Source organism: Haliotis cracherodii, unplaced genomic scaffold, assembly GCF_022045235.1.
Source record: "Haliotis cracherodii isolate W230 unplaced genomic scaffold, xgHalCrac1.p SCAF_2, whole genome shotgun sequence".
Classification (NCBI taxonomy): domain Eukaryota; kingdom Metazoa; phylum Mollusca; class Gastropoda; order Lepetellida; family Haliotidae; genus Haliotis; species Haliotis cracherodii.
In genome coordinates, this window is record NW_027266275.1 from 53,452,633 (window position 1) to 53,557,449 (window position 104,817).

Consider the following 104,817-nt stretch of genomic DNA (forward strand, 5'->3'; position numbering starts at 1 on the left):
ACAGTCCCTGTGCAAGACGTCAGTGTCTTGGAACGGATTTACACATGATGTTTTTAATCCTTTATTCAATGATTGACAATTTTTCAAAATCATCTGCAGACTTCATCACAAAAGAACGGTTAAAATGCCCCGCACACCCTGAATGTGTGTTTACAGAATAAGCTTTAAAGCAGCTTCAGCAGACCTGACACAGGGCTTGTGTTGTTTGTGATGCAGACCCAGAAACAAATACAGCCCATGCAAGTCTATAAAAGTTGGCAAGTCTAGATTACTGCTGTTTCTGTTGTCTTTTTATTATATTCCATTTAAGATAATTTAACAGCTGTTTTTCTGTAAAATACTTTCATTTCAGAGACTATAGGGAAAGGTTTTTTTAACATTCCTACATAGTGTAAGTGTAAAACGAACATATAACTTAAGGGGTGCCAGAACTACTAAACACACACCTACATCAAATGTAATAGGTTAAAGCGCAACCGTAAAAAAACCATATTAAACGCTCTAGTGCATTTATTTTGGCGACATATCTTATGTTTACATATAAAACAACAACCTTCTCATTTACGTATATGGTAATATATTCTATCAATATACAAATTGTTACGGTAACAATACTTAAACGAATAACTGTACAATACCTATATTTAGAAGGATAACATGTCTGTCTGTATAATTGCACAATGCCTATATTTAGAAGGATAAAATGTCTGTCTGTATAATTGCACAATACCTATATTTAGAAGGATAAAATGCTGAAGTGACAATGTCAATTCAGCATTTTATCCTTCTAAATATAGATATTGTGCAATTATACAAACAGTTTATTCAGTATGTAAGGCGATACGGCCCATATTACAGTTCAGTTTTGAAAAATACATGAAAATCAACGTGAACTTGAACAAAGCATTATATATTTTCATCTTAGTCTAAATACATGTTTTAGATACATTGCTTAACATTTGATAACAACCTCAATAAAATCAGATCTAAGTTCTCGCTGTCGCTAAACAAAGTGTTTAGCGACAGCGAGAACTAAGATCTGATTTTAATGAGATTGATTTGATAACATCTTCATTATTGAAATGCAACAAATTGCTCAATAATTACTTGTCTTTCTGTGTAATATCTAAATAAGATAGAAACTTTTATCTCAACGTTTTATTTTTTCACATATAAAAAGAACACGAAACTCGTCTTTAATATCCCGGTTGGTACAGTAGGTACATATACAATTTACAAAATCAATATCCTTGGTTCTACGATATTTATTGACATTGAAGTTATGGAGAGATATTCTAAATTTACAAAGAGATCATAACAGAAATGTATCTTGTAATACAGTTAAATATTTTTTTCCGGTTGTAACAATGATTTCATACCAGCATAATACTTGAGAAAATCTAATAATCTTTGTTTAACTGTACTTACAAATAGTTTTTCATTATCAGAGTCTTGCGAGATGCATACAAAGGAAAAAAAAAAATAATGCCCCGTATTTGATATAAACATATTTATTTCCATGAGCGGAGGGATTGGCAAACAAGCAAATTTTGCTTATATGAATGCCTCTCCCAAACATGATGCACATACAAATTACAATGTATTGAAAGTGACATGAGAAATAGCAAACATTATATAATTGAAATTAAGGATAAGTTTTGGTCTGTAAGTGTCTAATTACTGGATTATCTTTCGTAACTACAGCTACATATTGCCCCATATTTCCGAGCCTTATAACAAACTTCCGGGAGTGGGTACAATTTTACCAAGAAATATCGAAAACAATAACTTTGTTTTTCTCAAGGTGTACTTCTTACTATACGTTATAATAAAACAGATCAACTGGAAAAGTTATGTAGTTTGGGAGTAAGATATTAATACGCTTTGTCTGGTTAATGTGTACAAATTCGACGACTTTACCAGCTTTTACATTTATTGCCTATATTCAACTTTACATTATTATAGTAAGATATACCGTCAATATACAAATTCCTATGTCAATGAGACTTAAACGAATAATTTTACAATGTCTATATTAAGAACGATACAATGCTGACTGATACTGATATATGACATAACGTCTGAAAATAATATGTAGTTAGGGATTGAAATATAAACACGTCATGGCTTCATATCTTAACATATGTGTAAAATATGTGACTTTCTACATTTATTTTCTGAACACAAAATGAAATCATTCTAATTACAAGCACGACAATCTGTCAAAGGGAATTCAACTTTACTCCAAGATAAAATGATGTTAGGATGACAGCCATAAAATGATTCTAAGAATAAGCATGACAATCTGTCAAAGGGAATTCCACCTTACTCAAAGTTTACGTGTTATGGGGAGTCATATGTAGCAAGTGTTCCTTTTGACAGATTGTCATGATTATAATTACAATAATTAAATATTAAATGCGGAAAATACATGTGGACAAAAGAAAAATTGACTGAAAGTGAACCTTGGTGAGATGACCATTTTTGGAAATATTCATTGTTGTTCTGTAGGTTATTGCAATATCAACGCAGGAAGATGTAGAGCGCATAGCGGCTATTCAGTACTTACTATATATGGCAAAGTGTGATCGACATGAAGTGTCGTGACGTCTTTGAATCTGTCTTCTTTCGAATAAGCGCTGATAACTAAAATCGATAATGCGAAGTACCACCGAAGGAAGCGTCATAAAATGCAAGCCAAACATACCCACAATGCGCTGACACAGACAACAATTTTGTTTAATTCATTCATGTAGGTCTTCAGCAACCCATGCTTGCCTTAAAAGGTGACTATGCTTGTCTTAAAAGGCGACTAACGGGATCGGGTGGTCAGGATCGCTGACTTGGTTGATGCATGTCATCGATCCCAATTGCGTGGATCGATGCTCATGATATTAATCACTGGATTGTCTCGTCCAGACTCGATTATTTACAGACCGCCGTCATAAAGCTGTAATATTGCTGAGTGCGGCGTTAAACAACAAACCAACCAACCAACCAACCTGGTCATGTCATACGAAAAGACTTCACTAAGCCTCACACAACGTATACAATAACGTGAATAACTGAAGGGCTAATTGGTTGTTTGAATTAGGAAACCTAACATTTCTGTTTGAAACTGTAAAACACGGCGATACATGACAAATCACGTGGATATAAATACACAGCGGGGGTTAGAGCCAAAGCTTTTAGTGACGTAAGCTTTAAAAAGACGTTTGGTAAAACTAAGACGTACATGTATGTACGTCCGTGGACATAAACACTATAATCATTTACTTGAAACTGTACAACATGAACAGACTTAATAAAAAGTCTGACACATAAACACTTTATTTGTTTACTTGGTTGTTGTTCTGTAACATTTTTAATGAAGAAAGACATCTTCATTTTTGAATGGTCCTATAGATTCTAGGTCCTATAGAATGGCCATATATACTCGAACATTGGAAACCCCGTCGACGAAACAAGGAAAAGGTCTGTTATTTCATAAGTGTCATACCGGGAATTAAATTCGTCATTTCCTCCACCAACCAGTCACGCGTTTACATACTACTGAGACAATTTTGACATCATTGTTTTGTTTTCAACGCATCAATGAAATAAGGCAAATATATATTTGACTAGACTGCTTATAAACATACATCCGGGGAGCCGTACGGAATATTCCGAACACATTTTTCATAGGCCATAAAGGTTTAGCGAAAATAGTTATTGTATTTGTAAATCCCTTTTCCATATTTTTCAGAAACGAGTTATTTATAACCGCGACTACCATGATATACTGAAATGTTGGTGACTGTAGCTTAAGAACCCCTTTCACTGACGACATTAAGCATGTTGATGAATAGCGATTCTCATAGCAGTGTGTGTCGTTCTAATTTGTCGAGTATCCTTATTATCCATATGATAAACTATTGAAGACGTAGTGTCTGGCTGTACGTATTGAAAACCGTGTCGAGAAAGTAACAGAATAAAACATGCCGTCAACAAAGTTGTCTATAAGGGCTTTACTTTCGTGAATCGAAAATTAAGCCAACAAATATTGTATTTGCAGCACGTCGATAATGCCGTGGTGCAAGCGAAAATGATTACAGATGCTCTTCGTATGTATTTATATTAACTTGATTTATTGGTAATAATTAGAACAACCTACACGATCATAAACTTTTCGAAAATGACATATCAACTTTAATAGTTTATGCATACTTGATATGTGCAGTATGTTTGTATTACTAGAGTGAATGTGTGAGTGAGCAGTATGTTATTTTCTGTAAAAAAAACAGATGTGCTGATAAGTTGTTTTGTATGTCATGGGCTTTCTGCTACCCTGGGCGGAAGTGCATTTTATGTAACTTTTTAAATGCAATAAAATGAAAAAAAGATGGAAGAACCTACACGCCATGAAGGATTACAGATTTAAGATGAAGTAATGTTGAAAGTCCCTCACCAAGACACAAAATTAATCCGATCATCCAATGCTGTTCATAGATTCCATTTGATTGTGACGTCGCAATGGTCTGCAAAGCATTGTGATGCAACTTCATTGCAGAGTAGATATGGCATGATCTCACCCAAGCAGTATCTCCTGTGGCAGCCAGTTTTGGATGATAAACTATTTTCTTCACTACAATTAGATCTAATTACAAAGTGCACACAATAAAGGAAAAGTAAGTATTGTTGTTAGTCATAACGTCCTTTATATGGGGTGGGGAAGCGGAGAACCATTTGCAGTGACAAAAAGGATGTAGTGAAAATGGTCTCAAAACTTCAAAAGTCCAAACGGACATACACAATATAATTGAGTTGATTGTCTTCATTTTTGGTTGTGGCCTTTCCTTGACTTGAAATATAAAGTTTTGTTTGTCGTTTAGGCCCTACTCAGCAATATTCCAGTCTGGAAATAATTGAGTCTGGATGAGACAATCCAGTGATTGCCATCAAAAGCATCTATCTATGCAACTGGGAAACGATGATATACATCAACCAAGTCTGCGAGCCTATCATGATAGTCGCCTCTTACAAGCATAGTCACCTGTTATGGCAAGCATGGGTTGCTGAAGATAAATTCTAACTCGCATCTTCATGGGTTACAGACGAAGTGATCAGTATTCCCCCAAACCCTCATCTGACTGGATTCAGAATGAACACATGCACCCCTGCAGTTAAGAATTTTTATTTTTTCTACTGAGGAAGTGGAACTTCAACATACTGACTAGCCAGCCAGTCGTCTTGCTTTCTGAACAAAATAATACAAAGTCAACTTCAGTGATAATGATTTTTTTTATGTCAATCATTTTTTTCAAAGTGTTACAAAGATGAGTTCTCTGCCAGTTGTCTGGCAAATCCCTTCTCCTCTCCCTAGATGAACATATCACAAATGTCTAGAGAGACTCACATATTACGTCTAGCGAGTGGCTACAGCGCCCTCTACATGCCACCAACTCACTCTCCAAGTCACACTCACGCTCGCTCTCACGTTCTGTCCTTGCATACCCTATATACAGGACCAGTCAGGCTATGTACAGCATCACTCAAGCTCCTGCTCATGCCATGTGGATGTAGATCTGCCTTGAGTCAGACAGAAAAAACACTAAATAACCCTTGTAGCATGACGGTTAAAAAAATATTATCCCAACAGTTTACACAGTATCACAATAAATATTGACTTTATTACTGTGTTGAGGATGAAGTAATTGTTTTCAAATATTTCCCCTAAATTATAACTCTGATTTGAAATTGCAGGATAATCCCACTGTTATAGCAAAAGCTACAGAAACAAATTTAAACATACCAGGTATAACATACATAAAGCTTATCTACTATAAGCCATGGCAAATAGTAAAAACATATTATAACTCTTTTTCTATCAGGCCAGTATAAACTATTTACTACATCATCCCCCCCCCCCCCTCCCCAAAAAAAACCCATCAAATTTTACCTCTTCTTATGCTGTCTTCACATTTCAGACTAAATTTCCTGTCTTTGAACGAAATAAAATACTTCCCCACAATCCTCTGTCAGGAATACATGGATGATAATCAAATAAATAATATATTCCAGCCTAATAAAACACCACAAAAAGGATGTTTTCATGGATAGTATCTAAACGGCAAAGAAACAATCCTTTACAGTACCAATAAGAAATATACAACAAAGCTATTAAAACAAAGTAATAAACATAAAATAGTGTCTAATCTGTTTTCTTATCTTCATTAACACAGACTTACAGATAGTAGATGGTTAAAGACTCTTTGTTATCAGCATCTGCCAAATAATTGTTGCATCAACAACAATAGTAAAATAACTCACTCTGCTAATCAACAAAAGATAACAAGTTGTTCCACAGTTGGCATAGAATCCAGGCCATTGTACTAATAGAAAAGGTCACATCTTTGAATATTATTTTCTTTCCAGAGAAAAATAATGAAGCATACATTTTCTCAGTTGATTTACCTTTCATAACAAATCAGATTACTTGCCAAAAAACTGGATCTTCCCATATATGGAGAAAATGTTCCCAACTTAACAGCTCAGATGAAGTTCATTTTTAGAAGTAATCACTGGACTGACCCCTGAAAATGTAAATGCTTGATCCTCGCAACATAATATGCCATCAAAGAAAAGTACTTGTCTTGTTGTAAACAAGGCAATCATTGACTAATCACCTCACCATAACAAAACAACCAACATGTAAAACAAATTCAATTCCAGTACAAAGCAGATCATAATTTCCTAAGAAACATATCATGTCCTATCAACAGTTACTGCCAACATCTCCAAGGTATTGATGAGTTGAAGGAAATAAACATCATATATTTTACACAAACCTAGAACCCTTTGGGTAACAAAGTAATGTAAGCATCTGTCAAGTCAAATAATCAAAACAATTTAAGCATGAGCAACTAGTTATATATTCAAACAATTTCATTAACATAATCAAATAGCACTCTTAAAGTTATACAATAATCATTAAGGATCTTCAAAAAGTCTTAATGCGTTGATTTTTCAAATTCTCTCAATTACACTTAACTAAAAAATCAATGAACCAAGAGAATTCGAAAGTGTGAAATAGTTGTACGAAATAAGCGGTGTATAAAGACAGATAGCAACTCATACAAGAAAAAACACCTGCAGAATCCATAAGAAATGATGAAACCCTAACATGTAATATGGACAAAGTCAAATAGCACTAACAGTGTTGATCGCACACAGGAAGTCTAATCAGTAACAATGTAATATACACATGACACGCACAATAGGGAAGAATAGTACAGAAAACATTTGTAAATAATTACTTTACAAACGAACAAAATGTTTAAGTAAAGAGTTCACCATGAATGGTAATATTCTTGTGACAATATATATCATGGTGAGAGCCTCTCAAGCTAAGGAAGTGACACAACACACAAACATAAGTGCACAATGAAAGCAACCAATTTGTTTTCATCCCCTAATTTCAGTCTTTTCCATCAATTGGTAAATGCTATTGGGAAATATAACACTTATCAGAAAGATCTCACATCACTGAACATGGTCTTAGACGAGTAGAGGTTTCTTGGGAGAAAAGCTCCAAAGGATATGTTATGCCATTTCACATCAGCATTGGCTTCACAGTTAAGAGAAATATATACATTGTATTATATATGTAATGGTCTGACTACAACCATCTACACATTTATGAAAAGTAATACTGAAATGTTAATAAAACATCTTGTTTTATGAACTTTGATTAAAAAAAGAGAGGTGTTTAAAATTCTTTATTTACAACAGAATTACATTTTGTGGAAAGTCAAAATACAAGATCTAGTTTATCATCTTAGACCAGACCATTTTTGTTCCTTGTTTCACAGACGAACCATCCCCAGGTATAACAAAACACCAACAAAACAAAGCAACCTTTGATTGAATGCATCCTCATACATAGTCCCAGGTAGTCATGTTTTCTCTTTGGCTTGAGAGCAGTTTATGTTCGATAATACATATGTGTAAGTCACAGAGAGCTACTTAAAGCGCCTATGGAATTTGTGCTCAATTGTCGTGTATACTATAGCCATCATAACGTTACGCTGAGCATCTCTTACATCGATATGTTTCTGCCAACAACATTTATTCAAGTTTAAAACCTGACAGCAAAACTGTCATGACATCTAAAAATTGAGCAATATATTGGGTGATTTGGTTTACACATATTTCTACAAATAGAATTTGGTTCAAACACATTAATGACTCAGTTATTATGTCTCAAACCTCAAATGGAGCATTATCAGCTGGAATTGGGACTGAACCTTTTTACCCATTGATTATGTACAAACTATTTTTCATTCAAATGCATTTTGTGAACCACCTGCAAGCAATCCCATTTTAACTTTTGTGACAGACTTTCCACAAAGCCAGCTTGTTAATGATCAACATTAAATCATTAACCGGTAGTCTTCCAGAAGCCCCCCCCTACCCCCACCCCTCAAGAAATGAACAAACCAGAATGATAACATCTTGTTATTTTTGGCCTATTGTAATTTGGCATAATATTGGCTTTTATACTATACTCCCCAGGAAGATGAGTATGAAAGGAGCGCACACAGATCCTCTGTCAGGGGTAATTAGCACTTTCAGAATGGATGGATTTGGCGCATCATAAATATACCCCGTAACATCATCATTATTATCAAAAATGGTCTGGCCTTATCAAAAGTGAATCCATTTGGACATCAAATGGCAGGATTAGCCTCCTTACATCCTTACTTGCATGGTAAAAGTGATCAATATATATAACAATTGAATTATTGGAAATATTCTGATGAATTTATAAAGTCACCAACCACAGAACCTATAAAGACATGTATTTACACCTTACAAATACAGCTTCACAAAGTTGTTTTACCAAACTCTCTACTCTTTGACCATCACAGAAAACAAGCATATTGGAAAAATGTTCATATTTACATCTACTATAATTCATACCGGGAAGTCATAAATGTTACTAAATGTTCGCGAATGTCATTCATTTGAGACTCTCAAAGCAATTGTATTAGTTCAAATGCTTGCATATTTCTTCTTTTTCAGACCAGCTGATTACTTTGTTTCAATATAAAAGAAACATGCACTCACAATGTCTCTAAATGTGCATGTGTGGGCAACACAATGACTGCAGTTGAGACTAGAGTTACTTCCCTTTTCATGTCATCACTATGTACAGATGAGAATTCACTAGGTACTTTACCATATAAATAGCAAGGAAACACTGGAAAAACTCTAAATAAGGCAAAAAACACTCGAGCAGCACTACTGTAAACAACATTTCAAAATAAAACTCAAATGCTCCCCTGGGTTGGTTTATGACACATAGCATTATGAATTTTCACAAGCTAATATAAGTAGACAACTAACAAAAGTCTGCAGTATTATACAGAACACAAGATCAAAGTTTAATGTGATCTAGAAAATAGCTCAGTAACATGTGAATTATTTGCATCAAAACAAATTAGGTACCTGGTGTATTACTGCGAAAACAAAACATTCCAATACCAAAATAACAATGATGATTTTTATTCCCTCTGTTAAATAGAGAATTTTGCCAAAAGTAAACTTCTGCTCCTTACCTACAAGTTGAAACCTTAGTGCTTAGTGTATATAGTAATCATCATTATACACCAATATCTAGATCATCTATTTAACTAGAAGTGCATAACACATATTTTGAACAGGTAAATAATGTTTATTAGCCAGAATGCAACACATCATGCTCATTTACGTGATTCTGTGAGTGAATAAAGTTTTACGCTGCTTTTAGCAATATTCCAGCAATGGGCTTCACATGTTGTACCCATGTTGGGAATCAAGCAAGGGCCTTCAGCGTGACAGGTAAATGCTTTAACCACTAGGCTACCCCACCGCCGCAGTTCATTTAGGAATCTGGTGCACTAAATACAGACTATTTATATCTGTAAGCTATGACAGAACAGAGGCTGTGCTTATTGTGCAATTAAAAAACTGTGGCTAGCAGTGGGAAAAGTTACAGGGAGTCTGAGGATTGTTATTAAGGAATTCAATACTACTTATTTCTCAGTGTTAGGTTAAAACAATTTCAGTTATCTTCATCAGTAAAAGGTACTTCATTCTATCATTCTGCCTCAGGCTCTAGTAATAGCTGCTGTATGCATGCACAAATTAATGAATGTTGTTGCCTGAGAACTAAGTGTTGTGTAGGTAATGTCAACCATTTCTACCAAGAACTCACCCTGAAATGGTATCTTTACAATGATCAGCAGCCCGGGGTTATAACGATTGATCATCAACACATCAAACTGCATATTGCCCAATATTGCCAATAGAAGCTAAAATATCTCAAGATAATATCAATGCCATGCTACCATGCTTTTCTTTTCATTTTGATCCCAAATACACCTTGCTCTTTGAAAAACTTTGGTATCCCTTCAGCAAAGATGCATACATTTTTATTTGACATTTGTCAGAGGAATCACTCTGAACTCATGAACAACTTCTGTACAATCTGCTGAACCTCATGCTTCACAGACAGGTTAGGCATTGTCATCATGTTAAAGATGTTAAGACAATCTACTGCAATAGTCATACCTACACGGCAACAGTGTTGCAATAATGTTGTTGACTTAGGCAATGCTATTGCAATACCAAAATGACCTTGACAGTCAACAATGATCAGTCTCCTCTTCTTCCCCATCAGTATAACAAATCTCCAGTTACTTTGTTTCCCTGAGTTGAGGAATAAGTCAGACAGTCAAATCATGTATTCTTCAGTCACACAGACGTCTGTTCTCAAATAAAGTGATGTCTGATTAATTGATCACTGATGGTACGTTTCTGATAGTCATTCTACTTACTTTTAAGTGCCATAATCAACATCCCTGATGAAAAATCCCTATAAAAAACATCCTCAATGAAACAGCCATGGTCCATGTTCACGTATAGCGACATTAACTACCAAAAAATGAAATTTCTGACTCTCAGGTACATCTTGAAGAAAAAATATAATCAGTAGAGTTTCATTTTTATCTCTTTGAACCGTGTATTAGAGGGCATCCTATTGCCTTCTCTGAGAAATCATCCTGCTCTTCATAAGAGGCAAGAGGTGTCAAATGTTTGATTTACCGATAGTGGTGGGCAATGATAAATTTTTAACAGAAATATTATGGCCAAATAAGGACAAAAGATAGTTTGCAAGTACATATTTAAGCCTTTTCTAGGATATCTCTTGACACATGTATCATAATGAATCCACTACCGGTATATCAACAGATGTGAGGAAGCCACTACACCATGTAAAAATAAACCATTTCAGGTTGAACTCCTCAAATAATGCAATTCAGGGCTGGACTGATACACATAGTTACATAACACATTGCAAGATTTCACTAGGTATTTCAATGCATTTACACTTTTAGGGGAAGCATTATAGCCCAACAACGATCCACAAGATATCCCCAAACACAAGAATCACAAGTCTCATGAGACTTTCAAAGTTGGTTTTGCATTGATGAAGTTGTTTCATACCTGGAAGTTAAAAAAATCCTATTTTCCAAATGATAATTTATGTAACATAAACAATTAATAAGTAGATGATCTAGTTTGGGTTGACATTACAAGAAATTGACGGAAGTTGTCTGAATGGGGACATGACAGAAGGGACAGTTCCTGGTCTTGGTGGCACACGCCTCACACAACACTCGATGACTGCAGGGGAGAATCGACACATTCCTTTTGTTGGTCTGACAAACTAAGCACTTTGTGGATGTTTGCTGATAAATTATCTGAAAAAAGAAAGAAAGAGAAAGTTTTACGTGACATGAGAGACAAGCACTTGAACTGAACTTATTCTATTTATAGGGCTGGCATTACTGGCTTTGATCATCTGTATGTTGATGTGAAAACAGTCACAGTTCTTGTAAAACCTGATAATTTGCCTCATTAGCAAAAATAGCTAACCTATTACATTTCTGCTTACAGACAAAGTGATTTTACTCATCGTCTAGCTTGTCACACTCTACATTTTCATCAAAATGCCTTCTTGTATTGTCCTCAACATCCAGTAAAAACAAACAAGGCAAAGAAACTAGAACAAATTGTTGTCAAGGTTTATTTTGGATAAATATTCTTAAAAAAGTAGTCTTGAACAATGTTGAAATACAATTATCAAATGCATGAACAAAATAATTGTCAAAATCTGCAACTTATTTACTAATTATCTTCTCTTAACAGCATAATTAGGGGCTGGTTCATCAATAAAACACGGAATTTCAATTTGGCCTAAATGAGTATGAACAGGTTTCCCATCGACTGTCCATACTGGTGCCTGAGAACTGAGACTTTGACCCAGTCTAAACATCAGCTGTCTTAAGAGTGAGTGAGTGAACGTTCTTACACATCAGTCACCAAAACTATAGCCAATGACAACAGCCTGTAGATACCGAAGTCTAGGCCTAGCCAATCAGTGGCTTACAGCAAGAGCAATGGTACTGAGCATAATGACCCCCATTTGGGCAGGTCACTCACTGTAACCACCCAACAGTAGTCATCTCTTACAACAAGCATGGGGTGCCTGGGATCTAGTGTGACCCAAGTCCCCCTCCCTGTCTGTCTTCAGAGCAACATCCCTACACATGCCTTACCTCATCTACCCGTTCTAAATCCACGTGTAATGTCTGTCGTATGTGTTTTAACGATGGAAGAGACAAGTTTTCTAGATCTGTTATTCTGTGTAACGTTCGTAAGTAGGGTCCCCCATTCAGGCTCTCCAATTCTTGCTTCAACCTCTGAACCTGAGTCAAGGACTGCATGATGAAAAAAGAAGAAGAAAACACTTAAATATGCACATAATCATAACACAAATGGTTGGCCGCAGAAACAAGCGAAGACAGCTTGAACTGGGAACATGGTGCCATTACATGTTATGTCAAATTCTTGTCCACTCTTCCAAACAGATTATTGGCTGGTGATCTGTTTCATTCTTACAACGGGATAGAATAAAGTATAACAGAATAAATTTATATATTAAATTTTGTCATAAAGTTGATCATAAAGGTGGTGTTGGTTTACGGAACAGGTGGGTTTTCAGTGCAGCTTTGAAGGCTGATTTTAATGCTGTGGACATTGTTGAAAGTTAAAGGTAGCAGTCAGTTGCACTCATGTTTGCAGATCTTTTAGTGCAACATGAAATACTGTCATGTATTAGACACTGGAAAAAAAAAACAACGAAAAAAACACCTCACTATATTTTGCAAAGGGATGTTTTCAGACTAATCTCATATCCTATCAAAGTTGACCATGAAAAGTGATTTGACCCATTAATTGTACATGATGCATGAAAGCACAAATATTGAAAACCTTAACATAAAGTCTGTATGTGAGATAATGCCTCATGACCATGAATGTTACTTAGTGAATGTTGCCCAGTCGGCAATATTGCAGCTACAGCATAACAGCTACAGTATAAGTTATCAAGTATGTTCCTGATAAACCAGTCGATCATAGCATGAGAAACAAACTCCAAGTTCGGAAATGAAGCCAGGTCACACACAGTAACCTTACATCACCAAACTAGTCTTTCAATAAGCATGTGGAACTTAAACCCTCACAAATGAGGTGTCCAGATATAAGCACATAAAACCCTGGGCTACAACTAACTATTCAAAGTGAACTGAAGAAAGCAGTCTAACCTCATCCCTTTGTTTAACTGCCTGTATTTTGTCCTCGTCAGCACCCTTGGCTTTCTTCATTGACTCCTCAGCCTCCTTCTTCCATGCATCGCATGCCTACAATGAGCAAAGTTTGCAGGGTGCCGAGCAGGTGATGGAGCAGGGTGGTATGCCACATGAAGCATCACTGCAGCCACTTACAGCAGAGGCATGCTTAACACACTACACTACGCTACCCATCCCTTACCATGTACCTTGGTAACTCGGTATGCAGCTTCCAACTGTCTGTTGCCCAAAATGCAGTGAACACTGACATTTGGACATCTGACAGATGTAGTAGGATCTACACTGCTTTTACCAACAATCCAGCAACAGCATGTTGGGGAAGACCAGAAAGGGGCTTCAAACATTGCAGCCTTTGGATGAATTTTATATCAGCCTACTCTTTAACATGTTTAACCACAAGATGACCCTCCCCACCCGCTGACTGACGATTGCATACATCTTGATGAATGGATGACCCACTTCACTTGGGTGAGTGAATCAACATGTGACAATCCTGATGATTCCCTGGCCAGTACTATGACAGTCATATCACAACTTCACAGCAAAATCAGCCCTTGAATAGACAAGCCATGTATCACGGCAGGAAAACTATACATTACAATCAAGTTGTTCGTCCAAGATACAGGGGTTAAACAATGGTTTTACACTGTGTAATTAAGCTATAAATGATAACTTTAGGCAATACAATGTATGTTCAATTCGCCAATTCAAGGGTTAATGAGTGAGAAAGTCTGGATCAAAGCGGCTTTAAACGTTATTTCAGTCACCATATTTTCTTGACTATTAGTGCATAACCAAGCATAATGAGCTCTAGGCTGCAGTATTTTAGAAAAAGGAAGATGTTTTGAGCTCAGGCATGATGATTTACTATTTAAAGTTCATTTCCTGTTCTGCTAGGCATCTTTATCTCAATGCAGAGATAAAGATTACCATGTGCATTTTCTAATATTCTAAGCAATCAGGTGTACACATATTTTCTCCCAGGCCTACCGGTGGCTGCAGCTTTTTACAATATATATTTAAAATATTCATAACCATAAGTGTATTACTTTGGAATATTGCCAGATATATTTTACATATGGAACAGTTTGACCAGTTTCTGTTGAGGCTATGCTGTCATATAATAGTCAAACTACAATATTATGACTTTTGGCAAGTCAAAGTATTGCATATATGTGTCCATTCTCTGCCATTATTGCTGTAAATAATGGCAAATTTGTGCAATCTGATCAACAGTGCACACAGCTAGTGTAACAAATTACATAATTCGTTACAAATTACTATTTGCTCACATGGTATTTTCGGTGTTACATGCTCACAGTTTGGTCTTTGCGTTAGGGAAAAACTCTCAAAATCCACTGTAGGCATGTTTTATGCACACACCCCTTTTATACACAGCTGTATTTTTCTTAGGAAAAATCTGGGCACAATACACAAGAAAACATGCAACATCATGGCTTGGTAGCTTAGACATTTACCTCTTTTGCAAAACCCTCACGTTCGGGTATGACGCAAACTAACCATGAATCATAACCCAAGGCAAATTCACAAATACCTTAAACAATATTACATGGAGGGGCAACCCATGCGCTTATTGGTTATCGGTTAGGTTCTCTTTGCATTTATGAAGCCTACTTATAGGATATACATTTAGAGACAAATGACAAACCAGTGACCCATGACATGCATGTTTTTGTTAACCCCAAGCTGGACTTCCTCCTCTGTCTACTCAGTAGCCATTATGGGCAACCAATTCCCATTCCAGCAGTTGGGGAGTAAACACATCCTATTCTACCCCAGTATACTTTCCTGGACTATGATCTAATAAAAGCACTTGTTTAACCACACAATGACTGATTGTGTTGTGCTGCAACCAGGAAAGAATTCATCCACTTACACATTTAGCTTGTGTGTACACGCCTTCCCAATCGGCCAGCTTGGCCTTTGTGACGATCAGTTCTTCTCGGAGTCGCTGTATTTCTGAGTTCTGTGTACATGTCAGAGAGGATGACGACAACATTGGCGACTGTGGACCTGTGCTACGTGGGGACATTGAGTTGACATCGCTGTAGGATGCACTGGACAATTTCACCGTGTTAGAGTAATTAAGGAACGGAGAAGAGGACTGAAAAAGAAGAAAACAGAACTTCAATTGAAACTTTCTAGACTCTGGCAAAAATCGTTGTTTGAGAAAGTTCAAGTGAACGAGCAAGTGAATGAGATTTGCAATATTTGGTAATATTCAAGTCTTGTCATGGATTCATTAAAGTTATCAAAGCTGGTACTGAGGTATTGAAAACCTCTTTTACCATCGCTGACCTGCTCAGAGGCCAATATCAGGCCTCTGGCCCCTTAAGTTTTTGAGAAGATTTTGAAATATATTTAAAACAAATCAAAGATGGCTTATGGAAATCCCAATTTTGATGCTCAGAACAAACTTCACGCCTTTTTAGCAACAAACATCCACATACATTTTGAACTAAATCCTTAAAGCAAAGTGGAAAATGTAAAAAGCTTATTGACAACAGTGACGACAGACAACTTGCAAGAACATGAAGATATGGCTTGCAAGGATAAAAAAATAATATCACAATGTTGAACAAAATAATTAATTTACCTCAATTTGCTTGTCAATGAGCACATAGTCTGCAATCCTCATAACTCCTGGCATAAAACTGGGCTCTAAGTATATCAACTATTTAACCTACAGCCACCATGTCTAACATACAGCTTCCTAGTTTACCTGTTGTCTGCCTTGCTCTGTGGAGTGGTCGTGCTTCTGAACCTGCAGAGGCATCATGGAGTGGGGGAAGCTCCCGAAGGGGGAGGGTGGAGACTGAGACAAGCTCCCAACGCTGCCCCGCTGCTGAATTGTGCTGGGTGGGATCCCTATGGGCCCCGATGTAGTGCCCAGCAGGCTTGATGCTGACAGTCCTGCACTCAAGGAGCTGCTCACTGAATTTGTGTCATTATCGCGGTCTAATTCCTTGTCTAGGTTGTTAATGTCAAAATCATCAAGGCTGATGTCATCTAGTGCTTTCCCTGAAAATATGACAAGTAAAGGATATGAATATTTGCACATAGTAATATATCAAATTTAGTTAAGGATAATCAGATATGTTATTTTATGTAAACTTGACATACCGTATTCGACGTAATAAGCGCCTACAGCGATATTTGCTAATATATTGGCTTGTGAACAATCCCAATTAGCACCCTTTCCGACTGATTAATGTACAGAAGACTTATTTATTCATGTATAATACGAACTCGTGTGATATATGCACCCTTAATTATGGGCAATTACATTCTCGAAAATATATCTATCGTGTATAATACGCACAGATTCTTCAGGCTGTCGGCATAAACCATAAATTTACAAGCTTTCAACTCTGTTTTTTATTTCACCAAAATTATATTCTAACAAAAGCCCCCTATTTTTAATTTTGAGAGCGCTATGGGTGCTTATTACGTGGATTGGGTATTACGAGAATCTGTGAAAGATACAACATCCCTAATCAGAAGTTCAGTAGTATATTACACATGTTTTCTTTATTCCTGTTCTTCAGTGCCATAGAGCTAGATACCATGGTTGAACCATGGTGGCAGTGTATAGGCCTGCAAGTAATGTCACACCACATCAGCATACGATCAATGCTTATGCAAATTTGCCTTTTAAGCTGATTTTGTGTTCCATGGAATCTAAACATATTTTTCATATCAGAATATTTAATCTTGTTTAAACAGAAACTGTTAAATAAATGGTACCTCAACCCTAACTTGCAATAAGTAACAATATAATCTAGGTTAATATACAAATTTATTGAAAATATTAACGATATTGCTTGAATTTTGTACAACTAACAAACAAAAGCCATTTTAATATCCCATATCAACTTGTGGTGGGGAATAACAAAACATCTCTAACAATAGTCTCTTAATTCAGTTACTTTCTTTATTACTATGTGAAGGTCAGAAGCGCAAAACTATGTTTACGAATCAGCTCAGTTACACGCTCACCTATAACAGATTCCACGGTATCTCCGGGAGGATAGAATGCAGGAGCTAGAGGGGACATCGTAGAGCCTGTTGCCAGTGTGCGTGACTGTAGATGTGACATGACATTGGGGAAGGCACTATGTGGTACACCGCTGCCACCCATGTTACCACCGTGGTTGGTGGTGTTGGTGTTGAGGTTGTGGATGAGGATGAGGTTCTGTTTTCTCTTCTCCTTCTCTCCAATGTCCAGCGATGTGTCGTTCTCTATTGCTTGGAGCTGCAGGCGTAATTTGGTCTGCAATGGAAAAGCATTTATATACAGAACTGAGAAAGTTGCTGGTTACTGAAAACAGAATCGACACTTCAGCTGCCTAACATTTACAATAAACTTACTAATCATCATGAATGAAGTTTGACTTTATACCCAGTGGCTAACCTACAATGTGTCTTGTTTCACAGCCCCACACAGACTGGTTCCATGTCAATCACATAAGCTCATCAGCCTTTTCAACAACAACAAAACACTGCTTAAAATGATACAGGTACCTTCTAATTTGCATTTGTTCATAACCAATTTACCTCTAATAAACTCAATGTGAAGTGGTACACTCTGCCATCATGTGCCCATCAGATGGTTAACATCATTGTACTGATTGACATTTGGACATCCTCAGTTGAAGTTTTGGAAACTGATCTTCTTACCAATGAGTTTTTGATGTTACCAATCACAATCAAAGGGAGATAAGCCAAATGTTTAACCCTTTCAAGTTTGAAATGTTTTCATTACAGGTCACTTTTTACAGGTTAATCAGATATATCTTCCAACAGTGCATTCAAAATTAGTTTTTAGAACTGAAGAACCTGTTTGTTGAACAAAGTACAAAGGTTTCAATTGCCATAACAAGCAATACAAATGGAGAATTAATGCCAATTACCATCAAGCCAGACATACACAAGCAAGGAAGAAAAGACGCAAAAGGATCATTCATCAAGTTACAAGAAACCGAACTATATCTTTACCACTACCATGTTTGTAATAGAGCTAGATGAAACAGCCCAACATTGCATATGGAGGATATACACTTAGAAAATATCTGGGCATAATGCAATGAAAACACAAAACCTGAGTAATGAAGACATAATGTTGATAATGATTAGCATAACTTGGAAAAATATGTCAGCGCTCTACATGAGAATACATCAATAGTATTTTGTGGTGGTGGGTAGTATGGTAGCATGTGCAAAATGTGTGGAGCCTATTTTTGGTGTTCCCTGATATGGCTGGAATACTGTAAAAAGCTGCATAACTCCAAACTCACTGCAAACATTGTGGTGGTGGTGGTCGTAGCCATTAAAAGCAACAATATTCAACTTTCATCATAAATTCCCAACATAATGACACCTGTCATACTCGTGTACACTAATTACATAAGTGACTTGCTTCTGATAATATTCATATTGATTATTGAAATTTATTAACATTTCTTGGCAGAGCAATACAAAACATTTAATGCCAGAGAATAGTTTTCAATATTACTACCGATTGACTACCAGATCCATTCTAACGCTAACTCCCAATGTTATATGTCAGTTACAAACATTCACGTTGTTCTAGTTATGACAAATAATAAGTACTATTTGGCTCCGGTGAGGTGACTTGGGAAGTTTAAATTTTATACTTTCATGACCATTGCAATATTTTGCACAAGAAACTCCAATGTTTTTTTATAAAATCTGATTGCAACCAACAACTGTGAATAAAAGCAAATTCTGATTGACGTATGAGCTGCCCATGTTACCATGGTTACTGTCCATGTAACATCCAGACCTAGAGTTACTAATAAAGTCAGCTTAATGTCTAAGCATTTGATTTTACTACCTTCTCAGCCATATTCCAGCAGGGGACACTAACAATTTCACACATAGGACCAATTTGGGGAAGCAATCAGAGTCTTATTCAACCACTGGACCATTCCACTGCTCCTGAGGTGGTTGAACTCATGGGTATCAAAATATACCCTGGGTACAAAATGATGTCAAGAATGACCACATCATCCTCAATCTCCTTGTTACATTTTATGATTGTTACTATCCATTAACATGATTGTGAAACTATGATCGTGAACTCTACCTGCAAGTCCTCCCGTTCAGACCCCGGTGCCTTGGGGTGATACATCGGTCCTGACAAGTCAGAACTAATACTGCTGGACATGCTGCCTGACCACCCTTTGCCGATGGGATCAGGCAGTGGGCTGCTATTGTGATTTCTCCTACTGCCTATATAACTGTTACTCTGCAAGCAGGAGCGGAGCACGATCACAAGGTTAGTAGAAGTGATGGAAACCTAGACATGTCAGGTGTTCAAGCCAGGGAGAAGTGTGCCCAGGGTGAAAATCTAAAATCTTTCTCAATGATCAGCAAAATTTTCTCTCCATTCTTTATTGATATACTAGAATAACAGGCCCATTCATAAACATATCTTTATTTTTAGTCTGGTTTGAGTGAACGATAAAAATAGATATAAAACCAAATTACACTGTCCTTTCATGGTTGAAACAGGCAGCTGTACCACCAGTATACTACTCAATGTTTGAGTGCCATCTAAACACATCTGGAACCTTGCAGCAAAAGGGCTTCCCTCATAAGTATGCTCAGGAAAACATCACTTCCAGCTAAAAGTTTCAGGATTCAACTAAAAATATCGATGGCTTGCCCAATTGCTGTCAGTTTTTAATGTAGAACTAAAGTAAACTGTTCAAAAGACGCAGTTAGATTGGTTGTAGTTTTCCAGACAACAGAATGGTTGCATGTGTGTCCAGGGTATGTATCATAATAGAACACAGATAAAATACACTGGATAATTCAGGATGGTCTGCAGTAGAAAGTGGAAATCTGCTTATCATTTTATTCTGAGCACGAAGAAGAAAACAAGAGACTTCTGTTCTTTTTCTGAGTTCATTTTTTTTCCTTTACAATCTCTTACAATCACTCTATATATGACACATATACTCCTCAGCAAGTGAAGTGAAGGCAACATATGTAACCCTGTGTCCCCAAATGTTTGGTGTCCTTATTCACGCTAATCACAATAACACATTGAGATTTACGTCTCTTTTTTTAATTATTTTCTTCCATATTGATGTATTCAGAAGCTTATTTGCTGTTTAAGTATGTCGTCACCTAAAGTTGGACAACCTGATATAACGAGAAGTGTATAGATAACATATTGTCTTGGGTTGAATTGCACATTAAGCTCAGAATTAATGTATTTGCCTTCCCGATGTTTGATAAACACATACAACAGTGCAGCATCTGTAGCTTATTCCCTTGCTTCTACACATTTCCCTTGGCTTCAACAAACGACTTTTCCCAGGTTTTAGTGGAATCTTCATCAATAGCAATGTAAGAGTATCAGAAACGATAACCAGTTTGGAAGCAGCACATTGCACGTCTTATATAATGAGGAAATCGTTCACACAAAACTCAGCATATGATACATTTGGTTTGCTCTGTTCCTTCTCACCATGCATGTGTTTATCAGAAGATTCCACTATCATAAAAATCAAAACAAACAGCAACAAAAAACTTGATTTGAAGAAGCATAAAACAAAAAAACAATTACATGTCATCAAATATGTCCAACAACAGGTGAGAAAATACCTTGATATACAAACCAAATTCAAAAGCACTAAAGAGCAAAATAAAATCTATTAAATTTCGTTAAAATGTATACACCACAAGTAAACAGCCATGCATGATGTACAGACAAAATTGCTAAAGTGCAGGAAAGTATTTGTGATAGAAACACTGAAACTGGTGCACAAATGGACAAGGTGCAAGAATGCAAACCAAAGTAACCATGGTAATGCCAGGCCGGGAATTGACAGTGTGTACAGCCATTGAACACAACACAGAGGTCATCCCAACAGAAGCCACAAATGAACTGATCCCAGCTTTGTCACAGAACTCATTTGAACACTTTCAATCAAAAGATGTCCAATAGAGATATTGCAGCTGATATTAAGAGCTGAGAAAAGATACAATCACATATATGCTTAGATCATACAGCAGGATCACTTTAAGGTTCTACTGGACGACAGCAAGAACCTATAGGGAACATGAACACACTTATACTTACATGATTTGATGATATGCTATTAGCTCTTTCTTTTCCTATAGGGTTAGGTAATTTTCCTTGGAACGAAGATTTACCATTCTGCTCCTGGTGAATAATTGTCTAAACAAAGAAAAGGATCTTTATAATCGTTCTATTCATGCACTCTTTTGTATAATATAGACAAATATACATATCTTTGGTCCAAAGTACATTAACTTCAAAACAACCAAGCACATTCTCTCTCTCTCTCTCTCTCTCTCTCTCTCTCTCAAAAACATGACCTAAATTACAGGGGACAATTTTCAACAAAACAGGTGAAACGCCTTTATTTTACAAAAACAAACACCATGAACACAATTATCAGTTTTACCCATAACATAATTTTTCAGATCTATGAGAACAATCTCACATGTATCTTCAGTTTGTGGCTACAGTATTTTAAACAACCCTCTTAATAATTTATTTAAATTTTGAGGTTTCTTCATAAAACAGTTGTTTCTCACCTCTATTTTAAAGCTATTTTCTTCTGCAGTATTATTGTCACCATTCTTGTTACTATTGCTGGGGGGCGTGTCAGGTAAAACATTGGATAGGAACGCAGCTAGAGAGTTATCAGAGGCTGGAGTCATATCACGATCTGTTGTCATTTCATCTGCAATGTGTAAAACAGTCTCATCAACATTTCATAAGACATCAGACATGACGACAAATAATTCAGAAATTTCCACGGATATTTAGTGATAATGGATATGGAATGTCAACTTATGATTTCACTATATCACTGAGGTGGCATGTTGGGAAAAAAGCCTGAAGCAAACAGCACTACAACGTCTCAACCATCCATGTCACCAGCGTATGATAACACAATCGTGCAGGTCACATCAGAAATATGTCAAACCTATTGATATTCTGAAATAGACTCAATATGCATAGATGTATGCTGATAAAATGTAGTTACTGTCATGAAAAGGAGGAAATATGTCAGACTTATTCCTGACGATACCCTGTGCAATGGAGAGCATGTCAGACTTATTCCTGACGATACCCTGTGCAATGGAGAGCATGTCAGACTTATTCCAGCGGATATCCTGTGCAATGGAGAGCATGTCAGACTTATTCCAGCGGATATCCTGTGCAATGGAGAGCATGTCAGACTTATTCCTGCAGATACCCTTTGCAATGGAGAGCATGTCAGACTTATTCCTGACAATACCTTGTGCAATGGAGAGCATGTCAGACATATTCCTGACGATACCCTGTGCGATGGAGAGCATGTCAGACTTATTCCAGCGGATGTTCTGTGCAATGTAGAGCATGTGAGACATATTCCTGCAGATACCCTTTGCAATGGAGAGCATGTCAGACTTATTCCTGACAATACCTTGTGCAATGGAGAGCATGTCAGACATATTCCTGACGATACCCTGTGCGATGGAGAGCATGTCAGACTTATTCCAGCGGATGTTCTGTGCAATGTAGAGCATGTGAGACATATTCCTGCAGATACCCTGTGCAATGTAGAGCATGTCAGACTTATTCCTGACAACACCCTCTCCAATGAAGAACATGTCGAACGTATTCCTGCAGATACCCTGTGCTATGTAGAGCATGTCAGCCTTATTCCTGCAGATACCCTGTGCAATGGAGAGCATGTCAGACTTTAAAGATATCAGATACATCATTCAGTAAACTAATGCTTACTTTCAACATGAGCAAATGCACAAAAAGGTCCTCTTGGGCAATAACCAGTTTGAACCATGTCATTGCATTTAGTTGACTTGTAAATCTGAAAACACAAAACAAACACATTGAGCAGCCCATTAATGAAGCATTGTTTAAAAGAATGTATCATATTCAACATACCTGCCCAGTACTGAAGAAATAATAACACAATTAAAGTGTTTCTGAAATTGCCTTCAGTGATTATCTACACAACTGCGATCTTCAGTCATCATCTTATCTATATCTCATTCTTAATTCTCACTAAAATATACTAATGAAAACAGGCATTAATGTTGTGTGCTTATCAAATCATTCTTTCAGTTTGAAACCACAGAACATCAAATAAAATACACGAATCTTAGACAATTTGCTTTTTAAATATTAACATAATCATTAATGAAAAAAATTTAAAAAAAATATTACTCACTAAAGAATCTAGCTATTTGATTGGCCAGTTGCTGTCTTGTAAAAGCTCGAACAGGTTGGTAAGCCTGTATGGATGCCATCGTATCCCAATTGTGTGGGTCGATGCTCATGATATTAATCACTGGATTATCTGATCTAGACTCAATTATTTACAGACCGCCATCATATAGCTGGAATATTGCTGAGTGCGGCGTTAAACAAATCATAATGTTTGATGCAATGTTACTTGTCACATCATTATTGAGTTGACATATTGAAAATCTGGTGGCGGCCACAAGACGGACGTAATTGTCAAACAAAAAACCTCACAATACCATCCATCTCTTACACATCAGAGTAGTTTATTACATTATTATTTTATTTTCATCATGGTGGATGCATGACCAAAGTCAGAACCTGAGCTTCATCCCACAACACAAACTAAGACTGTCACAGCTACATATCTAAACATCGCCTGGCAGTGTATCACTCTGTGGAAAAGGCTGTTTCAAATCTAGCAACGTCTTCTGGGGCACAATGACACACAACCAGCCAGGTCACCAACTGTAACCACTCAATCGTATTAATTGTGTTAGTGTTACCTCAGGATGAAACTGTTGTTCTGTTCTGGTGTGGCAATACGCACACCCGTCTCCACTCTCACACAGTGCAGGGTCACCCCACTCATCTCCATGCTTCACATTAGGACACGGTGTTGATCTGCAATGAGAAATTATACCAGGGATGTAATGACACAATGAGTGAAGGAATGTTGTCTTATGCCAAACGAACCCTAACCACACAGCTGAAAACTACTAATCAGCTGAAATGAAAGCCAAAAACTATTCTATCATTTATCTACAATCAGTTTTCACTTTTGTTTGAACAACTTATTGAAAATTTTGTTGTGCCATATCATGTAAACATAGCAATAAGGTAATACAATCAGATAGTACAGTCATCCACTGCCCTCAGTTCTGGGGCAAAATACACCAGTCTCTTTTATCAACACAAAGGGATGCCTTTTCAGAGATGATGTCATCTCACCATAATACAGCTGAACCAGTGGTGCATTAAAAGGGAAAAGAATTTGCAAGTACTTGCAAGAACAGAAGCACCCCCTTACCACCATTTCAAGAAAGCCCCAGAAATCTTGACCTTTTATCAATATGAAGATGTCGTCAACTCAAACTCTCCTAAACCGATAAGTATCTATTCACATTTCAGTGTTCTTAACACTTACCTGTATTTCACAGATTTGGGACTTCGTCTTCGATCTCTAGAGTTATGAAACTGTGGACATGCATAGCCTTGCCTACATAATCTAGGAGGTCTTTTACACTGTTCTGTTTTGTAATTTGATAAAACATAATTTGTATCTGCAAGAGAAAAAAAGAAGAATTAGTTTTGTAAGTTAACAATCAGTGACCATAATGACTAAATTAGGTATACATCGAGTTTGCCACCATTATCAAGTTTATACATGTTTAGGTGAACAACAAAATGGCTAGTTCCTGTTCTTAAGGTTATCTGTCAAAATGCAAAGTATGTTTGAGTCTGCCAGCCTGAAATTGTCTCTTGCAATTGTTATCAGGTTATAGGTTGAGCTGAGAGTCAATATATAGACAATCATTTTTTAGCATACTAGCCCAAACATAATTTTACTTGACTCTTGATTTGGACTGGTGGCAAAAGTCGCAGTCTGTCAAATATTTCATGTGTTGGCCTGACAAGTCAGGGTTATGTTTGCCAAGGATATTTTCATTTATTTGAACAACAAGAAAATATTGACATGTTTGAGGGAAAGGAAAAGAAACTATGAAGGCTTGAAGTACTGGAATTAGATGGTGCCTAACTAGACTTGGATACATATTCATGAACACAACAATCAAACTGCAACTACATCAAGAACATCAAGTACCGCCTGTTGTTTACTAGGCTCAAACGTATTTGCATATTTCAATACAATATCACTAATTATACCATAATTTGTGAGGTCATAGATCACACATCCTTTTTCAGCATAAGGTACAATTTGCCAACACAAATAAAAATTGATTTTTTCAATAAAAATACAGTGGTTGGTTGGATCATCTTTGAAAAGTACTATGGTTTGATTTGTTTGTTTGTTGTTTAACGCCGCACTCAGCAATATTCTGGCTACATGACGACAGTCTGTAAATAATCAGGTCTGGGCCAGACAATCCAGTGATTGACATCATGAGCATTGATTCACGCAATTGGGAAACAATGACATGCATCAACTAAGTCAGCAATGTCGACCATCCGATCCCGTAAGTCACCTCTTAACGCAAGCATAGTCGCCATTCACGACAAGCATGGGTTGCTGAAAACCTTTTCTAACCTGGATCTTCACCGGTCGAAAAGTATTATGACTACACATAGTTTATACACTGGTGATAACCATGTCCAAAACCTGATTACATTAACCTCAAAAGATATTGCATGGGGAGAAATTAGCACTAGCCATGAACCAGTTATGTTAATGTCAAAGTTATCTTTAAGGCTAGTAGAATTTCAGGTATTTTGCTTGGTAGTGCTATATGTTATCACTATTCGCGCTAGTCGACCTTTTTTTGATAAATTTCTATTCCTGTTACTTTGACAAAAGGACAGGACTGCTGAAATAAAACCATCACTGTGTAAAATTTGTGTATCAAAATTATTACAGAAATAATTCCTTAATGTGGAAAATAATATTTTCTTTACTTGATACATCTACGATTGAAAAAATACCCAGAACCATTTTCAACACTTTTGCTCAAGGAAGAATTTACGTTCACTTTGGAATTACCAGATTACAAGTTTAGCAAACATACAAAGATAATAGGTACTTAACATGATCAACACATGTAAGACTTGAATAGATGTATCACTTCTTAATAAAACTTATCAATTAATTAAACATGATTGGTATGAATTGTAAAGTTAACAATAGTTGTAAGACAGCTGAGTGATAGACTAGCATGAAGTCTCTGAAATGAAAACATGTTGCAGATACAAAGTTGTTAATTTATCTAAAAAATAAAATAAAAAGGAGTCCAGAGACACTTCATTTTCAGAAACTGCAGCAATCTACTAGACTTGCCAATAGACTTTCACAGGCTGTATTGGGTATATTTGTTTCGAGGTCAGATTAGTGAGTGATGGTAGGTTGTCATGCTGCTATTACTACAGTCCTGATATATCACAACCGCAAGACCAGACACTTAGTACTAATGTGGGACGTGAACCCAGTGTGGTAAGTGAATGCTTGTATCCTTTGCCCCGTAAGGATGTGGAACCACATAAAACATCATTTTAATTCTCTGATCCCTTTATCTCCATGGCAACAGTAAACTAAATTTAAAGTTTACAGATATCAGTCACACTTTTAGAAATTTGAAACTGGACCAAAAAAAGGACGAACAAGACCAGAATAACCAGTTGCTTCACATTACATCCATTAACAAGTGTTCACTTACAGAAATAATTCTTGCAAATTAACTGTAATCACCGCATGTGCCGTTAATCCAAGGCTTATCTCACGAGTGTTCGTGTATCATAGGTCATGATGACACAACATGACCTGACATTGCACAAACACTTCTCCACAAAGGTCATCATTATCATCTACAGGCTGTTGAAACAGCAGCTTCACATGGAGACAGCATTACTGGAGTCGTTCAGCTTTCAAACAAACCAGTATGCCAGTTTGCAAACGACATAATTTCTGAGTCAAATGTCGGGATGCAGGATGAATCACACGTTGTTGACTGATCACCATCATCATGATCATACATAGGGTGCACATCTAGCATTTTGTCGAGCAACAGCCTGTTCCCATGACTTCCCCTGATTCATTGTTAGACCAGTACTAATACATAATGTACAAATAGTGTTGTTGATGCTCTATTCAACTGAAATTTTACCTATTTTGAACATTTGTTAGTTTCATTTCCTATTTTGATATTGTTAAATATTGGTTGCCATGGTTACCAAAAATCAAACCTTATTTTAATTTTTTTTTATGTCTCTTGCGTCTTCACATTTTCAAGTAACAGAAGACAAATGCAATTAGGTATTCATAGAGGTAGTGAAGCGCCGGATGTTGGGCATCATATTGTTATTAATGAATGCTGCTCAAGAATAGTAATTTGCTTAGAATGCCATTTGTTCAGTCCTTAAAATATATCAACTAAAATTAGATACTTCATACAAATCTTGAGCCAATAAATTGAAGGACCTTTCAAGGCAATGACCACACTTTTCAAGGATTAAACAGTAAGACCAAAGGGTACTATAGAAAGAACAATTCAGACATTTCTACTTTATTTCATGGTTAGAATTTGTAAATCTAAACATGCTAAATACACTATTAATATTAAATAAAAACCTAAAATATTTTAACACACACCTGTATCATTCCCTGATATGGTCACTCATACTAGTGTATTTGGCAAATGTTAAAGCATTTTCAATGCAGATTCATAATTTCAAGTACACTGTATTGTCAGTGATTGTCACATCGCCAAAAAAGCTCAGTTCACATACATAATGTCCTAGTTAGACAGAGATGTCTTGCCCCGAAAGTATCTGGATGAGAATTGGTCTTTAGCAGCCAAGTCTTGTCGCACGGTCAGGCTTGCTGACTTCGTTGATGCATGTCATCATATCACAATTGCATATATCGGCGCTCACGATGTTAATCACTGGACTGTCAGGACAAGCCTCCATTATTTACAGACCAATGCCATTTAGTTGGAATATTGCTGTGTGCGACGTTGAACAACAAGGTCTAACAATAATTCCATGATGCTAGTGTAAGGTTTGGGTCAAATTGTTCACTAATTCACCTGTCATGTTCATCACATTTCAGCATGTTATTTGAATTATCAAGCTCAAACAAAGTATTCAACAGATGCAAGGAACAGTATTAGTGTATGGTTTAGATGCAGGCATTTATCTAAGAGGAACTCAAAGTAACCATGGTAACACAACCATGACACAGACGGAATGGGACCTAAAGGAACTACTGATTCATGACATGATCATGATAACAACTGACATGTAAATCATATTTCTGACGGTTGTAATTGCAGTGTTCCTGCTGGCTTTTGAAACTGACAGTTCTGGTGGATTTTTTCAGCTCTAAAAGTTACCAGTCCTCCTACTTTTTGTCAGTCCAACTTTCAACCAATAAAAAAACATATGAAAATTACCTGGTTTTAATTCTTTCAACATCATGTTCAATGCAATGACGTCATCTCTGAAGTAACGTAATCAGATATACACGTCAGCCACACAATGTTCAATCACAAGTTTCTTCTTTCTGATATTTCGTGACTAAGACTAAAGAATATATTTAACGTCGAAGGACAGCGAAATGTTATATCCTTGCACTAAAAACAGACAAGGGGAAAGCCTGATGGTAACAGACAAGCTGACTTTATTCGAAAAATATACTTATTTGAATATCGCTGATGTTTTGTTCAGCAACAAAGATTTATAAGGTTCTTTACATGCCAGTCCACAGGGACTGGCATTCACATGAATTACAGGTCCAAGCCAAATTGAACCGGTACAAAAATGGTAATTACCAGTAAACAAGAACACTGTAATTGACAAGATCAAATGTCATAAAATGTCATGAAAAGAACAAAGAAAACCCTCAGATTATTTTGTTTAAAAATGTCATTATTTCATTCCTTGGTAATAGGAAAAATGATTCTTTCTTTCTTTTTCCTCTAAAAAGCCTGATGTATTTATTTCATCTAAATTGACCAGCTTTACAATTATCAGTTGTCAAAGGCGCATAGACATTGACAACATACGTATAAGAAGCATTTCTAATACGGGATCCCGACTGACACTGGTAACATTACATCAAGGTTTAAAGCAGGGCAAGGCTCTTGCAAGGCTCATGCCAATCAATTTTTGTCAGTATTATCCTAATTACACAAAAAATATTGTGTTAGTTTTACACAAAGCACTATTTTTAATGTCTGGATCCAGCCTTGAAATTGGTTCCAGGCAAAGGAAAAAGGTTCCCTTTTATTAGTAAAAGGCAAGGAAAGGTATATATATATATGTCACTCTCACGAGCATAAAATGAGTGACAATGAATATTTTAATGATACTTTTAACACAACCCCATTATTGATGGTTACCAGGAATGGACCTCATTCCCGGTGTTCACGTGTGAAATTGATCCTGGATTTTGGTATGATAATCGAACGGTTTAACCACTTGGCTATCCTACCAGCCCTTCTGTATCCCATCTTTGACCACACTACATATGCTATGGTTTGACCAAATCTATGGGCTTCCAGTTACATAAACAAGGGAATATCAAAATGGATACCATATTTTCTTGAGTATAGTGCACACTTTTTTTTCCAAAAGACACAGGGGGTGGGCATTATACACGAATTAATGAGTTTTGATGGTTTTTCCACCATGGAAAGACATTACCTTGAGCATGTATCACCGGAAATACCATGTTAACAAATTCATACTGAAGTTCGCAAATTATTCATGTAATTACACTGTCTGGCTATAAAAAGTGTTCTTTGTATATCTGGACTTATGTTTGTAACTTATTTCATTTATTTTATTCAAAATTCCTTTTATTATTGTTTTAATTAATTTTGGCGAAATCGTGTGTGTCACCGTTATTAACAGCAACCACGGTCAGATTACCACTATTGATGCCTTGAAAAAAACTTTAGTTGACAGAGAATGGATACATATATCATAAATGCCATACTTTGATTCATTAAAAGTGATATTTGTTTTTGTTGGACGATTCTATGTCAACACGTAATTCTCGCGATCACGTGCACGGGAGCCTTGACGGTGACTAGTCAGACTGGTTCCATGTAAAAAATAATACCAGCAATATCAATCAGCTGCTTCGCTTAGGGTTATTATTATTTTAAATATGTTTAGTAAAAGCTGCATCTAAATTAACAAGATATTGGAATATATAATTCCTGATAAAAAAATAGTTTCAGATACAACTTTTGCCGATCCTTGCATTAAAATACTGTAAAGTTATATCATTGGGTGTGCCTTGACTGAATCACCGGTGGATTCAAAGAAAAAGTGTGTGCAGCTGATTGCTGTGTCTGGCTTAGTTTACGAGAAAATACACAAGGTAATCTTAATCCCTGAATATAAAACATTGCCTAGCTGAACAAAAAATACAATTTAAATGGTAAATAAACACGTCTGGTGATTTTTTATCTCACCCCTTCGTTTGCCAGACTTCGCTGAAGGGGTATGGTGTAATTTTTTTCTTCGCATAATATTCAAATTTCTTTTTTTCCAAAATATTGAACCCGCTAGAGGGGTGTGTGCATTATACATGGGTGCACACTATACTAAAGAAAATACGGTAATCATCTTGATATTTCAACAACAAAATTATAATCCTAATGAAAGCTTACCATTCCACTTGGGATCTTCGGCTAATATTTTTTCCTTCTCTAGACTGCTAGGTGAAGTTGACACTTTATCTAGGACATCCATGGATTGCAGCTCATGAATATCATAAACTGGTGGCCGAACATCCATTGTTCCATGGGCAAATGCACAGTGAGGGCCATTTTTTGTACAATGTCCACGAGGATCTGTCTCATAAACACAAGTCCCTGTCTTGTAATATCTCAAGTGATATCTTCTCTCTGTGTCCCCTGCAGTCCGGTGTAGGAAAGGGCAACTGAAAACAAATGTGTTTTGTTTTTATTGGTATGAGGTTAGTACTGACATCAATGATCGACAACATGTAACTGCAGAATAAGGGCAATCACCTAAAAAAACAATGCTCACTTTCATTAGCAAATAAACAATGATCAAAAACATAATTGATCATGTTCACAAATCCCAATTATGCCATATGTGACTAAAACATTAAACAACAGACATGACAGATGAATATACAGCTTGACAAAGGGTATCATTTTTTTTAGAGAGAAAAACCCTGAAGCAATATCAAACTGTCATAAGATACTTTTCTTGTAGGGATGGGTAAACTAATATTCATGGTATTCAATGTTTGAAATTAGGACTAAAAGTCAAGGGGCCCTTGTCATATTTGATGAATGAAATATTAAATTCAAGATGAAGGCGGTCCCTTTATGAAACTGTTATACTGAAGCAGTGAACCTCAAAACACCCTCTTAATATCTAATGCGGGTACACACACATACCACAGTCCATAAGCTTGTGTTTTTATCCTTAATTGATCTATATTTGACGCAGATAAGGTTACTGCTGTCGATACCCCTTAGTTGTCATTTCAGGTGCACCTGACAACATTTACTACATTTTTGTCCAAAATACTTTAATCCTGACGCTGACAAAACACATGGAACATGGAATGCAATATTAGGTCATAAAGAAAATACATACACATATGCTTTGTCATTATCATTCACTGATGATAAAAAAAAATTGCAGATACAAAACTAAATCTTTCACAGCATTGTGCAAGTTTACATTTCCAAGGCCATGATGATATGTGAATATTGTCAAGAATAGATAACAACATCTGCTTGAAAATTCAGTGTCCTGCTGTAAGGAAAATACAATACTAAACTTAAATCCCCCTGTAAGTTACACAGATCAAGAATGGCAAGGCATGTTTCTGCAATGCACTGCATTCTCCACTGGAAAACAGTAAACAAAGGTCAAGGCCACTAGATGACCCATATTCAGGCACACTCACAGCTGATTTCCGTTTCTTCCGCTCATTATCTTCTAAATCCCGCTGACAAACATGTTCTACTTAAGCTTCTTATATAGAGTAATACTAAAATAGTGACCTTACTACCAAAGATACACTGTTCGAAAGGCAACGTTGGGAAATCGACTTCAAAAATGATTTTGTTTTGACAGTCTTCCGCGAAATATGGGAAGTGAACACAATGGAGAAACGTGCTGACATCGCAATGTGCTGATAGATTTAAGTCCTACGAGGCGATGACAGTTGACATAATATTAAAATATCGAATGATTGGATGCTTTAATGATATTTTACATGTTTTAAGAGCCCCTGTACCCCTCAGATCACAGGAAACTTAGAGTGAAAAATTCCTATTACGACACTTTGTTGTAGTGAACCTCATCAAAATGGCCGCCATTTTTGTTTACAACATGTCAAATTTCTCATCTTCATATCCACATACAGAATGACGTATAGAACATGACAACTGTTTCAGAAAATGAACCAAACCATACCCTGGCTGAAAATACATTCCGTTCCGTCCTTTACTAACCAGTTCAGGGCCTAACTTGCAACTTTCTTTCACCAAATGCCCGTATGGCGATTTCCCACCAAAATTCAAACGATATGATAACTTACTCATCTCCATCGGGACAAATGCCTGTTGTCTCATCATACTTGGTGCAGTAAATGTCCGGACTATAATTGAACGTCCCGTCTCTTCTCCGGACGGGTCGGCGTCTCCGTTGATTCAGAAAGTGCCAATGAAAACATGTGAATGGCCGGTGTTGAGTGCACTTGTGTTGCAGGAACAGTGTACACTGTTGAGTTCTAAATTCTTTCAGATACCTGAAACGCAATTAAATACAATATCATTGTTTCGACAACACTTTTTAGACATTGCTTCGTCATTTTCAAGACATGTCTTGCTTTAGAGACATAAGGAACTTACATGTAATGGGGCGGTTTTTCCGTTTGAGTTGGTAGAAGCGGTGCTTCCGACGGCATTTTTGTTGTTGTCAATAGTGGGTTCTACGCGCATCCATGTTGCGCATAGTGAATCACGAGTAATGATTGGTTCATAGCGGTCACATGGCCGGGACTTCCCCTTGACAGAGCTCCTCGCACCTGTCAGTACGATGTTTACATCGTGTCTATTCAAAACATCACATTCCTGAATGCGATTTTTATGATCACACAAACGTTAAACACATACTGTCATCGAAATCATGAGTAATCTATCTGAGTTTAAAGTCAGATGAATGTAAGGCAACTATGAAGAACGGTACTATTTTTTTAAGAGGGTAAATAATGCCGTTAACATTACGGGATTTCATCCTGTACATCAAGGAAGACCTTTAAATTCTATTCCATTCTTTTTCTTTAAAAAAACGTGTAAGTAGAAATATTTGAGATACCGCACGAAATATTCATTACAATCTATCTTTGCATATAAGACAACAAACAATCCAAATTATATAATGGTATGGAAGAATAGCCAGTCTGTCATACAAATACCTGTCAGTATAAGTATTACCAATTCGTAATATATATATTTTTTATTTGAGTAATCAAGATTAACACCCTCATATGATCCCGCTTGTGTCTATTTTAGGGTCATCTGAAATTATATTGATGACAAAAGCTCTAGAGTCCGTATTGGACACTTCAATGGATTGGATTGTCACGGTCACATCTTTGGCACACAAAAAAGAACAAGAATACTAGGTTTTCGTTCACTAAAATACCACGAAATCTGTTTAACTGATATGACCCTGTTAACCAAACATCTTACAATCTGAACATAAAAAAAACGAGTTTTAAAACTCTATCAACATGTGTACTTGCTTCTCATATTTCAGGGGGCGGTTGGGTAGCCTAGAGGTTAAAGCGTTCGATCGTGTCTGGTGTCCCCCGCCGTGACATTACTGGAATATTCCAAAAGCGGTGTAAAACCATACTCACTCATTCGTCCTATCGCCGGCGTTTCTAGTGTATACTACCAATCTCACACAAATGCACATATTGTATTCTTGAACATTTAAACAAGATATAATTCATCTGACGAGTCATCAATTAATAAAGTAATTTCACTCTCCTTTGTTTAAAGACATTTGGTAAGTGTAGGACATAGGCCATATGGTCTCTGTGTCGGGTAATTTAGAATATGTTAACTCCCTGCTTTCATGTGATAAGCTCAATTCTCCTTAATGTTGTGGTGAGGTGAAGTTAGATAGGGTTTCAAGAATATTGCACTTATAGAGCGACGTGCATGCACGCGCGCGCATCTGCTTGTACTCGTCTGGACTACTGCTGCTTTTATAATACTAATCCACTGAGATATCGTGCGCAGTTTAACATGGATGCCCCACTCAGACACAGTATACTGACTTCGTGCCGACAAGTCCTTCTTTTATCCCCTTATGTCGAGCGCCAGCCAGGGTATCAACAAGTACCATCTCAAGTTGGTATGAGGCAACAGGGAATCGATCCACTGACCTTCTGCTCTCCGGGCAGACCCTCTATCCCCTACACCACGGAGGCGGTCCTTTAATGTTGTGAGTTGTGGAAAAAATATACAGAATGGTGGGAGATATTACAAAAAAGAAAGATTCATCTTATGAATGCAAACGTTTATTATAGAGGCGAATAACTTGATATATGTGAACAATTCTAAAAAATGACAAGAGATGCAATATTTAACAACAATATTCGTCACGGGTCAGGTGGACGTGTTTTGTGATTGATATTTTATTTCTGAGTCCCTGTTAAAGATAAAACCAGACACCCAGAGTAGTGCCTGTGGCCGTTAAGAAAAGATATACACACAATTTTAGAAAACACAAGCAAGGTTATTACATGAGTTTCAGCAGCTATTGCTATGCAGAATGATACTGTTTGTTACATTGATATTAACGGTATGGATATTATGGACTCCGATTTGATATAATCCCGTGGATAATTCTGAACTGAAACATCTCAATTTGGCATCTTAAGTATTCTTACGTGATTTTACAGACACATATTATCACTCTATAAACTCAGCAAGAATGCATTCCTCCCACATATATTTAATTTGTGGTGAGTGCCAGATGGATTCAACATAAAATAGTAAGAATTTGCTCATTTCCTAATTGATAGCAATATTCTTACCTACCTACCTCCTACCTGAAATTAGTAAATCCATACTTCTCATCTACAATCTATCTATCCAGTCATCCTACTTACCGATCACCTGAAATTTCTGAAAATCCACCCTACCTACCTATCTTGCCACCCTACCTACAGATCACCTGAAAGTTCTATTCAGCCATCCTAGCTTCTTATAATCTATCTAGCCATGCTTCCTGTCGATCATATGTCTATCTAGCCATCCTACCTACCATATATCTGGACAGGACTGTTTAGCAAATCATTTCTGACACTACCTGTCAACAGTGGTATAGAAATTGTAAACCAAGCCAACACGAGTTGTCTCCACAGTGACCTGCTTTTGCCCCAGGAGAAGTGTCAGTCAGTGTTGATTCCAGAACACCTCGGCGAAGAAGTGGTTGAATCTCCGCTAACGTCAATTGCTTTTTGCTGGCATTTTTTGGAAGCAGGTAACAAGAAACAAATATGCAACTTTCACGTTTGCAGCATGCCTTGAATTGTGTTCCGTATTGCACTGACCCGCAGTTGGCTTCTCAACTGATACGAGTTGAAAGTTTGCAGTTGTAGATCTGAATCTCAACTCTAATGGGGTCAATCGTTTTATTTACGTTCACGGTCGGATGTGCTGTGGATTCGGGATGAGGTTAAGTAACATAAACTGAGCTCTTTTTGTGTCAATGTAAAATTGATCTGAAACAGACATACAGTACAGATTTTACAGGAAGATAATATTACCATAACAAAGCAACACGACTGAGAGAAGCACTCATAAAATGTCTCTGCCTTGTCCCTTTTCGAAAGTTTTTCAGCAATAAGTAACAATTGATTTTTTTGGCACTGCACACTTTTTTCAGGCATCATGTCCAACGGACAATTTCCCTGTGTGTGTGTGCGTGCGCGCGTGTGTGTGTGTGTGCGCGCGCGCGCGTGTGTGTGTAAATTGCTACAAGTTTTTCTCTCTGTCCCACAACTTCAAGGTTCCACTTGGATAAGTCCGATTATGTTTCTGAGACATGCATCACTTCGGGCTTTCCTCCCACATTAAGCTGACATGCCATGATATAACTGGAATTCTGTTGAAAGCAGTTAAAACCCAACTCACTCACTCACTGAATATTTTATGGTTTCTGAACAAATAAAAGAACAGTTCAATGTATGTATAGCCAGTGACTTTTAAAAAATGGGCTAGTAATATTTCTGTAAAGCTGGCCTGAGTGTCTAGCCGAAAACTGTAGTTAATATATATTTATTAACGTCAAAGTCAGTTGCAATTTTCTTTTTATTTCATATTTTATCAGAAGTGTTTTGGGCTAGTACAATATGATAAGGACTTTTGTTAAGAAGCCAGCTGGCCAGTGAACATATTTATAGGAATAATATTTGAATCCAGATGTGTAATTAACTGCATTTGAAGTTCAGAATAAACCCTTGCCTGACAGTATCAGTTTATGTGTATTTTTTTATAAAATTCTATAAAAGAAATAATGACATTTTATATCCATGTACAGCGAAAGTGTGTTGGTCGAGAAACTTTGCTTTTAGAAATGTCTGTGAATGATTAAAGTGACAATACAAGGTACCAATGATCCGTTAATCTTGATTTCACTTTGAACAGTATTGTCGGGGTTGAAAGGGTTGGACTGAATGTATATCATGTCTTTTACAATTCTTTTTACCAATTACTGTAAGTATATCAAGTTTGTTATCACTTGAAGTTTGTGGAGGCTAGCAAGGTATTAATTACCATATAGGTTCAATCTCATTTTAGAATGTTCTTCATCACTAACATTGGACTCCTGCTGATTGTATATTCAGTCCTAGCAATTCAATCAAATGCCCCTTAAAAGTATTCAAACTCAAATTTCATGATGTAGACCAGTCTAGTAGTCTATATGGCTAATTTTACAGGGACAATTAATCAATTTCATACAGGCCACAAGTTCAAACATCCATACCAAGACTGGAACTTTAGCCTAGTCTCCCTTTTATTACATATGATTATCTCACTAACAAATACAGTAAATGCATTATGTGGCAACAAAACTAATGTTTAAATTTTCAGCCAAATTTCAGAAAAAATGTTGACGTCTAGTTTTTGATTTTGTTCAAGAAATTATTCAAGACATCTGTGTACCATAAGTGTCAACGGATGGGAACATGTCGTGACTTTCTTCATCTGTAGTTACTTGGGGACAAACAACTGATGTGAGGATGGCAGGGATGCAAGCCTAATAATTAACTTACTATGGCCTAACAGAAATGGACTGTTCTTAATTTCCAGGAATCACATCGTAAGCATCAAGATGCTCCAGCGCAGTGTTGGTGCCATACAGCACCAACTCTCATGTACGGTGAGGAAGTTACGCCCCGAGCACCAGCATCCCAGCCTCTTCGTCCTCCCACCGACCATAACCCACAGCAGAGCTACTCTCTCTACAAACAAATACTCATGTCCTCGTGTTTCTTCACCAGTGTGGGATGTTCATTGTCGCAACACTTACCGTTCACATTGTCGACTATTTTCATATGGATTGCGAGAATATTCGGTTTTTGACGAGTTTACAGACTATGAACAAGAGAAGAAGACTTTTAAGCTTGATGTTCCCGAATATTACAACTTTGCCAGAGATGTTATAGACAAGTGGGCAGATGCAGAACAGGTTTGTGGCCGTATTTGATTGTGGATGTATTCATTTCATAGTGACCAGCAGCAATATTTTGACTTTGCCAACACTTTTTATAGTTTTAGTTTCGTTTTCAGAAAAACCCAAATAGTTTTAAAAAATGGTATTTTCCTGACACTCCATTTTTGATAGTTTATAAAAGAAAAAGATACATCTTCAAAATTCTTGTAATTAGATAACTATTAAGATTCTATATAATATACATCTTCCCAAGGCAAGGGAGTTAACCGACTGTAGAAGTCCGGTTTCCACGCTTGCCGAACTAGGCTGGAAGTTTGTGGCTCGATGGTAGTACCACCAGTGGCTATTACGAGTTAGGTCCTTTCTATGTCCCACATATTGACAAATCAGGTTCCACCTCTCATATCACTTGCATTTGCTTCAGTCAAGATGATCTGATCAATAATCAGGTCTTATCTTCGAAGTGCATCAAATCACTTGTGCACCTTGATTAAAAACATGAAAATATTTTTAAAAATATCTGTCGACGCCAAGTTGACGGCACACATGACCTGCAAATCATACAGTCAACCAAAATCTGCACGGCAATCGTTATGTTGTGTTTGAACCGGATGACGATTTCGTGACACGATTTTGATTGGACTGTGCATAGTCCAGCTAAAATGCAACTCCATAATTCCTGCCTAGTTTGGCAAGGGTGGAAACTGGACATGTATCTTCTGTTAAGAAGGACCCCCTACTACAACATAGAGGTATGAAGAGGTATGTTACATTATGTATCCAAAATTGGTCATCATTGCACAACACTGTTGTCATTGTATCAGGCTGAAAGAATTCCATGTAAATCAGATTTTGTTCTGATCCTGTTTTGTGTCGTGATTGTGTACTGTGGTATATATTCAGACAGGAGAGCGAGACAGAACTGTCCCTGGGTTCTGGTGGGCCCATGAGGATGGACAGCAGGTGAAGTGGACATACCAGGACCTGGCCAGCAAGTCAAACAGGTGACCACAATACACCTGTACCTGTTTCTTTAAGTGCGGGTGGTGGGGTGGCCCCGATGATAAAGCTTTCACTACTCACACCGAAAACCCGGGTTTGATTCCCCACATGGGTACAGTGTGTGAAACACACACTCACTCACTCACTCACTCACTCACTCACTCCAGCCAACCAACCAACCAACCAACCAGCATGTTGTAGTGACTATGCTTGTTGTAAGAGGCGACTAATGGGATCGGGTGGTCAGACTCGCTGGCTTGGTTGATGCATGTCGTTGTTTCCCAATTGCATGGATCAATGCTCATGATCTCAATCCCTGGATTGTCTGGTCCAGACCGCCGTCATATAGCTGGAATATTGCTGAGTGTGGCGTGTTGTAGGTATTAACATATCTAATAGAGGATTTATATATTTTTGACCCCTCTTATCTTTGAAGATTGGCTTGATGTCTTACTTTTGTGGATTTATATTGTTTGTCTGCATTATACCATTGGCAGATATGGTAGTGGGTGTACCTCTGAATATTCTTTTAAGGCTGACTGAATATTCAACTTCCATGATATTATGTTTCAAGGACAGCAAATATCTTAAAAGGCCCATGTGGCTTGCAGCCAGGAGATCGTGCCATTATAATGCTACCCAAGATTCCACAGTGGTGGCTTTTCAATGTTGGGGCTATTCGCTCTGGTAAGCCAGCCTGATAAATTATTATTGTCATATTTTTTACAAATATTTGCCAATTATCTTATCTTAAGCTGTCATTTATATACTTTCCGTTCACTGCATATCATTATGTTTCCTAATCATCATCATCATCATCATCATCATCATCATCATCATCATCATCATCATCAACTGATATCATGGATGATATTATTTAATACCGCTCTCCATGTGCACTAACATAAGTATTTACATCATATATAGACAACTTTTTGAGCAATTGAGTTTTTATTCTGGGGTTTCTATATTAATTGGGTTATTACATTTTTCTTTGGGTAACCAATATATTTTCACTCGACTATTCATCATTCTGTTGGGTTTTTCCCCAAATTAGTGAACATTTTGAGATTTAAAAAAAATGAAATAATGTTTTAGATGTACATAACTGTTCTAGATATATACGCTTGACTCGGAAAGTAAATTAGCTCGTAATTGTGTTTCGGAAATCAACTCCTTTGTATGCATGCTGAAAAAGCTTCATTGGAAATTTATGCATGCTGTTTTAATGCATTTGTGTTTTTCATTTAATGCATGCGTTTCTGTACACAAGTCAATTGAAAGTAATTGGGTTTTGAATATTTTTGGGGGGTATTTTACGCAAATACGCTGCTTATAATACACATGCTTTGCAATTCCTGCGATCGAGTGAAATCTGCACAGCAATTTACAAACTGGATGTTGATTTTGTTACACAATTTTGATTGGACTATGCATACATAGCCTTGTTAGCTGAGGCAAAAATATAACTCCATAATTCTCAGCCTAGTTTGGCAAGGGCTGAAGCTGAACCTTTTTCGTCAGTTAACTCCCTTACCTCGGAAAGATGGTACTTGTCAAAATAGGGAATTGCATTGGAAAATGAAAATAAAGTTTAAAAAACATTTCTTTAAAGTGACTTTTTAAAAGGAATTGATTGTCATGTGAATCAAAGAAATAATGAAATGAAAGACAACATGTCAACAGGTTACTCCCATTCCTCTGTTGGCTGACTTTGATGATTTTACCACCTATGAAATAATGGAACAGACTAAGGAGGGAGAAAACCAGACTGTCCTTTAAATGTTAATCTTCTTCCATACTAGTGAGTCTTCTGTTGACTGTGAACAGGAGTTGTACTGAGTCCAGGGACGATGATGCTGCGCAGCAGCGATCTCTCCCATCGCCTGCAGGCGTCACAGGCAACATGCATCATTGCAGACGACTCAACTGCTGATGTGGTGGACCAGGTACGTGCTTACTCTCAAGGACATTTTACCGGCCTGTAAATAACAGACAAGCTAGTGACTGATATCATGAACAACATCCTACACTATCAGGGCATGATTACGCGAGTGAAATTTCGTAATTCACTGAGCCTGACCCCTCAAGCAGCATAAGCTGTGGAGGACTTATGCAAACCCGGATTCCCATGGGGCCACTGTTACTTAACATTTCAACGTGTGACAACAGGGAGATTGTGACAATGAAAGATTTAGTATTTCGAACTTGTTGTTTCTTGTTTAACCCCTCACTCAGCAAATATTACAGCTACATGACAGCAATCTGTATATAGTTTAGTCTGGACCAAACAATCCAGTGATTGATGAGATGTTCATCAATCCATGCAAATGGGATAGGATGACATGCAGGTCGCCTCTTTTGACCAACTTAGGTTGCTAGGGATCTGTATTTTACCCCTGAATCCCCACGGCAAGTGTGTGGGTTGGGGGTGGAGTGACATAGTTTATATTGATAACAGTGTCTTTTGTTTCTTTTCCTGTATTCCATAGGTGGCAGGTCAGTGTCCAAATCTCAGAATCAGACTTCTTGTCAATTCAAAGTCATCAAGGTAAGATCTTCAATTAATTTCCTAATTTCCTTAAAAAGAAAACTCTTGTAATAAGTGGACCCCCCCGGATTTCCTTTTCAAAGAGGCTGATGTCATTTCATTGTGTGTAGTTGCTTTTTTAGCATGCATAGTTCCATTTTGTAATGGATAGTACCAACAAAAAATATGGGGACTAATGAAATGATAGGGAAAGTGAAATGACGATAAAATTTATTTCAGGCATGTAGATCAATATCTGGTGTGTCCACCATGTTGAGCGATACATGCATGACACCATCAGGGCATAGTGTTGATTACCTTGTGTATGTTTGCTCCTGGTATTGACCACCAGTCAGCCTTAAGAGCCATCCAAGCTTGGCTACATTGCAGGTCCTGGGTCTCTGGCATACGCTCTCCGCCTGAGAACGTTATTCCACTGATGCTCTATAGGGGACATGTCAGCTGGCCAGTCCAATGTCCATATACCTTCTCGTCGAAGATGATCGTAGACAACCGGGGCATGATGTGGTCTGGCATTATCAACTTTCAGTTCAAGATTTCTGCTGATAATTCCAGAACAATGACAGCACTAAAAATTTCATCAGCATGTCGCTGGCTGGTCAATTACCATAATGATCACAATAACCAAATCAGTTTGATTGTCACATGTTGCCCCACACCATGACACTACCACCTCCATACCAAACATGGTCAACAATTGTTGTCCTGGCTTGTCGCAACATCGCCAACATTGCACACAGCCTGTCCCTGGTGTTGCCTAGCCCCCCCCCCCCCAATCTTTGTCACACTCTCCGCAGGAAGCCTTGTTTTCAGGTGGGCTGCATAGAGCTGGTTTTTAAAGGAAGATGGTGAATTTGCCTTCCTGTTATTTTTACGGAATTCTCAATTGATAACAGTAGCAGATTTGAATCTATTGCATAGTACAATTTATGTAATGAGACGACCTTGTCTGGGTGACAGTTTTTAGGCCTGCCACGCCCAGGTCTCATTGCAACCCGACACGTTTGACGGTACATGTCCCACAGTTGACAAAATACACTTTTTGATTTGACAAATATTCGGGCAATTTGGGATATTGACACCCCCTCTCTGCCTTCTATTGTAGCTGCAAATGACCATATTTATCTGTTCCTTGAGATACTGTCTCTGAGGAATTTTTAAGTGTGTGCTTAACTCAGTTCCATTAGTGATTGTGACTTCCTCAATACACTAGCTTCTGTGTGCATGTGCATCACATACTGTTCATGGTTGATGTGAAATTTCGTGATTAGATGTTGCATTTAGATGCAACACCATGGTTGTGCTAATATACACCTCAGTTATAGTTATGTTCAAATCATAAGTTCCCTTATCTTTTGTTGGAAGTGAAGTTAACTTCATTTTACTGTGGATAATATTTTGTCATAGATATTTGCATTTTAACATAGATACCATAAAAAAAATGAGAAATAGGGGGCTCTTATTAGAATATAATTTTATTGAGAAAAAAACAGAATCGAAAGGTCGTAAATTTCATGGTTTATGCTGACAGCCCGAAATGATACAAAAGAAAAGTATTTGCGTATTGTACACGACAGATATATTTTCCAGAATTTAAATGCCCATAATTAAGGGTGCATATATCACACAATTGCGTATTATACACGAATAAATAAGTCTTGTGTACATTGATCAATCAGAAGGGGTGCTAATTGGGATTGTTCACTAGCCAATATATTAGCAAATATCACAGTGTGTGCTTATTACTTCGAATACGGTAGTTGAAAATTTCAATGGATAGATGCATATTTTAATGGAAAATGTCACAGTACATTGACAATTTGATGTAGGAGTTATTGAACTGCTGAAAGACAAGCAAACTGATGACATAACTGATGGCAAAATACAAGAATAGATACATTTTATGAGAGCGGATATTATGTGGTTTACGCTGATTCTAACTTTATGTGACACATGCATAAATGTATTTTCATTGTTTCAGAAATGGTTGGTTAAATTTTGAGGAATTGTTTGAATCTGCTTCGGAGAAGTTTGAGGTATGCCATATAGATGTACCATTTTGTGTAGTGTAATCTGGAGATGGCATAAGGTCGCAACAGTATTTTGTAGTAATATGGTTTATGTGTAGAATGGTGCAATTTTTCATTTTTGTTCATAATTGATATGGGATTACATCAAGAATTGTAACCTGACTATAACAATATATCTGGATACATAGAAAACATGAACACCGAATAGACCCTGGGAAATTCACTTTAGTGGACAAACAAGTGTTGGCATACACCATGTCACATGACCAAGCCATATTCTGAATCCCAATCAATGTCCACTTAATACCCGTCTGCCCTTGTCATGGTGTTCACGTTGTCTGTTTTTGTTAATGATTCTGTCACAAATAGCAAAAGTTTCACAGCTTAAATCTGACTATGGCCAGTTGCAAAAAGGGTCTGGGAAAATTTCTAGTCTATGTGGCGACTAGTTTTGAGGCTAGCATGCAACATCGGGGTTGCAAGTCAATACCTGCCCAACTATCGCCATCAAGGAAATCCATTACTGGTGTGCTTACTATTAGCTAATATCTTTAGGCCACAATGAATCAATCATTAGGTTTTCATCCTATTTTATTAAAAAATGTGAGGCAGGGGCGTTTTGTTTTCATATTTTAAGCTACAAACCATTCAAGCCACTTAGGTTCATTAATGGTCGACAGATTAAATTATGTGAAGCATGAATGTAGAGCATGACTCTGTGTTTGGTGTATGTCATTGAGTGATACAACAAAGCAACACATGTAGTGGTTTTCTTCATCTGTAGCTACTTGGGGGTAATTTATTAATGTGGGGTTGTTAGTATGAGGTCTTGTTGTACTTTTTGCCAAATAGGATCTTTATGGCTTTATTGATTATTTTGTATGACAGGTTAGATTTTTTTTTTGTAGTGTGTGAATACGAAAGGCAGAGACCCAATGACACTGTTCTTCACAAGTGGAACAACAGGGGCCCCCAAGATGACAGAACACACTCATGTCAGTTACGGCCTCGGTCATAGTATCACAGCCAGGTGAGTTCACATGGAGGCATAAGTTTGTTATACAGATAGAGGTCGCCTGGAAGCTGTATTCTTGACTAAGTATTTCTGAAGCAGAGGGAATGGTGGCCCTGGGTCTAAGGTAATCAACTCTCTCTCCATCATTGTGTTTCTAAGTGGTGCCAGGATCTGCTTGTAATTGGTTCTTAGTCCATATTCACCCATCTATGATCCTTGGTCTTTAAGCACCATCTCCATGGTAAATGTCTATCACCTGCATCACTTTGTGTTTTACATCTATTAAGAATCTTGCAATTTCATTGGTTAATCTGTACCATTCGAATGTTGACCCCCAAATCATGTGACTGCATGACACTGACCCCAAGTACTGACTCATCACATGATCAGTATTGATCTGTTAAATGATGAATATTGACTTGTCTGCTGTAAAAGAAAATGGCATCTGGTACTATCATTTCACGATCCACAGATAAGTGACTGAAATGAAACAGGACGGTTTAAAGGATTCATAAACTTTAAAGTGAATTTCGGTATAACAAATTATTGATAATGATTACTTTTGGTCAGACCACGTCAGGGTTTGGGTCCTCAGGTCAATGTTTTCCCATATTGACCTCTTCAAAAGTGATAAGTGTTTTAATAGTGTTTTGTATAGTGTTTTACTCCCATACTCCCCCATACATGTATTAAACTGCTAGTCTGGTAAAACTGAAATACTTGAGTGAAAGGTACGTTAAGGTCAACTCATTTCTAACATTGATAAAAGTGCTTCAGTTAGAGTGAGTGAGTGAGTGAGTTGGGTTTAACGCCGCTTTTAACAGTATTCCAGTTATATCGCGGCGTGTCAGCTTAATGTGGGAGGAAAGCCCGAAGTGATGCAGGTTTTAGATGTCTACCACTTTGGTGCAACCCATGAGCACGGGTATGGTGCTGAGAAACCTAGAAACATAATTGGGGCGAACTGTGATTCGAACCCACAATCATAGGTTTCTGGCGTGCCCAAGGGATGCAACTCTACACAGTGAATCACGGCGCCTGCTTCAGTTAGTTGTTATGTTCTTATTTGTATACTTCAAATAGTAAGGGCTCTGCTGCAGATACTTCCTTCATCTCACCCAGAAATCAGTGTTCTGGAACATGTCGGACACAGGCTGGGCCAAGTCGGCATGGTCGAGTGTGTTTTCTCCATGGATCAGTGGATCCTGTGTCTTTGTCTACAACAACCCAAGGTTTGATCCTCAGGAGACAATCAAGGTAACACAACACAGCAGTGACTGAGTAAGAACTATGTTGCATGGCGCAGTGGGTTATCTTTGGACCTGCCATGTTTTGAGTCGCGGCTGGTGTGTCAGGCATCTGTCAAGGTTGAACCTGAAACTAGGCATGTTGTTCCTTCCGATAATGACACTCAAATTTACTCAAGAAGTTTCAACCCTGTTGTCAGTATGGGCCCCATGGTATAGTCGTCAATACTACGGGTTTTTGGTGTAGTTATTCCCCGCAACACATTTTTTGGGGGGTTTGTGTGTTAAAATGGACACTGTGTGTCCGTCCATGCAAGATGTTGTTTCTGGAGCAGATCTTGAAAACCATAAAATATATGTATTGCCATGGTGGGGTGTATCAATGACTTTGTCCTCATGTTATTTTTAACCAAGTGGGAAATGACGAGCACTCAGACCAATGAGCACTCAGATTACATCTCTAAAATGGCAGTATTTCTCATGCAACATGTTTCTGCTCTATTTATTATTTCAATATCAGGCAATGGTTAGATTTACATCCAGTTGATATGTGGAGCAAGACCTGGCTGATGGTGTGTCCTGTGTGATGTGGCTGATGGTGTGTCCTGTGTGATGTGGCTGATGGTGTATCCTGTGTGATGTGGCTGATAGTGTGGCTGTGTGATGTGGCTGATGGTGTTGCTGAGTGATGTGGCTGATGGTGTTGCTGAGTGATGTGGCTGATGGTGTGGAAGTGTGATGTGGCTGATGGTCTGTCCTGAGTGATGTGGCTGATGGTGTTGCTGAGTGATGTGGCTGATGGTGTGGATGTGTGATGTGGCTGGTGGTCTGTCATGTGTGATGTGTCCTGTGTGGTGTGGCTGATGGTGTGTCCTGTGTGATGTGTCCTGTGTGATGTGGCTGATGGTGTGGCTGTGTGATGTGGCTGATGGTGTGGATGTGTGATGTGGCTGGTGGTCTGTCATGTGTGATGTGTCCTGTGTGGTGTGGCTGATGGTGTGTCCTGTGTGATGTGGCTGATGGTGTGGCTGTGTGATGTGGCTGATGGTGTGGATGTGTGATGTGGCTGATGGTGTGTCCTGTGTGGTGTGGCTGTGTGATGTGGCTGATGGTGTGTCCTGTGTGATGTGTCCTGTGTGGTGTGGCTGATGGTGTGTCCTGTGTGATGTGGCTGATGGTGTGGCTGTGTGATGTGGCTGATGGTGTGGATGTGTGATGTGGCTGGTGGTCTGTCATGTGTGATGTGTCCTGTGTGGTGTGGCTGATGGTGTGTCCTGTGTGATGTGGCTGATGGTGTGGCTGTGTGATGTGGCTGATGGTGTGTCCTGTGTGGTGTGGCTGTGTGATGTGGCTGATGGTGTGTCCTGTGTGATGTGGCTGATGGTGTGGATGTGTGATGTGGCTGATGGTGTGGATGTGTGATGTGGCTGATGGTATGTCCTGTGTGGTGTTGCTGAAGGTGTGTCCTGTGTGATGAGGCTGTGTGATGTGGCTGATGGTGTGGCTGTGTGATGTGGCTGATGGTGTGGCTGTGTGATGTGGCTGATGGTGTGGCTGTGTAATGTGGCTAATGGTGTGGCTGTGTGGTGTGCCTGATGGTGCATGCCGTGTGGTGTGGCAGGTGGTGTGTCCTGTGTGATGTAGCTGATGGTGTGTCCTGTGTGATGTGGCTGATGGTGTGTCCTGTGTGGTGTGGCTGATGGTGTGTGGTGTGTGATGTGGCTTATGGTGTGTGCTGTGTGGTTGGGTGATGGTGTATCCTGTGTGATGTGGCTGATGGTGTGGCTGTGTGATGTGGCTGATGGTGTGTCCTGTGTGATGTGGCTGATGGTGTGTGCTGTGTGGTGTGGCTGATGGTGTGGCTGTGTGATGTGGCTGTGTGATGTGGCTGATGGTGTGTCCTGTGTGATGTGGCTGATGGTGTGTGCTGTGTGGTGTGGCTGATGGTGTGTCCTGTGTGGTGTGGCTGTGTGATGTGGCTGATGGTGTGTCCTGTGTGGTGTGGCTGATGGTGTGGCTGTGTGATGTGGCTGATGGTGTGTCCTGTGTGATGTGGCTGATGGTGTGTCCTGTGTGTTGTGGCTGATGGTGTGTCCTGTGTGATGTGGCTGATGGTGTGTGCTGTGTGGTGTGGCTGATGGTGTGTCCTGTGTGGTGTGGCTGTGTGATGTGGCTGATGGTGTGTCCTGTGTGGTGTGGCTGATGGTGTGGCTGTGTGATGTGGCTGATGGTGTGTCCTGTGTGATGTGGCTGATGGTGTGTGCTGTGTGATGTGGCTGATGGTGTGTCCTGTGTGTTGTGGCTGATGGTGTGTCCTGTGTGATGTGGCTGATGGTGTGGCTGTGTAATGTGGCTGATGGTGTGTCCTGTGTGGTGTGGCTGATGGTGTGTCCTGTGTGGTGTGGCTGATGGTGTGGCTGTGTGATGTGGCTGATGGTGTGGCTGTGTAATGTTGCTGATGGTGTATCCTGTGTGGTGTGGCTGATGGTGTATCCTGTGTGGTGTGGCTGATGGTGTATCCTGTGTGATGTGGCTGATGGTGTGGCTGTGTGATGTGGCTGATGGTGTGGCTGATGGAAGGCAGGGTATTTCCAACTTGTACAGGCCACCTTTATGTCAATGGAATATTGCTGACTATTGCATGAAACAACATTCATTCACTCACCACTGTTACTGGAATTAAATCATCTGTCTTTTTTCATGTATTCCCAGGTCTTAGCTGATTTTCCCATCACTCATTTCTGCTCAGCTGCAACAGCCTTCCGCAGCATGATCAAACACGACCTGTCACAACATCACTTTCCACATCTACGCCATTGTGTGAGTGGCGGGGAACCAGTGGTAAGCTGTTTAGTAGAATTTCATAGAATGTGTATTTAAGAAATAAATGATGAGAGGAAGTTGTTTAGGTAAAATAAAACACTGCAGGGAAAATAACCCATGAGGGGTGCCCCAAGTAATCTATTTATACAACAACCACTAGGCAATTAATTCTTATAGCTGTATCAACATTATGTACAGCTTAAAGGATGTTAATAAAATGTACAAGCTTTAAAAATATTTACCTGTTTTTAAATAATGATGACTTCCTGACCCTGACTACAATCTGACCTTGGCAATTTTGGACAAGTTGGAGGGGGGGAGTTTGGTATTTCCTGGATATTTTCACATCGATCATCGGTACCTTTTCTCCCAATACCGATTGTCTTCCCCTTTTGAGTGTGATCGTTTAGCCATTGTGTTTGTCTTGGTGGCACAGCGACATCTGTGTGATGTGGCTGATGGTATGTCCTGTGTGATGTGGCTGATGGTATGTCCTGTGTCCCCAACTCACAAGACACTTCACTCTAAAAAATAATCAAGCTGCAAGCGCAAGTTTGAATCTCCAGAAATGACGTCATAAAAGAACAATGTTTTATTGTGAAATAACTCTTCATTGTTCTTTGCAATTTTTCGCCTAGCTTTATGGCATGTTTTATAGGTAAATCGTCTTCGTATTCTAATTAAGAGATATGTGATATCTTTCTTCTCGATAATGATTTTTTATATTTGTGCTGCATATTTAAATGTGTATGTTTATATCCTAAGACCCTTGTAATAAGTCACATACCATTACAATACCTGTTGTTACAGAATCCTGAAGTGATTGAGGAATGGAGGAATGGTACTGGTTTGACTCTCTATGAGGGCTACGGACAGACAGAAACAGTGAGTTAGCACTGAAGTGTTTTACATCGATATTGTGGGACATATAAGAAAGTGGTGTGACAGGAAGCCAAGTGTGAGGGGGGCAGGAAGTCAAGTGGTGTGACAGGAAGCCATGTGGTGTGACAGGAAGCCATGTGATGTGACAGGAAGCCATGTGATGTGACAGGAAGCCATGTGGTGTGACAGGAAGCCATGTGGTGTGACAGGATGCCTAGTGGTGTGACAGGAAGCCATGTAATGTGACAGGAAGCCAAGTGGTGTGACAGGAAGCCAAGTGATGTGACAGGAAGCCAAGTGATGTGACAGGAAGCCATGTGGTGTGACAGGAAGCCATGTGGTGTGACAGGAAGCCATGTGATGTGACAAGAACCTATGGCGTGACAGGAAGCCATGTGATGTGACAGGAAGCCAAGTGATGTGACAGGAACCTATGGTGTGACAGGAAGCCATGTGATGTGACAGGAAGCCAAGTGATGTGACAGGAAGCCAAGTGATGTGACAGGAAGCCATGTGATGTGACAGGAAGCCATGTGGTGTGACAAGAAGCCAAGTGATGGGACAGGAAGCCAAGTAATGTGACAGGAAGCCATGTGGTGTGACAGGAAGCCATGTGGTGGGACAGGAAGCCAAGTAATGTGACAGGAAGCCATGTGATGTGACAGGAAGCCATGTGATGTGACAGGAAGCCATGTGGTGTGACGGGAAGCCAAGTGATGTGACAGGAAGCCAAGTGATGTGACAGGAAGCCATGTGATGTGACAGGAAGCCATGTGGTGTGATGGGAAGCCAAGTGATGTGACAGGATGCCAAGTGATGTGACAGGAACCTATGGTGTGACAGGAAGCCAAGTGATGTGACAGGAAGCCATGTGGTATGACAGGAAGCCATGTGATGTGACAGGAAGCCAAGTGGTGTGACAGGAAGCCATGTGGTGTGACAGGTAGCCAAGTCATGTGACAGGAAGCCAAGTGGTGTGACAGGATGGCAAGTGGTGTAACAGGATGGCAAGTGGTGGGAATGGACGCCTAGTAGTGTTACTCAGAAATATTACTGTGATAACATACAGTTAACAAGGTAATTAACAAACAAGTACAGAGTTGAGCATTTATTGTGTGTCAAAGCTTTGCTAATTTGTTTCAGACGTTTCTGTGTGGGTCATATCCTTGTATTGAGGTGAAGCCAGGCTCCATGGGAAAGGCCTCCCCAGGGATAGATGTACAGGTATGTCTGTTAACTGTAGGACAGATGTACAGGTAGAGTAGTTGACTGTAGGATAGATGTACAGGTAGGGCTGTTGACTGTAGGATAGATGTACAGGTAGGGCTGTTGACTGTAGGATAGATGTACAGGTAGGTGTGTTGACTGTAGGATAGATGTACAGGTAGGGCTGTTGACTGTAGGATAGATGTACAGGTAGGGCTGTTGACTGTAGGATAGATGTACAGGTAGGTGTATTGGCTCCAAGGATAGATGTACAGGTAGGGCTGTTGACTGTGGGACAGATGTACAGGTAGGTGTATTGGCTCCAAGGATAGATGTACAGATAGGGCTGTTGACTGTAGGACAGATGTACAGGTAGGGCTGTTGACTGTAGGACAGATTTACAGGTAGGGCTGTTGACTGTAGGATAGATGTACAGGTAGGGCTGTTGACTGTAGGATAGATGTACAGGTAGGGCTGTTGACTGTAGGATAGATGTACAGGTAGGGCTGTTGACTGTAGGACAGATGTACAGGTAGGGCTGTTGACTGTAGGGCAGATGTACAGGTAGGGCTGTTGACTGTAGGATAGATGTACAGGTAGGGCTGTTGACAGTAGGATAGATGTACAGGTAGGGCTGTTGACTGTAGGATAGATGTACAGGTAGGGCTGTTGACTGTAGGATAGATGTACAGGTAGGGCTGTTGACTGTAGGATAGATGTACAGGTAGGGCTGTTGACTGTAGGATAGATGTACAGGTAGGGCTGTTGACTGTAGGATAGATGTACAGGTAGGGCTGTTGACTGCAGGATAGATGTACAGGTAGGGCTGTTGACTGTAGGGCAGATGTACAGGTAGGGCTGTTGACTGTAGGATAGATGTACAGGTAGGTGTGTTGGCTCCAAGGATAGATGTACAGGTAGGTGTGTTGGCTCCAAGGATAGATGTACAGGTAGGTGTGTTGGCTGCAAGGATAGATGTACAGGTAGGGCTGTTGATTGTAGGATAGATGTACAGGTAGGGCTGTTGACTGTAGGACAGATGTACAGGTAGGTGTGTTGGCTGCAAGGATAGATGGACAGGTAGGTATGTTGGCTGCAAGGATAGATGGACAGGTAGGTTTGTGAAAGTTCCTCAGGTGTGTTGACTGCAGGTAGGTAGGTAGGTCTGTAAGAGTTTTCCAGGTGTGTAGACTGTTGGGATAAACGTACAGTTATGTTTGTTGCTCAGGTGTGTTGACATGCAACTTGTTCAATTAACAAAGCGATTATCACATTATCCCAGTTGTAAGTTTATGGCAAGCTTAGTGCAGCATAGTCTGCCTGTGGGGATTCAGGGCCAGAATAGGTCATTTTAAGTTTGTGAGATCTTTCTTTTGGCTGGTGCTGCTATATCCAGAGTGAGTTTACTTGAAACACATGTCCTTGTGTACATTGTAGGTTGTTGTCAAGTTGATATAAATGTTGTGTGTCAGCATACCCCCCTCCCTGTGGGGATTCAGGGCCAGAATAGGTCACCATGCCCTTCTCCCTGTGGGGATTCTGTGCCAGATTAGGTCACCATGCCCTTCTCCCTGTGGGGATTCTGTGCCAGATTAGGTCACCATGCTCTTCTCCCTGTGGGAATTCTGGGCCAGAATAGGTCACCATGCCCTCCTCCCTGTGGGGATTCAGGGCCAGAATAGGTCACCATGCTCTTCTCCCTGTGGGGATTCAGAGCCAGACTAGGTCACCATGCTCTTCTCCCTGTTGGGATTCTGTGCCAGATTAGGTCACCATGCTCTTCTCCCTGTTGGGATTCTGTGCCAGATTAGGTCACCATGCTCTTCTCCCTGTGGGGATTCAGAGCCAGACTAGGTCACCATGCTCTTCTCCCTGTTGGGATTCTGTGCCAGATTAGGTCACCATGCTCTTCTCCCTGTGGGGATTCAGGGTCAGATTAGGTCACCATGCTCTTCTCCCTGTTGGGATTCTGTGCCAGATTAGATTACCATGCCCTTCTCCCTGTGGGTATTTGGGGCCAGAATAGGTCACCATGCTCTTCTCCCTGTGGGGAATCAGGGCCAGAATAGGTCACCATGCCCTTCTCCCTTTGAGGATTCAGGGTCAGAATAGGTCACCATATTCTTCTCCCTGTTGGGATTCTGTGCCAGAATAGGTCAACATGCCCTTCTCCCTGTGGGGATTCTGTGCCAGATTAGGTCACCATGCTCTTCTCCCTGTGGGGAATCAGGGCCAGAATAGGTCACCATGCCCTTCTCCCTGTGGTGATTCAGGGCAAGAATAGGTCACCATGCCCTTCTCCCTGTGGGGATCCTGGGACAGAATAGGTCACCATGCTCTTCTCCCTGTGGGGATTCTGTGCCAGATTAGGTCACCATGCCCTTCTCCCTGTGGGGAATCAGGGCCAGAATAGGTCACCATGCCCTTCTCCCTGTGGGGATTCAGGGCCAGAATAGGTCACCATGCCCTTCTCCCTGTGGGGATCCTGGGACAGAATAGGTCACCATGCTCTTCTCCCTGTGGGGATTCTGTGCCAGATTAGGTCACCATGCCCTTCTCCCTGTGGGGAATCAGGGCCAGAATAGGTCACCATGCCCTTCTCCCTGTGGGGATTCTGTGCCAGATTAGGTCACCATGCTCTTCTCCCTGTGGGGAATCAGGGCCAGAATAGGTCACCATGCCCTTCTCCCTGTGTGGATTCAGCGCCAGAATAGGTCACCATGCCCTTCTCCCTGTGGGGATGCAGAATGTTTTGAGCTTTGTTTTAGCTATATCTGACTGCTATATCCTGAGTTGATCAGAAACACATGTCCTTGTGTACGTAGGTTGTTTTCAAATTGATTTAAATGCTGCCCTCTGTTGTCCAGGTTGTTGATGACAGTGGTGCCATTTTACCAAGAGGGAAGGAAGGAAACATTGGCGTTCGATACAAACCACACAGACCAATTGGACTCTTTTCAAAATATGTGGTAGGTGTCCGTTATTATCAAGGGTATTATATCTCCACCTTGTTATGATAGAAACCCTGGACACATTTGGAAGTGAAGTCCCCATCACCATCTCTCTAAGCACCAACTTGACACAAAAGGTTTCTTGCTCCTGAGCTGGAAATCAACAACCAGTCAAAATAACACCCTGAACAGAGTTCATCATAAATTTACATTCATAATTGAATAGAATATCAATAGTTCAACATCGCTGTGGGCTACACTACTACTACCTGGTACTGTAAAAGTAAATGTGCCCCCTGATTGTCCTCCTAGAACCCTAATTTGGCCTGGATGTTTGCCTGTTTTGTATGAGGGCACTGTCTGCTTTATGCAGGGAGACCCGGAAAAGACAGCAGCAGTGTTCCGTGGGGATTTCTACCTCACAGGGGACCGGGCATACATGGACGATGAGGACTACATCTACTTTGTTGGGAGAGCAGATGATGTCATCCTGTCATCAGGGTAATGTATTGACCCATGTCATGTCATACAAGCTTTATCTATATATAATGTCATCCTGTCAGCATGTCATACAAGCTTTATCCTATATATGAGTAATCCTATCGGCATGTCATACAAGCTTTATTCTGTATATGATGTCATCCTGTCAGCACCTCATACAAGCTTTATGCTATATATGATGTCATCTTGTCAGCATGTCATACAAGCTTTATCCTATATAGATGTCATCCTGTAATGAGTGTAACGTATTGACTCTTGTCATGGGATACAAGCTGTATCCTAAATATAGTGTCAACCTGTCAGCATGTCATACAAGCTTTATCCTATATATATAGTTATCCTGTCATACAAACTTTATCATATATATCATGTCATCCTGTAAGCATGTGATACAAGCTTTATCCTATTTATAATGTCAACCTGTCAGCATGTCATACAAGCTTTATCCTGTATATAATATCATCCTGTCAACAAATGATGCAAGCTTTATTGTGTATATGATGACATCCCGTCAACATTTGATGCACGCTTTATCCTATATATGATGTCATCCTGTCAGCATGTGATACAAGCTTTGTCCTATATAGATGTCATCCTGTCATCAGGGTAATGTATTGACTCTTGTCATGTGATACAAGCTTTATCCTATATATGATGACATCCTGTCAACATTTGATACAAGCGTTGTCCTATATAGATGTCATCCTGTCAGCATGTCATACAAGCATTATCTCTTATATGTCATCCTGTCAGCATATCATACACAATTTCTCCTACATATGAGATCATCATCATGATCATGTCAGCATGTCATACGAGCATTATCTTTCATATGTCATGCTGTCAGCATATCATACACAATTTCTCCTACATATGAGATCATCATGTCAGCATGTCATACGAGCATTATCTTTCATATGTCAACATGTCACACATGCTTTCTCCTATATATGAGATCATCAGCATGTCATATAAGCATTATCTTATGAAGATCTCATCCTGTCATATGTATATATGATATCAGCTTGTCACAATGTGATACAAGCTTTATCCTATAAGGATACTGTTGTATACTTGCAAGGAACACTCAAGACACCACAGATACATGATAGAGGCAGGGTACTAGTGTTTACTTTTATCACAGTCTTCTTGTTTGTTTGTTTGTTTTCTGGTAGGGCAACTGGCACCCATTTCCAGACACATTGCAGACTTGGAGATAACACTTGTATTAACTTGGTGCTGCACGAATTTCAGGAGTAACAGTGTCTGATGTTCTCCTGCAAGTAGGGTAATGAAGTAGTTACATATTTCATACTGATTGATCAAGCTTATCCCTTAATTCTGTATCTCCAGATATCGCATAGGACCATTTGAAGTGGAGAGTGCTCTGTTGGAACATCCTGCAGTCCTGGAATCGGCCGTTGTCAGCAGTCCTGATGACTTGAGAGGGGAGGTAAGTCATGATAAAAACACTGCCAGTTGTTACAAATCAATCATTCAAGGTTTACAGTTTTAACCTTACAAAACAGATATAATCAATGAATTTGAACAGACTTGATGATGATAATAATAGTATCTATCATAAAATTTGGGATGATTGTTCTAGTTTTTAGGACAGGAAAGAGAAGAACGCATGATGGCATAGACATGAGACCAAAATGGGATTTATACTGATATTGCTTCATATCAGAAAGTGCTGATATAAAACCAGTTACTTGTGAAGTTGTTGTCAAGGGTTCATAAATTTGCAGGTTGTTAAAGCATTTGTGGTACTGACTTCGAAATACAGAGGCAAGGTCATGGAGAAGCTGGGACGAGAGCTGCAGGATCATGTCAAACAGTCCACAGCTCCATATAAGTACCCTAGGAAGGTGGGTAGATATAAGAAATATATAACCATCGTACCCCAAGAAGTTACAGATGTGGCAGATATATAACAGCAGTGCCCTAGGAAGGAGGGTACATGTAGCAGATATATATAACTACAGTACCCTTGGTAGATATAGCAGATATATAACCACAGTGTCCCAGGAAGGTGGGTAGATGTAGCAGATATGTAACCACAATATCCCAGGAAGGTGGGTAGATATAGCAGATATATAACCACAGTATTCCAGGAAGGTGGGTATATGTAGCAGATATATAACCACATTATCCCAGGAAGGTGGGTAGATTTAGCAGATATATAACCACATTATCCCAGGAAGGTGGGTAGATATAGCAGATATATAACCATAGTATCCCAGGAAGGTGGGTAGATATAGCAGATATATAACCACAATATCCCAGGAAGGTGGGTAGATGTAGCAGATATATACCCACATTATCCCAGGAAGGTGGGTAGATTTAGCAGATATATAACCACATTATCCCAGGAAGGTGGGTAGATATAGCAGATATATAACCACAATATCCCAGGAAGGTGGGTAGATGTAGCAGATATATAACCATGGTGCCCTTGGAGGTGGGTAGATATAGCAGATATATAACCATAGTATCCCAGGAAGGTGGGTAGATTTAGCAGATATATAACCAAAGTATTCCAGGAAGGTTGGTAGATGTAGCAGATATATAACCACAATATCCCAGGAAGGTGGGTAGATGTAGCAGATATATAACCAAAGTATCCCAGGAAGATGGGTAGATGTAGCAGATATATAACCACAATATCCCAGGAAGGTGGGTAGATGTAGCAGATATATAACCACAATATCCCAGGAAGGTTGGTAGGTATAGCAGATATATAACCACAGTATTCCAGGAAGGTGGGTAGATGTAGCAGATATGTAACCACAGTATTCCAGGAAGGTGGGTAGATGTAGCAGATATATAACCACAATATCCCAGGAAGGTGGGTAGATGTAGCAGATATATAACCATGGTGCCCTGGGAGGTGGGTAGATATAGCAGATATATAACCACAGTATCCCAGAAAGGTGGGTAGATATAGCAGATATATGACCACAGTATTCCAGGAAGGTGGGTAGATTTAGCAGATATATAACCACAGTGCACCCCAATGCCCTTGACATTTTACCCCTGTTGATAACCCCACAACTCTAACATTTTACTCCTGTCACCCATCCATGATGCACCTCAATACCCTTTGATAATTAATATCCGTCGGCCCCGAAGATACTGTGTGACACCGGAAATATTACCTCTGTCAACCCCTGGCATCCCATTGTTATACTGTTCCCTGTTACAGATTGAGTTTGTTGAGGAGCTACCGAAGACTGTGAGTGGCAAGATCCGCAGAATAGAGCTAAGAAATAAGGAATGGGGAAGATAACACCAGTAACTCAGTGGCAGCAGTTTCAATGAATTCAATCTATACTCAGAAACCACTATAGAAGAACAGAGCTGAAATAAAATATAGGTCGACAATGTTGTCACAAAACTCTACTCTTGTTACAATCGTCAAGGTGTCATGTGGTCAGAGGCAGTGTCCAAACTCCTCACAGCGACAGCCCGTTCGCAGCTCTCTATACTATTGCTGCCTCCAGTCAAAGCTCCCCCTGTGATATGTGGCCACAACCATACTCAGAGTTGAATTTGCAACTGACTGATTATTATGTTGACAAACAAGTGATGACTGCCGTGATGCCGAATACTCTTACCCAGCTGAATTATTTTCTTTCTTTGTCAGTTTGAATTTCTATTTCATTTCAACTACAAATGTATCATGTAATTGGTGTAGTAAGAATTTAAGGGGGGAGTTGGGTGATTTTCCGTTAGTCTGCAATCTCGGACCAATCTGATTAAACAAACAGCAAGGTAAATTCATTTAGGAAATCTGGTCAGTTGTAAAGCTTGTCAAAATTCACTATGATGGCATTCCTAAAGACATAAACAAAAATATAAACATGACTACATTTGGGGCAGATTTCAATATTTTTTAAATGTCTGCTTTCATGCTGACAGCAGCAATGTTACCAACAGTGTAACAAAGGTGTCACATGCTCGGAATTAGCTTGAGGCAATGTCCTGCCAGGATTCTTGCTCGCACACAACACAACAAATAGTAAGAAATGATGAAATCACTTAAATATACATTTGTCATGTTCCTGTTACAGGAGGTGACTTTGTCAGTTCCTGTTCTATCTATAGCATATTGCCATCTCACAAACTGACGATTCAAGTAATTTCTGTGTGGCAGTAGCGATGACATCTTAGGTGTTGGTGAATTGTTTCAGCCTTATTGAAAGCAGTGTGATCTCCAACTTGCTTATTTATTGGGATCCAAGGAGTTGAATCAGTCTGGGCACATGAGGCTCACTTGTCTTCCAAATTGCAGACATTTCTGGAGTATTAACACCATCTAACTGAAGAAGCTAACAATTACAAAAACATGGAGATGCTCAAACCTATTACTAATGCTCATTATTTATTTTGTGATAGTTATTCAAATTATACCTAAAATACATGTACCCAATTTGGACTTTAATGTCCTTACATTTGTGCCTTGAAATATTTACATCACAGTTTCATGTTTTTATGAAGATGATATATTTTATTAGATGAGTTATGATCTTCCTCAACTTTAAAACAATAGTTGTGAATATGATATGTTGGTCATGGGGGTACATGCACTTGGATGCGTCGCTCGTTAAGTTTTATACCACTTGCTGAACAAGGGATGCTTAAAAAAACATGTACCCCTCTTGATACTGCTACAACTTCTTATGTATTAGTTCCATGCTGCTACACACTTGTCACACTGTTTAAAACATTTATATTATAGCATCAAGAATGAGAGACATAAAGAACCTGTTTCATGAACCTGAATCTCACCTGGGAATTGCCAGACTGTGGTTAGATTTACCGTATCATAGTCTAAATTTCTTTGAAGATGAGATTGTTGTTTTAATCGAAAGGAACAGCTGGATATGTCGTTCCTGAACCAAACTCACGAGCAAGTACTTTTGAATTTTTGTGAATCCAAAATGTGTGATAATGTTTGCGAGTTTGCCTCATCCTAATCTAAACCACAATGATATTAAGGATGATGTTGAAATTGGCATTAAAAGGAAAATAGTTCAATTCTGAAATAAGTAACATATAATCTTTTGTGTTCCATCAACCTAGGAGATATTTTCATTTTGTAAGAGAAATATTCGAAACCAATAAAGTTTGTTAGAAAATAACATTCTCAATTATCCAGCCTTTTATCATATCTCCATTCTGTTATGATAAACGGATTGAAAATACATGCTGGATAATTGAGGATGTTTCAACAGCAGTTAGTGTTGTTTAGGATACACAATATCTGTAGCAGTAGAATTTGTATATGATTATGTAGCCAGTCATTGATTAAATGTTTTGTACATTTTGTTTTGTGATTTGTTTTGTTATAGTTTGACATGATTAGTCACAAGTCTCTTATTATGGGAATATGGGGCACGGGTGGACCAGTCGTCTAAGACGCTGCTATTTGCCTGTGCAGAAACGTATAATTGTTTTTTTCCGAAGCCTCTATCTCTATTAAATCCTTGCCAAATTCCTGTATTTTGGTTGTAATCTATACACAACTATACACTAATCTATACACAACTAGTTGTCACTGCAGTAACACCAATTATAGTGGGAACAACTAGTTGTGTATAGTTGGCAGTGGAGGGGACTTCTGTTGAAATTCTGGAGATTTAGTTATAGTGTGATTTCAGCAAAAATATGGCAATGATGTAATAGAGGTAGTATGCTTAGAATTATTAACAATGATAACTATTGTTCCTATGATTGTGGGTTCAAATCCCGGTTTGCCCAGGTTATGTTTCTGGGTTTGTCAGCACCATAACAGTGCTTGTGTATTTCACCAAACTGCCAAACATAATTTCGGGCTTTCCTCCCACATTAAGCTGACACACTGTCATATAACTGTAATACTGTTAAAAGCAGCGTTAAACCCAACTCACTCTAATGGTCAGAATTGTATGGTATCAGAATGGTATCACAAGGCATGGGCCTTATTATTTGTTTACCAACAGAAATTTCTCAAATGTGGAATTGAACCCTGTCTGTCTTCTTATTTCTTGTCAAAGAAACAGGAAACATTTCATATTTGCTTGTATTTCACCTTCTTGACATATTTTGTAAAAGATCACTTTAATAACATGTATTGCAAGTTATATAAAAAAAACAATACTATCCAAGTAATATGAAAAGGATTTAGCTTCTTTTCAAGAGTGGCCCTATCATCAAAGGCGCTGCAATTCGCTGGAGTTGTGTCCCTTTGGCATACCAGAAACCTATGATCATGGGTTTGAATCTGATTCTCTCCAGTTTTGTTTCTTGGCTTGTCAACCCAATACCCCTGCTCCAGGGCTTCAGCAAACTGGTAAATTTCTAAGAATTGCATCACATCAGGCTTTCCTCCCACATTCAGCTGACACACCATGATATAACAGGATTACTGTTCAAAGTCTTTTGAAGAGGCTACTGAAAACAAACAGGAATCTCTTGAGTCATAAATTTAATGTTAAAAAAACTCAAACGTGTTCAACAATATCTAATACCATGGGGGTTATCGGAGTTGTAGCCACATGGAAGGCAGTGTGAGGAAGATCTGTGTCAGATGTTTGTGGAGCAAGGCCCAGAATAACTCCAACTAAAATTGTGATCAAGTTGACTTGCTCATTGCTTGGATGATTAGTGTCATCCTACAAGGATGGCTTGGATCCTTGCTCGTCCTTTCAATCACTGTTTTGACAGATCCAGACTCCATCAATAACAAGTCGGTGTGATACAGCTGGAACATAGCTCAAGGCAGCATTTACAATCTCACTTACTGGCGCTTGATCTAGACTCTCTGAAATAGAGCCAAAACTATGGAACATATTGCTGAACACACGTAAGAACAAAATCGGCATAAACACCGCTTTTTGGCATGGTACGTGTTCTGCGTGAAACATAAGAACCCGTTTTCACTGAGTTCATCGCCCACCAAAATTCGTCACTGCGAAACATCGACCGGCGCACGCGCAAACCTTCCACCCATCTGTTTTTATCGTCTGCGCGTATTATGCAGATCCACAAGCTGCATAGTCATGTCGTGATTATAGTTCGTGTGTTTTTTTATGGTCGTGGTTCTTTAAGAGTGTGACGTTATTGTGTGGTCACGTTAATCACTGAATGAGAGTAGCGCTACAAGGGTTAAATAATCCTCAGTAGAGCGGACGCGATTCAGGACAAGTGTAACTTTTCAGTTGCTGACAATTATAATTCACTTACCCAAACGTGTTGATATCGTATTCCTTGTTGTCCGTATCAACCACCCGCAGGGATGTTTAATTGCTACCACACATCGTATTTCTCTTTGGTGTTAATTTTAATGAAAACGCAGACACATTGATTATTTAATTTAACATTTAAAGACATGAAAGTGTGTTCCCTAAATCCATCAAAGTTCACTTGCACATGGTAGCGAGGTATTGAGTGACACAGTTTGGGATTAATGTGCTTTTAACAATATCAAGGCGGTCGACACCAGAAATGGGCTACACGTATTTATCACATGTGAGGAATCCAACCTGGTCCTTAGCGTGAGGAGAGAACGCTTTAACAACTAGTCTACCCCACCGCTCCGAGAAATGTGAATAGAAAACTGCTGATGCCTTTCTTTTTGCTGCCTTTCAACTGTTGGACATTGGTGGCCTTTCAGAAGATGCTGCAATCGCAGTGTAGAGTTGCGTCCCTTAGAAGTGTGTACATCCAATGATCGTTAGTTCGAATCACAGACCTGTATCATTTTAGGCTTCTTCCCATGTTACCATGACGTTTGTTTGTTGTATTCATAGTAGGGTTTTCATGTTAAACTGCGGCATGGTATCTTAGTGGGCAGGCACTATAAAATCGGCATTAGTCCGGACAAGTACAAGCAGCCACACACACACGTGCATGCACGTCGCTATAAAAGTGCAATAATATTGGACGCGACCTTAAACCCCAATTCACGTCTCCTAAGGCTGCGTTCACACAGTCAAAAAACACAGTGCCGATTATGGCTCCCGTTTGAGATGAGACAGCGCAAAGACACGAAAAGTGAAAAAGTCGGATTACTATCCTCAATGATCTGGAATGCCCTATCATTGTCTGAACGTAGTCGTATATGGGAAAGGTCCAGAGAGGTCGGCCAAGCACTTCCGACAGTATGGTGTGTCCCGTAACATTCGGGAAACTCAGCCGATTTTGTCTTGTCGGATTACATTCGTGAGTGAGTGAGTGAGTTGGGCTTTAACGCCGCTTTTAACATTATTCCAGTTATATCTCGGCGTGTCAGCTTGATGTACGAGGAAAGCCCGAAGTGATGCATGTCTCAGACATTTACCACCTCGGATAAACCCACGATCACGGGTATGGTGCTGACAAACCTAGAAACATAATTGGGACGAACCGGGATTCGAAGCCACAATCATAGGTTTCTGGCGTGCCCAAGGGACGCAACTCTGCACGGCGAATTGCGGCGCCTTAGACGACTGGGCCACCCGTGCCCCCTAATCGTGACTATGTCGTGACAGATTCTGCTGTATCAGATCAAAATCGTAACAATGTCCAGTGTTGTCTGGACGGTGCCCTGTGGGTCGGGACGCTGTCGTGATGAACCGGCATGATTTGGAGAAATTGTTCATTGCCGTTTCTTGTCGATTGTGTCGAGATTGGGTCCAGATCTTGCCGAATGCAAATCGTCTTTGTTGGTTCACTGTCCGGTCACTGTCTGATCTCTGTCGGATCGCATTCGGGAGAATCGGGACAGATTCAGTCGTTTATTACCATCCGGAAGATACAAATCGGATCAGATTCGAATTGAGAACGGGAGAATCGGGACGAATTCGGCTGGAAACGGCTGAATTGGGACGCTTCCTGAAAATATCTGATTGTTATGATTAAATAACTGTTTTTTACAAATTTGTGAATTTCCCGCCATGAATTACAGGATCTTGATAAGAATTTTGAGAATTTTAATCGGGAATGGTCCTATTAAGGACGGCAGTAAAATCCTGAATGAGTCACTGAGCCCTAACATTGCATGTCACTATACTGAAAGCATATCACTATACTGCATGAAGACAAGTCGGGGTATTTGGTATTTTCAGTTTTTATTGACAACAAATATACTTAACAAAAGCATAGGTTTGACAGAAAAAATGGATATCAACAGGAAGTACATATTCTTAATATAGGTTTAACATACAGGAGAATTACATGACAAAAGCGGACTGGGATCGGATATAATCAAACGCAAAAATAACTGTACACATACATTTATCTATAACTGAAATATAGGGGGAATTAGCTCTTGGTTGGAGTTGAGGACAACATCGGCATTACTAACCACAAACACACAATGAGCGGGACACCTGCTCTGACAACACAAAAAACAGCGACGATCGGACTTTCCATGCAGCTCAGGTATACATGAGGTGTGCGGATTTCAAGCTCAATCTCAGGGCGTTTCCTACGAGCGGTCGTGCGTTATTATGTCATAATATAAATAACAGTTATTCATGAGTGTTTAAATGGCATTTAGAAGTGAGTGAGATGTGTTTAACACCGCTTTTAACAGTATTCCAGTTATACCACGGCGTGTCAGCTTAATGTACGAGGAAAGCCCGAAGTGATGCAGGTCTAAGACGTTTACCACTCTGATGAAACCCACGAGCACGGGTATAGTGATGACAAACCTATAAACATAATCGGGGCGAACCGGGATTCGAACCCACAATCATAGGTTTCAAGGGACGCAACTCTGCACAGCGAATTGCGGGGTCTTAGACGACTGGGCCACCCGTGCCCCCGCATTTAGAAGTGATGCACACGAGGAAAGACAATTTATGGATGTCAACTTAATTCTCTTTCTCAAGTAATTTATGAGATGTGCCAGTAGCACAGGTTGGCTGACAGTCAATAAACAATGCAATGGGACCCGTGAAGATCCGGGGTAGAATTGGTTTTCTGCAACCGGTGCCGTTAAAGGCGACTATGCTTGTCGTAAGAGACGACAAACGGGATCTGGGGGTCGGGCTCACTGACTTGTTCGATGCATTTCATCGATCCCGATTGCGTAGATCGATGCTCATGATATATCAATTACTGGATTGTCTGGTACAGACTCGATTATTTACAGGCCGCCGTCATATAGCTGGAATATTGCTGAGTGCGGCGTTAAACAACAAACAAACAATGCAATGGGGATCAGGATTAACAATGGGGATTAGCGACAGATAAATAATTGCAGTCAAGTGATGGAGACAAAAACATGTCATGGCTACATAGTTATTTAGCGTTAGAAATTGGCACTAGTCCCGTCGTCCTTGCCAAACCGCCCAATAGTTAGGGTATCATAAGGACTAGTAGAATATGCCATTTTAAAGGGTTTTGCTATTTGTTATCATTATAAGGAGTAGTGGACTAAAAATGTTAGTTTCTTCCGTTTTTATTAGCCTTTGGAAATGAATGTTGAGTCGGACAATGGTTATCATAAATCGGTCGCTGCGACATGGGTAATAAATATATGATATGGCGTTTGTGGTTCACACAATCATCTTACTGATACCTTACTAAACTACTTGTTAATTCAAACCGCCGCAGCTGGATGTCGTTTTAGTCTGTCTCAAAAAGAAAGTAAAATATTCCTATCCTTCCAATCTTTTGACACATGAAAATTAGTGAAGATTTACGTCATTTTTTGTGTAATGTTTGTTGTTTGAGGCCGTACTTCGCAATATTCCAGCTGAATGACGGCGGCCTGTAAATATTCGAGTATGGACAAGACAATCCAGTGATTGATATTGTGCGAAACGATCCACACCGCCAGGTTACGGCGACTCGCTATTAACAAAGCGATCATGACTGACCACGTGATCAATTTGGTTGCCTCTTACGAACAGCATCGGTTGCTGGGGGTCGATTTTGAACCGGAATCCCTAAAGGAAGTTCAAATTAAAATTCTGCCACGCAGTCTGTGAAAAAGGTGCCTTTCATATCTTCATCTGGGATTAGTGACAACAATAATTGCTAATTTGTACTACAGTTGAAACTCGGCGATGTTAACACATGGGGGTGAATATCATTCAAGTATGCATTAAATGTGATTGCATTAAATTCATGTTGCGCGGAGAAGAAAATATATCTTAGAATCGATTCAACACTTTTTTACCTTTAAAATAAATTCAGATGCTTTTCTCACGACACAATAAACATAGCATCTGACAATACTTGTACACACAATATATATCATATATCCTGATTGTAATTATACAAGGGCTGGTCAAATAGCCTGACAAACTTTCAACTGTGGGCTATAACAAAGTGAACTGGTACATTGCAAGTGTATTTGGTCTGTTGAAGCCGTTTGTCTATTACTGACAGCCAGTTGAACGTGATTGCGGTCCAAATGACACAGAAATGGAAAAGAACGAGTACCGATCAGTCCTCAAGTTTTTCACTTTAGAGAAAAGTACTCCCCAAGAAATTCATGACCGCACGTTACAAATGTATGGTGACAATTGCCCTGGCTATTCCACTGTTAAACGTTTGGCACCATGTTTATGGCTGGGAGGACAAGCCTTGATGACGACCCTAGGTCTGGACGTCCCTCAACTTCCATGAATGAAGATTCAATTAAGGAAATAGAAAAACTTATACTGTCAGACAGACGTATTACCATTGCTGAACTTGAGGAAGACACAGGTCTAAGGCATGGGTCCATTGAAACCATTATTTATGAACATGTATAGATGAATGACATATTTGCTCTTTAGGTTCCAACGTTTCTAAATTCTGGTCTTAAGGAAAAAAATAGAGCTATTTGACGAGGATTTCGTCAAATCATAAAAAAAGAAAAGAAAAAAAAGGATTGGTATCGGGTGATGAAACATGGGTCTACTACTATGATCCCGAGTCAAAGGTTGCGGGTTCGATTCTCGTCATGGAATTTTCATGTCTAAAAATGATTTCTCACTTTTAACCAATCATCAAACACAATTGTGTTCACATCAAGAGGCTAGGTTATAAAAGCTGAAATGCCCGCTTACCCGGGTACACTTTAGCGGGAATGCCCGCTTACCGGACACACTTTAGCTGGAATGCCCGGCTTACCCGGGCACACTTAAGCTGGAATGCCCGCTTACCCGGGCACACTTAAGCTGGAATGCCCGCTTACCGGACCCACTTTAGCTGGAATGCTCGGCTTACCCGGGCACACTTAAGCTGTAATGCCCGCTTACCGGACACACTTATGCTGGAATGTTCCCTTACCCGGGTATACTTAAGCTGGAATGCCCGGCTTACCCGGGCACACTTAAGCTGGAATGTTCCCTTACCCGGGTACACTTAAGCTGGAATGCCCGCTTACCCGGGTACACTTAAGCTGGAATGCCCGGCTTACCCGGGCACAACCTTAAGCTGAAATGCCCGCTTACCCGGGTACACTTTAGCGGGAATGCCCGCTTACCGGACACACTTTAGCTGGAATGCCCGCTTACCCGGGTACACTTAAGCTGGAATGCCCGGCTTACCCTGGCACACTTAAGCTGGAATGTTCCCTTACCCGGGTACACTTAAGCTGGAATGCCCGGCTTACCCGGGCACACTTAAGCTGAAATGCCTGCTTACCCGGGTACACTTTAGCGGGAATGCCCGCTTACCGGGCACACTTAAGCTGGAATGCCCGCTTACCCGGGCACACTTAAGCTGGAATGCCCGCTTACCGGACCCACTTTAGCTGGAATGCCCGGCTTACCCGTGCACACTTAAGCTGGAATGCCCGCTTACTCGGGCACACTTAAGCTGGAATGTTCCCTTACCCGGGTATACTTAAGCTGGAATGCCCGCTTACCCGGGTATACTTAAGCTGGAATGCCCGCATACCCGGGCACACTTAAACTGGAATGCCCGCCTACTCGGGCACACTTAAGCTGGAATGTTCCCTTACCCGGGTATACTTAAGCTGGAATGCCCGCTTACCCGGGTATACTTAAGCTGGAATGCCCGCTTACAGGGGTATACTTAAGCTGGAATGCCCGCTTACCCGGGTATACTTAAGCTGGAATGCTCCCTTACCCGGGTACACTTAAGCTGGAATGCCCGGCTTACCCGGGCACACTTAAGCTGAAATGCCCGCTTACCCGGGCACACTTAAGCTGAAATGCCCGCCTACCCGGGCACACTTAAGCTGGAATGCTCCCTTACCCGGGTACACTTAAGCTGGAATGCCCGCTTACCCGGGTTGACACGAAAGAATTCGAACCTATATTTATAACAGAGTGACATGCCCGCTTACCCGGGCAGCCTTAAGCTGGAATGCCCGCCTACCCGGCACACTTAAGCTGGAATGCTCCCTTACCCGGGTACACTTAAGCTGGAATGCCCACTTATACGGACATACTTAAGCTGGAATGCCCGCTTACCCGGTTTGACACGAAAGAATTCGAACCTATATTTATAACAGAGTGACATCGTTAGAGGTTTATAAATGGAATTCCACTTCTCCGGCACCAAAGAAATGCAAGTCTTCAAGGTCAGTGAAGAATGCTATGGCCTCTGTATTCTGGGATGCAAAGGGCGTGGTCCTTGTTGATTAATTAGAAAGTCAAAAGACGATTACCGGTGCCTATTATGCTAATTTGCTTCATTGCCTGAGAGATTCTATCAAAGAAAAGCGGCGATGAATACTGACGACTGGAGTTCTTTCCCCCCCATGCCAATGCCTTTGCTCACAGCTCTCGACTTGCAAAGGCTGATGTGCGACAATGTAGGTTCGAAGAACTTCTTCACCGTCCATACTCGCCAGACCTGGCACCAAGTGATTTTCACCTGTTTCCGAAACTGGATTGTCTGGTCCAGACTCGATTATTTACAGACCGCCGTCATAGCTGGTATTTTGCTGGGTGCAGCCTAACACAACCAACCAACCAACCAACCTTAACTGAAAGACCACCTTCGTGGAAAGCACTATGATGACCTCAGGTTGGCTTCAGAAAACTACTCCTTGACTGGGATTAAAATAAACCAACTTCACTATCGATATGAGAAGTGTATTGAAATGCAGGGAGATTATGTTGAAAAATAAAATAAAAAAAACACTTTCAGAATAAGACACCGGAATATTGCATAATATTGCAATTTATCATATAATGGGTAGGTTTCTCGGCAGGATAAAGCCAACGGATAAAAACGATATTCGTTGGGGTCATATGCGGATAGAGATGCAAATATCAAAGGTCAAGTAGGGACTACTTGCACTGTTTATAAACAAACATGGCGTCGCCCTCGTCATTCGGCGATCGAGTCAGAATTAATTATCGGGAATCTGGAGAAACTACAGGGATAATTGCTATCATTATCAAAAGAACAGTCTAATATACTGAAAATCAGTGTCAAACTGTGATGTAGCTAAGGCATTTTATAACTTTTGGCAACTTTAAAGAAACAAATATGCGAGGGCACGAAGCCTAGCCAAGCGGGATCAATAGCCATATCTGTGCTCGTAGACCTCTGCGTCTTGAAACCTCCACAAATTAAAATAGTTGGATTTGGCCGAAATATGTTTGAATTGTTACCTTGTTTCGTTTTGACGTTGGGTGTACATCGGACTACACTTCTTAACGTTATGACAGGACATACCGATTGCCAACAACGTCTGACCGTGGCCGTGACGTCTCAAAGACTAGGGTTTGAGTAGCTTCCCTTTGACAAAGGGCAGTTACTCTAGCGGACAGACCGATGGATTGCCGCGAAATGCAAGCAAACACAATTGTTATTTTTGCGCATATGTTGCTTCGCCACTGTATAACAAACAGATTTTAGTTGGAGCTATATTGGCTACTGTCACAGTCCGACTGACACATCACTAACCCTGTGACGTAATAAATATTAATGCGCGCATTCCTGGAAAACTCGCAATGTTTCGGTAATGTTTGTGAGAGAGGGAAAGCGATTTTGAAGCACAGAATTAAAGAATGACATTATATGATAAAGAGGTTATCACGCTTGTGTGTTTGGGAATCGTAAATATCCTGTATTAGGAATAAACAGTATGTATTTAGCTCGCCAAGGTAAATACAATGTTTATTCCTAATGCAGGATATTTACCATCCCCAAACACACTCACGCGATAACCTCTATAAAACGCGAACAAGCATAACATGTAAATGATATGCACAAACGTGCATGTCGAATTTGTAAAAAATTGGAAACCGAAACTAAGCCAAGCCTGCATTGCAGTTTCCCTCAGGTATATCCAATTAAAACAGTTCCTATCGTATATGATTTCGTGTATTTGTATCAGCAGAATTTCTTTTCAGCTGATACTTATCCGATGACTCGTTCGATCTTATTCCCCCGACTGAAAACATCATCTAGAGTGGCAATGTATGAGTCTGGGTATAACAAGACAGGGCTCCAGATACCATTTTTATCATATAATGGGTAGGTTTCTCGGCAGGATAAAGCCAACGGATAAAAACGATATTCGTTGGGGTCATATGCGGATAGAGATGCAAATATCAAAGGTCAAATAGGGACTACTTTCACTGTTTATAAACAAACATGGCGTCGCCCTCGTCATTCGGCGATCGAGTCAGAATTAACCATCGGGAATCTGGAGAAACTACAGGGATAATTGCTATTATTAACAAAAGAACAGTCTAATATACTGAAAATCAGTGTCTTACTGTGATGTAGCTAAGGCATTTTATAACTTTTGGCAACTTTAAAGAAACAAATATGCGAGGGCACGAAGCCTAGCCAAGCGGGATCAATAGCCATATCTGTGCTCGTAGACCTCTGCGTCTTGAAACCTCCACAAATTAAAATAGTTGGATTTGGCCGAAATATGTTTGAATTGTTACCTTGTTTCATTTTGACGTTGTGTGTACATCGGACTACACTTCTTAACGTTATGACAGGACATACCGACTGTCAACAACGTCTGACCGTGGCCGTGACGTCTCAAAGACTAGGGTTTGAGTAGCTTCCCTTTGACAAAGGGCAGTTACTCTAGCGGACAGACCGATGGATTGCCGCGAAATGCAAGCAAAAACAATTGTTGTTTTTGCGCATATGTTGCTTCGTCACTGTATAACAAACAGATTTTAGTTGGAGCTATATTGGCTACTGTCACAGTCCGACTGACACATCACTTACCCTGTGACGTAATAAATATTAATGCGCGCATTCCAGAAAAACTCGCAATGTTTCGGTAATGTTTGTGAGAGGGAGAGCTATTTTGAAGCACAGAATTAAAGAATGACATCATATGATAAAGAGGTTATCACGCTTGTGTGTTTGGGGATGGAAAATATCCTGTATTAGGAAAAAGCACTACGTATTTAGCTCGCCAAGGCTCGCTAAATACAATGTTTATTCCTAATGCAGGATATTTACCATCCCCCTAAACACTCGCGTGATAACCTCTATTTATGCATTGAGTATTTACTCAAACTGGATATTTACACTTTTTTGGCGTATTCCATATATTTTACTCCCTTGGGTCCAGTCCATAGGGTATTTCTACATCAATGAGTTGATATGTTTTAAACAATTCTGATTAAAATTTTGTTTCAGGTGATTTCTGTTTGTGTGCTGAACGATATACATATCTAATTAACAGCGTTGCGCCTTTTTATGCATTCACTACCAAAGAGTTCAAGTTTTTGTGATGCCTGTACACTAAAATCTCTCAACAAATACAGTTACGCAAGTTGAAAAGGATACATTGGGTAATAAGTATTGTTATACTATTGGGATTTTAAAATTAAAATTTCTCATGCGTATTTAGTCATTTATTTTGCGTATTTTACGCATTTACGCAGCATATTTGGAGCTCCAACCAGTGATAACGGGTCTTTTTTTTAACCAAAGCAAGTTAGCTTTTATAGCTAAAATCCTTAATATGTAAAGGGTTTATTTATGGCCAAACATAAAAAACCCGCATGAGTTTTGGAGGTCTTTCTTGAGAACACCGTACTGTTTTCCAAACAGTTTACGAAGTAAAATGTTGTTCGAAGTGCTATTTTCTGTTCAGGATAGAAGAGATCCCCCAGCATCCGCTAAAACACCGATTTCCTCGTGTTTTCACTGGTCTTGGTGACGTCGGTGGACTTGCTATCGGGCCTGTAAGAGGAACATTCGTATTCACCGCATCCAATCACCTTCTTCACGGCAGACCTGAAGGACCTGTTGCAGATGGTGTAGACGACGAAGTTGGAACTGGAGTGGAGGTGGGCGAGGAGGGTTGCAAACAGGTGCACTTCCATCGACATCTTGTCCTTGACATCCAGAGCGATAACAATAGCGTACGGGGTCCAGCAGACGACAAACACGCTGAAGACGACAAACAGCGTTCGAGACGTACGGAGGGTTTCTTTCCAAGCCTTCTTCATGCGTTCAGGGTCGTCGGTGTCGATGCGGTAGATGTTGACCTTGGTCTTGTATATGTGGCAGAAGATGAGGATGTAACAGAGACACATGAGGAGGAGCGGCGAGCCAATAAGTCCGACCGAGACGACCATAGTGTAAGAGAAACTGGCTGTACGATCCCAGATGCATTGGTGGTTTTTCTCGTCAAATACATGGCCTCCCCAGCCGACGTGGTTGGGAAACTCGAACAAGAAGGCTATCACCCATGCGGAGATACACATGACTACACATGCCGTGCGCGTGAAGATCTTGTCGTAGATGTTTCTTTGACAGACGAAGGTGTAACGGTTGATGCTGACGAGGGTGAGACTGAGGAAGGCGCAGAAGCAAGCCGTGAGGCAGGCGGTAGCTATAAACTGACAGAACCACAGCTTGTCATCAAACCATTCCTCGCCCTTCACAACGCCTGGAAGAAAAGGAACACTGGTTAGACGTGGATATTGTGGCCTCAGGTTTACGGGTTCTGTGACTGATGATTGTGTACTAAGGGTCTAGCACTCAAGGTCAGTGGGTTGACCACTGAATCAAAACCTAATTTTCCCTGAAAGGTATAGCCCAACAATGTCTTTTCATATACCAGCATGACCAGCGAACATTTTTATTTTGGAGTATAACCTGAGGCCAAATCATTTTTTTCTGGAACAAACTACCCTTTTCAAACAAATACAACCTTTTTCAAACAACGTCGTCCCACAGGTGAGTACTTACCAATGATGCACATTGGGTCTGCAAAACCCGCTACGCAGAGATCAGCAATGGCGAGGTTGACGATGAAGTCCTTGCCTACTCTGTTGACAGACTTGACCAACCAGGAGACGAGGATGACAATGGCGTTACCGACCACCCCGAGAAGGAGAGCAACCGACAAGATGCAGATGTAGATGATAGCCAAGACGGGGGAGTCCCGGAGGAGCGCTGTGCGGTGGAAAGTGGCGACATTGTTATCTGATGCGTTCTGTGCAGTGACACTGCAGTTTGACGTTACGTTGCCGATTACTGTATCCTGTAAAGAATGTGGGATAAAACATCACGGCATGCCATTGTGCGGTGAGGTGATATGGGGTTTAACGTCGCGTCCAAGATTATTGCACTTTTAAAAAGCGACGTGTATGCTCGTGTGCCAGTGTGGCTGTGGCTGTGGCTGCTAGTACTTGTAGGGACTAATGCCGATTTATAGTGCTAGCCAACTGAGATACCATGCCGCAGTTTAACATGAATACCCCACTCAGACACAGTATACTGCCGACCAGTCCTTGTTTTAGCCCGTTAGTGCCGAGCGCCAGACAAGGTAACAACAAGTACCATCTTTTAACGTCTTTTGGTATGACGCGGTCGTGGATCAAACCCCGGACCTTCCGCTCTCCAGGCGGACGCTCTACCGCTAGACCACGGAGGCGGTCTATGTTGGTTGGTTGGTTTGTTGTTTTACGCCGCACTCAGCAATATTCCAGCTATATGACGGCGGTCTGTAAATAATCGTGTGTGGACCAGACAATCCAGTGATTGATATCATGAGCATCGATCCACGCAATTGGGATCGATGAAATGCTTCAACAAAATCAGCGAGCCTGACCACCCGATCCCATTAGTCGCCTTTTACGACAAGCATAGTCGCCTTTTACGGCAAGCATGGGTTGCTGAAGACTTATTCTACCCCGGACTTTCAAGGGTCGGTCCATTGTGGGATAATCCTCAGGCGGGGCAGCACCTTGAACCTACGAGTGTGATGCTTGACAGAGGAACGATCATAATCGAGAAACTTAACCAATGATAATCGAATCCTGGTTTACGCAATGAATTGTGGCGCCTAAGAGATGGTTTATATTTTTAAATAGTTATTTTATTCAAAACAGTATTTTAGTTATTGACCGAAATTATCAAATTTTAGACAAAATATGAGTATGGTAAAATAAAATGCTACTTTATTCAATGATGAGATGACGTAAGTTTGTTTCATGTGTTTCACATAGGTATCATGTCTCATTGAGATAGCACAAACAAACCCCCGTATTATCGTCTGATTCAATCTGCTTAAGTAAGCCCTACATATATAAACACTAACGTTTGACAAATCCACTGTGCATGATAACAGTGATTAAGCAACATATTAACCCTTTGATCGATGTTTTTTTTTAAAACTCGACCGACCATTCCTTTGTGTAATACATTCACCACACCAAAATAACCCAATCTTAGATCAAATATATACACCAGACACCAGAAATGCCAAAGGCGAACCTCTGATTGCTGTGTATAGGATAAAACACGCCTCTTCCTTCTGAGGTTTTAGTTGAAAATGTGAACACGGGGGATTTCCCGACTCTCGGGTGTTTACATTTTCAACCAAAACCGATGGGAAGTGTTTTTTCTTGTTTCTAAACCGCCAAAAGAGTTTAATTTAAACCAAAAAATCCAATTTACATTTGGCGCGTTATGGACAACTGTAAAGCACGTTCATGTGTTGGCGAAAGCAGTCGCTGCACGAGAATTACGTGCTCTCGTCGCGGTTTTACGCCACGTAGCTCACTTCCATTAAAAGCCAACAGCATGAACGACGACGAAAGTATCTTCATCACCCAGGAAACTTTCTAGAATTTTGATTGCGATGACAACGAGGAGGAATGTTTTATCAAACGTTTGAACCGTCTCAATGCAAGAAATTTCAGAACAAGAAAAAATCACAAAAAAAACCGTGATATCTTATAGCGAAACAATACAAGTCGTCGCGGTGTGAAGGTGATTAGACCGAAGCGTCCGAGAGAAAGACCACGCGCAGCATGTACACATTTGAACTCATAACATGTAGATTGAACAGAAATTATCTCCTGCTCCGGTGTCTCAGTGGTATAAACAGTGAGTTACAAAAGTGTACATGGTATGTGAGATTGCAGATTCGATTCCTGTCATCCATTATGAAATAATTTCATTTCTTGCCTTCGATTATAGAATATTGGACGTTTGAAAAACCAAGTCCAAATTCCATCTGCTACTTAGTTCTTACCAGGAAAAAGTAAAACCTCATACGCGGGATGAGGTCTTACCAGGAATAAGTAAAACCTCAAACACGAGAGGAGGTCTAACTAGGAATAAGTAAAACCTCAAACAAGAGAGGAGGTCTTACTAGGAATAATTAAAGCCTCATACCCGGGATCAGATCTTACCAGGAATAAGTAAAACCTCATACCCGACATGAGGTCTTACGAGGAAAACGTAAAACCTCATTCCCGGGGTGAGGTCTTACCAGGTAAAAGTAAAACCTCATAACCGGAATGAGGTCTTACGAGGAATAAGTAAAACCTCATATCCGGGATGACCAGGAATATGTAAAACCTCATACACAGAGGTGGTCTTACTAGGAATAAGTAAAGCCTCATATCAGGAATGAGGTCTTACCAGGAATAAGTAAAACCTTTGTTACAACCCTGAATGTAAAAATTACTCTTAATGTAAAAAAAATTACATTAAGGGTTACGTGTTAACTCTTAATGTAAAAAAATGGGGTAGAGATTTTGTTGTATTTTTTATTGAGTACACTGGAAGTGGACACAGCTGTTTCTATCATTGTACTTGGATTTGTTTGTTTGTTTGTTTACCTGTTGTTTAACGCCGCACTCAGCTATATTCCAGCTACATGACGGTGGTCTGTAAATGTAGAAAATCCAGTCGCCTTTTACCCATGATCTTCACAGGTCCATTGTACATGAACAGTAGAACTGGTGTAACGCGGGACTATGTGGAGAACGATGTTATTCACCATGTTGAAAGTAATAATTACTTAGTAGATGTTTTTACACAATTTGAGATGGAAAGATATTTTTGTGATAAATTACTTTGGAAAAACTCTTTTGGAAATGTGTTCAATTGTAAACATACATATTGTGAATGGAAGATTTGGAACTGACTATCAAATCGGTGACTGAACATTTATTGGGCATTTAGTGAGTGCGTGAGTTGGGTTTAACGCCATTTTTTTTATATCACGGCGTGTCAGCTTAATGTGGGAGGAAAGCCCGAAGTGATGCAGGCCTTAGACGTTTACCACTTCGGTGAAACACACAAGTACGGGTATGGTGCTGACAAATCTAGAAACATCATCGGGGCGAACCAGGATTCGAACCTACAAACATAGGTTTCTGGCGTGCCCAAGGGACACAACTCTGCACAGCGAATCGCGGCGCCTTAGACGATTGGGCCACCCGTGCCTCCTATTGGGCATTTAGGGTGTAGGGTGATAGATTATGGTTTGGCATCGAGTGACATGTTCCCCGATGATGATGAATGTCTCTGTTAAAAAACATGAACGGTGCCATTATGTAAATGCGTTCAGAAATAACTTATTAAGTAAAACAAAGTTTGCAATGAATACAGATAACTGTGTGGAATCAAGAAAGACCAGTTTGCACAATGTAAAAGGAGTGACCTAGAAAATGTAGCAGCGGTAGACTCTAAACGTTTCTGGGACATTATAAAACGTGTGTCTAGACCACCGACACGACACAACCATATTGATATACAAGACTGGGGGACTATTTCTTGTCGCTGAAATCTGAACCAATGGGTATTTGGATAATCTTGGTGAAGTGGAGGACATAGTGATAGGTCATAATTATGTGCAAGAACTGACAACTGACATATTAGAATCCACAATCACCAGATCCGAACATTTTGAAAGCAACATGTACCGTGCCTAGAAACATAATAAATCAGCTGGCCTTGACTTCTATGGACTTCTATGGAAGCCATTGTTCAAACATGGTTTGAGTGCTAAAATGGGTAAAATGTTACAATCCTTGTACAGTAATGTAAAGGCCTGTGTTCGTTCAAACAACAGAGTATCTGGTGTATTTGTTGATTCATGGGTGTGAGTCAAGGGTGTATGCTTTGTCCCTTATTGTTTCAGTTTTTTCATAAACGAATTGGTTACAAAATGGAACAAAATTGTCGTTTTGGTGTTAAGTTACATCCGGAATATATTTATATTTTGCTACTTCTATTAGCGGAAGACCTTATTGTGTTTGGAAATACTGTCAACAACGTACAAACGAAGTTGAATATCTTACATGATGACTGTTGTAAATGGGAAATTCCTTGAAACCATACTCGCCCCACTTTTACTTCAAATGTTTTGATACAAAGATAACACTAATACTTTTATACGGGGCTGAAATTTGGGGGTTAAGTGACATAGAACCGAGTCTGGCAGATGTTCTATTCAGTCGCTCGCTGTTTTGAAATGTGTCAAATATTGTCTCTTGTCTCTTTATAATATGCAGGAATCTCGTTTACCCCAAAACATGTTATAATATGTTGCGGTTGTATATGGAATACTTCAAGGGACATTGTCGCGTTGTCGCATTGTCACCCTTGCAAAAACAAGCAAAAAGTGTCAAAATTAGCCAATGCGCGACATTGCGACAATGCGGCAACACGACATTTGGGCCATTTGTCGCATTGTCAGATGTCCGAAAGGCTTATGTAACGTATTGACACCCGTCTTTGTACGGCGTGCGTCATCCGTCATGCGAAATCTATTCACAATACGATTTATACCTAAAATATGTCGAAAGATAGCATTTACAGCTCACCTGGTACGAAGGTCTGTGGTGAGCTTATGTCAGCTCCAACAGAAGATCGAATGGTCGGTTCCTAACTGACATGAAATACTCTACAGGCCGTACGCCTAATGTTCTTTTTCGCTATTTTCAATCAACAATGGTCTTACTTCAGGATATGCTAAACTGCTATAGAAAAGGTATAGACTTCATATCCAAAAATATAAACTGTCACGGCACGATACTTAACATCACTGCATTGGAATTCCTTTCGTTTGTAATAGCATATGATTCTGGTGTATGCTTAACTGTCATATCCGTAATACTGCAACAAAAGGTCCATTATTTTATGACTAAAACTCTGTTAATGGACCATTAACCCAACAACTTGGTCTGATCTGCCTGCGCTGCGTCCTCCTTTCCGTCGTTACGGTATTAGGATAGTAACGAGGTAACCTTGCAGAGTAGCGAAAAATAACCTTTGTAAAAGAGTAAGTTTGATAAAAATCGGTTAAAGGGGTTAGGGGTCATAAACCCTTTTATGAAGCCTGAATATAACAACCAGGTGGTCGTTGTAGAGAGGGAATCTAAAAATGATTAGTCATTTGCACATCTAGTCAAAGTAACGATCAATTAAATCTGCGAAATTTCAAGAAAGTTTGATAAGTATTATTTCATAGTGGTAACCATAATGTAAAAAGAATATTATCTATCACTTCAACCCTTAATGTAAAAATCTTTACATTAAGATTATATTTTTACATTAAGAGTTGCAACAAGGGGGAACCCGCAACCCTTAATGTTAAATATTTTTACATTAAGAGTAATTTTTACATTAAGGGTTGTAACAAGAGTTAACACGTCACCCTTAATGTATTTTTTCTACATTAACAGTAATTTTTACATTAAGGATTGTAACAGAGTTTTCCCAGGGCAGCTTGAGCACCTGTGATCGTGAACTGAAATAGCTTATGTGTCTCCATATTCAGTTAAATCGTGGAACAATCGTATTTATAGTCACGGCGTCCAAAAGAAACATTACCAGAGTTTGAAATCACTCTTGCTCAAAAACAACAAAACATACACGCATGAAGTAAAGCGTATTGAGAAGATCAATATATCAACATAATCAACACTGAAAATGACAATCATACCGCGACCGAGAATGACGTCAGAGCCCCCCAAAGTTGGGTGTGGTACAAAACTCGAGCTTTCAGAATCATGGACAATAGGCAGAGTACATAAACAATCGCTCACGTTCAGTAACAAGTCATTAGTAGCGTGCGTGACCACCAAATGCCTCAATACACGCAAAAACTCTTCGACGAACAGAAAAAGTCAGTCGTCTGATGAGGTCACGTGGGATTTGCCGCCATTCTTCTTGGCAGCCAAGATCAGTTCTTGCCGGTTGGCTGGAGAGTGTGGTCGTTGTCGAACACGACGATTCATCAAGTCCCAGAGGTGTTCTATGGTGGACATGTCGGATGAGCTTGCAGGCCACGGCAGGGCGTTGACGTTGTTGGCTGCGAGGAAGTTAGTGACAAATCTCGCTGTATGGGCTCTAGCGTTGTCATGCTGATAAATGACACCACGTGCCTGCTGTTGGGGAAATGGTAGGACAACTGGACGAAGAATGTTATCCATGTAACGCTGAGCTGTCAAGTTTCCGTCAACGATGACCAGCGGTGTCCTCTCCTGCCAACATCCCTCCCCACACCATGACACTCCCTCCACCACGACCTCCTGCACGCAACACGCAGCCGTTCGTTCACCCCTTCGGCGGAAAATACGTTGTCTTCCATCAGCCCTAAACATAAAGAATCGACTTTCGTCAGTGAAGACAACCCTCTGCCAGTCACGTCGTTGCCAACGTCCTACAGTCCGGGCCCATCTCAATCGCAGACGACGATGTTGCGCTGTCAATAGCTGTCCTCTGTGTGGTCTAACTGCCCTGATTCCATGAGCCCCGAGTCTCCTGGCCACTGTCTATCGACTAACCCTTTGACCTAAGGCATTTGTCGCCGATGACGTCACTGTCAGGAAGCGATTTCGGAGGTGCAAGGTACGCAAGTACCGGTCATCATAGGGCGTGGTCACCCTGGGTCTGCCTGTTCTTGCCTGTCAGCGGTCCGCCCTGTCTGTCTGTAACGTTGCATCAAGTTGGTAACGGCAACACGGGAGCAACCCAAGGCTCGTTCACGTTGTTCAACTGTGAGTCGTGGCATTTCTTTTGTGTTTTTTTTATCACTGTGGATGTCTAACTTTCCGTTGCAATCGTTTTATTCCCCCACCCGCACGTGCATTTGCAGTTGTCCGTGGTGATCATGTTTTTCACTTTTTCGCGTGTTATCTCGCAAACATGTAACAGACGAATAACATTTTCTGCATACACTATTGTTGTATTTAAGTAATGTTTTTTAGATAGACTTCATCGAAATTTTTTTTATACTTGTCTGAAATTTATATTTTCAGTTGGTAAAGTTTCTTTTGGACGTCAGTTTAGTTATAAAACGATTTGAGGTGTGACGCTTTGGCCACTATGCCACTTCACCGAACATACGCATATGTTCAAACAGGGGCATGGGTGCCATGTTACAACCCTTAATGTAAAAATTACTCTTAATGTATTTTTTTTACATTAAGGGTTGCGGGTTAACTCTTGTTACAACCCTTAATGTTCGACTTTACATCTGTTAGCACGGGCTCTAGAATAAAATGTTGGCGATGTCCCTACTCAGGAAGCGTCTGTGCCGAGTTGTTCCAGCTCACAGATCTACCCAGAAGGAGAATTGTCTGTCGACCCATCTGCATGATATGCCGACATCAATACCATCGAAGAGTATGTCGTATTAATTAATATTTATCTTCTTGCAGCAATTTTGGCCTTTTACATACGCGTATACAACGTAGAATTAATTGTATATACATACGGAGACTCGCATGACCACCATGATCAAATGATAAAAAACAATGTATTTTTTCAGGTCTTTGGTCCAGACTGTGTCGAAATCAAATCATGTCACCAAGAGAAAGATCAAACAGGATGACATCACTCTACTGCAGTATGAGGTTTTGCTTGAGCAGAAAAAGAAAGTCATTCAGCAAACTATTTACTTTGAACTCACGAACAAGAAGCTCCGATTGGAGTTGGATAGCTTGATGCACCATGAATGAAAATGACATCCTCATGTTCGAAATGTTTCTAAGAGTTCATTAAAAAAATACAAAATTAGTTTGATAGTGTGCTACACAGTGTTGTGTTGTATATTGTATAGCTTCAGTTGGACGAACGGGAGATAACTATTTTAATAAATTGTTATCCATCTTTTACTTTATACTATATACAAGTAACCAAACACGTATCACTTCGGTAGATTGCTGGGTGCTCTTTACGTATGTAGCTGTCAATAACGATGAGTTGATGAGATAAGCCGATCAGTTAATACACGATTTCGACGAAATTTATGTTAACCATATTCAATAAAATTAATGTGATAGACTCATTGCTAAAGATACACAAAGAACCTTACATGCTCACCGTGAAGTCTTGGCGTTGTGCAACAAATTCAAACTCATTGTATCCGTGTAGCGTTTAGCTGTATTTTTTTTCTGAAGGGAAATGTGCACTGTACACTGGACAATATCAACGCAGTAATCTAAATTAAAGTTAAACAAAGCTGCGAAACCATATCCCTTTGATTCAACACGAAAAGACAAAAGTGCACGCAAAAGATTTTGGTTAAATATTTGTTACAATTATATTTTGCACGCTTTGGCAAATACATACTGCGAACACAGTCAATCATTTTCTTCAGTGACAACAGATGTTATCGCTGCATTCTTCTGTATAGTTATATTAAAGCAGAGACAGTTTGATCATTTCAGTTAGTGAAATAGTGCCTTGTGATATAATGACGGATGTCCCGTCCATCTTCGGGACCTGTATATTGCCCTTCAATGTTACTGTCGTCCTCGCCATCAACATCCAGCATGGGTTCACGAAGAATTATCGCCAGATTATGCAACACAGCACAAGCACCTGTGAAATATAGTATGATTGTGTAAAGGGTTTACAGTATTGTTATCATTCGATTCCTATGTTATATGAATGAGTGTTTCCCACTGGTGTTAGCACTGTTCCATCTCTCTCACCGTGCAGAACATGGAAACGCCGTTTGAGCCACCCAAATGCTCTTTCTATGGTTGACCTTGTTCTTTTATGGGAAGAGTTAAAACGCTCTTGCTCGGGGCTAGATGGCTTTAGATACGGAGTCATCAAAAACGGATGACATGCGTATCCACTGTCACCGAGAATAACGCTGTCTTGTAGAGTCGTATGGTGTGTTTCCAGGTGTTGCCACACGTTACTCATCTTGAACACGTGGCTGTCATGCGTACTGCCTGGCCATCTCGCCATTAAGTTAGTAAATTTACCTGCAGAACGAGACAAATGGGGGTCAATGTTAATATAAGTTAATATTACCGTCGAACTTGGTTCACATAGCAGCCACTGCGATATAGCTGAAACATTGCTGATCGCGGCGTTAAACAACAAATGCTGAAATCATATCATTCTATAAAGATTTGTCTGATAGCTATTTCGTTTAAAAATGTGAATGGTGTCAGGGTCGTAAACATATTGTCCTTGTGACTTTGAAGGGAGGACGTGTATGCTCCATGCACAGGTTTAACAGTGACATTTGATTTGTTAGTATAAAAATCTGTTTAACACACCTTGGCTGTCACACACTGCTTGAACGTTGATCAAATGGTAGCCTTTCCTATTGACAAAGGCAGGTTCGCTGTCTGATGGTGCCTGTATCCGTACATGTGTCCCATCGATACATCCGATGACTCCAGGAAATCGAGATATATTGTAGAATTCCTTTCTAATGTCGCCTATATCCCTCTCGGACGGCCAGGTAACAAACTTGGGCTCAAGAGATGCAATGGCAAGGGAAACTTTCCTCACAACTCGTGAGGCTGTTGATTTGTCTATCCCTATTGTGTCGCCAGTGATTTGCAGGAAACTTCCACTTGCAAAGAAACGTAGGGCTACCAGAACCAGAAAATTATTATAAAGAGGCCAATGATAGGTTTCACAAATTTTCAAATATTTCCATAATACTTATATCTACTTTGTTATTTATTTGGCTGCGTTTTCATTATGTCTCAGTAAGTAAAGTGTTAATGATTGATATAAGATGTGCATGCTTTAATTAATTAAAAGGTTCTTTTGGCTGGAATCGAACACGCAAAACTGTTTTCTTCAGTGTGCACGACACATTTAGTTTAAGTCATTAGAGTAACCCCCCCTTATGAAATTGATCATGGCTGACAACGCCAAGTTGAAAACGTATCTTTCTGGAGTGAAGTGAAAGGGAAACATGAATTTACATCACTTTCAATTGTGAAATATATTTACAAGGTTGGTATCATTAGGCTGCATATATGACTTTAACAACACAGACCAGTGAGCTGACCCACGTAGAAGTGCGTTTCATTCATTGTAAAGATTGCCGCTGTACATTTGCCCGACGTGGCGCTATAATCATATGTTTATTTCAAACTAGCTGAGTTTCTAGTGACGTGTTAATTATCAAACATTTACCTGTAGTTCAACACTAAGTGCGTGCGATCTTGCAGATTTGGGCAGTAATTCATCTCTCACAAGATCGCAGATATATCTGATGCTTGCCTTCCCAAAACGGTAGCGGGCCCTTACTTCATCGCTCATGGATTCGAGGTGTTGAGTTCGTTTTCTGAAAACACGGTCTTTCCTTGTGCGTCCTAAGCGTTCAAACAATATGTTCGCTGCCATGTTTGTTTTTAATGACACGCTAATGATGCCCCAGAACCTTCATTAACCCTCTTGGTGCCACGGGACCATTATATGCTCCCTCACTTTTCACACCCGCATAGTGCCAGGGGACCATATATGGTCCCGAGAAAATGCCCTTTTAAACTGTGAATTTTGATATCAAACACTGAGTGCGCAAAGTCAAAACTATAACCATCATCACCCCAATCATCTTAGCTTTAACATAGTGTAACTAATACTTTATACAATGCTACGGATTGCGAAATATGGCGAGATTAGTAAAGTGGCTACCGCTCTTCTTCGCCTTTTTCTGCCATGTTTGAACAGGAAGCGAATGACGGCGAATTTTGATTATGCACCCTTGACACATACACGTAAATATTTTCAGACAAAATCCTTGTTCATAAGAAAAAATATGACCTGAGTGGTCAGAAAGACAAATTATTCCCAACTGTATACTTATTCACGTAAATACAACTCTGTTCACTCCTTTATGAACAAGAAATATCGTGTAACTCATATTTTATGCAGTGCTACGGATTGCGAAATATGGCGAGATTAGTAGGCCTAATGTCGTTACCGCGCTTCTCGATCTTTTTCTGCCATTGCGAATGAAGGCAATTTTTTTATGATTTACAGAAAATATTCAAATCAAAGACATGGAAAGATAGCTATAATCGTTAATACTAAGTTGGTATAGTGTATATTTATGGGCAGGAGGTTCATGATCAAAACCTATAAACATTGAATGGCCAAGCCCGAAGTGATCGACAGGGCACGTTCGCCTCATATCTGTGCCGCGATTTCTTGTTTACCGGTTGTCCTACATACTCGCCCGTTCAGACAAATAACTGCTACTTTTTTCGATGGTACACGCGATACAAACATAATGCAACACTACTGAAAACATCAACATAACTTCTACAATGATCACATCAATACCTTTTTGTATTTGGATTAACCGCTTATGGATACGCTGTGCTGTTAAGTTCGATTTCGATTTGTTTTTCCTTTCATTGAAACTGTGATAATGGCGCTGTGATTGGTTTGCTGAAATAGTATTTTCCGTGAGTCTAATGTACATGGTACATGCTGTGATTGTAGAATAATTGATAACCAATTGTGTATGCATTTATATCATCAAATACACATTACTAATCTCTTCAGAAAATGGAATATATCATAGTTCGTTTTCAAACATTCTGCCATGGATATTAGATCAAAAATTAATATTAGATTTACAAATTATTTATGTACACTGTACTCTCGATTAACGTATGATAACCTATTGCAAGTCTTCAACTCTTATTTGATATGTCATCTGAAATGTCAGCAATGAGTACAATTAATTTTATTTCGTTACAATCTGCAATTTTATTCAAATAGGCTAATAGTAATAGACGGTCGGTGATTTCCCGCGGCTGTGAATTTGTCGTCTGGACAGGTGCGCGTGATTTGACCTTGCGTGTTGTGACGTGGATGACGTCACATGAAACAGCTGATCTAATGTTGTCGTAGTATAATGGATACACGTGGTTTCATTTTCCAAATAACAATATTCTCTTTGACTGAACTAGAAAGCATATCTAGTACATCACGATTGGAAAATGTCTACGGCGACCGACGAGTGAGACCGCTTATCATTTGACTAACAGTGTTAGAATATTTGGCGCAGTTTTCTAATTTTGGTATGTTGACATGTGCTTTTCATATCTGTTTGTAGGCTTGATATTCCCCAAAAATATATGCATTTAGTTGAGTACAGTGAGAAAGCTGTCAAAATGGATCCAATATTAAACCACCTAGATTTTTAATATTTTAGATTCATCTATTGAAATCTCGAATGGTTCAATTTATAACATAAACAGTAAAAGTAATTAGAATTTCTCACAATATATAGATAATCAATTTCTGGAAGACAAAAAGGTTTTAGTGTAAATGTGACTTCGTTTTGATGTTTTATATAGTTATATTTATGTCTTTTTTTCACTCTGCATTACCTAAATTACCAAATACTTCGACCGGTGACATAGTAGTAATTAGATTCTACTTTGTTTTGTATCCCAGGTATGAAACAGATTTTCTTTTTAAATAAATATATGTCTAAGAGCAAAATCAATACATTCTTGTGGTTTTTTTTCACCATTTTAATTTGTATATCTTCCCTCCAAGCTGTAGTTTAGCTAGGCCAAAATTAAGGAAAAAAGGAAAGACATAATAAACCATTTTTATTAAAGATTTTGCTGGTTAAATTTTCGAGGTTCAATACCAAGAATATATTTTTCCTTTTATGACAAATAATTCCATTACTTTCATTGGCCTACGATCATTATCTATTTCAAACTTTTCCTTTAGTAGAATGGGATGGAATGGGAAACTAGTGGAAGTACGATGTCATTAAAACGTTAGTACGACTGGATTTAATGATACATTAGTTATTGAAGGTTTAATGACACGTTAATGCATCATTAAAGTTTGATACAACCGGGTCCAGGTTGTCGTTGTTGAAACGTTGTTGGAATATGAAAGGTGTACTGCACTTACACAAGTTCAATGGCTCTACTTTTTGTTTCTTCACTTTATTCAGTACTTGTAGACCACGGGACTTTATGTACAAACGAAATACAATTTAGGTGCAAACAATATAAAATACAACACATTCCTTTGCATATTTTTGTTGAAAATGCAGTTTTAACATAATTGCATATTATCAAAGTTGGAGTATTTGTGTTCTTACAGCATTGGCGTAAAAACAAGTACTTTTCTGTATTTATATTGATAATAGTGTCTTGCGATGACAGTAGTGTATTAAACTTCAGAATATTTGGAAAGATGTAAAAACTTTGCCTCAGATGGCGATAACATAGAAAAAAAATTAAAAAGTGATATTCATTTTCGATATGGTTTAGGTTACAAACTTTACATTTTCTAAATTCACGAGGAATATTGAACTGAACCCCAAACGAGTCCTGATTTTATTTACAGTTATAATACTCAAACAGCTCTCACATGAAATGTATGTTTTAAACTGTGCATAATAAGCCATTTGGTTTTTTTCGCATAAATTACCATGCCAAACCTGAAAAAAGGTTTTAACTGCTGACGTAACATATTTAAAAACGCGGTTTTATTACCACATGTTTGAAAGTACCAGACATCACCAAATCCTAATCTAAAAGTAACAGATTAAAGTTTCGTTATCCAATTTACGTGGCCTTGTTCATCGTACAGCTGCAGCATATTGTAACATTTTTGTGGTATACCAGATTCCTGCACATTATAAAGAGACAGCCAATACAGCGAGCGACTGAATAGAAAATCTGCCAGACTCAGTTCTATGTCACTTAACCCCCAAATTCCAGCCCCGTATAAAAGTATTAGTGTTATCTTTGTATCAAAACATTTGAAGTAAAAGTGAGGCGAGTATGGTTTCAAGGAATGTATACTAATTAACAGGACCATGAACACCTTTTTTGCCTCAATAGGAATATTATTTAAGCATTCGATCTCAGTAATCTGTTGCTAAAATACAAGCCAACATAACTGTATCCAGTTACTACTTCATACACATTTCCACCATAATACCATTTTGTCATAACGTGATAAACCTCCCCTATTTTTGAAAAACAACTATTTTTGTTTTCGATAGATTGACTGGCATTTCCCATTTACAACAGTCATCATGTAAGATATTCAACTTCATTTGAACACAGTAAGGTCTTCCGCTTTTAGAAGTAGAAAAATATAAATAGATTCCGGATGTAACTTAACACCAAAACGACAGTTTTGTTCCATTTTGTAACCAATTCGTTTATGAAAAAAACTGAAACAAAAAGGGACAAAGCATACACCCTTGACTCACACCCATGAAGCAACAAATATACCAGATACTCTGTTGTTTGAACAAACACATTACTGTACATGGATTGTAACATTTTACCCATTTTAGCACTCAAACCATGTTTGTACAATGGCTTCCATAGATGTCGTCAAGCCAGCTGATTTATTATGTTTCCAGGCACTGATGCTTTCAAAAAGTTCGGATCTGGTGATTGTAGATTCTAATATGTCAGTTATCAGTTCTTGCACATAACCATGACCTATCACTATGTCCTGCACCTCACCAAGATTATCCAAATACCCATTGGTTCAGATTTCAGCGACAAGAAATAGTCCCCCAGTCTTGTAAATGAATAGGGTTTGGTCGTTGCGGACATACGTTTTATGATGTCCGAGAAACGTTTAGAGTCTACCGCTGCTACATTTTCTAACTGGTCCTTCTTAATTCCACACAGTTATCTGTATTCATTGCAAACTTTGTTTTACTTAATAAGGTATGAGTTATCTTTAGTTATTTCTGAACGCATTTACATAATGGCACCGTTCATGTTTCATCATCATCGGGGAACATGTCACTCGATGCATAGTTGCGCCCCTTGGGTACGCCAGAAACCTATGATTGTAGGCTCGAATCCTGATTCGCCCCGATTATATTGCTAGGTTTGTCAGCACCACACCCGTGCTCGTGGGTTTCACCGAAGTGGTAAGCGTCTGAGGCCTGCATCACTTCAGGCTTTCCTCAGGCACATCAAACTGACATTAAGCCGTGATATAAATGAAATACTGTTAAAAATGGCGTTAAACCCAACTCACTCACTCACTAAATGCCCAATAAATGTTCAGTCACGATTTGATAGTCAGTTCCAAATCCTCCATTCACAATATGTATGTTCACAATTGAACACATTTCGAAAAGAGTGTTTCCAAAGTAAATTATCACATGAATATCTTTCCATCTCAAATTGTGTAAAAACATCTATTAAGTAATTATTATTTTCAAAATGGTGAATAACATCGTATTCCACATAGTCCCGCGTCACACCGGTTCTACTGTTCATGTACAATGGACCTTCGTGTTGGTTCAAGGAATGCTTTCGTTAAGAAGCCAAGAATGAAAGCATGAACGTACACCTCACTATTTCTATTCAGTCAGTATTAATACTAGTCATAGTTCTTTGCATATTATCTATTCTAAGATCCGGGCATAATAGGTCTTCAGCAACCCATTCTTGCCATAAAAGGCGACTATGCTTGTCGTGAGAGGCGACTAACGGGATCGGGTGGTCAGACTCGCTGATTTGGTTGATGCATGTCCTCATATTCCAAATGAGTGGATCGATGCTGATGATGTCGACCACTGGATTGTCTGGTCAAGAGTCGATTATTTACAGACCATCGTCATGTAGCTGGAATTTTGCTGAGTGCGGCGTTAAACAACAGGCAAACAAACAAACAAATCCTAGTATAATGATAGAAACAGCTGGGTCTTTTTCCAGTGTACTCAATAAAAATTACAACAAAATTTCTACCCCATTTTGTCTATCTTTGTTATTATTATCAGGTCGATCTCTCCGGCTGGATATATGTAAACATACATAATGTAGCGTTAATGAAACCAAACATACTTTTATCCAACAGAATAGTAATAGCATGTTTTCTGTAACGAAAATTAATAACACGTCTTACCAGTGAATATTTTATCCAAGGTATTCTTCCCTAATACCTCCCGTACTTGGACCTTATTACGAATAATTGCAAGAAACCGAGCAAAAACAATGAACAAAAACGTGAACATTGCAAAATGTAAAACTTTTTACATTAAGAGTAATTTTTACATTAAGGGTTGTAACAGTGCCATGTTTCAAACAGTGACACACCAAAGTAGTTACTTCCCGTGGAACATGAAACAAATTAAGAAACATACAATTAAAATACGCCATGAAAACCTCAGACAAATCCAACTTTGAAATGTTTTCAAAAATTGTGTTTAAAAATGTGCCCTCCGAAACCATTAATAAAGTTTATGTACATACTAAATATTCATATCATGTACTTGTTTTCTATTCTGAAATTACTTACAAAATATGTCCGCCGAAACCATTGATAGATTTCATGTACATACTAAATATTCATATCATGTACTTGTTTTCTATTCTAAAATTACAAAATATATCCTCCGAAACCATTGATTCAGTTTATGTACATTCTAAATATTCATATCATGTAATTGTTTTCTTTTTCATAGATACTTGCAAAATTATTCTCCGAAACCATTGATGCATTTTCAGTACAGATTCCTACAGTACAGGTGCATATTTTTTATTCTATTTACACTTACACAACTCCATCCTTCGAAACCATTGATACATTCTATTTACATAAGAAGTATTCATGCCATGTATTTATTTATAGTCAACAACAGGTTGGTATTATTACATTAACAACAAGCCCAGCGGAAGTTTAGCAAAGAATGCTGCAAAAGCAAAGTGATACAAGATAATTGTAACTGAAATGGATTTTAACAAATAAGTCAGTAACGATGTCATTGATAATTTGAATGAGATCAATATTCGCCACATGATTCGATTAATGCTGCCCTGTTGAAGACTGCGATCCCCGGCAAGGCAATGGTAATTAGATTCTTATTGAAACTGATTCACAACGCCATATGGTGGTTCAACACCACCTTCTGGCTAACAACAGAGAACTTCCTGCAGAGTTTCACAATCATAGCTCTCGGTGTGATCAGGGTTAGAATAGGTCCATCACATTCATGCTGTAAGGGGGTGACTAAATTGGATTCTGTTGTGAATGATTTTTCCATTTAAAAGTCATATCTTGTATTAATTCTCTGATGAATCACAAGCTGAACTCGTATTGAAATACAGAAAGACAAATCAATTATGTTTTGTAACTCTTTTCAAGGCAAAAGTTTGTTCTGTACCCTTCCTCTGCTTCTGTTTGAAATACTTCAAGTGACATTTTTTCAGGGTATTTTCCAATTTGTTAATTTGGCCTCAGATTTTAAAACAACAAAATCCTTTTCACGGGATATGCTGGATTTTGTGAAAGACGAAGATGTGTTACAAAATGTTCGACTTTTCTTTTCAGTGGAAAGACGTTATATGACTAAATCAATATTCTGTATGTAACAGTAACAATGGGTCCCAGAGGATTGGTTGTATTTAGCATTTAATGCTCAGACGTGACTTGGTTATTACTTCCTGCCCAAATGGTGATCATTACACCACTGTCCAGTGTGAGTAATCCATCGGTGTTTGCGATTAATTGGGATAAGATAGTTAACAAACGTGGTCAGTAGGCGTTGATTGGTGCTTACCTAACATGTTCTGTAACCTTATTTATTTGCTGGACGTGTGTTTTGACTGTCTGCCGAGTGCATACCTTCAGTTTGTTTGGAACCAGTCACTTCACAACCATGCATCACTCAAATATTCTACTGCATCCGGACCCGTGGGGATACCGGGTAAGGATATAGGTCCCCTTTATACGGCAACTTATGCTTGTCGACAGAGGCAACTTAGTAGTCAGGCAAAGTGACTTGCTTGCCCAACTGTGTGGATCGATGTACACGATGTCAAACTTGGACTGTCTAGTCCAGATTCGATTATTTACAGGTTGCTGTCATATAGCTGGAATATTGCCGAGTGCGGCGAACAAATAAAAGTACAACAAACAACTAAAATAAATCAAGTTACGGCCTCTTAAAACCTGAATACTATTTTTTTATTTACTGTGCCTGCATAACATATACAAGGAGTAACTAGACATACGCTAAATTTGGAACGAAACTGTTTGAGCCATGGCCGTAAGTAGGTCCGCCAATATTGCTGCCCTGGTCTTTTAAACATTGGAGACGTTTTTGAATATTCTTTTTACATCAAAATTTCCAATGTTGATGCTTTGAACAAATTTGAACCCTCTTATAGTAACAAACATCCACGCAAAATTCGACATACGTTCATTTGTCCGTTCAGAGCAGGTGAGCTGACAATAAAATGTAATAATGACCGTCTTCTGTAATTTTGAACGTTGCTATTTCATTCTTTTCACGCACAGTAGGATGTGACTATGCGGATACGCGAACCTGATTACCTGGCAGTGACGTTATATATTCTGAACCGCAAAAGAAAAGTCACCATGGATAGATATATGAGAAACCATATTTGTCCAAAAACTGTAAACATACTTTGAGACATATTAAAAATATGAAACTTAACAAAACTTATCATCAAGGTTGAAATTAAAGTGTCAAATGTTCTTAAAGTGAAACACAATACTGGTCTCTGATAAAATGGCATCACAAGTCAGTATCTCGTGTCCGCCATGTGCATTGATGACTGCCGTGCAACGTCGATACATGGAATGGATGGGTTAGTTGATGAAGGCCTTAGGCACTTAAGCCCACGCTCTGAGGACCGCCTGAGGCAGTTCAGCTGCAGTTGTCGGCCTTTGTCGGGCGTCATTTAGCCAACTTGAATCTCGTCCCACAGGTGCTCAACGGGATTTAAATCGGGACTGAGGGCAGGCCACTGCATGGTTCTGATGCCATTCTGCTGGAGGAAGTTTCTTGTTGCTCTCGCAGAGTGGGCACGGGCGTTATCATGCTGAAACTCGTGGTTGCGACGACGTGCCAAATGAGGTATGGCGTGTGGTTTTAAGACATGATTAATGTACTGAGCTGCTGTGAGGACATTGCCTCTCCCTGGACCGATGTTCTGGAAGACCACAGGGCCGACCCTCTGGGCAAGACCAATACCACCCCACACCATGATGCTCGGACCACCCCACGAGTCTCTCTCAACAACGCAAGCATCCGAATAACGTTCCACACGTTCATCTGTTGTTGTTTTTTTTATCATCAAATTTCATTTTTCAAGACCAGGTGATGTTAAATTTTAGAAACTTTGACAAAAATTACCCGGATATTTAAATGACAATTTTTCATGCAATGTTACTTCGGGTGACGTTTATTTTGCGGTTCAGTATATTATTCGTTCTCGTGCCAACAACTCAGGATAATTAACGAAGAATATGACTAGCAATTTTTCAGTCCTGATTGTTATATCTGCACATTGAATACTGAACAAAATGTATCAAAGGTGTAAGAATCGTCTTAAGGAGCATTGGCACGGTACAAGTTGTATACAATTTGTTGTATGCAATTAGTTGTACAAACTGAAGTTGTATACAATTTGGCATTCACACGGCGCCGAGTTGCATAAAACAAATTGTGCATAACTAGTTGTACCGTATGAATGTCCCTTTAAAATCGTCAAAAAGACTACCACTGGATATGCCCAGTGACACACAGACTGACTGCCTTCCAGCACACTGATTGCCCAAGCTGTCAACTAATACACAGCTTACATTTGTTCTGCATTTTAACAACAGTTTAACAACATTGAAAAAAACCATATAAGCAATGTTGATTTTAAAACATTACAGATTTAATATTAATCACGTTGTATCAACTGCGTTTGGACAATGTTAAAAGAAACATGACACAGATACACATGACCTACTGTACAGAGCCCCGCGGGGATGCCGGGTTAGAATCGGTCCCCAGAAACGTATACTGGTCTTTAAAAGGCGACCAAATCTAACTAATTATTTAGTCTCAGCGTATAAGGACAATACGTGTCACTAAAACTATTTTCAAACTTATTCTGGTGACATTGCAAGGAAGTAAATATACCATTTTACATAAAATATCTAATGCGCATATACAAGTGGTGGTTGAACATTCTGAGCCTCGCTACGAAGGATGTATAGTACACCCTTAACAGTTTAAATACGAAATACAATCCTTTCGACGCCTCATTTGAACCAAATACAATATAGACAACCAGGCAGATATTTCTCCAGGCATCAAACTTACCAGGTATTCCCTTAGGAAGAGACTCTACGGATGTCAACTTCTTTATTATGAGGAAACACATTATGACGCCAGAACACGCCAGAACACGCCAGAACACATTTTGTGTTTCCTCATAATAAAGAAGTTGACATCCGTAGATTCTCTTCCTTATAAGTATCACTTCTAAATGCCATTCAAAGACCTGGGCCCACTTGCACAAAGCGATCTTAGTGCTAAGATGATCGCAACTCCCATACTTTAACATAGGCTTACAATAGTCTTGGCGCTAAGATCGCTTTGTGCAAGTGGGCCCTGGTATTCTCCGTTGACGAAAATGGTCAAAATTGACTTCCGCGCTGTCATCATGTATCTCCGACTGAAAGACATTGTGTCAACTTTAAAGGCTGATGCACCTTCCTTTGCCACTGTTAGGTGGACGGCGGTGGAGTTCAAGATCAGGAACACCCTTATCTGTCACCACTACGGGAAATGTGGATAAGATACATGATATAATTATGCATGATCGACGTCTCACCACACATCCCATAGCCGGTACAGTAGGCTTCTCTCTTACGTGAGTCGAGAACATTCTGACATATGAACGGGGCATGACCAAGGGTCAGTTCGATGGGTTCCAAGGCCTCTGAATCCTGATCAGAAAGGTCTAATCCTTTTGAAGAAGACAAAGTCTGTTCCATCCGCTGGCAAGGTGATGGCAGGAGGTACAATCGAGCATGCCCTTTCTACCTTGATTTCAAAGAGCGTCACACAGCTCTTGCTCAGAAGTTGTTGTTTGATCAAGGTTACTTCATTCAATGCCTCAGTGAAGCTTTAAAAAAGTTTTATGGTAGATATGTGGAGAACATTTTCCAAATCAGTGACAAAACGACGCAATTCCCTTTTATGACTTGTACCATATGTTCCCGTGTTTTTTTTTCAGGCAAACAATTGACTTGCCTTTGGATGTGTTTGTGACGCCAAGATACGGTGACGCCAAGATACGGTCACTTTTTCGCGAACAACTAGTATCACCAGTATTTGATAGTCGGACTCGTACAATCGACTCTGTTTTTGGCAGAAATTTCGTATGAATATGGATTGGGTATTGTCGCTTTAATTTTCTGGGATTTCAGATCAATCCTTATTGCGACCGCAAGAGCAGTCCATATATAAGCCAATGTTATACTCATGTTCTAGGGCAACTGCATGAGCAGTATGTTGTCGCATGGCTGAATACATCCTCCGTATTCACTAGATTTGCCACCGCCAGCTTTTCACCTCTTTCCAAACTTATAGAAAGAACTGTCTGCATTATACAAATGATGATGACATCATATCTGCAGTGGAGGACAAAACCATAAGGAACCCTACACGAGTGAATTTATGTTTGTTTAACAGAATTGTGTGGAACTCGGAGGAGATTATGTTGAAAAATAATTAGCAACCAGCTCCATCAATTCTATCATTGTTAGGCTAAACTCTTTTCGGTCGCCCCTCGTATATATGAGAACATTGCATGTTTCCGTTTGATAGTAAAGTGATCAATTATCTGTACATGGAATCATTTTTTTGTAAACAGTCACTGATCAGTTCTGTCTCCAATTAAAAAGAAGAAAGTTAACTGAGTGCAGGTCATTTAGTTGGTTGGTTGGTTGGTTAACGCCACACTCAGCAATATTCCAGCTATATGACGGCGGTCTGTAAATAATCGAGTCTGGACCAGACAATCCAGCGATTAATATCATGAGCATCGATCCACGCAATTGGGATCTCGATGAAATGCATCAACCAAGTCAGTGAGCCTGACCACCCGATCCCGTTAGTCGCCTTTTACGGCAAGCATTGGTTCCTGCAGACCTATTCTTCCCCGAAATATTCACGGGTAGGTCCTTTAGTAGCACAATGATAATATTATATAGATAATGTTGATAAGTAATAAAAGACTTACTACATCAGCACAGAGTGACGCGACCATTCCTTCGCCAGAACCCATTGTTCACTGGTGCCTTGTCAGGTTGGAAATGTTTAAGCGACTTACGCGACGAGCCAGCAGGAGATATCTTAACTGCTAGCATTGGTAATCATTGTTCACATTAACACCCCCCCCCCCCCCCCCCCCCCCCCCCCCTCTCTCGTTATGGTCACGTGCTGTGGCGTCACAGCTGTCAGGGAATTATAGGTAATAGATGTCGCCAATGGTTAAGAGATAGGGTAGACACAAATAGACTCCAATTTGACAACACATCTTTGTTAGATGCATGTTTACGGGCAATGATGTCCAAGGTGTCTGTCGATGATGGGGTACGATCAGAAAAATCTGGTATTAGCGATGATGGCACGTTAACAAGGGGATAATTGCTGAAACAGTATTGGGAGATAGTTAGAGAGACGTGTTGTTTCGTTTTGTTCCATTTAATAACGCGCCATAATCTCTGATGTTTGTTATGGGTATTTCCACATGCGTACAAGTTACATTTAGTTCATAGTTCAATGTTTTGGTTATTTACTTATTATCAGCAGCATTATGTAAATATAGAAAATAATCATTGTACGTTATAAAAACATTCTCGTTCTCTTAATAATGAAGTATGTATACTGAACCAAATTAAAAACTTCACAATCTTAAAATTTTAACATTTTGACCAGTTATCAGTGTGGGCCCTTATTGAGTATTTAAACAGTAATGGCCACGTATTGTCTTCAGTTAACACCCGTTTTTGTGCAGGTGAATCGATCAAAGCACTACAGTGGCAAAAGTGTTTTTTCACGTGCAACTGGTCACGTGGCCATAATACCGCACGTGTTTTCAGCCATACTTGTTAAAGGTAATTAACAAAAAAAGAAAAAAAAAAGTCTTTATGGTCATTTGTCATGCCACTTCTTTCAAATGTGCAACGTGAACGTGCCATCGGCATGTTGCAGACGGGAACGTCCGTAGCTGAAGTTCTAAGGACGATGGGTTGTAGTCGACGGACTGTTTATGATTTACAGACGCGTCTACAGCAAACGGGTACCATCGCTGATCGCCCTCGGCCAGGTCGACCACGTGTGACGTCACATGCAGAGGATCGTAAGATTGTCTTACGTCACCTCCGTAACCGATTTTTGACGGCTACATCAACCAGAAATGAACTGCATAGGGGTAGAGTGCGCAAACTGTTCGAAACCGTCTGAGAACTGCTCACCTTCAAGCACGACAGCCATACTGCGGGCCGATTTTGACTCAATTACACAGACGTCAACGTCAATTGTAGGCACAGCGACACATACGATGGACTCAGAGGAATTGGTCGTATTCAGTAATGAATCCCGATTTAATCTTCGATTTGCTGATGGTAGGGCGAGGGTGTGGAGGCGCCGTCATGACGTTACGCCCAGTGTTGTGTACAGGAAGTTGACAGATTTCGAGGTGGAAGTGTCATGGTGGCAATTTCTGTGGCAATGCACGTTCCAGGCTTCTTGTCATCCGTGGCAACCTCAACGCTGCTGCTTACCGCCACCAGGTTCTGGCACCAGAACTTCTGCCTTTTATGGCAGCACATAATCCCGGTTTGATCTTCCAACACGACAATGCCAGACCCCACACAGGAATTTCCTTCAGAATGCGGGAGTCAACGTCATGGACTGGCCGTCAACGTCTCCCGACCTCAATCCCATCGAACACGTCTGGGATGCTCTTGGCAGAAGTCTGCGTACTCTCCAGAACCAACCACAGAATTTGCAAGATCTTGGCACCATTTTGCAGCAACAAAGGCGTCGTCTTCCCAATCATGTGTTCACAAGCATCACAAGGTCCATGCGGAGGCGTTGTGTGGCAGTTGTCAACGCACATGTTGGCCATACACGCTACTGAACTTGTGTGCCATAAGATTCTCGTGCTTGGGACTTATGATTGAAATTGTTGATACTATTACCGAATACTGTAGGTGCTTGGAACAAATTATGGTTACCACCGTTAATTAAAATCCTTCTTTGGACATTAATGATTAAAAAATACCTTCTCTGATACATTTGTCAGTTGTACATCATATATGGGATTACTTTTTAAAATGTGAAGTTTTTAATTTGACGCAGTATATATTATACATTCACGAACGTTAAAACCACATCTGAATATGTGCACATGAGGTCAGTAAGCATTTACGTACATATACATCGACAATAACATCGATTTCACGGTACAAGTGCTCACTCAGTACGCGTTCATACATTTCTTATAATTTCAATAATTGTTTTATGAAATGGTTGACAGATTGACTCTTCGAATTTCAGGAAAAATATGAACTTTGAAGTCTACGACCCGAGATGAATTTGCCACCATTTGATTTTATTGTCTCCCACACATCTCCTAAGATTTCTCAGGACAAAAATTAAAATAAGTAACTACGCCCAGAAAAAACCCCTTAAGAATATGTCTTGACACTTTTTAAATTATCTATAGCTCTACATTCAAAGTTACAGTTGTTACAAATGCGTTCAAAGCACGCAACTGATGGTGAGAAAAGAAAAACAATCCAACACAGAAACCCATCTCACGAATGATTTCCATTGTTTTCATCATGAGTATTAATAACAGAATCAGAATCAGAATCAGTTTATTCTCAGAAACCACAAAAGGTGACACAAGAGCATATTACAATAAATAATTATGCATATGTACAAAAAGCAGACAAGATGGCAATTAATAACAAAATGTGATTACCTAGCATTTTTAATACTAATGGACATTTTTACAATAAATCTCGATAAATTTTTTAGATCCTGTGTGTTTGTTGTTGATAAGAGTTTTACAAATTTTATAATATTTGGCCATTCAGTATAATATGGTGAGAGAAATGTTCGCCTCTCTCTTTTAAATTAATTACATCTGAATAAGTAGTGAAATTCATCAGCAATAGATGGGGAATTACATAATTTACAAGTTCTATTTTCCTTTGGAATATTTTTCCATCGGCCAGTCTCATTAGGTAAATTATGATTACACGTTCGAAATCGTAGTATTGGAATTGCTATTCGTTTTGGCAATAGAAGATATTTATCGAGAACCGGAGTGTCCTTTAAATATAAGCCTTTAGAACTAGAATTAACGTCCATTTCTGAAAAAGTGATCTTTAAGTATTTGCTCTACTTCTGACACTAGCCACTTTGTTGTGCAGATTGACGGATTGTTAAATACATAAGATAATCCAATACTGTCTAATATATCCATAATACATCTAACCCAGGGATAACAGTAAACAGTTTCCACTATCTTGTAGCTTCTATTCTTCTACTTTCAATTTAGCTATATGCTATCATCCCTCCAAGCAAAATAGATGGGTGCCCACATCGCTTAACCATCCATAGAGGTTTTAGGATTCTGAATTAGGAATAAACATTGTATTAAATTAGCCTTGGCAGTTTGGGTGGAATTCAGGAGACGGGACAACGGAAATTGTAAGTCTTGGGAAAAGATAGCTTGCATGATAAACTCGTTAGTTTTTTGCAAATATATATCGAAAGCTTGAACTATCCTTTCATGTCAAATTTCTATCCACATTCTTGCTTTGCAAAGAAATATACTGCACTTGTGGTCGTCGAAAAGTGTTTTGCTATCCTTTATTATGCAACACTCAGTGGTCAGTCGATCACAGGGTCGGAAGTTTCGAGATATTTGCGATAATAGCCCTATTGTTGTATACCCTTATAACCATATGTTCATTATAATAGATGGAAATCGGGTACATTATTTAACACCTAACAGGAAAGCATAAACATGACAACATCATAATGTTTAACATACGACCCCATATTGGTGTAGTAATATGACATTTAGAAATAAAAAATAAATAATTGATACGATCATGACAGACATTTAAGGTAATATCACATCACGTGTCACAGTCTACATTTACAGGTGAAGCAAGGCCAATGTCATTTGAAAAAGTAGGCCCGTGAAGATCCGGGGTAGAATAGGCCTTCAGCAACCCATGCGACTATACTTGTCTTAAGAGGCGACTAACAGGATCGGGTGGTCAGGCTCGCTGACTTGGTTGATGCATGTCATCGATCGCAGTCGCGTATTATGTACAGACCGCCGTCATATAGCTGAAATATTGCTGAGTGCGGCGTTAAACAACAAAACAAAAACATCAAAAATTGAAAACATAACATGTTGCAATCAACTTCCATGGTTATATTTGTTTTTGATATCAAATACAGTGACATGCACCTTCTTGAGACATATGTCACCATTAGCCAAGGGATGAAGTCTGGCAGATTGACTACATGTGTCTTGTGAATGCAGTTGGAACTGCTCCAAACTCTTTAACATGCTTGCAATTCCAATATATATGAAGTAAGGATTCAGTGATAGTTTTACAGAATGCGCATAGATCATCATCAAGGAGTTTCCTTCGTTACAGTTCTCTCTTTGTATGGATGACGCAATGAATAAATTTATATAGGAAATATTTTGTACATTACTGTATGTGATATAACATCTTTCCATGATATGTAAGTCAAGAATGATATTCCATTTTTCACATACTGTTGGGAGATTTGTGGTAGTTATAGTCTTTTCATAAAAATATCTGCAGCCTTAAGTCGCTACAAATAAGTCTGTCGAAATTCTATTTAAATGTTGATTATATAACATAATGTGATTGTTTCTGATAACATCTTTCCAGGTTTTCGGTATGTTTGGTAGAACCTGTCAATAGTCAATAAGTGTACCTTTAATTTGGTATTTTCTTTTAAGCTCATTGAAGAGCATCATACCATACCATCATTATATTCCCTTTAATAACTGTCTGTTGCACCATGGACGTTCTGATAGCATTTCTCCAATCTTAGTGGAATTACGTATGTGTCTTTTATAACACGTTCCTCTTGCACTAAATACATGCCGCCAATAAGGGCCATTAAATGCATATAGTATTCAATATTTGCCCCATGTAGGAATATGGTTTAGTGGAAAGATGCTAGGGTTGTTACAGTTTTGGTTTGAAGATGTTTGAACTGACAATTTTAGAGAATTGACAAAAAGACCTAACCTCTATCCTGTCAGTCCACCTTCATCATATTTTCTAATTAATGTTGTTCGTTTTATATTATCCCTTTTGTCATTCCAGATAAATCTGTAAAATATTTTGTTCAATATATCAATAAATTCACTTGGAAGATTTGGAAGAGAAGAAAATATTTGTACTTAAATTTGACAGGCCCAAAGTACTTGACAACAGTAATTATACTTATCAAAGTTAAATTTATTTAAGCTTAGTTATCTTTCATCGTCCTTTTTTGATGGAAGGTGACTGAAAATGTCTGATGGCTTTTTGCTAATTCATCCTAAGTACCGCGAAATTGTCTTTTGGCTTGTTGTATCATAAATTATTGAACTTCAAAATACATTCAAATGAAATATATCCTCGGTTTCTTTTTATGAGCAGTCCAAGTCGATGTGTACTGATGCTAATGTAAGATACGGTAAGTAGTTCAGTGATTCTATTCAATACAGTAGAACACGGATATAACGAACAAACGGATACAACGAACTGTTAAAAAATCCCCGATTGATCTCCTATATAATATCACATAAAATTACGTATATAACGAACTCTCACAGCGAACTAACGGATACAGCGAACTGATATCTGATCACCGACAAGCCCATCTACCACTGATTAGTAATGTGTATAGCGAACTGAGAAATCTCACTGTGTGGCAAGTGTCACTGACAATTGGCTGTACGCAACCAGCAGCGAATCAACACAATGGCGGCGAATCAATACAATCAGCGGTGACGGATCAACCTTGTTAAATTTGCATTGTGTTAATCTTACCTGTACATGTAATATTGTCTGTAAAATATTATGTCTGTCATTGGAAAATCTGTCTTATCCAAGATGGCGGACTTTTCCGTGTTCTACTGTACATTATTTCATCAGAATAAATGCGATATCTTATTGATTGTAAATATACTAGGTAACCGTGTCCTGTGAAATAAATCATGAAAAATATGGAAAACATCTTTCATAATGAGCCTGATATCCTGCTGCTTGAGTGGCGGGTGCTACCGGTAGAGTAGCAAATGCTTACCCTTTTCGCGAACACCTAGTGTCATCACTGATTTTAAGTGATCCATTCATACAATTTTCACCGCAAGTTTACCTTTTCGTCAAGCAGCAGACACTTACTTTTTCATACAATTTGTGTGAGTGGCGGGTGCTACCGGTAGAGTGGCAAATGCTTACCCTTTTCGCAAACACCTGGTGTCATCACTGATTTTCAGTGATCTATTCATACCCTTTTCACCGCAAGTTTACCTTTTCGTCAAGCAGCAGACACTTACTTTCTCATACAATTTGTGTGAGTGGCGGGTGCTACCGGTAGAGTGGCAAATGCTTACCCTTTTCGCGAACACCTGGTGTCATCACTGATTTTCAGTGATCTATTCATACCCTTTTCACCGCAAGTTTACCTTTTCGTCAAGCAGCAGACACTTACTTTTTCATACAATTTGTGTGAGTGGCGGGTGCTACCGGTAGAGTGGCAAATGCTTACCCTTTTCGCGAACACCTGGTGTCATCACTGATTTTCAGTGATCTATTCATACCCTTTTCACCGCAAGTTTACCTTTTCGTCAAGCAGCAGACACTTGCTTTTTCATACAATTTGTGTGAGTGGCGGGTGCTACCGGTAGAGTAGAAAATGCATACCCGTTTCGCGAACACCTGGTGTCATCACTGATTTTAAGTGATCCATTCATACAATTTTCACCGCAATTTTACCTTTTCGTCAAGCAGCAGACACTTACTTTCTCATACAATTTGTGTGAGTGGCGGGTGCTACCGGTAGAGTAGCAAATGCTTACCCTTTTAGCGAACACCTGGTGTCATCAGAGATTTCTCACATGCCTTATCAATTTGCATAGCATGTTCAGTTTGATAATGTTGCATAACCTAATAAGTGGAAAGGGTTCGCGTTTTAGAGAAGATGAATCACCGATGAAGATAGCGATACCTTCTTGAATTGATAATTGAATAATTGGATAATGAAGTTCATAATAGATGAACATTATACTTGATCAATGTTATTTCTTGCTGCACTAGGTGACACAAGTGGACCAGTAGTCCTTGGAAACGCCGCAATTCGTTGTGCCGAGCTGCGTCCTTTGGGCGCGCCAGAAACCTACGAGACCTGCATCACTTCGGGTTTTCCTCCCACATTAAGCTGACGCACCGTGTTATAACTGGAAAACTATTCAGACGGCACACACACACACATACACACACTAACACACACTAACACACACACTAACACTAACACACACTAACACTAACACTAACATACACACACTAACACACACACACTAACACTAACACACACACACTAACACACACACGGGAGAATATTTCTTTCAGACACTCCTTACCCCCGGCGTTCAAGAAAATAATGGGGAGAATTCCGTGCTTAAAAACTACCCGACCTTTTAATCGAGGCCCGGCGTTTAATCGAGACCCTGGCGTTTATTCGAGTGACAGAGTCTAATCGGGGAAATGCGCTAATTATATTATACATTTGGGCATTTATCCATTTCAAACTTATTCCCCCTAGAAGATATTTCATTCGGAAAATATCGTATATATCCGGAGAATGGCGTCTTACAAGATTAATTCGAGATACAAAATTGTGGTTGGTATGTCGCTCATTTAATGCCAACAGTTCGGCTATTCGGCATAAGAAATGTACCTCACGCGTTAGCGGGGTATTTTGAAAATAATAGAATGAGTCCGAATCCGACATTCATGCGTGAGCTAAGATAAATGACGTTAAGCACAGAGAAGGGCGGACAGTATCAGAGCGTTTGGAGGCGACGGTCGCAATGTACAAAGGAACAATGAAGGATGACGGGGGGTCAGATTTGAATGTCACAGCATCTCATTGACTTATATATAACCACTTGACAATTGGTGGTGATGTGATTTAGCTGGTGGGGCCAGTTTTCAAGGGAGTTCGTGCAGAGAGGTGACGAGACCAGTGGGTTGGGATCAGGGCTGGGACGGGTAACCCGAGTACTCGGGTCGGGTGGGTCCTGAGTAGGACCCGGGTACCCACAGTACTACCTGGACCCATGGTTAGTCGCTTGATATATTGTTTAATGACAAAAACACACTTTAGTTCAGTGGTTACACTACAAGTCGCTAATGTTAGCATTTTTTTCTGATGATGCACACATTCCTTTTGACTTGTATAAGTTTGAGTAAAGATAAAGCTTCAGTCAACTTCAGTGTACGCATGACTTGATCGCTTCATGAGAGACCATATATCTGTTATATGGTCTCTGGTTTCATAATGTATCTAAACAGTTTTTGCCAGGTTAAACTATTCCCAATTAGACATTGCGTTCCCAACTCTTGAGACCTACAGTGGGTATACCCGGGTAGGGTTGGGTAACAGGGCGTCGGGTACCCGGGTAGTAAATTTGGACCTGTCCCAAGCCCTAGTTGGGATGATCTGTAAAGGAGGTCTTGGCGATACTTTAAAATGTCATCCTCACCAATTTAGCGTCTCTTGCTCATGTGACTGGTATGTTCTCTTCAATATATAAAGCATTTTAAATAAATTTTAAGTAAAGGCATTTTGATTCAGCGATTGTACTTCATGTTATATCCATACATATAAAGAGTAATTGGGTGGGGTAGAATTATGTGTTTTCCCCCCTCCATTCTTAGGGGTTGATCTTTTAATATTTTAAAAGATTTCCTCACAATTCACTAAAACATAATTATTGTTCAGATGAAGGCGAATTACCGGAAACTGTCTCAACAAGATAACACAAGGCCACATACAACGTCTAGCCTTGGCCAGCCCGATCACCTTGGCCGTCAGATTAGAGCACGACCAGTTCGCTCTTATGTCTTGGCACAGTCAGCACTGGCCCTCCGATAAGAATGGCGTCGAATGCCTTTTCTTATTATCACATTCTGCCGGCCATGAAGTAAGGACATGCATGCATTGATGCCCGTGTTGGGCATACACGATATCGACTGATAAGTCAGACTTTCGGGCAAATTAATGAGATTTTAACGCGCTGATTTCAGTCTTTACGGTTCATCGATAACTGACCGATTGGCTTAATTAATCCTCCCATCTGTGGACACAATACCTTCACGGTATAACCTGGAATCCTGATGCTAATTCATGTCTTTTGACAGTACAGGTATTTTCCTTGACATTGGTCCTGTCCTGTTTTTTAGGAACAAACAATGTTAGTTGGTAACGTTTCTTTCGCTTGTCAGTTAGGGTCATTGAAAGAAACTATATTTTTCTATGTATGTTTATGTTCATGTTGTGTTTTTTTTTCCGAGGAAATATACTTGATGTGCATTTCACATTACACCACACTGGGACAAGCCGGACAACACAGTGACTTGCATCATATGTCCTCTTGAAATGGAAGCATTGAAATATTTTCTCTCATTCCCATCTCTCTATGTGAAAGATTATATATCCGGGAAAGAATAGGCCTTCGGCAACCCATGCTTGCCATAAAAGGCAACAAACTAGATCGTGTGATCAGGCTTGCTGACTTGGTCATCGTCATCGTAT

General features: G+C 39.5%; 3 protein-coding genes across 5 annotated transcripts; 1 reads left to right on the plus strand and 2 right to left on the minus strand.

Annotated features, from left to right (window-relative positions):
• Positions 1 to 5,917: 5,917 nt before the first annotated feature.
• On the minus strand, positions 5,918 to 33,727 carry LOC139468227 (putative E3 ubiquitin-protein ligase UNKL). Of its 3 annotated transcripts, XM_071250057.1 has the most exons (15): positions 33,660 to 33,727; positions 33,347 to 33,556; positions 31,431 to 31,702; positions 25,223 to 25,358; positions 24,582 to 24,699; positions 23,554 to 23,638; positions 22,356 to 22,504; positions 21,874 to 21,972; positions 19,867 to 20,028; positions 17,757 to 18,030; positions 16,480 to 16,778; positions 15,634 to 15,861; positions 13,692 to 13,787; positions 12,645 to 12,806; positions 5,918 to 11,786 (listed from the first exon to the last, which is right to left on the minus strand). In XM_071250057.1, exons 1-15 carry the CDS (start codon positions 33,713 to 33,715, stop codon positions 11,616 to 11,618), a joined length of 2,517 nt encoding a protein of 838 aa, XP_071106158.1. In that variant the 5' UTR covers positions 33,716 to 33,727; the 3' UTR covers positions 5,918 to 11,615. The 3 variants fall into 3 exon arrangements, with proteins under 3 accessions (XP_071106158.1, XP_071106157.1, XP_071106156.1); XM_071250056.1 differs by lacking the exon at positions 19,867 to 20,028 and having other exon boundaries at positions 33,660 to 33,725; XM_071250055.1 differs by lacking the exon at positions 13,692 to 13,787 and having other exon boundaries at positions 33,660 to 33,725.
• A 2,493-nt stretch (positions 33,728 to 36,220) lies between these two features.
• Positions 36,221 to 60,010, plus strand: LOC139469265 (acyl-coenzyme A synthetase ACSM3, mitochondrial-like). Its single transcript, XM_071251409.1, has 17 exons — positions 36,221 to 36,309; positions 38,142 to 38,520; positions 39,409 to 39,509; positions 40,082 to 40,194; positions 41,338 to 41,456; positions 42,000 to 42,058; positions 44,040 to 44,094; positions 44,997 to 45,118; positions 46,204 to 46,360; positions 49,063 to 49,191; positions 49,984 to 50,058; positions 51,199 to 51,279; positions 54,129 to 54,230; positions 54,586 to 54,713; positions 56,067 to 56,166; positions 56,465 to 56,584; positions 57,922 to 60,010. Exons 2-17 carry the CDS (start codon positions 38,164 to 38,166, stop codon positions 58,003 to 58,005), a joined length of 1,902 nt encoding a protein of 633 aa, XP_071107510.1. The 5' UTR covers positions 36,221 to 36,309; positions 38,142 to 38,163; the 3' UTR covers positions 58,006 to 60,010.
• An 11,751-nt stretch (positions 60,011 to 71,761) lies between these two features.
• LOC139467671 (melatonin receptor type 1B-A-like) lies at positions 71,762 to 73,880 on the minus strand. Its single transcript, XM_071249189.1, has 3 exons — positions 73,851 to 73,880; positions 72,840 to 73,134; positions 71,762 to 72,537 (listed from the first exon to the last, which is right to left on the minus strand). Exons 1-3 carry the CDS (start codon positions 73,878 to 73,880, stop codon positions 71,762 to 71,764), a joined length of 1,101 nt encoding a protein of 366 aa, XP_071105290.1.
• Positions 73,881 to 104,817: the final 30,937 nt, after the last annotated feature.

What these genes read in the sequence shown, in the direction of transcription:
- LOC139467671 (XM_071249189.1), bottom strand. Translation starts at nt 73,880, where the DNA reads ATGATCGTTCCTCTGTCAAGCATCACACTC. An exon ending in CTCTGTCAAGCATCACACTC is followed by an intron (nt 73,135 to 73,850) that starts GTAGGTTCAAGG and finishes CATTCTTTACAG; the next exon opens with GATACAGTAATCGGCAACGT. An exon ending in AGACCCAATGTGCATCATTG is followed by an intron (nt 72,538 to 72,839) that starts GTAAGTACTCAC and finishes CTTTTCTTCCAG; the next exon opens with GCGTTGTGAAGGGCGAGGAA.
- LOC139468227 (XM_071250057.1), bottom strand. Translation starts at nt 33,715, where the DNA reads ATGCCGTCGGAAGCACCGCTTCTACCAACTCAAACGGAAAAACCGCCC. An exon ending in GAAAAACCGCCCCATTACAT is followed by an intron (nt 33,557 to 33,659) that starts GTAAGTTCCTTA and finishes ATTGCGTTTCAG; the next exon opens with GTATCTGAAAGAATTTAGAA. An exon ending in ATTTGTCCCGATGGAGATGA is followed by an intron (nt 31,703 to 33,346) that starts GTAAGTTATCAT and finishes ATTTGTTTTCAG; the next exon opens with TTGCCCTTTCCTACACCGGA.
- LOC139469265 (XM_071251409.1), top strand. Translation starts at nt 38,164, where the DNA reads ATGCTCCAGCGCAGTGTTGGTGCCATACAGCACCAACTCTCATGTACG. An exon ending in ATCCTCAGGAGACAATCAAG is followed by an intron (nt 46,361 to 49,062) that starts GTAACACAACAC and finishes ATGTATTCCCAG; the next exon opens with GTCTTAGCTGATTTTCCCAT. An exon ending in CATATAAGTACCCTAGGAAG is followed by an intron (nt 56,585 to 57,921) that starts GTGGGTAGATAT and finishes TCCCTGTTACAG; the next exon opens with ATTGAGTTTGTTGAGGAGCT.